This window comes from Mugil cephalus, chromosome 2 (genome assembly GCF_022458985.1).
Source record: "Mugil cephalus isolate CIBA_MC_2020 chromosome 2, CIBA_Mcephalus_1.1, whole genome shotgun sequence".
Classification (NCBI taxonomy): Eukaryota; Metazoa; Chordata; class Actinopteri; order Mugiliformes; family Mugilidae; genus Mugil; species Mugil cephalus.
Genome location: NC_061771.1, coordinates 21,624,949 through 21,768,047, shown reverse-complemented (window position 1 = coordinate 21,768,047; position 143,099 = coordinate 21,624,949). Strand labels below are relative to the sequence as shown.

Genomic DNA, 143,099 nt, shown 5'->3' with positions numbered 1-143,099 from the left:
GCCTGAATTGAATGTGGGTGGCTGCCCATTATCTCTTCCTTTTAGGGGCTATGGGCACTCTCAGTCTGGCAACCATCGTGATTCAACAAGAAAATTCATTGTCATGGTTTTGAAAAAGCCATTTGTGTGTGGGAGAAGAAAAAAAAAAAAGAAAAAAAAGAAAGAGCTTGCATCATGTCCTCTTGAGATTTCGCTGATCCAGAACTGTAGAAGAAACAGGAATGCGAGGTGGAGAGGGAGGTAACCTACTCTACTTTCTCTGTCCTTCTGCAGAGGAAACTCAACTCTCTGAGTTCAACTCGCCCCACAACAAAAATGAGTTTATGCAAAACTTCGCATGTGAATTTGGACTCACACTGCACACGAGAGCGAATAAAAATGAGCACCCTTCATTTTACGCCGCGGGATCACTTCACGTTGCCATGGTAACAAGTGATAGCAGGGACGAAAGAGGATGCATTTTCAGGAATATAACAGACGCTCATAGATCAATACATCAAATAAACCGTGCGATGCTGAGTGTTGCGTGGGTGCTGCTTACATGCTAAATGACTGGAAGAAGACTTGGTAAATAAAGAGCCTGAGGATGAGCACAGACATGCGATAGTCCCCAAATGAATTGGACCATCCATTGTGCTTATATTAATTCAATAGTCTCCGTCCTTTTCAGTTAGTCGTTTTTTTGTTTTTTTTTTGAGGGTGGGGGTTGGAAGGGGGCGTTGTGTGTAAAGAGAAAACACATGTCCAGCTGGAGCCAAAAATGCCTGCCAGAAAATATGGCACCGGAGTGGAAGAGAGAATAAACAGCAGAAAGAGACAAAAGCAGGAAATGAAAGAAGAGAAAGAGGGTGATCAAGGAGAGTGAGAACGGTGGCAGATGTAGAATTTCTTACCTGGGCCGGCAAGGTTTTTTTTTTTTTTTTTTTCCTTTTGTATGTGATGTGTGTTTATTTTCTCAGTCTCTGGCTTAATATGTCGTTCCTTGTCTGTGCTTGGGATGATCTTCTTCTCTCACCAGTCCTTCAGTTGTAATTGAGATTTTTTTCTCCCTATCCTTCTCGGATTGCACTGCAGGCCAGTCCAAATACTTGGACCGACACGATCAGCACAGTCAAAACGTGGGAGGAACTGGTTTTCATTCATACATTAAATTACACCACCGATCAAGCATAACATTATGACCACTGACAGGAGAAGTAACGATAACACTGACCATTTTTGCTGGCAAACTCTTGGACCTGACATTCTTGTTACTTAGGTATGTACCACAATAACACTCCTTGATGGCAGCAGCCATCCCCAGCAAGATGCAGCCTGACACAGACACACACACACAAACATGGTTTAGGAACAACAGCACATGTTGTTGACCTCCAAATTCACTAGATCCCAAACTGACCAAAGACCCCCACTAACAACTTTTCTTTTACCAGACTCCACAAGACGCCCTCAGAGGGCCCATGTCCACTCACTGATGAGTCACAACTGTTTTGGAGGCACAAGGGAGACCTACACAATATTAGGAATGTGGTCATATTGTTATGTATGATCGGTGTATATTTCTAAAGGCAGTCATTTTCCAGTGTATCTGCTCTGAACGAGTACATCAGACTGTTCGCCTGTTTTAACGTGTCCGCTGCTGCCATCTGCTGTAGATTATGTGTAGGTGATTTAAAACTGGTTTCACTTGATGCACTATATGACCAAAAGTAAATAGACACATCGGTTTTTATCTAATCCTAATTAAACTAGTTATATTTCTGTAATGAGTTTGAGAACGACCCTTTAACACAACATATCACCAACTTTATGTGACGTAGCTACAGCCACATCTTATCAGATCAGGACTCCACTTCTCTAAAGTTCTTGGTTATCAACGGAGGAAGACGCACTGATTAATCGGTACTCACTGGGAAATTGATATGAGATTTATGTCTTATCTGTCACGAACATTTAACGGGTTTGCACTGAAGGACGCTGCTGAAAGGGTTGTTGCGCTCGGGGTCTCAATGACTTCGGTCTGTTTAATTCGGTCCTGACTTATTTGCTCCCTCGTGTTATTGCACAGACCTTCTTCAAGGGTAGAGATAAGAAAAAGAACAAACTAACGCAACTGCACACTCACGTTGACGAATTATCATAACATGTATTTGCCCAGCGATAGCCACGTCTAGAGAGTTCAGGTCAGAATGAGACCAGTGAAATATTGTTAACTGCATCTTGTGACACAACTACTACTACTACATAAAAATAATAATAATAATAATAATAATAATAATAATAATAATAATAATAATAATAATAATAATAGTAATAATATAATAAAAATAATGATAATAATAATAATAATAAAAATAATGATAATAAAAATAATAATAATAATGATGATGATGATGATGATGATGATGAATAAAACCTCATTGTTGGCTTTATATTACCCCGAGTGCTATTTTGAAATCCCAATCCCCGCTCTCCATCTGACGTGCTATCAGTCTGTTTGACTTCATCATGTCACTAAGTGCTTCTCAAGAAATCATGCAGGGTGGGGTCCACTCAGCCGCTCATATCGCAGCCGTCTGATTGTCCAGACGGTTCCATCTGAATCTACAATTAGAGTGTTTCCCGTAACGTCGTGCTCCCATGTGTGTTTTTTTCAACAGGTGACAACGCGCAACGGGAAGCGCGTGTTTGTATCAAACAGCAGATCTTTGCAGGAAAAGAGAAACCTTCCATGACTCACGCCTGGAGTAAATACGAGCGCACGTGTGCGTTTCTCGGTCGTGTGTGCATGAATGGCCGTCTCTTTATGGCGAGGCGCACTCCAGCCGGGCCGCCGGTTCCTAGGAGCACAATAACAAAACCATGTGAGAGACGGTGAACCGAGAGTAAAAGCAATGAGGGAAATGAGCCAAATGAAGAAAAACAAAGCGATGGCCGAGTGTAATGCGTGGCACGTCAGGTCACCTGTGTGATGGAGGCTGTGGTGGTTGAAAATAATGATAATAATAAGAAAAATAATAATAATAATCCTGCATGAAGATCGGGGTTGGTTACTGAGCGTTTTATTAAAATCAGGGAGAGCTGTTGAACCGTGTGTTCATTGTGGTTTGTAGTAGAATTGTGTTGCACTGTTTCTATCATTTTGACAGCCCCCCTTTTAAGTCAATGAGCTTGGCCAAATAACGGAAACATGTCAAACAGTTGAATCGCCACTTCCCTGATGCTGTTTCAACACAACGCGAACTATAAATAGTCACAAAGCTATGCTCTAGTGCAGGACAGTTCTATTAATCATCAATCTGTTTAATTCTGTCTCTATTTCTTGTACGTTTGTTCATATGCAAATTGATTTATTTAATTATATTTTACTATTTTATTATATATTTATATTATTTACATATATTTATTTGTATATTATTATATTATGTTGTATTTTTTATTTTATTTTATTTTACTTCTCAAGAGTGTTTGTTTATGTCAAACAAAACTACTGTGACCAAGTCATTTCCCTTGTGGATGAATAAAGTCTACGTCTACAGTGTCTCCTTCCTATAGGCTATTATTTGAGTTGGCTATAGGAGGCTACACGAAATCTGAAACGCGCCTGCTTTTGTCTGTTTGACAAACAACATGACCTTTAAGTATGATTATCAGCCGATCTCCAGCACGTTCATAAACTATGTTGCGGAAATGGTTTATTTGAGGTTCCCGAGAAAAAGCTCCTTGACTCGTGATGCAAACAAGGGCGCATGTTTGTGGTAAGAGTGAGTCGAGCTAATATCGGCCCTGAGAGGTTATTGTCGAGTTAAAAAAGGAAAGAAAAAACACTATATATTCATGAATCACTTGTGTTTCCAGTGCACGTTCCACTCTGTGAGTGGTGTGTTTTTAATCGTGCTCAATATCACGCGCAGGGCAGAGGAGGGTGGGAGGTAATAGGGGCTGGTCGTTGCGGAGCCGCCTATAAAAGAGTCGCAGAAAGACAGAGGGTGACACACGACTCACGTCCTCGGCTCAGCATGTCTCAGTCGGGACATCCCGTCACCGTCCGGCTGGTGTTCCTCGGAGCAGCGGGGGTCGGGAAGAGCGCGCTCATCCACCGCTTCCTCCGCGACCGCTTCGAGCACAAGTACACGCGCACAGTCGAGGAGCTCCACGTGCTGGAGTACGACAACCTCGCGAGCACCGGGAAGACGCGTCTGGAGATTTTAGACACTAGCGGGAGCTACTCGTTCCCGGCCATGCGGCAGCTGCGCATCCGGAACAGCGACGCTTTCGCGCTGGTGTACGCCGTGGATGACGCCGCGTCCTTCGAGGAGGTGCGGAGGCTCCGCGACGAGATCCTGGAGCTGCGGGGCGACAAGAGCGCGCCCATCACGGTGGTCGGCAGCAAGGCGGACCTGACCGAGGCGGAGGGTCGCGTGGTGCCCGCGGTGGGGGCCATGGCCACGGTGGAGGGGGAGTGGGACGCCAACTTTGTGGAGGCGTCCGCGCGCACAGGTGGGAACGCTGTGGGCGTGTTCAGCGCGCTGCTGCAGCAGGTGAATGTGCCGCACCGGCTGAGCCCCGCAGTGTTGAGACGCAGGGACACGATACCGAGAACGGCAGCGAAGAAGAGACCCCCGCTGAAGAAGCACGACAGCTGCGTCCTGTCGTAGAAACGCTCCGGACTTCCGGTGTTCAGGTGTTGCTGGTCATCACCCACCCACCTACCTGCTGTCCAGAGGTGGAAAGGTCCCGAAGTGGAACTTTATTGTCCTGGAAGGACGAAAACTTTTTCATATTTATTATAATCTAAGGCAGGGGTATCAAACTCATTTTAGTTCAAGGGCCACATACAGCCCGATTTGATCTCAAGCGGGCGGACAAGTAACAACCTATGAATAATGACAAGGGCAGCAACAGGATGCACTTTATAGTCTATATGTTGACGAGTGTTAACGAGTTCGTGTCGTTTGATATTAAACGTACATTTTTTCATGTCATGTAAATAAAACAACTTTATTGATTTGTGTTTGCAGTTTCATTTCTTTAAACCCTTACAGTTAGTTCTCCACATGTTATACTCACAAAAACGGAGCAGTGCACATAAAACTGCTCATTTGACTCCAAAACTCACACAGAATTTAACTTATGTTGCACCTGCACGTACTCAACCAGAAGAATGATTCAATCATCTGTCTGAATACAAGAGAACCAAGTGGCTAACACAGATGAAAGGATGGATATTTATTACTGTCATACAGAAATAACTGAAAGGCTTTCACCGTTTGAAGGGTTTTTATCGCTGGTTTAAATTCACAGACATACGAGGTCAGCTGAGGTCAAGCTGTAAATAAACCAGGAAGTGAGAAAACAGTCCGTCACATTATGTCCACGCCAGCGTGTCCAGCAGATGTCTCCGAGGTTTAATTATGAAGTTAAACTATCGACATGACATGAGCCAGTTTGTTTACACATTTCGAAAATACTTAGTTGACAGTTGCTATGGAGACGAACAGGGCTTTCTCTTTCATGACGTCATCATGAGGTCATCATGTCGTATGGCCACAGAGGAACAGAGGTTTTAAATAGAAGCCCTCGACAGTAGTTTGTCAGAGTCCATCTTTCAATGGACATTTCAGGACCCCTCACCATCACTGTATGGAGGGGGGTACGACTCTGTGCCACTGGCCACAGAGACAACAGATCAGCTGTCCACTAGCAAAGAGACCTGATGGATGTGGAGACTCTGAGGAGTCTCTGCCTGCACCCATCGGGTCTCTTTGCTGGTGGAGAACAGATCTATGATCGACTGACTGACCGACTGACCGACTGACTGACTGACCCACCTGGTCAATATGTGCCTGAATAACCTATAACCAAAGCGTAACATTGTTGTCCTGATCAGTGAAGTCTATCTTGCCTTATCTTATAGTCGGTTGGGTTGCATAGTCAGACAGGTGAACAGGCATGTACCAGGAAGTAGAATAATAACTGAAAACAACACAGGCACTAAAACTCCAACGTAGATATTGGGAAGCAAATACTAAAACCTGTAAGTTCCATATAAGTGACAATGATGTGACTCTTTTTTTCCACAAACAGTTGCTTGTTTTGCTTGTCCTTACTGTGCAGTCCTGTCTATATCTGTCTCTAAATAGAGTCACATCATTGTCACTTATATGGAACTTACAGGTTTTAGTATTTGCTTCCCAATATCTACGTGGCAGTTTTAGTGCCTGTGTTGTTTTCAGTTCTTATTCTACTTCCTGGTACATGCCTGTTCACCTGTCTGACTATAAGATAAGGCAAGATAGACTTCACTGATCAGCACAACTGCGTGTAGCGCTCAAGGAGAAGTTTACATAGTTAATTTCTTGAACACGTTTCGTCGTTCATCCGAGTGGCTTCTTCAGAACTGAAGTCCAGTTTCCTTTAATCAACGCCTTTTGGAAAAACCATGACCTGGACGACTGAGAACCTTCACAGACTTTTATGTAGTTACGTAAGTGCTTTTCTCAAGGGCCCTACAGTCTTGAATTTAAGAGACTGAACTGCTCAAACCAAAGGTCCTTGTATTTTTGTGATTTTCTTTACATTGTTTTACTTAAAGTGTGATCTGTATGTAATATGTGGGAAATAAAGTCACTTGAGTCCACTTTTGGACAGCACAAGTTGCCCCTCAGATACGTCCATTGTGTCATCTTGCAACAACATCCTTGGCAGAATCCTTGTCTTGTCTTCAGTCACAGCTCCTCTTTTGTGTTACGCAGACAAGGAGCAGAATATAGAGCCGACATGTAAATGATCAGAGGCAGCACGTGAAGAGAGCGCACACGACGACACCAGTGGTTTTGTTTATCCCCTTTTTTCCTGCTGATTTACAACAGGTGCCTGTGTCTCTGTGTGTGTGTGTGTGTCCACTTCCCATGACAAAGAGATGCAGTTTTATGCAAAGAGTAGAGCTATTTTTATAACTGACCCCGTTTATAAAGGCTGATGTTGAATGACTAAATTAGCTCACAGGCTGCTCCCTAAAACTTTTACACTGGATGAGCTTCAGGAAACCAAGATATAACAAGGGCATCAACTAGTAGCCATTCTTGTTCGAATATAAAAAGCAGCTATAAACAGATACACTTTGGTTGTAGGTTATTCAGGCCTATATTGACCAGGTGGGAGTTATTGTCTGACTTTAATTAAATGAGACGAAAATAATTGGAGCTGGAGCCTATCCCAGCTGTTATTGGACCAAGAGGACGGTGGAGACTCCATCCATCATGGTTTGGGGATTCATGAATGCTGCTGGTGTTGGTCATGTAACTGTCTCCATTGTGCCTTTCAAAACTGGATGTTTCAACAAGGTAATGCCCCTGGTCTCACATCCAGGGCCAGGAGAAGTCAGTCGGTCAGTAAGTCAGTCAGGCGGTCGTTCAGTTGGTCAGTCGTCGGTCAGTCGGTCAGTCGGTCAGTCAGTCAGTAAGTCAGTCAGTCGGTCGGTCGGTCAGTCAGTCAGTCGGTCGGTCAGTCGGTCGGTCAGTCAGTCAGTCGGTCAGTCAGTCAGTCAGTCAGTCAGTCGGTCATAGATCTGTTGCACACCAGCAAAGAGACCCGATGGGTGCAGGCAGAGACTCCTCAGAGTCTCCACTTCCATCAGGTCTCTTTGCTAGTGGACAGCTGATCTGTTGTCTCTGTGGCCAGTGGCACAGAGTCGTACCCCCCTCCATACAGTGATGGTGAGGGGTCCTAAAATGTCCATCGAAAGATGGACTCTGACAGACTACTGTCGAGGGCTTCTATTTAAAACCTCGGGTCCTCTGTGGCCGTACGACATGATGACGTCATCAAAGAGCAAGCCCTGTTCGTCTCCATAGCAACTGTCAACTATGTGTTTTCCAAATGTGTACACAGACTGGTTTAAACAAATTAAACTGCAAACACAAATCAATAAAGTTGTTTTATTTACATGACAAAAAAAAAAAAAAACTTGAATGTGGGACATTTTGTTTCTTTGTTTTTTCCCACAGTGGTTTTAACACTGTTTCAACCAACTTTGTGGAGGCGTCCGCGCGCACAGGTGTGAACGCTGTCGGCGTGTTCAGCGCGCTGCTGCAGCAGGTGAATGTGCCGCACCGGCTGAGCCCCGCAGTGTTGAGACGCAGGGACACGATACCGAGAACGGCAGCGAAGAAGAGACCCCCGCTGAAGAAGCACGACAGCTGCGTCCTGTCGTAGAAACGCTCCGGACTTCCGGTGTTCAGGTGTTGCTGGTCATCACCCACCCACCTACCTGCTGTCCAGAGGTGGAAAGGTCCCGAAGTGGAACTTTATTGTCCTGGAAGGACGAAAACTTTTTTATATTTATTATAATCTAAGGCAGGGGTATCAAACTCATTTTAGTTCAAGGGCCACATACAGTCCAATTTGATCTCAAGCAGGCGGACAAGTAACAACCTATGAATAATGACAAGGGCAGCAACAGGATGCACTTTATAGTCTATATGTTAACGATTCATGTCGTTTGATATTAAACTTACATTTTTCATGTCATGTAAATAAAACAACTTTATTGATTTGTGTTTGCAGTTTCATTTGTTTAAACACTTACACTTAGTACCGAATTTAACTTATATTGTACCTGCACGTACTCAACCAGAAGAATGATTCAATCATCAGTCTGAATATAAGAAAACCAAGTGGCTAACACAGGTGAAAGGATGGATATTTATTACTATTATACAGAAATAGCTGAAAGGCTTTCAGCGTTTGGAGGGTTTTTATCGCTGGTTTAAATTCACAGACATACGAGGTCAGCTGAGGTCAAGCTGTAAATAAACCAGAAAGTGAGAAAACAGTCCGTCACATTATGTCCACGCCAGCGTGTCCAGCAGATGTCTCCGAGGTTTAATTATGAAGCTAAACTATCGACATGACATGGACCAGTTTGTGTACACATTTGGAAAACATAGTTGACAGTTGCTATGGAGACGAACAGGGCTTGCTCTTTCATGACGTCATCACGAGGTCATCATGCCGTACGGCCACAGAGGAACCGAGGTTATAAATAGAAGCCCTCGACAGTAGTCTGTCAGAGTCCATCTTTCGATGGACATTTTAGGACCCCTCACCATCACTGTATGGAGGGGGGTACGACTCTGTGCCACTGGCCACAGAGACAACAGATCAGCTGTCCACTAGCAAAGAGACCTGATGGAAGTGGAGACTCTGAGGAGTCTCTGCCTGCACCCATCGGGTCTCTTTGCTGGTGGAGAACAGATCTATGACCGACTGACTGACTGACTGACTGACTGACTGACTGACTGACTGACCCACCTGGTCAATATGTGCCTGTATAACCTATAACCAAAGCGTAACATTGTTGTCCTGATCAGTGAAGTCTATCTTGCCTTATCTTATAGTCGGTTGGGTTGCATAGTCAGACAGGTGAACAGGCATGTACCAGGAAGTAGAATAATAACTGAAAACAACACAGGCACTAAAACGACAATATAGATATTGGGAAGCAAATACTAAAACCTGTAAGTTCCATTCAATGGACAATGATGTGACTCTATTCAGAGACAGACATAGACAGGACTGCACAGTCAGGACAGATAAAACAAGCAACTGTTTGTGGAAAAAGAGAAAAAAGGTGACCTGCAAAATGATCAGGCCACACAGCTTCATTTCTTACCAGATCACAATGCAGATATAAAAACATTCAGCTGGTATTTTGTAGTTTTTCTGTGACGTGCATTTAATTTCAGACATTTTCTACACAGTGGCTGGCTGGATTATTCCTTAACAAACACAAGGTTTTATCTGGAAGAACCTGAAGCTATCAAAGACAAAACACAATTAATTCAATAATAATAATAATAATCATAATAATAGAGTAAAGCAATAAAAAACTGAAAAGTGTGTTTTATCAAACTCATTTTAGTTCAACACAGCAAAAAGTCCAGTGTTGAATTAACTCCCACAGAGTTGATTTCAACACTTTTTGAGGGTTTATTTAGCTCCACACTCTCCAGAGTTAAATTAACACTTTCAAAATAGTTAAACATTTAACACTTTGCCAGAGTTCCTTCTTTAACTCCTAAAACAGAGTTAAATTAACACTAAGGGATTGGACGAGTAACACTGCTCAGAGTTCATTTTTTTACTATTTGGTAGTGTCCATTTAACTCCCTAACATGTTAAGCTAACAGTGAAACAGTATTAAAATTAATATGTATTTTAAAATAATTCCAATCAATATCATTTTTTAAACTAGCATTTATTTTTCCTCCCTTGCAGTCGTTCAAAACATCACAAATAAAGGTATAATGTACAAAGTTTCATCTGAAACATTGTATGAGCTTTGAATATCAAACAGTTTATAACATTTAAGCTTTGACATGTTTATGACACACCTTTCTTCACTTGGCAATATTCTGAACGCATGATGATGGCCATCAAAATTCTCTGTGAATAGCTTGTTTGTCAGAAAAAAAAATGTGATTATCAACCAAAAGTACATCACTTATTTCACAAAAGACTGGCATGTCTTCTTCCACTGTACAGCACACAACAAGTCCAGCTTTATACTCCACACTGTCCTTCAACATTAACAATCCTTTGGAAAGTTGGGCCTCCTGGAGAAAAGACAATGGAGCTACTTGGTGGCGTTGCAGACCCTCGACAAATCTGCCTTTGGACTGTTTTCAGACGCCAAGAAATGTGTCCTGTGTTGCTTCCAGGATCAAAGAAGTGTTCCTGAAAAAAAAAAAAAGCATTGTCATACTTGGCTCATGACAAATCTGAGAATTCAAATGTCAATGTCAAGTACACGACTTTGCATCTCAACATGCAAGTGTCATGAAAACAATAATAATGACTTACAAAGCCTTTCTTGGAATATGGATCCTTGAGGGAAGGGAACAGCATCACGATACCAAGAGCAAACTCTTCTCTGGTCGCTTTAATGGGGAGGTGCCTGAGAGGGGATAATAAATTAGTAACCCAAATGTATGCAATGGCCATACAGTTGTTTGGCACAAACAAAAAGAATATAAAACACACATACCCATGGTTATCAATCATGTGAGCCACCAGTATGTTTCACCATTTGCCGTCTTGCAGCATCTGTTAATGTTTCTGTTCTTCGGTTCTCCTGTAGCACCTCTTCACCACCGGACTTGCCTCTATCAACTAATTAAAAAACAAAACCACAAGAATGTCAAACATGGTTATTAACAACTTTTCTGGAGACTGAAAAATGCAAAAATGTTAAACCCACGAGAATCAAGTGAACCTGTTTAGCAGACGCTGCATTTGCATCTTCAAATCGTTGTTTACAGTCGATGCTTTTGAGCTGAAGCTCGAGTCCGACTCAGAAGCCGAAGACAAGGACCAATCAGAAAACTCTAAAGGATTTTTTTCATAAAGAAGTAAGTTATCTTATTCTGTAGAGTGCCTGATTATATTTGCATTTATATCTCACCATCATTACAGAAAACTGTCAGCACCACATTGCCTTGTCCAACCAGGTCGCTGAATATTTCTTCATCGACTTCTGTCCCTGTTTTGTCCTTGTAAATGACTTGTGCATCTGGTGGCAGGAAAAATCTCTCAAGAACTGGAAAAAAGTTGTAAGATAATACTATTCAATGCATTAACTATATTGATAAACATCAATTTGCATAATTTTTAGAGAAGAAAGGAAATTTCAGCTCCTTAAAAGTGAATAATATTTTCAAGATATGTGAGGAAAGCAGAAAGAGGTTATAAAACAGTATGTGTGTATTTTTAAACTTGTTTTTTTAAAGTCTTTAAGCTAAAGAAAAATACTTCACATACTTCTCATGTCTGTTGTGCTTTAACTGTACCAGCATCTTTTTACTTGGACATGCAAAAAAAAATATTCACAAGTAAATTAACATTAACAGGAATAAGGGTAAAATAAGTCCCGGTCACACAGACAAGACAGGAGAAATAGCGCTTAAGCATAAACAGCGCTTAGTTTTTAAAAACGTGTTCTACATAGGGATGATCTACAGTTAGCAGATGAGTTAGCCGCCGAACTAGCTAATTAAGCTAGCGTTTAGCATTAGCCGCGCTTAGCTTTTAGCTTCGTGGTCGCTCCAGCCTCAAACAAGACTTTAAACAGTAAAAAAAGATAACAGCAGCTTGTTGTTAACTTGTCATTGATAATTACAGACAGTTTTAGTAACTAGCAGTTAGCTAATTAAGCTAACGTTATCTTGCTAGCTCACCACACGTGGACAAATTTACTGTTCAGTCCTGGCAACAAACAAGGCTTTGAAGAGTATATATTTGAAGTATTAATGTACGTACTGCAGTTCACAACATCAATTCATAATTGTTTTAGTAAGTTTTAACTAAATTTCACTTACCGTGTTTGACATGCGAGAGGAGGAAAATAGTACTGAAGAAGTGACGTGCAGGAGAAAATGCGGAGCTTAATGATGTCTTTGCAGAGTTAAACTAACACTGATCTGATCAACTCTGTAAAATAACTGACTCTGGATTTAAATAGTTCAAGGGCCACATACAGCCCGATTTGATCTCAAGCGGGCGGACAAGTAACAACCTATGAATAATGACAAGGGCAGCAACAGGATGCACTTTATAGTCTATATGTTAACGATTCATGTCGTTTGATATTAAACTTACATTTTTTATGTCATGTAAATAAAACAACTTTATTGATTTGTGTTTGCAGTTTCATTTGTTTAAACCAGTTTGTGTACACATTTCGAAAATACATAGTTGACAGTTGCTATGGAGACGAACAGGGCTTGCTCTTTCATGACGTCATCATGAGGTCATCATGCCGTACGACCACAGAGGAATCGAGGTTATAAATAGAAGCCCTCGACAGTAGTCTGTCAGAGTCCATCTTTCGATGGACATTTTAGGACCCCTCACCATCACTGTATGGAGGGGGGTACGACTCTGTGCCACTGGCCACAGAGACAACAGATCAGCTGTCCACTAGCAAAGAGACCTGATGGAAGTGGAGACTCTGAGGTCTCTGCCTGCACCCATCGGGTCTCTTTGCTGGTGGAGAACAGATCTATGACCGACTGACTGACTGACTGACTGACTGACTGACTGACCCACCTGGTCAATATGTGCCTGTATAACCTATAACCAAAGCGTAACATTGTTGTCCTGATCAGTGAAGTCTATCTTGCCTTATCTTATAGTCGGTTGGGTTGCATAGTCAGACAGGTGAACAGGCATGTACCAGGAAGTAGAATAATAACTGAAAACAACACAGGCACTAAAACGACAACGTAGATATTGGGAAGCAAATACTAAAACCTGTAAGTTCCATATAAGTGACAATGATGTGACTCTATTTAGAGACAGACATAGACAGGACTGCACAGTCAGGACAAGCAAAACAAGCAACTGCTTTGGGCCCTGTAGCGGAAAAATAGAGAAAAAACATGAATGTGGGACATTTTGTTTCTTTGTTTTTCCCACAGTGGTTTTAACACTGTTTCAACCAACTTTGTGGAGGCGTCCGCGCGCACAGGTGGGAACGCTGTGGGCGTGTTCAGCGCTGCTGCAGCAGGTGAATGTGCCGCACCGGCTGAGCCCCGCAGTGTTGAGACGCAGGGACACGATACCGAGAACGGCAGCGAAGAAGAGACCCCCGCTGAAGAAGCACGACAGCTGCGTCCTGTCGTAGAAACGCTCCGGACTTCCGGTGTTCAGGTGTTGCTGGCTAGCGCCGTTCAGCTTTGTTGAAAGTTTTACTGAAGTACGCCACCACTTTTTCCCCCTCCGCCCCGACCTGACTCAGCACCGCCCCCATCCCAACATCGCTGGCGTCTGTGTCCAAGACGAATGGCAGGTTGGGGTCTGGGGGGGTGAGGACCCAGAGACTCTGTCAAGGCCTTCTTCAAAGAGCTAAAGGCCTGTTCGCACTCAGGAGTCCAAGAAAAATCACTGTCTTTCTGCTGCAGGCGGAACAGGGCTGCAGCTATGCAAGAGAAGCCGCGCACAAACCGCCTGTAATAAGACGCCAGTCCGATGAAGCTCTTCAGCTCACGCAAGTTAGTGATGACCGGCCAGTCTCTCACTGCTTGCACCTTCTCCTGTAATGTGCTAATGCCATCTTCCCCAACCCTGTGCCCCAGAAACTCCAGCTCTCTCCTCATGAAGCAGCACTTGTCTGGGTGAAGCTTTCGGCCGGCCGCCGATATCCTCTGTAGAACCCGCCGCAGGGCCCCCAAGGCTGCATGGAAAGAGTCCCCGTGGACCAGTATGTCGTCCAAGTAGACCAGACACTCCTGTCGGGGGATGTCACTCAGCACCTTCTCCATCAGCTGTTCGAACTTGGCCGGGGCGTTGCACAGGCCAAAGCAGAGGACTCGGAACTGCCACAACCATCTGCCGGTACAGAAAGCAGTCTTTGGTCTGGCTGAGGGGCACCTGCCAACATCCACTGCAAAGGTCTAAGGAGGAAAACCAAGATGAGCCGGACACCAAGTCCAGAGATTCGTCGATGCGGGGCAGCGGGTACGAGTCTTTCTTGGTCACACTGTTTAGGGGCCTGTAGTCGACACAGAACCTCATCTTTGGATTCTTCTTCTTATTGACCATCACAACCCCCGATATTGCAGTGATGCAGCACGGATCAATTCAGTCAGCTCATCTGCCCATGCCGGCTTCGCTTGGTCTGGGCCCTCCTGCACCGCAGTTCTCACCACAGGGTCGCCACCGATGCCATTACTTGTGGTGTCTCCGATGATCTCTATTTCCAAGGACAGCTCCAGCGCCTCTTGCAGATTATGGGGGCGCGCTAGTGGTGTCTGTATGCGCAGCTCCCTGGGAGTTATGGCCCGGATGAACTGGTCCCTGGCCAGTTCACTCTGCACTTCAGGGGACATGTTTGCATACGCTCTCCTTGTCAGGGCTTCAATGTCATTAGCCGATGCCCGGAGCGGCTCCCCGGCCTGCCTCATCCTGTTTGACAGTTCTGAGCGCAGAACACCAGGCTGGTTGCATTGTCCAAAACGGCGCTGCAGAGCTCCCACTAGAGCTCCATAGTCCTCTCTTTCGGCTGGGCAAAGCAGCAGCAAGCATGACAAAGCTTCATCTGTAAGGCACAGGGCCAGCTGGAGCGCTTTAATGTCCTCTGACCAGCCTGCAGCCCGTGCTAAGAGTTCAAATTGGGCGTGGAAGGCCTCCCAGTCCGCCCCACCGGAGTATTTCGGCGTCTTCACTTGAACCTGGTTATAGCGGGCGCCGCCATCTTTGTTTACATTCAGCTCTGCGGCGCGTTCTCCCGCCGGCCGAGACCAGCCTCTCTAGCTGACTGCTTTATGTGAGCAACATGCTCTGAAGCACGGTGAAACTCCGCCTCATGCCCTGATATACCGGCATAAGCATTGTCCATCGGCTCCTCTTTGATTTTCGGACGAGCTCCGGTCATTTTCCGCTGTGCTGCCATGAATTTGCCAGGTCCGGGCTAGCGGAAGTTAGCCAGTCAAACTTCGGCGGTTTTACTTCTGACACCAACGTAGCGTTCGTGACTAATACTGAGGCGTTATTGAACAAACTTGCCTTTATTGCAGAACGTCTTGGTTACTGTCGGCCGTAACCACGCCAAAACAACAACACGAACAAGCACAATCTCAAACTTCAACTTCACTCTTCAGTCGGGCTCCATTCACTCCCCCTCTCCTTCACTCCCACGGCCCCTCCCTCTCACACTCATCACAACACGTTCACAGACCGTGGGAAAACACAGAACTCTAACATGAACATTAAAACATTGGGAACCTTACTGCAGGATCCCTACACTATTATACAGAAATAGCTGAAAGTCTTTCACCGTTTGGAGGGTTTTTATCGCTGGTTTAAATTCACAGACATACGAGGTCAGCTGAGGTCAAGCTGTAAATAAACCAGGAAGTGAGAAAACAGTCCGTCACATTATGTCCACGCCAGCGTGTCCAGCAGATGTCTCCGAGGTTTAATTATGAAGTTAAACTATCGACATGACATGGACCAGTTTGTGTACACATTTCGAAAAGACATAGTTGACAGTTGCTATGGAGACGAACAATGCTTGCTCTTTGATGACGTCATCGTGAGGTCATCATGTCGTACGGCCACAGAGGAACCGAGGTTATAAATAGAAGCCCTCGACAGTAGTCTGTCAGAGTCCATCTTTCGATGGACATTTTAGGACCCCTCACCATCACTGTATGGAGGGGGGTACGACTCTGTGCCACTGGCCACAGAGACAACAGATCAGCTGTCCACTAGCAAAGAGACCTGATGGAAGTGGAGACTCTGAGGAGTCTCTGCCTGCACCCATCGGGTCTCTTTGCTGGTGTGCAACCGATCTATGACTGACTGACTGACCGACCGACCCACCTGGTCAATATGTGCCTGTATAACCTATAACCAAAGCGTAACATTGTTGTCCTGATCAGTGAAGTCTATCTTGTCTTATCTTATAGTCGGTTGGGTTGCATAGTCAGACAGGTGAACAGGCATGTACCAGGAAGTAGAATAATAACTGAAAACAACACAGGCACTAAAACGACAACATAGATATTGGGAAGCAAATACTAAAACCTGTAAGTTCCATATAAGTGACAATGATGTGACTCTATTTAGAGACAGATATAGACAGGACTGCACAGTCAGGACAAGCAAAACAAGCAACTGTTTGTGGAAAAAGAGAAAAAAACTTGAATGTGGGACATTTCGTTTCTTTGTTTTTTCCCACAGTGGTTTTAACACTCCCCCTCCACCGTGGCCATGGCCCCCACCAAAGGTACCACGCGACCCTCCGCATCGGTGCTACATTCACGTTTTTTCTTTTTTTCCATTAACAGTTACTGGTTTTGCTTATAGTTATATGGAACTTACAGGTTTTAGTATTTGCTTCCCAATATCTATGTTGTCGTTTTAGTGCCTGTGTTGTTTTCAGTTCTTATTCTACTTCCTGGTACATGCCTGTTCACCTGTCTGACTATAAGATAAGGCAAGATAGACTTCACTGATCAGCACAACTGCGTGTAGCACTCAAGGAGAAGTTTACATAGTTAATTTCTTGAACACGTTTCGTCGTTCATCCGAGTGGCTTCTTCAGAACTGAAGTCCAGTTTCCTTTATTCAACGCCTTTTGGAAAAACCATGACCTGGACGACTGAGAACCTTCACAGACTTTTATGTAGTTAAGTGCTTTTCTCAAGGGCCCTACAGTCTTGAATTTAAGAGACTGAACTGCTCACACCAAAGGTCCTTGTATTTTTGTGATTTTCTTTACATTGTATTGTTTTACTTAAAGTGTGATCTGTATGTAATATGTGGGAAATAAAGTCACTTGAGTCCACTTTTGGACAGCACAGGTTGCCCCTCAGATACGTCCATTGTGTCATCTTGCAACAGCATCCTTGGCAGAATCCTTGTCTTGTCTTCAGTCACAGCTCCTCTTTTGTGTTAACGCCACCGAGGAGCAGAATATAGAGGCGACATGTAAAAGATAAGAGGCAGCACGTGAAGAGAGTGCACACGACGACACCAGTGGTTTTGTTTATCCCCTTTGTTCCTGCTGATTTACAACAGGTGTCTGTGTGTGTGTGTCCACTTTCCATGACAGTGAGATGCAGTTTTATGCAAAGAGTAGAGCTATTTTTGTGACTGACCTAAATATTAACTTCCTGCACCCGTTTCTAAGGGCTGATGTTGAATGACTAAATTAGCTCACAGGCTGCTCCCTAAATTTTTTACACTGGATGAGCTTCAGGAAACCAAGATATAACAAGGGCGTCAACTGGTAGCCATTCTCGTGAGAATATAAAAAGCAGCTATAAACAGATACGCTTTGGTTATAGGTTATTCAGGCCTATATTGACCAGGTGGGAGTTATTGTCTGACTTTAATTAAATGAGACGAAAATAATTGGAGCTGGAGTCTATCCCAGCTGTCATTGGACCAAGAGGACGGTGGAGACTCCATCCATCATGGTTTGGGGATTCATGAATGCTGCTGGTGTTGGTCATGTAACTGTCTCCATTGTGCCTTTCAAAACTGGACGTTTCAACAAGGTAATGCCCCTGGTCTCACATCCAGGGCCAGGAGAAGTCAGTCGGTCAGTCAGTCAGTCAGTCAGTCAGTCGGTCAGTCAGTCGGTCAGTCAGTCGGTCAGTCAGTCAGTCAGTCAGTCGGTCGGTCGTTCAGTCAGTCAGTCGGTCAGTCAGTCATAGATCGGTTGCACACCAGCAAAGAGACCCGATGGGTGCAGGCAGAGACTCCTCAGAGTCTCCACTTCCATCAGGTCTCTTTGCTAGTGGACAGCTGATCTGTTGTCTCTGTGGCCAGTGGCACAGAGTCGTACCCCCCTCCATACAGTGATGGTGAGGGGTCCTAAAATGTCCATCGAAAGATGGACTCTGACAGACTACTGTCGAGGGCTTCTATTTAAAGCCTCGGTTCCTCTGTGGCCGTACGGCATGATGACCTCACGATGACGTCATCAAAGAGCAAGCCCTGTTCGTCTCCATAGCAACTGTCAACAATGTGTTTTCGAAATGTGTAAACAAACTGGTTTAAACAAATGAAACTGCAAACACAAATCAATAAAGTTGTTTAATTTACATGACAAAAAAAAACTTGAATGTGGGACATTTTGTTTCTTTGTTTTTTCCCACAGTGGTTTTAACACTGTTTCAACTAACTTTGTGGAGGCGTCCGCGCGCACAGGTGGGAACGCTGTGGGCGTGTTCAGCGCTGCTGCAGCAGGTGAATGTGCCGCACCGGCTGAGCCCCGCAGTGTTGAGACGCAGGGACACGATACCGAGAACGGCAGAGAAGAAGAGACCCCCGCTGAAGAAGCACGACAGCTGCGTCCTGTCGTAGAAACGCTCCGGACTTCCGGTGTTCAGGTGTTGCTGGTCATCACCCACCCACCTACCTGCTGTCCAGAGGTGGAAAGGTCCCGAAGTGGAACTTTATTGTCCTGGAAGGACCAAAGGTTTTTCATATTTATTATAATCTAAGGTAAGGGTATCAAACTCATTTTAGTTCAAACAAGGTTTGAAGAGTATATATTCGACGTATTAATGTACATATCGCAGTCCACAACATCAATTCATAATTGTTTTAGTAAGTTTTAACTAAATTTCACTTACCGTGTTTGACATGCGAGAGGAGGAAAATAGTTCTGACTGAAGAAGTGACGTGCAGGAGAAAAGGCGGAGATTAATGATGTCTTTGCAGAGTTAAACTAACACTGATCTGATCAACTCTGTGAAATAACTCTGACTCTGGATTTAAATAGTTCAAGGGCCACATACAGCCCGATTTGATCTCAAGCGGGCGGACAAGTAACAACCTATGAATAATGACAAGGGCAGCAACAGGATGCACTTTATAGTCTATATGTTAACGATTCGTGTCGTTTAATATTACACTTACATTTTTCACGTCATGTAAATAAAACAACTTTATTGATTTGTGTTTGCAGTTTCATTTGTTTAAACACTTACACTTAGTACCGAATTTAACTTATGTTGTACCTGCACGTACTCAACCAGAAGAAAGATTCAATCATCTGTCTGAATATAAGAAAACCAAGTGGATAACACAGATGCTAGGTGAAAGGATGGATATTTATTACTATTATACAGAAATAGCTGAAAGGCTTTCACCGTTTGGAGGGTTTTTATCGCTGGTTTAAATTCACAGACATACGAGGTCAGCTGAGGTCAAGCTGTAAATAAACCAGGAAGGGAGAAAACAGTCCGTCACATTATGTCCACGCCAGCGTGTCCAGCAGATGTCTCCGAGGTTTAATTATGAAGCTAAACTATCGACATGACATGAGCCAGTTTGTGTACACATTTCGAAAATACTTAGTTGACAGTTGCTATGGAGACGAACAGGGCTTGCTCTTTGATGACGTCATCACGAGGTCATCATGTCGTATGGCCACAGAGGAACAGAGGTTTTAAATAGAAGCCCTCGACAGTAGTCTGTCAGAGTCCATCTTTCAATGGACATTTTAGGACCCCTCACCATCACTGTATGGAGGGGGGTACGACTCTGTGCCACTGGCCACAGAGACAACAGATCAGCTGTCCACTAGCAAAGAGACCTGATGGATGTGGAGACTCTGAGGAGTCTCTGCCTGCACCCATCGGGTCTCTTTGCTGGTGGAGAACAGATCTATGACCGACCGACTGACCGACTGACTGACCGACTGACTGACTGACCCACCTGGTCAATATGTGCCTGTATAACCTATAACCAAAGCGTAACATTGTTGTCCTGATCAGTGAAGTCTATCTTACCTTATCTTATAGTCGGTTGGGTTGCATAGTCAGACAGGTGAACAGGCATGTACCAGGAAATATAATAATAACTGAAAACAACACAGGCACTAAAACGACAACATAGATATTGGGAAGCAAATACTAAAACCTGTAAGTTCCATTCAATGGACAATGATGTGACTCTATTCAGAGACAGATATAGACAGGACTGCACAGTCAGGACAAGCAAAACAAGCAACTGTTTGTGGAAAAAGAGAAAAAAGGTGACCTGCAAAATGATCAGGCCACACAGTTTTATTTCTTACCAGATCACAATGCAGATATAAAAACATCCAGCTGGTATTTTGTAGTTTTTCTGTGACGTGCATTTAATTTCAGACATTTTCTACACAGTGGCTGGCTGGATTATTCCTTAACAAACACAAGGTTTTATCTGGAAAATCTTGAAGCTATCAAAGACAAAACACAATTAATTCAATAATAATAATAATAATAATAATAATAATAATAATAATAATAATAATAGAGTAAAGCAATAAAAAACTGAAAAGTGTGTTTTATCAAACTCATTTTAGTTCAACACAGCAAAAAGTCCAGTGTTGAATTAACTCCCACAGAGTTGATTTCAACACTTTTTGAGGGTTTATTTAGCTCCACTCTCCAGAGATAAATTAACACTTTCAAAATAGTTAAACATTTAACACTTTGCCAGAGTTCCTTCTTTAACTCCCAAAACACAGTTAAATTAACACTAAGGGATTGGACGAGTAACACTGCTCAGAGTTCATTTTTTACTATTTGGTAGCGTCCATTTAACTCCCTAAAGTGTTAAGTTGTCAACAGTGAAACAGTATTAAAATTAATATGTATTTTAAAATAATTCCAATCAATATAATTTTTTAAACTAGCATTTATTTTTCCTCCCTTGCAGTCGTTCAAAACATCACAAATGAAGGTATAATGTACAAAGTTTCATCTGAAACATTGTATGAGCTTTGAATATCAAACAGTTTATAACATTTAAGCTTTGACATGTTTATGACCTTTCTTCACTTGGCAATATTCTGAATGCATGATGACGGCCATCAAAATTCTCTGTGAATAGCTTGTTTGTCAGAAAAAAAATGTGATTATCAACCAAAAGTACATCACTTATTTCACAAAACACTGACATGTCTTCCACTGTACAGCACACAACAAGTCCAGCTTTATACTCCACACTGTCCTTCAACATTAACAATCCTTTGGAAAGTTGGGCCTCCTGGAGAAAAGACAATGGAGCTACTTGGTGGCGTTGCAGACCCTCGACAAATCTGCCTTTGGACTGTTTTCAGACGCCAAGAAATGTGTCCTGTGTTGCTTCCAGGATCAAAGAAGTGTTCCTGAAAAAAAAAAAAAAGCATTGTCACACTTGGCTCATGACAAATCTGAGAATTCAAATGTCAAAGTCAAGTACACGACTTTGCATCTCAACATGCAAGTGTCATGAAAACAATAATAAGGATTTACAAAGCCTTTCTTGGAATATGGATCCTTGAGGGAAGGGAACAGCATCACGATACCAAGAGCAAACTCTTCTCTGGTCGCTTTAATGGGGAGGTGCCTGAGAGGGGATAATAAATTAGTGACCCAAATGTATGCAATGGCCATACAGTTGTTTGGCAAAAACAAAAAGAATATAAAACATACAAACCCATGGTTATCAACCATGTGAGCCACCAGTACGTTCACCATTTGCCATCTTGCAGCATCTGTTAATGTTTCTGTTCTTCAGTTCTCCTGTAGCACCTCTTCACCACCGGACTTGCCTCTAAGCACAGCTTCTATCAATGAATAAAAAAACAAAACCACGAGAATGTCAAACATGGTTATTAACAACTTTTCTGGAGACTGAAAAATGCAAAAATGTTAAACTCATGAGAATCAAGTGAACCTGTTTAGCAGACGCTGCATTTGCATCTTCAAATCGTTGTCTCTTCCTTGGGACCTCATCCATGTTTACAGTCGATGCTTTTGAGCTGAAGCTCGAGTCCGACTCAGAAGCCGAAGACAAGGACCAAGGACCTGATTAAATTTGCATTTATATCTCACCATCATTTGAGAAAACTGTCAGCACCACATTGCCTTGTCCAACCAGGTCGCTGAATATTTCTTCATCGACTTCTGTCCCTGTTTTGTCCTTGTAAATGACTTGTGCATCTGGTGGCAGGCAAAATCTCTCAAGAACTGGAAAAAAAGTTGTAAGATAATACTATTCAATGCATTAACTATATTGATAAACATCAATTTGCATAATGTTTTGAGAAAAAAGGAAATTTCAGCTCCTTAAAAGTGAATAATATTTTCAAGATATGTGAGGAAAGCAGAAAGAGGTTATAAAACAGTATGTGTGTATTTTTAAACTTGTTTTTCAAAGTCGTTAAGCTAAAGAAAAATAACTTACCATTTTCGTGGAATTGAAGAAAGTCAAAGTTTCCTTCTACCTCGGCCAACTTCATATACTTCTCTGTTGTGCTTTACCTGTACCAGCATCTTTTTACTTGGACATGCAAAAAAATATTCACAAGTAAATTAACATTAACAGGAATAAGGGTAAGATAAGTCCCGGTCACACAGACAAGACAGGAGAAATAGCGCTTTAGCATAAACAGCGCTTAGTTTTTAAAAACATGTCCTACATAGGGATGATCTACAGTTAGCAGATGAGTTAGCCGCCGAACTAGCTAATTAAGCTAGCGTTTAGCATTAGCCGCGCTTAGCTTTTAGCTGCGCCCTTCGTGGTCGCTCCAGCCTCAAACAAGACTTTAAACAGTAAAAAAGATAACAGCAGCTTGTTGTTAACTTGTCATTGATAATTACAGACAGTTTTAGTAACTAGCAGTTAGCTAATTAAGCTAACGTTATCTTGCTAGCTCACCACACGTGGACAAATTTACTGTTCAGTCCTGGCAACAAACAAGGCTTTGAAGAGTATATATTCAACGTATTAATGTACATATCGCAGTCCACAACATCAATTCATAATTGTTTTAGTAAGTTTTAACTAAATTTCACTTACCGTGTTTGACATGCGAGAGGAGGAAAATAGTTCTGACTGAAGAAGTGAAGTGCAGGAGAAAATGCGGAGATTAATAATGTCTTTGCAGAGTTAAACTAACACTGATCTGATCAACTCTGTGAAATAACTCTGACTCTGGATTTAAATAGTTCAAGGGCCACATACAGCCCGATTTGATCTCAAGCGGGCGGACAAGTAACAACCTATGAATAATGACAAGGGCAGCAACAGGATGCACTTTATAGTCTATATGTTAACGATTCATGTCGTTTGATATTAAACTTACATTTTTTATGTCATGTAAATAAAACAACTTTATTGATTTGTGTTTGCAGTTTCATTTGTTTAAACACTTACACTTAGTACCGAATTTAACTTATGTTGTACCTGCACGTACTCAACCAGAAGAATGATTCAATCATCTGTCTGAATATAAGAAAACCAAGTGGCTAACACAGGTGAAAGGATGGATATTTATTACTATTATACAGAAATAGCTGAAAGGCTTTCACCGTTTGGAGGGTTTTTATCGCTGGTTTAAATTCACAGACATACGAGGTCAGCTGAGGTCAAGCTGTAAATAAACCAGGAAGTGAGAAAACAGTCCGTCACATTATGTCCACGCCAGCGTGTCCAGCAGATGTCTCCGAGGTTTAATTATGAAGTTAAACTATCGACATGACATGGACCAGTTTGTGTACACATTTCGAAAAGACATAGTTGACAGTTGCTATGGAGACGAACAATGCTTGCTCTTTGATGACGTCATCGTGAGGTCATCATGTCGTACGGCCACAGAGGAACCGAGGTTATAAATAGAAGCCCTCGACAGTAGTCTGTCAGAGTCCATCTTTCGATGGACATTTTAGGACCCCTCACCATCACTGTATGGAGGGGGGTACGACTCTGTGCCACTGGCCACAGAGACAACAGATCAGCTGTCCACTAGCAAAGAGACCTGATGGATGTGGAGACTCTGAGGTCTCTGCCTGCACCCATCGGGTCTCTTTGCTGGTGGAGAACAGATCTATGACCGACTGACTGACTGACTGACCCACCTGGTCAATATGTGCCTGTATAACCTATAACCAAAGCGTAACATTGTTGTCCTGATCAGTGAAGTCTATCTTGTCTTATCTTATAGTCGGTTGGGTTGCATAGTCAGACAGGTGAACAGGCATGTACCAGGAAGTAGAATAAGAACTGAAAACAACACAGGCACTAAAACGGCAACGTAGATATTGGGAAGCAAATACTAAAACGTGTAAGTTCCATATAAGTGACAATGATGTGACTCTATTTAGAGACAGATATAGACAGGACTGCACAGTCAGGACAAGCAAAACAAGCAACTGCTTTGGGCCCTGTAGCGGAAAAAAAGAGAAAAAACGTGAATGTGGGGCATTTTGTTTCTTTGTTTTTTCCCCACAGTGGTTTTAACACTGTTTTGGACAATGTGGATGAGTCTGTATTTACATTTCACAGGGACAAACCAAACAAGGAGATGATGGGAAACCTGAGCCAGAGTCAGAAGTAGTGGTGACCAAGTGAACTTGTTGTCCACAAGGCAGGAAGTTAATTGATAGATGATCACAATGGAAGCAGTGCAGTTGTGGGAAATGCTGCCCCTTACTGATGAGAAAACAAACTATCTACTAACTACTGAATTCAAAGTTTAATTCATCTTTTATCTGTAAAATCTACTTTAAGTACCGACAGAGCAGGACCTGTAAAATGATCAGGCCACACAGCTTTATTTCTTACCAGATCACAATGCAGATATAAAAACATCAAGCCGGTATTTTGTAGTTTTTCTGTGACGTGCATTTAATTTCAGACATTTTCTACACAGTAGCTGGCGGGATTATTCCTTAACAAACACAAGGTTTTATCTGGAAGAACCTGAATAGCACTGTCTGCAGCAGCTTGGTGCCTCATGGGAAGGCGGCGGGGGCGTGTATTGATGGGCCGCGCATCGCCGGTATCAATTTCGTGCTGCACCAGGTGTGTCAGGCCCACCTCCTCTTCTGTTAGAGCAAAAATGTCCTTAAAGCCCAGCAACAACTGCCACAACTCCTGCTGCTGCCCGGGCTCCAGGTTATCACAGCTGCGCCTCCATATCTCTCGTACTGCTGCCAGTCTGTCCTCCTCACCTGCTGTGGGCTGCGGGTCAGGGGCGGGGGCTGCTCAACAGCAGGGATACGGGATGTGGGTGAAAGGGGCAACCCACACTTTAAAGTTCACTGAGAGCCCTCCCACTTGTATAGCCACCACCCCTCTTCCAAGCATAGGGGTTAGCTCACCAGTCACTGTCCACAGCTTCACCACAGTAGGTTCCAGCTGTATCCCCGCTGGGACCAGGCCGGGTCTCATCAGTGTTGCCGTGGAGCCGGTGTCGACGAGAGCTATACATGGGGCCCCTGCCAGGGTGATGGGGACATGGCAGAAATACCCCATGTGGGTCCATCCCACCACTCTCGCAGCCTCGGTGTTGTCATCTGCTTCTGGGGGAAGTGGAGCCCCGCTCCCCCGTCTGTACAGTTGGGCTCTGTCCCGAGGCAACAAAGCATGGAGGGAAACAGGGACAGAGGTCTGTGTCGTCCCGTCTACACAGACCCCGGAGCGTTTCCCTGGACACCAGCCTGCTTGGGGCACCTCACGCTGATATGGCCGGACTGACCACACACCCAACACACAGGAGGGCCTCGACGAGGCGCGGCGACTGCAGTGACGCAGCACGGATCAATTCAGTCAGCTCATCTGCCCATGCCGGCTTCGCTTGGTCTGGGCCCTCCTGCACCGCGGTTCTCACCACAGGGTCGCCACTGATGCCATTACTTGTGGTGTCTCCGATGATCTCTCTTTCCAAGGCCAGCTCCAGCGCCTCTTGCAGATTTTGGGGGCGCGCTAGTTGTGTCTGTATGTGCAGCTCCCTGGGAGTTATGGCCCGGATGAACTGGTCCCTGGCCAGTTCACTCTGCACTTCAGGGGACATGTTTGCATACGCTCTCCTTGTCAGGGCTTCAATGTCATTAGCCAATGCCCGGAGCAGCTCCCCGGCCTGCCTCTTCCTGTTTGACAGTTCTGAGCGCAGAACACCAGGCTGGTTGCATTGTCCAAAACGGCGCTGCAGAGCTCCCACTAGAGCTCCATAGTCCTCTCTTTCGGCTGGACAATGCAGCAGCAAGCATGACAAAGCCTCATCTGTAAGGCACAGGGCCAGCTGGAGCGCTTTAATGTCCTCTGACCAGCCTGCAGCCCGTGCTAAGAGTTCAAATTGGGCGTGGAAGGCCTCCCAGTCCGCCCCACCGGAGTATTTCGGCGTCTTCACTTGAACCTGGTTATAGCGGGCGCCGCCATCTTTGTTTACATTCAGCTCTGCGGCGCGTTCTCCCGCCGGCCGAGACCAGCCTCTCTAGCTGACTGCTTTATGTGAGCAACACGCTCTGAAGCACGGTGAAACTCCGCCTCATGCCCTGACATACCGGCATAAGCACTGTCCATCGGCTCCTCTATGATTTTCGGACGAGCTCCGGTCATTTTCCGCTGTGCTGCCATGAATTTGCCAGGTCCGCGCTAGCGGAAGTTAGCCAGTCAAACTTCGGCGGTTTTACTTCTGACACCAACGTAGCGTTCGTGACAAATAATGAGGCGTTATTAAACAAACTTGCCTTTATTGCAGAACGTCTTGGTTACTGTCGGCCGTAACCACGCCAAAACAACAACACGAACAAGCACAATCTCAAACTTCAACTTCACTCTTCAGTCGGGCTCCATTCACTCCCCCTCTCCCTCACTCCCACGGCCCCTCCCTCTCACACTCATCACAACACGTTCACAGACCGTGGGAAAACACAGAACTCTAACATGAACATTAAAACATTGGAAACCTTACTGCAGGATCGCTACACTATTGTACAGAAATAGAGGGTTTTTATCGCTGGTTTAAATTCACAGACATACGAGGTCAACTGAGGTCAAGCTGTAAATAAACCAGGAAGTGAGAAAGTCCGTCACATTATGTCCACGCCAGCGTGTCCAGCAGATGTCTCTGAGGTTTAATTATGAAGCTAAACTATCGACATGACATGGAACAGTCTGTGTACACATTTGGAAAACACATAGTTGACAGTTGCTATGGAGACGAACAGGGCTTGCTCTTTGATGATGTCATCATGAGGTCATCATGTCGTACGGCCACAGAGGAACCGAGGTTATAAATAGAAGCCCTCGACAGTAGTCTGTCAGAGTCCATCTTTCGATGGACATTTTAGGACCCCTCACCATCACTGTATGGAGGGGGGTACGACTCTGTGCCACTGGCCACAGAGACAACAGATCAGCTGTCCACTAGCAAAGAGACCTGATGGAAGTGGAGACTCTGAGGAGTCTCTGCCTGCACCCATCGGGTCTCTTTGCTGGTGTGCAACAGATCTATGACCGACTGACTGACTGACTGAGCGACTGACCCACCTGGTCAATATGTGCCTGAATAACCTATAACCAAAGCGTAACATTGTTGTCCTGATCAGTGAAGTCTATCTTGTCTTATCTTATAGTCGGTTGGGTTGCATAGTCAGACAGGTGAACAGGCATGTACCAGGAAGTAGAATAATAACTGAAAACAACACAGGCACTAAAACGACAACATAGATATTGGGAAGCAAATACTAAAACCTCTAAGTTCCATTTAATGGACAATGATGTGACTCTATTCAGAGACAGATATAGACAGGACTGCACAGTCAGGACAAGCAAAACAAGCAACTGTTTTATCAAACTCATTTTAGTTCAACACAGCAAAAAGTCCAGTGTTGAATTAACTCCCACAGAGTTGATTTCAACACTTTTTGAGGGTTTATTTAGCTCCACACTCTCCAGAGTTAAATTAACACTTTCAAAATAGTTAAACATTTAACACTTTGCCAGAGTTCCTTCTTTAACTCCCAAAACAGAGTTAAATTAACACTAAGGGATTGGACGAGTAACACTGCTCAGAGTTCATTTTTTTACTATTTGGTAGCGTCCATTTAACTCCCTAACATGTTAAGCTAACAGTGAAACAGTATTAAAATTAATATGTATTTTAAAATAATTCCAATCAATATAATTTTTTAAACTAGCATTTATTTTTCCTCCCTTGCAGTCGTTCAAAACATCACAAATAAAGGTATAATGTACAAAGTTTCATCTGAAACATTGTATGAGCTTTGAATATCAAACAGTTTATAACATTTAAGCTTTGACATGTTTATGACCTTCCTTCACTTCGCAAAACACTGAACGCATGATGATGGCCATCAAAATTCTCTGTGAATAGCTTGTTTGTCAGAAAAAAAATGTGATTATCAACCAAAAGTACATCACTTATTTCAAAAAAGACTGGCATGTCTTCTTCCACTGTACAGCACACAACAAGTCCAGCTTTATACTCCACACTGTCCTTCAACATTAACAATCCTTTGGAAAGTTGGGCCTCCTGGAGAAAAGACAATGGAGCTACTTGGTGGCGTTGCAGACCCTCGACAAATCTGCCTTTGGACTGTTTTCAGACGCCAAGAAACGTATCCTGTGTTGCTTGTAGGATCAAAGAAGTGTTCCTGAAAAAAAAAAAAAAGCATTGTCATACTTGGCTCATGACAAATCTGAGAATTCAAATGTCAAAGTCAAGTACACGACTTTGCATCTCAACATGCAAGTGTCATGAAAACAATAATAATGATTTACAAAGCCTTTCTTGGAATATGGATCCTTGAGGGAAGGAAACAGCATCACGATACCAAGAGCAAACTCTTCTACGATCGCTTTAATGGGGAGGTGCCTGAGAGGGGATAATAAATTAGTGACCCAAATGTATGCAATGGCCATACAGTTGTTTGGCAATAACAAAAAGAATATAAAACACACATACCCATGGTTATCAATCACGTGAGCCACCAGTATGTTTCACCATTTGCCGTCTTGCAGCATCTGTTAATGTTTCTGTTCTTCAGTTCTCCTGTAGCACCTCTTCACCACCGGACTTGCCTCTAAGCACAGCGTCTATCAACTAATTAAAAAACAAAACCACAAGAATGTCAAACATGGTTATTAACAACTTTTCTGGAGACTGAAAAATGCAAAAATGTTAAACTCATGAGAATCAAGTGAACCTGTTTAGCAGACGCTGCATTTGCATCTTCAAATCGTCGTCTCTTCCTTGGGACCTCATCCATGTTTACAGTCGATGTATTTGAGCTGAAGCTTGAGTCCGACTCAGAAGCCGAAGACAAGGACCAATCACAAAACTCTAAAGGATTTTTTTTTAAAAGAAGTAAGTTATCTTATTCTGTAGAGTGCCTGATTATATTTGCATTTATATCTCACCATCATTTGAGAAAACTGTCAGCACCACATTGCCTTGTCCAACCAGGTCGCTGAATATTTCTTCATCGACTTCTGTCACTGTTTTGTCCTTGTAAATGACTTGTGCATCTGGTGGCAAAGTTGTAAGATAATACTATTCAATGTATTAACTATATTGATAAACATCAATTTGCATAATGTTTTGAGAAAAAAGGAAATTTCAGCTCCTCAAAAGTGAATAATATTTTCAAGATATGTGAGGAAAGCAGAAAGAGGTTATAAAACAGCATGTGTGTGTTTTTAAACTCGTTTTTCAAAGCCTTTAAGCTAAAGAAAAATAACTTACCATTTTCGTGGGATTGAAGAAAGTCAAAGTTTCCTTCTACCTCGGCCAACTTCACATACTTCTCATGTCTGTTGTGCTTTACCTGTACCAGCATCTTTTTACTTGGACATGCAAAAAAATATTCACAAGTAAATTAACATTAACAGGAATAAGGGTAAGATAAGTCCCGGTCACACAGACAAGACAGGAGAAATAGCGCTTTAGCATAAGCTAAAAACATGTCCTACATAGGGATGATCTACAGTTAGCAGATGAGTTAGCCGCCGAACTAGCTAATTAAGCTAGCGTTTAGCATTAGCCGTGCTTAGCTTTTAGCTGCGCCCTTCGTGGTCGCTCCAGCCTCAAACAAGACTTTTAACAGTAAAAAAAGATAACAGCAGCTTGTTGTTAATTCGTCATTGATAATTACAGACAGTTTTAGTAACTAGCAGTTAGCTAATTAAGCTAACGTTATCTTGCTAGCTCACCACACGTGGACAAATTTACTGTTCAGTCCTGGCAACAAACAAGGCTTTGAAGAGTATATATTCGACGTATTAATGTACGTACTGCAGTTCACAACATCAATTCATAATTGTTTTAGTAAGTTTTAACTAAATTTCACTTACCGTGTTTGACATGCGAGAGGAGGAAAATAGTACTGAAGAAGTGACGTGCAGGAGAAAATGCGGAGATTAATAATGTCTTTGCAGAGTTAAACTAACACTCATCTGATCAACTCTGTGAAATAACTCTGACTCTGGATTTAAATAGTTCAAGGGCCACATACAGCCCGATTTGATCTCAAGCGGGCGGACAAGTAACAACCTGTGAATAATGACAAGGGCAGCAACAGGATGCACTTTATAGTCTATATGTTAACGATTCATGTCGTTTGATATTACACTTACATTTTTTATGTCATGTAAATAAAACAACTTTATTGATTTGTGTTTGCAGTTTCATTTGTTTAAACCAGTTTGTTTACACATTTCGAAAACACATTGTTGACAGTTGCTATGGAGACGAACAGGGCTTGCTCTTTGATGATGTCATCGTGAGGTCATCATGCCGTACGGCCACGGAGGAACAGAGGTTTTAAATAGAAGCCCTCGACAGTAGTCTGTCAGAGTCCATCTTTCGATGGACATTTTAGGACCCCTCACCATCACTGTATGGAGGGGGGTACGACTCTGTGCCACTGGCCACAGAGACAACAGATCAGCTGTCCACTAGCAAAGAGACCTGATGGAAGTGGAGACTCTGAGGAGTCTCTGCCTGCACCCATCGGGTCTCTTTGCTGGTGGAGAACAGATCTATGACCGACTGACTGACTGACTGACTGACTGACTGACTGACTGACTGACCCACCTGGTCAATATGTGCCTGAATAACCTATAACCAAAGCGTAACATTGTTGTCCTGATCAGTGAAGTCTATCTTGCCTTATCTTATAGTCGGTTGGGTTGCATAGTCAGACAGGTGAACAGGCATGTACCAGGAAGTAGAATAAGAACTGAAAACAAATCAGGCACTAAAACGGCAACGTAGATATTGGGAAGCAAATACTAAAACCTCTAAGTTCCATATAAGTGACAATGATGTGACTCTATTTAGAGACAGACATAGACAGGACTGCACAGTCAGGACAGGCAAAACAAGCAACTGCTTTGGGCCCTGTGGCGGAAAAAAAGAAAAAACGTGAAACGTGTCTTCGTTTTCCCCCACAGTGGTTTTAACACTGTGGGGGAAAACAAAGACACGTTACACGTTTTTTCTTTTTTGACTCTGGCTCAGTTTTCCCAGAGTCAGAAGTAGTGGTGACCAAGTGAACTTGTTGTCCACAAGACAGGAAGTTAATTGATAGATGAGCACAATGGAAGCAGTGTAGTTGTGGGAAATGCTGCCCCTTACTGATGAGAAAACAAACTATCTACTTACTACTGAATTCAAAGTTTAATGAATCTTTTATCAGTAAAATCTACTTTAAGTACCCGACAGAGCAGGACCTGTAAAATGATCAGGCCACACAGTTTTATTTCTTACCAGATCACAATGCAGATATAAAAACATCCAGCCGACATTTTGTAGTTTTACGTTGAGGTGCATTTAATTTCAGCCATTTTCTACAGTGGCTTGCTGGATTATTCCTTGACAAATACAAGGTTTTATCTGGAAAAACCTGAAGCTATCAAAGACAAAACACAATTCATTCAAACTTGCCTTCTTCTTATTGACCATCACAGCCCCCGAGGCCCATGGGCTGTCAGATGGCTCGATGATGCCAGTCTTCAGCATCTCGTCAATAGCACTGTCTGCAGCAGCTTGGTGCCTCATGGGAAGGCGGTGGGGGCGTGTCTTGATGGGTATCAATTTCGTGCTGCACCAGGTGTGTCAGGCCCACCTCCTCTTCTGTTAGAGCAAAAATGTCCTTAAAGCCCAGCAACAACTGCCACAACTCCTGCTGCTGCCCGGGCTCCAGGTTATCACAGCTGCGCCTCCATATCTCTCGTACTGCTGCCAGTCTGTCCTCCTCACCTGCTGTGGGCTGCGGGTCAGGGGCGGGGGGCTGCTCAACAGCAGGGATACGGGATGTGGGGGAAAGGGGCAACCCACACTTTAAAGTTCACTGAGAGCCCTCCCACTTGTATAGCCACCACCCCTCTTCCAAGCATAGGGGTTAGCTCACCAGTCACTGTCCGCAGCTTCACCACAGTAGGTTCCAGCTGTATCCCCGCTGGGACCAGGCCGGGTCTCATCAGTGTTGCCGTGGAGCCGGCGTCGACGAGAGCTATACATGGGGCTCCCGCCAGGGTGATGGGGACATGGCAGAAATACCCCATGTGGGTCCAGCCCACAACTCTCGCAGCCTCGGTGATGTCATCTGCATCTGGGGGAAATGGAGCCCTGCTCCAGCCCTGCATCCGCTCTCCTTGTCAGGGTTTCAATGTCATTAGCCAATGCCCGGAGCGGCTCCCTGGCCTGCCTCATCCTGTTTGACAGTTCTGAGCGCAGAACACCAGGCTGGTTGCATTGTCCAACACGGCACAAAACCCACTAGAGCTCCATAGTCCTTTCTTTCAGCAGCAGCAAGCATGTCAAAGCTTCATCTGTAAGGCACAGGGCCAGCTGGAGCGCTTTAATGTCCTCTGACCAGCCTGCAGCCCGTGCTAAGAGTTCAAATTGGGCGTGGAAGGCCTCCCAGTCCGACCCACCGGAGTATTCCGGCGTCTTCACTTGAACCTGGTTATAGCGGGCGCCGCCATCTTTGTTTACATTCAGCTCTGCGGCGCGTTCTCCCGCCGGCCGAGACCAGCCTCTCTAGCTGACTGCTTTATGTGAGCAACATGCTCTGAAGCACGGTGAAACTCCGCCTCATGCCCTGACATACCGGCATAAGCATTGTCCATCGGCTCCTCTTTGATTTTCGGACGAGCTCCGGTCATTTTCCGCTGTGCTGCCATGAATTTGCCAGGTCCGGGCTAGCGGAAGTTAGCCAGTCAAACTTCGGCGGTTTTACTTCTGACACCAATGTAGCGTTCGTGACAAATAACGAGGCGTTATTAAACAAACTTGCCTTTATTGCAGAACGTCTTGGTTACTGTCGGCCGTAACCACGCCAAAACAACAACACGAACAAGCACAATCTCAAACTTCAACTTCACTCTTCAGTCGGGCTCCATTCACTCCCCCTCTCCTTCACTCCCACGGCCCCTCCCTCTCACACTCATCACAACACGTTCACAGACCGTGGGAAAACACAGAACTCTAACATGAACATTAAAACATTGGAAACCTTACTGCAGGATCGCTACACTATTGTACAGAAATAGAGGGTTTTTATCGCTGGTTTAAATTCACAGACATACGAGGTCAACTGAGGTCAAGCTGTAAATAAACCAGGAAGTGAGAAAGTCCGTCACATTATGTCCACGCCAGCGTGTCCAGCAGATGTCTCCGAGGTTTAATTATGAAGCTAAAATATCGACATGACATGGACCAGTTTGTGTACACATTTCGAAAACACATAGTTGACAGTTGCTATGGAGACGAACAGGGCTTGCTCTTTGATGACGTCATCATGAGGTCATCATGTCGTACGGCCACAGAGGAACCGAGGTTTTAAATAGAAGCCCTCGACAGTAGTCTGTCAGAGTCCATCTTTCGATGGACATTTTAGGACCCCTCACCATCACTGTATGGAGGGGGGTACGACTCTGTGCCACTGGCCACAGAGACAACAGATCAGCTGTCCACTAGCAAAGAGACCTGATGGAAGTGGAGACTCTGAGGAGTCTCTGCCTGCACCCATCGGGTCTCTTTGCTGGTGTGCAACAGATCTGTGACTGACTGACCGACTGACTGACCCACCTGGTCAATATGTGCCTGTATAACCTATAACCAAAGCGTAACATTGTTGTCCTGATCAGTGAAGTCTATCTTGTCTTATCTTATAGTCGGTTGGGTTGCATAGTCAGACAGGTGAACAGGCATGTACCAGGAAGTAGAATAAGAACTGAAAACAATACAGGCACTAAAACGGCAACATAGATATTGGGAAGCAAATACTAAAACCTGTAAGTTCCATATAAGTGACAAAGATGTGTCTCTATTTAGAGACAGATATAGACAGGACTGCACAGTCAGGACAGATAAAACAAGCAACTGTTTGTGGAAAAAGAGAAAAAACGTGAATGTGGGACATTTTGTTTATTTGTTTTTCCCCTGAGTGGTTTTAACACTGTTTTGGACAATGCGGATGAGTCTGTATTTACATTTCACAGGGACAAACCAAACAAGGAGATGATGTAAAAACTGAGCCAGAGTCAGAAGTAGTGGTGGCCAAATGAACTTGTTGTCTGCAAGGCAGGAAGTTAATTGATAGATGATCACAATGGAAGCAGTGCAGTTGTGTGAAATGCTGCCCCTTACTGATGAGAAAACAAACTATCTACTAACTACTGAATTCAAAGTTTCATGAATCTCTGATCAGTATCTTCTTTAAGTACCCGACAGAGCAGGACTTGTAAAATGATCAGGCCACACAGCTTTATTTCTTACCAGATCACAATGCAGTTAAAAAACATTCAGCTGGTATTTTGTAGTTTTTCTTTGACGTGCATTTAATTTCAGCCATTTTCTACACAGTGGCTGGCTGGATTATTCCCTGACAAACACAAGGTTTTATCAGGAAAAACCTGAAAGCTATCAAAGACAAAACACAATTCATTCAATAATAATAGTAGTAGAGTAAAGCTATAAAAAACACAAGGAAAATGTTCACTTGGTCTCTGTTTCCTGACCACTGATGATGGCCTAACTTTCACTTCTGCCTACAGGGACTGATCAACACTGCAGGCTGCTCTCTCCCCTCACTGGACTCCTGCTGCTCAAACAGATATTAGACAGTTTGCACCCCGGCCATCATCTGTTCAATTTACTGCCCTCTGGGTGGGGCTATAGATGCATTAAAACCAGAACAAACAGACAAACAGAAACTGCTTTTATCTCAGCTTGATGAAAACATGCACTAACTGCCAATAGATATATTGTTTGACAGTGACAAGTTCTTAAATTCTTATGTAACACTATTACTTATGTTAGTGTATCTCAATTCACTTGCGCTTTTACTTTATATATTCCAACTCTATACTGAGGATAATTCATTAACTATTGAATTCTGAATGGTGGCACCGATTGCTTATTGTTTAATGTCTTGTTTTGCTACGTGATGTGTACTTTAAAAGGTTAAGCTTTTAATTTTCGTCGTGCTGCTGTACAATGACAATAAATTCTGATCCTGATTTAAATCAGGATTTTAAATCCGCGACCTGTAACGTACTCGTGTTCCAAAAGTTGTTGACTGGCATTTTTTGTTTCTGTTCACAGGCATTAAATCCCACTGCGACTACATTTCCCGTGAGCACGTCACGAATCGCGAATCAGCCAATCACAACGCGGAGCGCGGGCTACTCGCTCAGCGATTGGCTATTTTTGCATCGAACTTCCCAGGGTGCTTTGCGGCAATGCCTCGGAATTCAAATCGAGCGGACCAATCAGAGAGCGCCGTTTCTACCGGAGGCAGCATTTTAAACTTGTCCTGTGACTGTTGTCAAAAGGCAGAACGGGCAACGCTGCAGCCACCGAGGGAGAGAGCAGCGACTCATTTTATGTCCACCTCGGGTTATTTTTTTAAATTTCGACATCCGCATGCAGGGAATTTTATATTATTCAACCAAATGTTAAGATAACGTTCGCGTCCAGAGGTTGTTAACGTTAGTTTTGATTTAAATTCAGACGTGTATGGGACTAGTCTCTGAGGCTTGAGTAACGTCGGTTGAGGTAGGTAGGGTGAACAATAGTTTGACCCTTTTGAAGCTGTTATCCACAACTCAACCACTGAGGAACCTTTTTACGCGTTTTTTTTTTTCCTTTTTAAAAACACGCCGAACAGCACTTAGTCCAAAATGAGTGCTGGCATTGCAAAACCGGCGAACCCGCCAGCACACGTCGACCCGAAGTCGGCCCCTCTCAAGGAGATCCCGGACATTTTGGTTGACCCCCGCACCATGAGAAAGTACACGCGGGGCAGATTCCTCGGGAAAGGTGGCTTCGCGAAATGCTACGAAATCACGGACGTGGAAACCAAGCAGGTCTTCGCAGGCAAAATCGTGCCCAAGTCCCTGATCCTGAAGCAGCACCAGCGGGAGAAGATGACCTCGGAGATCGCCATTCACAAAAGTCTCCACCACGCCAACATCGTGGGCTTCCACGGCTTCTTCGAGGACGACGACTTTGTGTTTGTCGTCCTGGAAATCTGCAGGAGAAGGGTGAGTATACACAGAAGAAATGCTTCCCGATGGCCGACGGTTAGTTGCTCGGTCGCCTCGGTTTTTTTCGTGCGTGAGAGGCTTAAATTGCTCGAAAAGCCAATGGACTTTTGAACGTGATTAGAGAAATGCTAAAACACATGAGGTAGGCATTGTTTTTTTCAGTACCATGGTAATCCCTTAAAAAAAATGTATAAATATTTGCTCTGGAGTAACTGTCCCCTCCCTCCAGTAATGTTTGAATGGTGATAGGTCTCCTTTCTTGTGCCTGCCACTCTTCTCTGCCACCTTTTAGCTTTAAACCAATGAGTTTAGCTGAATCAGTTTCTAATTCCTTGATAATATAACTACTAATAATTTTTATTTTTATTTTTCCCCTTATTCAGTCTCTGCTGGAGCTGCACAAGCGCCGTAAGGCTGTCACCGAGCCCGAGGCTCGCTACTACATGAGCCATTTGCTCAAGGGTGTCCACTACCTGCACAACAACAAAGTCATCCACAGAGACCTGAAGCTGGGCAACATCTTCCTCAACGACGACATGGAAGTCAAGATAGGTAATCCGACTGGGAAGCTTGACTCAGGTCCCCGTGTCATAACCGAGCAGGGACAATAAAATGTCGGAGCTCACAAACAAACCTGTTGGTTTACCGTCAAACGATATGACTCAGCCTTAGTCCTCACATCAGCAGTGGCTCGCACATCCTGGATGACTTCGGAAAATGTCTCATCGGGACTAACCACACATGCTAATCAAGCCTTTTTATTTGAACTCGTATCGAGTCTCATTTACAATTTATCCAGGCAAGACAAGCAAAGATAAATGAATAGACTAGTTTGAAGCATAAAGATTAGGACTAAGAGGTATATATAATAATAAAAAAACAAACAAACAAAAAACAAGAACCCCTGGAGGTTGGATGAGATGTAGTAAATAACCCAAACAGTCCAACAAATGATATAAGGCTTAGTTTGTGCTGCTTGTTTTTCTGGGTTGGAAGAGCTCAGTAGTTAAAAACATTAACCAAAAATAGCACATGCAGTATAATCTGATCAATGGAGGAGCAAGTCTGGTAAGAACAGGTATAAAGAGATACTCGGGTTGAAACAGTAAATTAAAATTCTAATTGTAGAAACCATAACCAATATTTTTGGCTGTTGTGGGGGAAAAATTTGATTCATCTCCAAGTCAGCTTATTTGTAAATGTATAGAGAATCTGATTATTAATTTATACAAACTCGTATAAAAACACATCTCCTCTTTCTTGTCTAGGGGACTTTGGTTTGGCCACTAAGATCGAGTTTGACGGCGAGCGGAAGAAGACCCTGTGCGGTACGCCCAACTACATTGCTCCTGAAGTGCTTTGTAAGAAAGGCCACAGCTACGAAGTGGACGTCTGGTCCCTTGGGTGCATACTGTAAGTGTGAAAGCCCACAAGTCACGACCCGGACGAAGCCCTGTCCCCCACCGTTCAGCTCGGTCACAGTCTCCGTTCTTTCCACAGGTACACGCTGCTGGTGGGTAAACCTCCCTTCGAGACCTCCTGTCTGAAGGACACCTATAACCGCATCAAGAAAAACAGCTACACCATCCCCTGGGTAAGTTAGACACACACAGTATTCATTTGAACTCATAGTGTGTGTACATTTATTTAAATTTAAAAGTTGCCCCTCACTTGTCGCTTAACCTGAATTCATAACTCTTGTCTACAGAACATCAGCCCCGTTGCGTCCTCTCTCATCAAGAGGATGCTGTCCCCCGACCCTTCCCAGAGGCCGACTATTGCTGACCTGCAAGTGGATGAGTTTTTCACGTCCGGCTACATCCCCATACGTCTGCCCACGACCTGCCTCACTGTGCCGCCGCGTTTCTCCATCGCCCCCTCGACCGCTACTGAGCTCAGCCAGAGACGCCCCCTGACTGCTATAAACAACAAGGGTGATTATCTCAGCAATGTCTCACTGCGACTCGCCAAATAAACCTGTACAGGCCTGTAGAATACTAGATATGTTTCACTTTCAAGAGTGTTGATGATGTGGGTTTCTCTTTCCAGCTGGAACGGAGAGGGTGGATGTGAAGGACGAGCCCGGGCAAAGGTGAGATGACTGACACTGATTGTGTCAGACGCAACTGAAGTTTGGCAAAAAGCCAATATGAGACACTGGTTTTGATGAGTGTCGCTAAATGTTTGTGGATTTTGTGTGTGTGTAGGGAGCCTGAACCATCAGAGTGCCACCTGAAAGACCTGCTCCAGCAGCTCAACAGTATCATTGCAGCCAAACCCTCAGAGAAGGCCGTCATCCGCCAAGGTGAGTGCACGAGCGGCTCAATTTAAATCAGCGTTTTACTTTTGGGAGAGGTTTTGATGGTCTTTGAGCTTTTGTCTGTATTGCATATAAATATTTTGTCGTCTTTTTGTATCTATAGAAGAAGCAGAGGATCCTGCATGTATCCCCATCTTCTGGATCAGCAAATGGGTGGACTACTCTGATAAATATGGATTGGGTAAGCATTGGATTCTGCATCAGTCTTTTGAAGCACCATCACCTCCTACTCCTCCTCTTTGGAATTAGTGCTGTAAATTTGTCCATTTAGTTTGATCTGAATACACGAGTTTAGCTTCTTTATTGAAGTGGGTTGGTGAACATGCAGAATATGAACTAATATCTGATGAAAATGACAAGAAGTTGCTGTAGAGAAACATTAAAGGTAGTTTAGAAATAGCGCTGCCATTACACATCTTGTCCACCAGAGAGCACCATTGAGTCTTTTTAGTTTTTCTCCTGCTAAGAATGAATCCTGGTTTGTGGGGGAAAAATAGAAACCGTGATCCTGATTTTTAAATGTGTATTCCAGGCTACCAGCTCTGTGATAACAGCGTGGGCGTTCTGTTCAACGATTACACTCGACTGATCATGTACACCGACGGAGACAGTCTGCAGTACATCGACAAGACGGCGGCCGAATCCTACCTGAGCGTACGCTCCTTCCCTTCGGCCCTCACCAAGAAGGTCAGGAGCTAAACCTCATCTTCTACCATCGCTTGTTTTTCAGGATAATTTAAGATGCTTCTCAATGGTGTTGTCGTACCAAGTGACATTTGTTCCCTCTTCCACCCACACGCAGATCACATTGCTGAAATATTTCCGCAACTACATGAGTGAGCACCTGCTGAAGGCCGGAGCCAACATGGCTCGCCGGGACGGGGACGAGCTGGCGCGACTGCCCTACCTCTCCCTCTGGTTCAGAACGAAGAGCGCCATCGTCCTGCACCTCACCAACGGCACCGTTCAGATAAACTTTTTCCAGGTGCGACATGTGCCACGTCACCACCACCACTGTCGTGTTTTTATTTAAATTCACAGTTTAACAATAACAAAACTTTTAACGTATGTTTCTGTTAACTCCGCTCGCCAGGACCACACCAAGCTGATCCTGTGTCCGCTGATGGGCGCCGTCACCTACATCGACGAGAAGCGGGAGTTCCGCACCTACAAGCTTTCTCTGCTGGATGAGTTCGGCTGCAGCAAGGAGCTGCTCAGCCGCATTCGTTACGCCAAGCTCATGGTGGAGAAACTGTTGGACAGCAAGTCGTCCACCGCGGCTGCACATTAGACCGGCTTGTCCCTCCGGTCTTTAACTCGCCAACCTTCTTCTTCTTTCCACCTGTCAGGATGGGGCAGACCTTTAAATGCTCTTGTTATTTTATTGAAGAGTTGCGGCATAATTATTTTTTTAACTACTATGAAAATCTTTGTACACAAACGTTCAGTCACTCAGACACTGTTTTTGTTTTATTTTATCTTCCTGCTGTTAATATAAGCTCACTCCAGCTCTGTTTCTCTTAACTTTCTTGATGAAGCCGACTCTGACACATCAGCCGGCTGAATCACTGGCATCACAGCACACGGTGTCGACCATGTTTGTTCAAATGAAAGTAAAGATGAGGTTCCCCTTTGTTCAGACGAATCATCTTCACGTTGGAACGGTCCTCAAAGATCCTCTCTGCTTCTCGTTTGTCGTTTGTTCACGTATCAGTTTTCCTTTTACTCGTGAAGCTGACTGGACGGAGTGTGATTGTGTGTGTTTGTGTGTGGACGGATGAGAGCTTCTCTGGTCTGCTTTCTCTAGTACGTCTCTTTTATCTGGCTTGTATGTGGAGAAATGGACCATGTTAATACATCTTCATCATGTACATTCTTCCTGTAGTTACTTTTTACTCTTCTCTTTTCTTTTTTTTTTTTAAATGTTTATATTGGATGTCGTTTTCAACAAGATGTACAGATTTGTACGTACTGTTGAATATGCATACATGTTGTAAAGATGGATTAATTTTACCCAAGTTTAAATAAAGATTCTCTTGAACACAGAAACTGACTTGAGTTCATGTTTGATGAAGTGACTGTTCTGTAAGATTGTATTTTGTGTTCCTTATTACTGAAGTTACTGAGGTGCATTAACATGTGGCCCGCAAGGATTTTTTGAGTAAGACTGATTTCTTCAAATTTCAGATTTAGTAGTTTGCTTTAATTACAAGTAATCAAACTATATAAAACTATACAGTATAATGTAAAGACTGTATGTATGATGATTAAAGTGATGTTGCAACATGTGTTTTTCGTTTCCTTTTTGAAATACAAAATGACTTTGTATCAACATTGGTGACATTATGAAATGTGAAATGCAAGTAGCTCAATATTTCAGTGCTGTAGCTGAGAAAAGGTGCAGGTGCATTAGGAAAAGATCATTTGGTGAATGGCTGATTAAATGGGAAAGCATCATTTAAATCATAGGTCTTCATTTAATATATATATATATTTTTTTAAATGATTTATATATATATATATATTTTTTTTTAAATGATGCTTTCCCCATCATTTATGATGCTATATATATATATATATAAATTTCCCCCCACAAATTTCATTCCTTTAAATACTACACTTTAACATGAATCCAATATATTTTAGTGAAGGTAGAAGACGTTCTTTCAGTCAGTACGTCACTGGTAGTAGGCCCCGCCCCCATCACTGCTGAGCCAATCACGAGGCTGCATATTACAAACTGACTCTTGTCAGACAAGGCAATTGGCCAAGAGCCTATTCAGTCCCCAGGTAAAATTAAAACTTGAATCTGTCAGTTATTTTCTTTATCTGTCAACTGTGTAAATATAATAATGTATATTTATTAATAGCATTAGGCCAAGTTTAATATGTGACAAATATAATAATCTTAATCTCTCCATCAGTTTGGGGTCCTTGGTCTGAAAAGACCCCTGATTTAAATCATACTGAGTAATGGTGGAATGATGTAAAAAATAAAAAAACAACACAATTCACATCCATTTTATGTAAACTTGTAAAAGATATCAGTCTTTTTATTTAAATATGTCAAAGAACAGTCCAAACAGCGACCGTAATAAAACACAAAGCTGGTCTAACACACTGGTGTTACAGCCGACTAAAAACACGGAGTTAAAATAAAAATGTTATTTTTTTTAAAGTGACTTTACATGAATGCCTGTGTTTTTGCCGTACAGTGACCTCACCGGTAAAAAAGACTCAACCGTACGCCAGCAACAGGATCAACTAAAACTCCAGCTGAGTACGATGTTGTATCTTTGTGTCGCCGGTATTAAAAGTGTGAAAGCAGTGTAGAGTAACGTCTCCGTTGTGATGTCCCGTCACCAGCGTGTCTCCCCCCCATCTGGCCAGCTGCCACCCTTCGCTCTCAGGAGCCCACAGCATCCGTGAAGCCCCCGGACGCCCGAGCTCCCACACGCAGACACAGCCGCTCTGACTCAGGCCCACCACTCTGGAGCGGCTGGCGTCGGCTTCACACAGCCTGCGGGGACACGGAGACACACGTGAAGACATGTCCGCACAGAGACGCCTCCTCCACCACCACTGTCCCCCCTGCCCCAGACCCCAGCTCACCTCCCGGACCAGGCTTTGGGTGGATGCAGCCGTGTGGCCAGGACGGATTTCCCGCTCAGAGGGTTAATGGCGACCAAGGAGAACAAAGTCTTCTTCTTCTTCTTCTTCTCCTCCTCTAAAAACTCCCCGCATTTTAGTTTTTCTTCTTTTTCTTCTTCCTCCAAGGAGCTTAGAAACTGATGCTGCAGCAGGACAAACAACACGCCCTGCAGACACACACAGAAACACAAGAGTCAAGTCTTCTACAGCATAGGTCTGCAAGAGGGCGTCTGCGACCCCTAGGGGTTTCATGGAAGTACTGCAGCAGGGGGTGGATTGCAAAATCTTTGGTTGATTAGACATTTTTATATATTTTTTTTTATTTTACCCCACACATTTAATATTCTTTAAATACACATTAACATGAATCCAACATATTTTGTCTCAACATCACAATCTAAAAGTCTGTATTAAGACGCATATTACGCACTAACTCTGACAGATTCCTTGCAATTAGCCAAAGGACCTAAGGTATTTATTTTCTTTATGACTATAACTCTGTATACTACTATTGTGTCAGGTATGTTTCTGTTTACTGCAGTTGCACGGCCACCCTACTGTTGCACATGTTTGAAATAAAAAAATTTGAATCTGTGTATTATGTGAATAGCTTAATATTGAATGCAAAATGATAATAATGATGTGTATTTATAAATAGCACTAAGCAGAGTTTAATATAGAACACAAATAATAGGTAGGGGTTTCCCACTGATTGGGGGTCCTTGGCCTGAAAAACATTGAAGACCACTGCTCTACTGAGTGGTGCAGCTACAGATTTGTTACTTACGCAGTAGGAGTATCCTCTGAGACAGGCTGTGTGACACAAATTGTCTCCGAGGAGGACTCTACACAGCAGCTGTCCGGAGTTTAAGTTCCTGTAAGAAACACAAGAAAAGAAGTTGATAGTAAACAGCAGCAGGGCGGATGATCAAGTCATTATTAAGATTATTATAATTATTTATCTCTTTTAGTTCTGTACGTTTAAACATGCAGCAGATTATTTGTGTCACGAGGGGGCAGCAGAAACAAGGTATGAACACAGCTGTATATTAGAGACTGTCTGAGCTGTCCCTTTATGCTGATTGGTTCAGAGCTGGTCACGTGTTTCATGGGCGCCATGTTAGATACATCTAACCAATATTCACAGATAGAGAAGTGGCAATAACAGAGAATGAAGTTGGATTAAAAGTTAAAATATGCCACAGGATCAGGAAAACACAGAAAACACAGTGAACGAAAAACAGAGAAAGTTATGGGAGCAGAAGATTAAAAGGAAGAACTGGACGTCAAATGATTTCTCCTTATTATATGAGGTGAGTATCAATTTGTCTCTTTGACGTTTGTTAAGACAGGAAAAATAAAGTCATACCATCATTAATGTGAACCTTGATCTCAAAAACGTCCAACACCGCTTTACAAATGAATGAAGTTTGAAGTTAACCAAGTCTTATGTTAGCCTTATGCTAGCTAGTTATCTAGAGGCTAAAAGCAGCTATCGTCATATCTACTGTGAAACTCATGTGTGTTTATGTCCATGCAGATAGACAAATTTAATTGACAGGTAACTTTACCTCGGTTACTACAAAAGTTATTATGTCTATTGTGCTACTAAATAGCAGCAAGACTAGTTTGATTTTAACTATTTCTGACTATTTATAATTATTAGTAATAATAGTGAAGTAGTGAGTAATTTCAAACTTTCAACACTAATGGACACAGAGACTGAGGAGAAGGTAAACACAGCTCCATGACTGATGAGGTGATTGGGCTACAAAACATTTTACAGGCTCATTTAAGATATTTAAAGTATGTAGACGCTGGGATATTTAAGTGAGGTCCTTTTACATATTGACAGACGTTGGTAATAACATTTATAGGTCCGTTAATGGTGGAAATAACACATATATTTCAACATCCGCCCCATAGGGTAACACTGTAGAATCTTCTCTCTGATGTAGCAAACATGGCGTCTATGATCTGAGTTGGTCAGACTCTCTAATATATGGCTCTGAGTGTGAAACTATTTCTGACTAATGATCCGATGACCTCGGCACTGACCACAAGAACAGGTGTCCAGCCTCGTCTGTGCCGATGAGAGCGTCAGGAAGTCTGTCCACCGGAGCGAGGGACCCGACGCAGACGTCAGGAGACGCGAGGACCTGAGAGCTCGGCGAGCTGAGAGGGAGAGGAGAGATGTGAGACACCACTGAGAGGCCGTGAACCGTATCAGGACACACGAGAGACGACAGATACAACGTGTCACCTGCTGGTGTCTGACAGCGTGAACGCCTGCAGGATGGAGCCCGTGGCCGAGTGGGAGGAGGTCACCACTCTGGACTTGGAAACGCCCACGACGGCCTGGACGACCCCCTCGCGGAAAAGCGTCTGCGCGAAGCTGGAGCACGACAGCATCCTGCGTGCAAAAATAACAAAAACATGTAAATACATCCAGGTTCGATTTCTGAATCACTGAAGGGTGCAAACACCGGGAGCTTGTTTCTGGAGGCAACACTTAAATAAACAACACTGTACTCGCCTCACTTCTCTGATCTCCAGCTGACCCAGAGCCACACACATCAGGCCAGCAGCGTCCGGGACGGGAAACACACTGATCACTGGCTGCAAACACACACATTAAGAGTAAGAGTCCATCGCTGATTCACTGTTATATCTGACTGGTCCAGATTAGATTCAACTCTACTTCAACATAACATTATGACCACGTTTCTAGAGGTGGAGGAGCCACCAAAGACTGTCGGCCATATGCAAACTTAAAACCGCTTCTGTATAAAACTATGATTCAATCCAAACTCCTGTTCTCTTCCACCTGCTGCTGCTGCTTCTATCTGTTAAAGGTGCAACCACCACAGCTTCCAGAATAATCTCCCCACACAAAATCCAACAGATCTCAACAACATGTTCATTACACGCTTCACAACCGCAACAGAGCAGAGCATCACACACCCACTAAACACCCACTAAACATCCACTTCACCCCACTCCCCTCAGGGCAGAGACATAGAGCGCTGAGCTACAGAAGGACTGGCTTTAGGAAAAAGAGCTGCTATTAACAAACGGCCTCGAGTGAACTGGACTGAATGTTAAATACTGTTTTCAAATGTGTGTCTTGTTCTGTGCTGCACTGTAGTGGACTTTGTTGTTTGGAGACAGTGCTGTGAAGACAATGAAGTCTAAACTCTAAATTAAAAAAAATTAAAAAATAAAAAGTCTTCCTAATATTCTCCCTTGTGCCTCCCTCATCTAAGTAACATCAACACGCATACACGTATATTGTCACTGGACGGTCAACGTTATTCAGCTCTCCTGTCGGTGGTCCTAATGTTATGGCTGATCGGCGTACGGGGAGTGAAACCTGCCTCGTTGAAGGTCCAGGTGTGCGTTAGGCTCCAGTCGGACGCTGGCGTCTGACTCCAGAGACACACAGCCCACTTTCCTGCTGCTGCCACGCACAAACCCCCCGAGGACCCGGGCAGACAGCAGGCGTCCACCAGGCGTCCCCCAGCCGCAGCCTGAAAAAAAACACACACACACACAGGGTGGTGGTTCCCTCAAACCCAGCAAAAAGACCGACAACGTTAATCACGACAAGTTTTACCTTCAGCGTGTGTGTGCTCCTCATCGTGGGTTCCTCTCCCCTCTCCTGTGTTTTCAGGCCCAACCCCTCCTCACCTGAGCCCTGCAGGTAACACCCGGAGGGTTCAGCTCTGTGATCACCTGTTGCCTCAGACGAAGGAGGAGAAGGAGGAGGAGGAGGAGGAGGAGGGGTAGGAGGGAGATAAGCGATGGACGGACACGGTGAGAGCGCGGGAGGAGAGAGAGCTTGCGTCGATGGGCTGTGAGGGGGAGGCAGGTTGAGAGAAGGGGCGGAGGGGGAGGAGGTCAGGGGGCCAGCGTAGGGGGTGAGGCCCAGAGAGGGCAGCACGGGGCTGGAGGTCTGAGTGCACGAGGGAAGGCGAGGGGTGACCACAGGAGATCTGAGCAGCTGAGAGCGGAGGGCGCGCTGCGGTGAATAATCGGTCTGATTTTCAATCGGTGCATCGGGGGAAATAATAGCTTCGGTCTGAGAGGATTTTTTAGGAGATTCCTCCTTCGCAGGTAAAACAGAGCCGTCGTTACACGGCATCACCTGCAGAGGGCGATCAAAGTCGAGAGTCTTAATGAGAGCGTCGCCTCGAAGGTTTCTCTGATCCTCTGTTTCAGGTGCAGTCGGTTTCGTTTTATTTTTATCCGAGCGTCCGCTGATAGAATCACCTGCTGGTTTGTCTGTGAAGCTGCTGCTCTGAGCTCCACAGTCACAGCTGGAGTGAGTCTCCACTTCGAGGTTTTCACTCTCTCCAGGCGGCTCTTCGCTTAAAGGCCGCCCCTGTGATTGATCTCTAAGCGTGTGCTCTGAACCAGCTTGTCGTTCTTCAACAGGACGCGGTGAATTTGAGATTGTGGGGGTGAGGCTGAGTGGGAGAGGAGCAGGCGTCGCCGCTTCACTGCTGCTGCAGAGAGACTCAAACCGCCTCATGCTGCTGCGCGTGTTGTAAGACGGCGACAGTAAATGCTCGACTCCTGAACCCAGGGCGGCCTGACGGAGCTTGAGCAGCTTCAGGGAGGCGAACTGGTCGTCGGGGAGATGAAAGTCTTGGTGGGTGTCCAAGTTCATCAGGCTGCTCTTGGACAGGAGGCCAGAAGGGGACGGGGAGGGGAGGGGGAGCAGAGGCAGCGGGGAGGACGGCAGGAGCAGAGACCTCCAGCTGGATGAGCCTGAGGGACACGAAAATACAATGTGAGACTGAATCAATGTGACCTCACGGTTCATCGCACCATTACAACACTCACACAGCAGTTTTATGATGAAAACTGTCTACATTTTCATTTATCTTGCTGAAAACATCACCAGTATCCTCTGGTATAGTTGGTCAGCGAGATAATGACCAGAAACTTTAGTCCACGTTAAACTTGATCTACCTCAGGATAAAAACAAGATGGAAAGATTGACAACATGAAGTGGACCAGTCTCTAGACTTTAACCCCACAGAGCTGGTTTTTATGATGAACTGGACAGAAGAGTGAAGGTGTGTTGCGAGATGGGAAATAACAAATTATCTCATTTTAAGGAAAATCATCGTACGTACTTGAGTTGACGTTGCTCAGGAACGTTACCTAGATCACAAGTAGTTTAATAAATAGCACTGATTGTGTAATGAAGTAATGAAGTAATAAAGGGGTCAAATTATTATACATTATGGGATTATTTGTAGTTACTGATCGTACACAGGGTGATATTATTGTACCATCATAATAATTATGGTGCGTCTGACAACACTGAGTGAAAGCAAAGCACTCTACAAGTGCCACACGTTTCTGGGAACTTCTGCCGCAAAATTGGGAAGAACTCCCCAAAAAATATTTGTTTTCATTTTAGAAAGAAAGAATCTCAAAAGTGTGTTCACATGTTAAATCATCCTAAATTCAGAATATATTTTGGGTTATATATTGATTTTTTTTTACTTCTGTTTATTTGGTCTATGCTTTTATTTCAGAGTAAAATGAGACATTATATAAAAAAAAGAAAGTGTATTTTAAACCTTTTTTCACTTTTTACTGGACTTGGACCAGCATCACTGCAGAGTGAACTACAGCTTTAGTTTGTGCGGCGCCAGCTCATACAAACCCTCATGAGATATTTATCACACACCATTTAATCATCTCGAACACTTTGCCCTATCATGAACTGACGCGATCGTGTTTCAGTTCAGTCGACCCGTCAACACAACAGCGACTCTCACTTGGTTTTAATAGCTCGTGGCCTCTGATGCAAAGTGTTGTGTGAGGGATCAATGAGCCAGAAGCTACACAAAGACAATGACAATCCAGGCAAAGAGTTATTAAGAGTGAAACCAGGACATTCACTTGAATTAAATTATATATGATACCATTATCTTAGCTTGGACGGTTGGTCTGAAATAGCTCAACTAGCATCTAATCGTGCTCTGGCAAAGACCTGGCAGGTGACGCACATTTCTCAGACTGTAACACTGATGTAGTTTTTCATAGCTCTGATTAGGGCTGAGTGGTTCTGGTTCACACCGAATACCAGTATTTATTTATTTTTTTTTGTTATGATATTTTTTTTTAATATACCGGCATACTGGTGTAATTGATGACATAGACGTCCCAGATTTCTGGGTCCCAGTTCTGGATGACCTGTCCCCCCCGGCTATAGCTGTCCCTGAAAGTGTCCCCAGTTTTAGCTTTTTATGAATGAGAACAAATATGTTGCGCACTGACTACAATTATTACGGTAGCTGGTTGCGCTGCTATTAACATTACAGACATAGTGAGTTTAAATATGTGAAAATAAATGAATAGTAATTGTCTAAATGTTCCCAGATTAACACATCAGTAGTCAGTGCCAACACGAAGCCATGCAAACCTGCTTTACTACTAGTGTGGGATTATTCTACAATATTTACTCATCATCTCGTAAAATAGTCCATCCTTAGTCAATCTACTGCATTAGTTCCTCTCTCAACCAGTAAATTAATGTTGTGAATACGTGATTATGCATGAAAAAATAATAATAATAATACTGTGATACTGTCAGAATTTAAAAATACCTGATCCACATTTTTATCCCCATAATGTAATCTGAAAGACGCATTATCAGACTCATATTCTGATAAGAACCGAGTCTGCCTACACCAGGCTGCCATTATCCTACTAAATCCAAACATTGCACTGTATCAAAAGCTTTGACACACACTAATATACATTAATACACAAGTCTTACTTCTGTTCGTCTGTGGGGATCTGGTGCTGCAGTCGTTGCTCTTCAGAAAGATGGGAAACACCTTCTCCACGTGTCCAGAGGCCGAGTTGGACGGTGCTCTGTTAACTTCAGTAGAAAGATGGAGAGCAGCGGCGTCAATGGACTCAGCTGGAGCTCTCTCACCTGGAGGTTCATCATGTAGAGAGTGGGAGGAAGAGAGCGGGGTGCAGGTGTGTTGGGGGTGATGTGAGGTCGGCGTACGGTCGAGCTGATGAGGGTCTAGACCCAGAGGGGGTCGTGGTGTCTGAGGCCTCCCTCTGCCCCTCCCTCTCTTCCTCCTCCTGCCTCTGGCTGGACGAGCGGGTGTGACCGCAGGAGAAAAGCAAGTGTCTGAGTTCATCCGACAAGACGAGGTGCGATCTGAAATCTCACTGGAGCTGGGGCAGTGCGGTGTTTCAAGAGGATCCGCAGACGTCGGAGAGGAGAAATCTGTCTCTGTGCGCTGATCTGAGCTTTGGCTGGTGTGTGAGTTCCTGTCAGATCCTCGTCCTCGGCCGCGGCCCCGACTCCTGCGGCGCCGTCCTAAGCTCAGCTGGGAGAGTATGACGGCCTGCATGTCAGGCTGGCTCTGTGAAAGTGTCATACGCCTCGTTGTGCGAACGTAGTACTCCGCTGGGAAAAGTAGTCCTTCCACTAATGTACAAGAGTCCAGGAGGCTCCCGGCTTTTCCATCCCCCGCGTTCCCGCTCCCGTCTTCTTTTAGATCTGTTTTATCATCCTGATTTTTTCCACTTTCTATTTTCTCTCCTGCATTTTCTTTATTGCCATCTTCATTACTATTCTCTTCACATATTTTCATTTCACTCAGCTCTCTACCATTTTTATCTTGTTCCCTTTCTTCAGTGGTTAATGCAGATGTTGACTCTTTTTTCTCTTCAGCAACTCTCAACTCCGTTTCTTTTGCTCTTTGTTCTTGCTGTTGGATCTCCTTTCCCTTTACACCTCCTGTGTCAGAGTATCCATGTGCGCTCCAGTGTGAAAGCAGCAGAGAGGGAGAGTCAGACTCTGTGTCCGAAACTAACTCGACACATTTGTTCACGTTTGTTGCTTCTGACTTCACATCCTCCTCCTCCTCCTCCTCTTCCTCCTGTTCTGTTGCTCCAGTGGTGTCCACCCTCCCACTCTGGTCCGGTCCTTTCTCATCGTTGTCTGTTATTCTCTCAGCCTCAACGCTCCTCCTTTCGCAGCGTAGGCGGCTGCGCCGTGACCTGAGGCTCAGGGTGGGACTGGGTCTGTAACCTTGGTTTGCATGAAGGCTGTGATCTGGGGTTTGTGGGTAAGAAGCAGCAGCAGACGGGAGTTGAAATGTGACCACTTGGCTCCTCCTGAGTTGTTCAGAATCAGCTGGACCTGGTAAAACATCAGATAATTTGTGATTTATAATTTGCACAGGAAAGCATTTCCTGCTCATCTCAGTTACAACAGTGTATCCTGACAAATCATGCACCGATCAGCCACAAAATAACGACCATCTTGTGACACTTCAATGTTCTGCTGGGAAACTTTCAGACCTGGTATTCATGTGGATGTTACTTAGACATGCACCACCCACCTAGACCAGACCAGACACCCCCACCCCATAGCAACGACACAGCCTGACACAGGCACACAACACACAAAAGCAGGTTTGGAACAACTAAAAAAAAAACATACTGAACAGCACAAGTTGTTGACTTGGCCTCCAGATTCACTAGATCCCAAACTGATCAAGTATCTGTGGGATCTGTGTGGAAACACTGGCTGAGAGGAGGGTGAAGGACAAAATCTGTGCAATACTGGACAATCCCTCTCACCCTCTGCATGACGAGTTGTGGCTGTCCACAGAGGCAAAAGGCCACACTAACAACATTGTGTTGCCACACAGGACACCCTCAGAAGACCCATGTCCATTCTACCGTCAGTTGAAACTGTTTCAGAGGCACAAAGATGACCTACATAATGTTATGCCTGATCAGTGTATACGCTGTAACACTACTGCAGTGATCAAATATTAAGTTGTCTGATTTCTGTGTAGGCATAAGAGTTGCATCACTGCAGACTGACCTTCAGTGTGAGCTAAGCCTGAGGTTTCTGCAGAGCTGGTGTTCAGTGTCAGTGGATCCAGGGGGTTCACACAGGGAACAGATGTGGCCTCTGGACCTCTCTGGTCCTGGTGGGTCTGCAGAGCGATCTTCTTCCTCACATGTTTCCGCACTGCGTCCAAACGCTCAGCACGCTGTTGTCAGATGAACATGAGGTTGAGACACAGCTACATTTTACTTTTCAAAGCTCATTGACAAGAGTGTGTGTGTGTCACCTGCAGTCTCTGGGCTGTCCTGAGATATTCCCTTTGTAACTGTGCCAACTTCCTGCGAAGCTGCAAAGACACATCAGCAGATGTCAAATTAAATTAAGAAAGGTGCAGGGCAGCATTATATCTAGGTGAGGTGTGTTGACACATGTAAAGTTACCTTCTCCTTATCGTCGGAGTGTAGTGTGCTCCTCAGCTTCTCCTCACAGTGCAGAATATCTCCCACACCGACCTCCATCCTGCTCACTCTACACACTCCTGACACACAGTGCAAGGTTTACATGTAGCCTTAGCAGGGTTGACAGTCATTAGTTACGTTTCTATCAGTGTTTACTCCAAACATTAGCCTACACGCGCTAGCGGGCTAACAGTTCCGACTTAAAGTTACTCTCATAACCTTTATAGCAGAAAACACACGGAAATATTAACAGTCGGGTGTGCATGTTGAGCGTGTAACTCACCTCTTAATATGACACATGACTCTTTTTTTTCCCACGAAGCCTCCTCGACTCCGCCGAGGAAGCTTTATTTTGATGTTCGATCGTGCGGGTATCGATTTAGTTCAAATTTCCCGCGACGCGAACAGACACGAGCAGTGGAAACCCAGAGTACTCGATCGGCGCAGAGGTAAATACAAAACTTCCTGTTCACACTGAAATACGTAAACGTTTTGCTTTATACTTTCCCCATAATATGAAATCACGTACGCAAATTCTGAATAAACCAATAAAGAACCTACTTGTACAGTAGGTAACATTCAAAACCTTTTTTTTTTTTTTAAAAAAAAGAGGGGGTATATAATTTGTTTGTGGGGGGTGGATGGGGGCGGAATATGCAAAATCTATATATTTATGAGCATGTGAAAAGGGGAAAAGAAGACGACAAAAAGGAGAAGAGAAAAACAAACACACAGGACGTAGATGTTAAATTGAGAAGGGGTAGCATTAAATGAGCGTGAGGCTTCTTCCTGTTTTTTTGTTACATGTTCGAAATAAAGCATTCATTCATTCACTCATAATACATCCACGTGTAAAACATATAACAACGTACTGACTTGACATTTATGTTTAAAGCTATGTGATTATCAAATGTTTAAGGTAGATATTAACCATTAAACGTGTCAAATGAATTCAGAGAAACCAAAAGTCTTTTTTTTTTTGTATTTTTTTGTAAAGCTTAATATTTAAACAGACAAAGTCACATTTAGCTTAAATTAGAATATAATCAGTGAATCAATGGCTTCCATGAAGACAGTGTTGTGTGCATTGGAATAAGGTTAGCAGTGTTTAATGTTAGCTAGCTATCTGCCTACTGAGTCACATAATAAAACTGAGACATAAATAGAAAGAGTTAGTCAAAGAAAATCTTACAGACAAAACCTGCATCGCTAACTTAAATACCTTCCATATAAGAAATTATTTATTTTCTATGTAAGTGCTAAAGTTTCATCATTTGAATTTTCCTTTTAATGAGACAGTTTGGTGCATAAACTTACAAAAATATCCACACGACTTTCTTTTATTTATTTTTGTTTTGATGCATTTACAGATAATTACAGATAATTTAATAAATAAAAGCAACTGTCAGTACATGTATCAATATGGTAGTATTATACAATATGTATAATCGTATTTTGCATGTTTGCTGAAAAGTTTTCTAAGCACTCATACATTTTCAGTTGGCATAAATTACACTTTCCATGCCAAAATAGTTCCAGTACAGTACCAGCATTTGGAAAATGTAAATATTTAGATGCACTGGCCCCAAATCAACAAAGTGTAGACATTCTTTCTTACCTTTTTTTTCTAAATCGAATTTCACACTGTCTGAAATGACAATGCTGGAAACCAAATAATGACACGAGTCTTCACTTTGTTGCCTCATACATGCATACCCTACTCATTTGGCACTCTGGGTAGGATAACAAACCTTAACATACACCTGTAGTCTTTGAACGCTGGACTATATATTAATAATCTACGATGTTATACACAAGAACACAGAGAAGACTGATCGTAACAATAAATACTCCATATGTACAAAAGGGAAAGTGATGAGTAAGATGAGATAATGGATGATAGGATCTGAGATCTGAGTGTTGTGACCAAGCTACATGACTTCAGGCAGTGTTGTGTAATCTTAACTGAGCTCTATTGTGAGTTTGTGTTCCCACCAAATGCACAAAACATTTCTAGTTTCTAGTTAGGTGAAATAGTCCTGCTCCTCAGACATCCACAGGTGAGGTACTTCATGGCGGTCATGCTGACGTGCATTATAGAGCCCAGGTTAAAAAGCATGTGGTAGAAGGCGTGGACGGACAGGCCTCCGGTTTCATCGGCGTATTTCAGCGCCACGATCGGTGTGTACAGCGGGTTGGTCAGGTTACGGAAACGCGGGCTGCTCGCCTCAATCACTTTCTTGGTGCACTGAGGAACCGGGAAGATGAAGATGATAAGACACACAATTGGCAGGATTAGAGGATTAATCAATGATGCAGCCAGAGAGATCAGACACACGCCACCTGTCAACTCACTCTGGCAATGTCATCAGGCGTTTGTCCCAGCGCCTCAAAGATGTCAACAGAAGAAGGAAGGTAGACATTCTTGAAGTAATGCACCGTGTCAGGATCGGCTCCAGGGTACTCCTTCTTTTTCACATCCTGAATCATCTTTGCTTCAAATTCTGTGTGCACTGGGCCCGGCTCAATCATCGACAGTCTGAAGAGAGAGAAGAGGGAATATGATAAAACTGACACTCAAACACAAGGTTAAAGGGAAGATTTCCACAGCAAACAAACAAACACGTAATGAAAAAAGATAAACGACACAGATTATGAGACAGGATTCATGAATCCTGGACTAATTACTTTGAAAGCATTTGACATTTTAATGTTAATCTCAGTTAAAGTAAGATAATCCTTTAATTTGTCACTCGTTTGTGGCTTTAATGACAGAGGTAAACAGGACATGGCATTAGTGACACTCACGTGACGTTAAACTTCAAGAGTTGAACGGCCAGACTCTCACAAAAACCCTCCATGGCAAACTTGGAAGCTGCGTATACGTCATTAAATACCACTCCTGGAAAAAAAAACACAGCACACTACTAAGCCCACTTCTTGTTTGAGGAGACAGACGCTAGTATTTAAAGCACCTTCATCCATCCACACGGCCGTTTGTCCATCATCCACCCACTCATCCGTCAGAAAGAAGCTGGAAAACCTTTAATTTCTCCTTGTGCCATTAAACGCCCCACTCCGCCCCCTCTGCTTCCACACCTCCGTCCCTCCGTCCCTGCTCACCTTGCAGTCCCATCACGCTGCTGACCACAATGATGTGTCCGCCTTTCCTTTTCTTCATATCAGGCATCACCTCCTTGATCATGCGGATCACCCCGAAGAAATTGGTCTCAAAAACCTTCTTCATCTCTTCAATGGGGATGCTCTCCAGGGGACCCACCAGGCCGATACCTGCGTTGTTGACTGGAACGAGGAGCGAAGTGCAGAAAAAAAGAAAAAAAAGTGTGTAATTAGGATCGATTTTAGACAGTTTGATGACGAGATGTTTTGACTTTACTCACTGAGGACGTCCACGTGACGATCTTTGATGCCATTGATGCACTGTTTGACGGACTCATCGTTGCAGACGTCCAGTACGGCCAGAGAGAGAGTTTTCCCATACGCTTCCCCGGCAGCTTCCACCAGCTTGTCTTTGCGTTTCAGATCACGCATTGTGGCTATTACTGTAACAGAGAGGTAACCATTGGAAAATGATCGATTCCTAGCCCCATGCCATAACATTTTGTGTAGAAATTGAAGTTCCTCAGAGGATGAGAACAGCGGTTTTTGAACATATGTGGGGGTCTTGAAACAGCCCTGCTTACGTTTATGAGTCAAACCAATTCTAGTTTCCCAGGGATATTGGTGGTGCCATCTTGCAAGAGTGAAGCAATGTTATCGATGGCCTGTCCAAGTACCTGTCAGTTGTCATAATGCCACATTCTGTTTTTATGGTGTCAAATAGCTAACTAAACCTAAACGTCCCACAAATATGGAGGCTTAAAAATACACCAGCATTATATTAACAACCTAAACTGACAGGCAGCATTCTTGACAAAATAATTTTCCTACTTGAGTAAGTTTAGTTTAACCAAATTCACATCCACCAACATGGAGGAGGCGGAGCTTATGGCCTATACTGCAGCCAGACACCAGGGGGCGCTCTACTTGCTTTGGCTTCACTTTTGAGGAGCTGTCATAATGTCCACTTTTTCCATATGTTTTATGCTGACTTTCATGGTCCCCGCAGGATGTACGCAACTGTGGTTCCCCAAATTTCTTCCACTGTTTAGATTTTCATTGATGCAACTTTAAAAAAAAAAAAAAAAAAAACAATGCTTAAAGTTCATTTAATACAGACATTCACATTCCTGAGAGGATAAATCATCAGAAATGTTTATCCAGTGCCTTCATCACGTCAGAACTTTTACTTGAAAAGCGAATGTGTATATAATCAGCTGTATCTTGTGTTTTAGTTTGCCGTCGTAGATTTGTTTCTACGTTAAGTTTATACATTTTAGAATAACTGAAGATGTCTTCTGCAAAGTTGCAGATGATGACATCAGTAATCTGAGGCTGAGTTCACAACCAGGGAATGAATAGCAACACTTACTCAGCAAATACTGTCAATGTTCCCTTGAGCCAATAAAGTTTGTGTACTTTAACCCCAGTCAAATCTTTGTCTCGACATTTTTACCTGCGTGCAGGTATTGTTGCTAAATCAAATGATTATAATTACGTTCTTTATTTTCCCATGGACAGCGTCCAAGTGTGAATGGATTTAATGCTCCCTTCCCTTCCTGCAGTTCCAATACTATTCCCTTCAGGCTGCTGACTCTACTGAATATTAGGAAACTTGCCCAGTAGATGCGGTTAGACAAAGACAACATAACCAGTGTCAAACTGAGTTCACTGGCTCAGGCTGTATGCAGTCTGACACAAGATACACAAAAACATTGTGTTTGTTCAGGAACTTGATATGTGTCTATTGTATGTAAAAAATAATAATAATAATCAGAATGATGTTCTGAAGCTGGTAGGACATTGATGCATTTTCTGTCATTTTTTTGCGCATATAAGGCGAGTATTTAGATTTGCCATCACGACTGATCCTGCATTTGTGCACATTTAGCACATGGAAAGAAGAGAGTACAGTTCCTCAGGAAGTGTGAGTGAGGTACAACGCAAATATTGTCAATGAGTCAAAGAATGTTAGATGAAAACAGAGGAAACCGTGCTCATCACTTTCCCGACACAAACCATGGCTGCTCAATAACAGTGGAAAAACGTATCCTAAAGATAGTTTATTGAAGATAAGTCTTAAGCAGCTCTCTGTGGTCATGAAAAGCCCTGTTACACCAACCAGTTTACACACTATTAGTGTTGTTGTGAAGTTCACGTCACCTGCCTGCTCCAGGAATAGCTCCCTCCAGCCGGCCATGCACAATGGAGATCTTCAAGCTGGGCCGTACTTAGCCCGGGAGAGGCTGTGCTGCAGCTTTTGCCTATTGTCAGGTGTCTTAAGGCTGACTAAAGGCTAAGTTTGGATCAGACACATGTAACTATATGTGTGTAGGCTGCAGTGCTGCAGTAAGCTGCCAGATTTTTTTTTTTTCTTATGCAGAGAAACAAAAACACCCTGTGCAGTTTTAAAATGCATGCATTCTGCAGAGTCTGCATTATTTTCTGTCAATGTTAAACTATCATTGCGTGGAAATGAACAGATTTTCTGCAGCTTCAACAATTCACAGAGGCTGATGCATTCATATTTTCCAAAACACAGCAGCATGGTTTGCGTAACGGTTAGCTGTGATGTAAGGTTTATTTTTAGAAGCGAAGGGCTAGACGACCTGGTGAAGAATAGCATTTATTTAAAATTGTGTTGTCGTTGTTTGTTTTTCTTCTTTTAAAGATAGAACTTTAAACTGATTGTGGAGGAGGATTTGGTGCTGGATGTAACAGATGGGCCGTGGGAAGGAGGAAGCCGTCAGAGGAGGACAGACACCCTCAGTTGCTGTCGGATATGGTCGACCCGATTTTAATGTACTAAAACTTGACAAACTGTGTGAGGATCAGTTATTTAAGATCGGTTTTGTAAATGTTTTTTTTTTTTTTTGTGCAAGGGACTGTGAGTTTATCAGCAACTGGACCCATTTTCTTAAACTAATGTGTAGTTTCTGTCATTGTAAAGTCAGTGAAAAGCAAATGCATTGTAATATAACAGTCCTTCACTAAACCACAGCTTCCTAGCTGATGTAGTCTGTGGTGCTGTTAAACTGTTTCTGTTATTAAATCGAGCCCACTGACTAAAAATTGTCAAAATAATAGGAACATGTCGGTACAACGCAATACAACTAGTAGAGTAGAGTATTGCTACAAAACACGGCCATCTTTCCTTCTTTTTGTCTTGACAGCTAAACAATAATAACTGAGAAAAAAAATATATAACTGGTGTCTCTGGTGTTAGTTAAGGATACGTGTCCTACATCCTGATTGAGCTTATGGACTTCGTTCTGCTGTCCTTAAGAAAGTTAAGTGTGACCTCTGACCTCCGTGTGAGGAGACTGCAGGTTTCCTTTCGGTAATAGTCGGTCACACATCTGTGGGAGTCTGATTCCCACCGGTTAAATTCACTCTTTGGTTTTAGGTTCTTTTTAAATGTTGCAGGTTTCAACTACAAACAGCACCGTGGCTTTAGATAGAAATCAGCTAATTGCTTCTTGTTTTAGTCTGCAGTATACATAATCATGTATATGTAACACTCTTACGCTCTGGTCATGGTCTAATCATCTTATGTGCACAACGTAGAAGAAGAAAACTGACTAAAGGAGAAATATATTCAGGTTGTCATGTTACTTATTCATTTATTTTAGGCAATCTACATGATTTTATTTTAAATGATCTGCAGGGTAAACAGTTCACACGCAGTTCTCAAACAAATGCTAAAATCTCCCCCCATTCACCAATGAACTTACCGTGGTAGCGCTTTTGCTCGTCATTGGCCAGCATCACGGCCATCCTCAGGCCGATGCCCGAGGAGCAGCCGGTGATCAGCACCACTTTCTGTCCGGGACTCGCCATGGCTCCGCTGTGTTAGCAAACTGAGACACTGGCAGGCAAGCAGCTTTGCAGGATGAGTGTTGATGTGGGGTGAAAGCCACCGTAAGAGGATAATACAGAGACACAGAGAGGGAGAGAGAGAGAAGGGGGGAGTCACATGGACAGGGCGCAACAAGGCCGGGATTACCTAACTGGTCGGCCCTCTGGTAGTAGCGTAGCAGTGAAAAGAAAAATGTCACTTATAGTTAGAAATTTAAATTCTCTGATCTGAGTTTCGGGTTTTTTTGGTCAGCTACGTCCCCGATAGTGTAAATTAAAAAAATAAATAGAAGTTTATACAGTTGATTGCGGCCTGTTCAAAGAGATTTGGCGCCACCCAGTGGCCAATTGGATCCATTGAAAAAGACAAATATGGTTTATTCAAACATGAGGATGTAATTTATTTTATAGTATAGTATTTTTAAACTTTTAACAGAGTTAGAACAATGTATAGTTAAGGCAAGTGTGAGCTGTGAATAGATGAAACTACCTTCCTTTCTTTTTTATTTCACACACAAACCACAAAACCGTTAACCTCATTGTAACCTTTACCCTAAGACCAAGTCTTAATACGTTTAAGGGCCCCACAGTGACAAAACAGGCCCACAAAACCAATATTCCATGACACCTGGCCCCTGCTATTTCATAAAACAAAACACACACACATACACTTCAACACACAACCAGTTTCCAGTCATAGGTTTAAGACAACCCACCTGAAGCAGGAGGCAGGGGCTTTGGAAATATGCCTGGAATCTTAAGAAAAAAAAAGTCATGTGAGTTTTTAAATTAAACTTGACAAAACAGAGCTGTTACCAAAGCAATAACTCGTAATAATTACACACAACGTACAAATGATTTTAAATCTGATAGGCTACGCTTAAGTATCTGCAGAATATCCCGAGTGTGTCCATGTCTCCGCTCCGTCGTACATTCACAAAAACGCCATTTGTGCAAGATTGCGAGATCTTGCAAGGTCGAGGGTAGTTATGCATCACTAGTTCACCAAATATGGCTTAGGTGCTGCTCTTCTCTGAAAAGAAAAGGGGTGAACAAATGTCTTCCTTGACAGCAGGGGCTAATGTAAATGTTGAAGCGGGACGGCGACGAGCATTATGCATGTGTGTGCATGCACTGGGCTCGGATTCTGTTTCACCCATAAACATCTCCTAAACATCTGCCTCTTGACCTCCCGCTGAGCTTTTACGTTTCCACATTAGAGGTAAAGAAGGACACACGTTTAAAACTGAAGTCAGTGAGAGCGTTGCTTTTTTTTTTTTTCCTTTTTAATTGTGCGCATATGAAGAGTCTGGTGTGTGTTTGAAGAGAGTGGTGGGCAAAGACAGACAGGCACTGGAATTTGGAATCTGCAGCAGCATATTTTTATTAGTTGGGCAGCACCGCTGTCCTGTCCTAGCATGCTGTGTGTGTGTCTGCCTGTGTGTGTCTGCCTGTGTGTGCGCGCGCGCGCATTCGTGTAAGTGGGAGACAAGTGAACGCACGTGGCACGAGCGCTCCCTGCAATTATGGTGGATGTTTTGTATTAGCGCATCCTACGGAGAGAAACTTTAAGTTTTTGTTGTTGTTGTTGTTGTTGTTGCAGGTTTAAAACAAAAACGCACGTGTGCTCGTGCCCGCGACTCACTGTGACTCGTGCGCACGTTGTGAACGGGCACGCGCATTGAAGACAGTCAGAGAGCAGATGGAGACGTCACACTCCAGCCCCTTAAATCACTCAAGCAGCGGTGATGCTAACGCTAATAATGGCACGCGCACGGCCCCACGCGCCTGTGAGTCAAGTCAAGTCACTTTATTTACGGAGCACGTTTAAAAACAACAGAGGTTGACCCAAAGTTTTCCAGTCAGAGGAGACATCTGCCTCCATACAAGTAAAAGCCAATAATTCAGAGGAACAGTAATGATACAATGAAACAATAAAATAAAAATACAATATTACAGTGGGTAACATTCAACAGGAGTAAAAAAAAAAAAAATCAGTTTAGGTTGGACCAGACAGATGTAGCCTGTGAATGAACTAAAAGCACGAGGGGAAAAAAAAGAGATATTGGACTTAATGTGGGACGGAAGACAATTCAAGAGCTTTGAAGCAGCAACTGAAAAAGCTGCAGGGAGGGAGGGAGGGAAGGAAGGAGGGAGGGGTCTCCCCGGTGAGGGGAGGGGAGGGGAGAGAAAGTGAGGAAAGTTGTCTGCGGGTGAAGCAGAAAAAACACCTTTGCCTGTCAGTTTTTATTCCTCCACGCTGCCCCGTCGTCCTCCTCCATCCACTCAGAGCAGCGAGCAGGGCGGACCGCGGGCTGCCGAGCGTCGCCCCGTCATTTGTTGAGTCCTTGTGCATCCTCCTGTGCGTGCGCGCTCTTTTCTTAATTAACCGGGGGGAGCCGCGAAGGAATTACTGGCAGCTGCATCCATAGCTTCAAATGCAACACGATGGATCGATGGAGCCCAGTGAGAGAGACATGTCTGCTGCTGCTGCTGCTGCTGCTTGTCACGTCCTTTTACACCTCGAGAGCAGGTAGGCTGACACATAACCAGTTTATTATATGCATCTAATTTAAGTCTCTCTTGATTAAACCTTTAATTCCTTCCTCTAACCGTGCCACATCACTTGTCGCCACCTGTCCTCCAGGTGCCACAGAGACAGATTTGAATGTCATCGTCAGCTGAGCCTTATCATTGTGCCTCTTGAAAGGTCAACTCTTAAAGACTCCCCACTCTGCACCGCAAAAGTCTTCTCCCAGCCCTTTCCTGCTTAACCGCCTGAAATATTTGTTTCCCCTTCGTTTGACAGACGATTCTGTTGCGCCGGGTCAAGCAGGCCTGAAGCTCATTGAGCCGAGCTCCGCTGCACACTTGTTAGAGGCATATGCCTATATGTCTAGACTTGTTCTGCCATACCTACAGCATCAGTATGTTCTCTCGTTCTGCAGCTTACAGGGTTTAAGCCTCCGCAGCTGGGTAATGGAGAACAGACTGAGGCTAAATTAAGAGCCGAGCTGCGCCGGGGACGCTTGGTTATGTACAGGAGGCCCCTGGAGCTGCACAGGAACCGCAGAGCAGAGCTTTTATCTTCTGGGGCTTGTTGGGGTTGTTCAACTGATGCTTATCAGCACAGGTTCAAGTGTGCATCAGTGCATTTGAGGATCTACTAATTTTAGACAATGATAAAAGCCGGAGAGTAGTTTTTTTTTATTTTTTTTTATTTTTATAAGGTACTTAAAATAATTCCACTCTGCTGTGGTGATATATGAAGAGGCTTAATCCACCTGACCACATGAGTCAGCGTATTTTTTACATTAATCTGTCTTTAAAGTGCCTTTTTATGACCTAAAGAAAAAAGTTGCATCTCAGGTTGTATTTACACCATCTGTTTTAAAGATGGAGCGACCATTTGTCATGAAATTCAAGCACGTGACCGACGTCTTCTCCTTAATGGATGAGTGTTGAGGATTTAGTGGCATCTATAGCCATGAGCTTATAGAGTGCAGCCATCTGAATACCACTCCCTCATTCCTCCCTTTCCGAATGTAAAAAAAAAAAAAAGTGAAAGGCCCCCTCCTCCAGGGTTAGTGTTTGCTTCTTCTTCTTTTTCTTTTTTTTTCCTTTTTTTGGGGGGGGGAGATATTGTAGAAACATGGCGGTGCAACATGCTGGAGAAGTAGATACGACAAGCTCATGGAAGCACAACAATTTGTAGATTCAGGTGGTTACACACTAATAAAAATGCAATTTATGCACCTCCACAGAGAAGTTCCGCTATGTTTTCTCTCCTGTGATTTATGTTCAGGGCCCGTGAGTCACCTTAGCATCCTCACCTGTTTTCTTTTTCTAACTTCACCATTTTCTAACTGAGTCAACCATGAATCATTCCTACACTTCAATTCATAACTTTATATATTTCATGATAAAACACACAGATGAGTCATAACATTATGACCACCTTTCTAATATCGTGTAGGTCTCTCTTCTGCCTCCAAACTCATCAGAGAATGGACATGGGTCTTCTGAGGATGTCATGTAGTGGACGGTAACGGGATGTTGTTAGTGGGGGCCTTTGGGTCCTATGGGTTGAGGGGAGGGTCCTCTGTAGACCATAGAGGTCACCATCACCTAGTGATACTTAAATAGTTTGGGATCTAGAAATCTGAATTTGGAGGCCAGGTCGAGGAGTGTCATTGCTATGGGGTGGGGGTGTCTGGTCTGGTCTAGGTGGGTGCTACATGTCTAAGTAACCACATGAATGAATGCCAGCTTCAGAGGTTTCCTAGCAGAACACTGAATTGTCACAAGATGGATCAGTGTTATTTCCTTCTCCTGTCAGTGGTCATAATGTTGTGGTTAATCGGTGTGTGCTGAATACCCATCACCAACAAACCAGTAAAAAGAATAATAATCGCATGTAGCAGCCAGCTGATCCTCCAAAATCCTGCCCACAGGTCCTTTAAATGAATAACATACTGTTAAGATGTTTAGAACTGGATGAGAAGACATCCACTTTAGCTTAGCATGAAGCTAGCCGGTCAGTGTAAGGCTGCAAAAATGCAAATATTAAACAATGTCTTTAGCAGTTAGACTTCAAAACGAGCCCAACTCATCGCAGCGATCATAAACAGTGGAAGAAAGCACCAGACCGGGTACTAAACAGCGTGGGGGGTTGTGTAGTAAATCTCTTCAATTAACTTAAACTCATGAGTTGTTTTTCTCATTTTATGGCTCTTTTATTAACAACATTCACCATGAAGCAAAGCAGGTGACCTGGCAAACCCTCAGCTATGTTGCCTCCACCTGCTCTGCCTGAGAAAATGCTGAGAAAGCTGCAAAACATTTTTCTCTCTGTTTTTTTACAATTACCTAAACAGTTAAACATGTGAAGCGCGGAGTAAGAAAAAAACAATTTACATGCCAGATGTACATTGAAAAAAAAAGAGTTCCAGCGGTTGTTAGCTCCTGCCCCGGCGTTATTATCCCATCATATATAAATCAGCAACTTCACTCTGTCTGTGAAGGTCATTACTGAAGTGACTAATGTGACCTCTGGACTTTTAGGGTCATCTGGGGTCAAACTAGGTCAGGGTGCGAAGCCTGTAGCGTCTCTCAAGGTGTCCCTGTAAAATGAGAATTTATAAGAAAACAACCCTCCTGGTGAAGAGAGGCACAGATTCACCAACAACCGAACCACCACGCATGGAAAGAACACATAAAGGATGTGTTTCTCATTTTCCTACCACATTCTTCTTTGTCGCCGGACAAAACTCTTGCATCACACGCCCATAGTTAAACTGTCTTCACACTTGATAGTTTGCTCAGTGTCAAACGCAGTCACACACCTGGCTGTCACCAGGTCGGGCTGGATCTGAATTATGATCTTGGACATCTGAGCTCCGTGGTCAAGTTGCGGTCAATCATGTCACGATCTGGCCTAAGGTGCTTCAGACGCCTACCTGCCTCGATATGTAAGAGGTCATTTACGGTAATTTATTACTCCCTGAGTATTCAAAGTATTCTGCATTCAGAAATCATTTGGTTTTCATGTAGTAGACTTTTTTTTTTTCATTCTGGACAAGCTGCATCCAAAACTCGGGTAGGAAGGTGAAGTCGGAAGCCCAATCCTTTGTGAAAATGTGTTTGTGTTGGAATTTTTGTGCAATGGCATTTTCTCCTCCTGCCCGAGAGCTGGCCAACACCAAAAAACCCCATGCAGTAGTAAAAAGGAAGCATGTAGTCAGTCATCTCCCACTTTGTGTACTTTGTTGTGGTTAGCCAGAGCAGCACATTCAACCTGTGACTCAGAAAGACTTCATGCGCCCGAATGAGGTCTTTCAACACTGAAGTCATATGTTAGTGCAGCAAATAGTGTGAGATTTAGAAAATGGATCAGAGCTGGCAGCATCAGTTTGTGAATGGATCGCTGTGAAGGTTGTGATGCCTTTTGGGGGGAGCCCTTAACTTTTGACCAAAGTAGACCAGAATTCTCGCAAAGCTAATGGCATTTCCATCCGCATCAGCTGCTTTTTGTGTTGACTGCTTGCATACTAACACAAAAGGGTAAAAATGGCAGCTGTTTTACACCTTATTGAACAAAGTGCTTTACAATTAGCTCGTCGTGCAGCCATTTTCCAAAACACTCACGCATTCTGATGGTGGTGGAGGAGTTGCTATGTAAGGTAATGGGTTTGACTATTGGGAGTATTTTGGGAATCCGGAGAAAGGGCTTTGTGGATTTGGGAATGACTTTGTGCAGCGATTGAGAAGAGGAGCCCTTAAGTAAAATCATTTCCTCAAAGTCATAATGAAGACCAGTCCACCTATGCGCTATACATTCCACAAGCTTTGCACTTACAATTTAAGTTCAGACTAGTTTGTCTTTAAGCTAATAGCTTGTTGCATTTCAGTCCATTCATATGTGAATTAAGTTTTGAGGAGGCTTTTTTTTTTAACATTTGCGCTGGTTTAACATGTGGACATCTCTTCTGGTCCTTATGAATAGTTAAGGAGCTACTGGGATGAGTTTCGCCACTCATCCATGTAGCTTCAGAAGTAAAGAGCTGGAGAAGCTGCTCAGATTAGTGACAAAACGTCTACAAGTGACACTTTCTTAAACACTTTTTGGGTAGACCATGACCTGGATGACTGAGAACCTTCCCGAACGTACCATGGAGACTTTTTGAGAGGGTTTCCCCGCTAAACGTACAACAGAGGACGAGTCTTCGCCAGCTCAAAACATAACTTCCAAGCATATGTTGCCCTTGGTGTCGCCAGTACAACCGCCAAAAATATCCTTATCTACAAACTTGCAGAAAAACTTTGTGCACTATCGCACTAAGGTGTGACGGAAAGCAGAGATGACGTGGCCTATGTTGACTCCGTTTAAAGACACATTACTCATTTTTGACATTTAACAGCTGGCTGTGCTCCAGCTGATCTGCCATGGTGTAACTGTGGCTGGATGTGGTTATAGTTCATACTCCTTCTATGGGGCTGTGTGTAGTCAAACATGCGTTTCCTCTGTGACTGTAGTTCAAGAATACAGTAGATGACCTAGGGTTACCATTACTGTATACACACACACACAACTGCTGCTAGTCTTGTCAATGTCTGCTGGCATGTTAGCGTGTTGACATTAGCCCCGAGGTCAAGCTACCACCATGAAGTACAAACTCAGGCTCATTTTTTGACACATTAGACGTAAGAATTAGTGCCTAATAAAAACAACTGATTTTATGCTGTTTCTTATTATCTAATTTAAATCACATTTGGCCTAGTTTACTACAAATACGTTGCAAATGTTTGCTGTTCACTGCAGTTTCCATGCCCCAGTCAGAAAGACAGTCTTGTTTCAGAACTGGCCTGGACAGTTTAAGTTTGTGGGGAAGCAGAAGATAAGTTAATTTATTGTTCCTTCAGTCCAAAATGACTCATACCCATTTTAACTTGTAAATGAGTGAGAGCCACTAGGAGCATCAACTAGAAGCTACACATTGACTAGAAGTAGTAGTTGTTTGATATTAAGAGCAAGTCAATACTTTGCCTGCTTCACTTCTGAAGTTGCTTCTAAAAGTTGAGTCCAAGGAACAATCTGACGTATTCAAAGGTTGTTTATTTTATTTTATTTATTTATTTATCACTGGTGATGCTTAAAATCCATCTTTACTGAATTACTTCACCAAGCACTTCAACACAGAGGCAGAGGATGAACTTGCAATATGAAAATGAAGAGTCGTTGCCCAAGCTGCCGCTCTGTGCTGCAAGTGATCAATTTGCTCTAACCTAAACACCAAGCGCTGCTCTATGAATGAGTTTCTCTGATCAAGCTGCACGGCAGCCCACAAAACTATATTCAGAGAACTATTTGCATGTCATATGGCTCCGTTAATCCGCTTTGACGTTTCAGGTTTTTTCTCTTGCACGCGGAACAAAAATACGCCGCGAATGCTGCCGGTCATCATTTGCAGGATAGAATGTTTTTCATGAATTCTGCCGCAGTTGAGACTCTGGTGCTGGTATGTTTGAAAAAGCTCTTTGTTCTCCGAAAAATCAAAGTCACCATATGATGCAACATCCAACAAAAATAGTGCACGGAGCCACATAAAGCAACGTGCAGCTGACCGAAAAGAGCTGGAGCCCTGTGACAGATAAATATTGGTGCAGTCTTTGATCAGAGGTTGGGGGGCAGGACTTGCTTTGTTGGAATAAATTGAGCGAAGCATCTTTGTTTTTTAATTTTTTTTTTTTTTTTTTTGAAGAAGAGATGATTTGGGCACAGATTCCTAGAAGGAGATGTTGAACGTGCGTCTGTCTGCATGCATCTCTCTCTCTGTCTGACACTGATATTAAAGATTCATCTAACTAAATGCATGTGTGTGTCTGAGTGTGTGTGTCTGAAAGTGAGAGAGACAATTCAGTGTGTTTCTTTGATCGGAGCCAGCTGAACTGAGAGGAAAGAAAACACATGGTCCCTCTTTCCCATTCTTACCCACTGCCGCCGTTCTCATCCTTTATTCTCTGGGTTTCATCTCATATTTTTTTTATTTATTTTTCCATCACTGGCCTGGTTTCGTCTCCGCCGAGAGCTGTGTCAAGTACTCGAGAGGGACGTTTGAAGAGAGCAGAAGAAAGAGAGAGTGAGCACAGAGAAAAGTCAGGCTAATGACAGGCTCCAGGGGCGAATGCTCAGCGGAGGAACTGACAACTGTCTTTGTGTCTACGTGAGAGTTGCGGTGCAGCACAGGAAGCTCGTCTAAAGCTCAGGTCTTGTTTCTGCAAAAGGCATGTTATTGCATTCTTTGCCTTAACTGAGTTAATGACAGACTAATCGTAAACACCCTCATCCAACCGCACACGTATGCACACACACACACAAAAAAAACTACCCAATCTTAACTCTCTTTCTAACACACAAACAAATGCATAACACTCATCTGGTTTCCAGAAAATCCATAGTTTCTCCAATGTGGCACCAGTTAAGCTGTCAGAGTGCTGTTTGTGTTCCCCGCTCCATTTGCTTGTGTGTCCGGCTTGTGGAACTTAAACTTATTGGTCCCTGATGAAACAACAGACGCACAACTATAATGCGTCTGATTAGTTTAACTCGTGCATTGTTCATACATTCAGTAAATGTCTTCAATGTGTTACTAATGAGTTCCACACACATATTTATGTTGAAAAACATCAGTGAAGGGAGGTCCCCACTTGAAAGCCCCAGCGATGTGCCGCATACTGCTTACTGCTGTTGGCTAGGCTAGTTAGCTGGTCTCTTGGTTGCTAGTTGGCAGCTGGCAGCTAGCCTGCTGGACGTTTTTTTTTTTCAGTTGAACTCGACTTCCTGGTGTCTTGGCACAAAGGAGAAGTGTTGGTTTACATGTAGTTCCATATCCCATCACTTCTTAGCTGCTGCTGTTGGCTAGGCTAGTTAGCTGGTGTCTTGCTAGCAGGTAGCTGACTGCTAGCATGCTGGTCGGTTTTTCAGTTGGACTGGGCTTCTGAATGTGTTTTGCCTCGGATCTTGACACAAGGGATTGTAACATCTCATCCTGTGTGATAATGAATGCTGGTAAAAGTGACTGGTTTGCAGTATCATTGAATTGGACTGTGTTGTGTTTCTATTATTTTGATAATCCCATTTTAGCCCATTGACTACACTTAATAAAAGAAACACTTTGGTGTTTAGTTCAATCTGGTTTCAACATAAACTGAACATGATAACAGTGTTGAAGGAGGATATATTGCAGGACTGTTTTGCCAAAGTGCATTTAATTTCTCTAAAGTAACAAGAAAAGAGAGTTGTTTAAGAGAATTTGCCAAGTTGCTAATAGATTTACAAAAGCTAAATCTGGATATATTTATCGGGTTGCGTAGCTTCCAACTGATCCTAACACAGCATGCCAAGTCATGAACACTAGGTCGGTTTTATTCGAGCGCGAGTGAGTGTAGACACTGGGATTCCTGGTTAACACTCTATGAAGCCTGCACCAAAGCCCTCTCCATGTCCCAGTTGTTTGGAGAGAGATTTGCGACTTCAGTCTGGTCCTCTGCAGGTAAAAACACATCACTGCTCTGATTTTGGTGAGGTGAGCGATTATGACAGCGAAGAGAGTTCCACTGTTTGGATCTTTCTGTTCAAACTGCAGTCGTTGCGCTTTATGTCGAGGCTTAGATTTGACAAGCTCTGCATGTGTGTACACGTTGACCACGGTGCCCCTCGCACCTCAGCTCAGAGCCTCGGGAACAACGGCAGCAGCTGATGGAGACCTGCTACGCCGCGAATGTGCAGAGCAAGTGTACCGACCCTGTGTGTGTGTGTGTGTATGTATGTGTGCGCGTGTGTGTAGATGTTGTATTGATTTCGCGCATACTCACGGGGATCACAGGGTAACATTAGCTGGTGTTTTCGCGTGCATCCAGAGTTAGAGCAAAGAGTCCATGTCTCATCTTGTCCTCTGCTGCTTTCAGATGTAAGTCCTGCAGATCTGTTCTTGGCATGTAATGCTGGAGCCCCCGTTTTTTTTTCAGCACGCTGTGTTTTTTGAGTGTCGCCCCGAGTCTAACTATGACTTTAGCATGTGTGCACACCAACCTGCAGCTAGTTTATAGCTTGTTAACAGGTAGCCATGCTAACATTCGACCAGAAATATAAACCCCTGTCATTATCAGGAAAGAAAAAGCACACAGACTTTTTGTAATTTGTTGAAATACATTTATGGAACATACATTTAATAAGATCTGATATAATGAGGGAAAAAAATTATGACTGTCATGTCTGTTTTTTTTTTTTAAATAGGATGTAACAGCTGATTAGCTTAGCTCAGAATAAACACTGGTCGCAAACCAAGGTAGCAAGTCTCTTTTCTAAACTACATAATAAAATAGAAAACTTGTCTGGTCAGGTTTTGCTGTAATTTGTTAACTTTAATTGCATAACAGACCACACAGACACAAGATGCATTATCTTGAGTAATTCTAGGCAAGCATCCAAATAAATTTTGAATGTAAATTTTGAAGTGTTCCCTTTATTGTACAGTGCAAAGGCTCGGGGCTAGTCGATCCGTGTTGAGCCTCTCCACACAGTGGCGAGCGGAACCGACCGATCCATGCCGGACTGAATTCACTAAATATTGATTTTCATTGCAATCGCTGCAACACAGAAAATTATAGAAAACACCTGGGCAGATGTTCGTAGGAGGCAGAAGGAGGAAGAATTCCAATCACAGCTGTTGCAGTCTGCGTCTCTGAGTTTCATTTCTGGGGAGGTGCATGTCGGGCTGTGCCCTAGGCTAGGTTATAATGTTCCAAGCTGAGGTGTGTGTTAGGAGATATTTTTATAGAATTTACTAGTATATATATATGTGTGTGCGTGTGTGTCCTCAAGCCAGGATGATGATTAATTACATCATTCAGAAACTATCACTTGATCACTAGAATTATCAACTTTTATTTTCCATTCCTGCCTAAACATATTCACAATTTAACCTCACATAAAACTCATTTCACTTTTTACTCCTATTTTCAGACTGAAAAAACACATTGAGAAATATACAGTGTGTAGTGCACACATAAGACATAAAACCACAGAAGATTCAAACTATGCAACAGTGTGCACTCAAAATAGTTGTCTTAACCAAAAAAACAAAGTGTCCTACAAGGAAAATCAGATCTGAAGTGTAAAATACAGTGTAAAAGGAAAAAATTCCCATAATGCATTGTGATCCAAGCCACTTGTGAAGATGGTCTGGGACACCACACATATTTTGTAGAGCATTGGTCTTCAACAGGGGGTCAGCGGAGATACCACAGAGGTGACTGCAAAATCTTTGGTTGATTAGACATTTTTTATACATACTTGTTTTCCCCCTCCCACAACTTTAAATTTCTTTAAATACACATAACTAACATAGTTAGTAAATAGATAAGTGATAGCTTAATATTGAATGCAAAATGATGATAATAATGTGTCCTTGGCTGAAAATTGTCAAAGACCCCTGTTGTAGAGTAACACATGCCCTTGACCTCTCCAGGAACATACTGACCAGCTGATCCAAATTGTTTGGTTTTGAAATTCCTTGGCTGTGTGAAAATATTTCTGTGTCTGAATGTCGAGATTAGTTAAAGCAGAAAAACGAGGCTCCGTCCCCTCCCCATGCATTGGTTTGCTGGTCTGTGCAGCCAATAAGAGCGGTCTCTCTGCAACTCATTGGACTTGCCCCGTCGGCTGAATAACCTCCGACATGTGTCCGACCTCTGCCAGCGGCGCAGGACGCGCTGCAGAACTGGCCGCGGTGCTTCGTGTTGTCCACAGAGGCGTGAACGTGTTTTTACGCTCCGGTGAGCAGTCGGCGAGCAAACGATAAAGTAATCTCCTACACGTCAGCTTTTCCACAGACATTTGTCAGCCCGTGGAGGGACACGAATCACTGGCGTGTTTTAGTTGTGTCTGTGAATGCGATGCCAGGCACATGGAGAGACAGGACTGCAAGTTGACAGAAAGCCAGCCTGGCAGGCGGACAGATGGACAGACAGACGGACACACATTGAAAAACAGGCAACAAATACATCTGGCGCTCAGACTCAGACATGATGCCAACGTCTCATGTGCATGCATGTGTGTGTGTGTGTGTGTGTGTGTAAAGGTGCGAGGCAGATGGAGGGTTTACGTAAGCCTCAGAAATACGCGTGAAAGGGAGCCACACCAGTAGAGGCATGCCCTCCTCTCCTCTCCCCTACCGTCTATTTTTTCTTCTATTTTCCCTCTTTTACCCCTTCTCCCCCTATTTTAATGTGTTTCTCATTTTTTCTGCCGTCTCCTCTCTTATCTCCCACATTTTTCTGCTTAGTCCGCAGATCTCTGTGACCATCGTGCTTACATAATTCATAAGAATGTGTGAGTTCTGCACGTGTCGCACACTTCTGCTCTGTCCGTTTCTTACAGAATCACCGTTATATCTTTAGTGTAGGGAGTTTCTGTTGTGCAGCATTGGGCTGAATCGGTATGAAAACACAGGCTTTCTCCATTATTGCCCTCTGGAATCATACATGTGGACTTTTTCATCTGCTGTTTGATGTTGCCATGTGACTATGGAAAGCTTCTACAGCAAGTATGTGTTCAGGAGAGAGATTGAGGATGAAAGAGCAGGGATGGGCATCAGTAAGATTTTATTGATACGATGCCATTATCGATTCTGCTTATCAATCTGATTTAGTATCGATTCCCTTGTCTACTCCTCCTGGAAATGAAACTAAAAGTAGGCGTTTGTAGTATCATGTACACAACAGAAATTTGAATGCGTTTCTAAACAAGAGATAAGAGATTGTGTAAGAAAACAAATAGGAAATTGGTCCCTGGATCCTCACTGGCACTGCTCTGGTGAGAAGAGTCAATGACGTCACTGTTATCGTTACGCGTCAGACTGCTTGGTTATCCCGTTATAGTTTACAGTATAATTATTCAAAAGTGATGATTTTGTAAACAAATATGTGTGATGTTCACGAAATAAAAAATAAAAGTAAAAAAAAAAAAAAAAAAAAGTTTAATATTTTCGCGACGAAATTTCAAAAATGCGTCTCACTAACAGCCACTAACCGCCGTTAACGGCGGTGGCGCTAGAGACGCAATGCATGATGGGAAATACACCACCTGTTGAGTGACCGTGATACGGTATATACACGGTCATATATGAGTGACCGACGGATGGTCACTACTTTTCCTAATACTTTATGGGAAACTTTGAGTGCACTATGTAGAGGATAGAGTTTGGTCACTAAGGTTTCGGACACCACTTCAAAATAGGGCCCAATGGCGATTTCGGACACGATCTTCTTCTTCTTTTGTTTTGTGGCGGTTGGCAAACAACTACTAGGCGCATTACCGCCACCATCTGGCCTGGAATGCAAAGAGTTGGCACGAAAAGTACCGGTAACGATAATCAGGCATGAAAGCTAATGATGTTGATTAATTAAATCAGTTGGAACCAGTTATCGATGGCCATCCCTATATCAGGGTAAGCACATGGTCCGGCTGATAGTTAAGTCCGTTTGTGTGTTTGTACCATTGCTAATGTTGCTTAGCTTGCTTGTTAACAGGAAGATGGTTCGATGGGAGAGAAACAAACCAATTAAGATAAAAATAACTAAGAGGTCAACAAAAAGCTCAGCAGACAAATGTATTTTTTCTTAATTACTTAATCTTATCTGTGTCTTTATTGTGTGCATGTTGTAAACCGTGTGACCCTGAGTGTGCTGCATCTTTTTTCTTAGGACAGGCAGTAGCTGTTGGAGACTGTATTACGTAAATAAAAGCGTCTGGAGCTGGAAGCAAAGCTGTGCTGTGCCTGCCAGCTTGTTCCTGGAGAAGCGTGCAGCATTAGGCTGCCAGAGATGGCCATAAATTAGTCTTCCTTTTTTTTTTTCTTCATATCAGCAGCTCCATCCTATCTGCACTGAGCACACACACACAGCAAGTAGCGTAATTCATGGTTCTGAAACAACAGTAGTGACTCATTGAGACTCTTTGTACAATATTATGATAGAGGAGGTGAATTAGCATTAACATTATCTTATCTGGGAAACTTTTGAACCTGGCATTCGTGTGGATGTTACTTGGACATGTAGCATCCACGTAGCCCAAATCAGGTGCCCATAGCAAAAAAAAAAAACAAACAATAATTTAGGAACAACTCAAAAAACATGAAAAACAGCACAGGACACCCCCAGAAGATCCATGTCCATTCTCTGATGAGTTAAAAATATTGGGAAGGTGGTCATAATGCTGTGGCTGATCAGTGTATAATGTTTTTGAATTCATCTGTTTTTCAGGGAGCTGAACAGATGTTTACCATAGTATAAATAACGACTTTACGAACTGAACCTATGGTATAATTTATTTCTTTATTTATTTTTACAGCCGGTCCCATTGACGTCTTGAAGGTCCTGGAGCTGTCAGAGGACATGGAGGGGGTGTCCCTGGAAGCAGGGCTGTGCACCAGCAGGACGGGACGAGAGGAGACGGACCTCTCCTTCAAAATTGACAAGAAGATTCAGCTGAGCGCGCCCACGAAGCAACTCTTCCCCGGTGAGTGTCAGTGCCGCTCTGTGGGCTCGTTTGGCCGAATAAATAAATAAGATTAGTGTCAATTTCAACGTTGAGCATCAGGAATTGACGTGTGTGTGTGTGTGTGTGTGTGTGTGTGTGTGTGTGTGTGTGTGTGTGTGTGTGTGTGTGTGTGTGTGTGTGTGTGTGCGCGTTCTCCTTCAGATTCAACGTTCCCTGCGAATTTCTCCGTGATGACAACAGTCAGAGCTGTGAAGAGCTCGCAGGTCTTTCTCCTCTCCCTGTATGACTCGCAGGTACGCAGCCTACACATCATTTATTTACCGTCTCTGCTTTTTGTCGCTCGCAGTACCAGTGAGTCCACACGTTTGAATGGTTGGTAAATATTACAACAAAAAATGTACTCAGTATTCACCAGATGAGGTATTTTTATCTCATCCTCTTTGCGTCTGTGCATCTTTTAGGGCACGCAGCAGCTGGGTGTCGAGGTCGGCCGTTCTCCCGTGTTCCTGTACGAGGACCAGCACGGTCAGCCGCCTCCAGAACTTTACCCCACCTTTAGAAAAATCAACCTGGCTGATGGCAAGTGGGTAACTGCACATGCACAGGAACCCACACACATATAATGTCTCAGAGGTGTTATAATTACTGTTATGTCAAAGCAAGTAACACAAACAGGCTGGATATTATAATAATTAGTCACAAAAACAGCCCCTTTCAACTAAAAAAGTAAATATAAAGGGGAATTTTGTGCTTCTCTTCTTGTTACCAGGTGGCACAGAGTGGCCTACAGCGTGGAGGGCCAGTCTGTGACTCTGTACCTGGACTGTCAGAAGGTGGACACCCTGGACCTGCTCAGAGATCAAGACCCCCACGTCAGCACCGACGGTGTAACTGTCTTCGGGACCCGCCTCCTGGACGAGGCCGTGTTTGAGGTAAAAAGAAAGAAAAGGTTACTTAAATACAATGTTTAAAGAGAATAGAGGTGAAAAAAATAATTAGTCTCATGCGTAAGTTGAGAGATTTGCAGACACTTAATGTAGGTGTAAAGAACTATTCCCTTCGTTCAGCGTGAGGTCATTTAGGTTCGGTAACAGAAAAAAAAAAAGAAAAAAGGACAAGGAGACAATAAATTCTTTTGTGCGATGAGGAAGTGTCTCTGCCTGTTGCGGCTTGTTTGATTCATCCATCAAATGGTGAAAAGTGAATAACATAAAGGCTCCTCTCTCTACCGCACCCTCTAGTGGCTGTGAGGCTGTAGTGCAGCTTCTAAACTCTGCAGCAAACTTCCATTAAGTAAATATTTATTGTTTGAGCTTATCCATAGTTTTTGCCGATATTAACACAGAAATCTTCGTAGGCCACCTTTTCTGCATCATGAGGTGAAGTGTAACCTTTTTGGTTTCCTGTGTATTGTCTGCCGGTGCATCTGCTCAACTCCCAGCCCCTGTTTGACTTGGACTCCCCCTCTTGTGTGTGAGTTTGTGCTGGCGCCACTTGAGACTGAAGCTCTGGAGACGATTAACAGCAGTAAAATAAAAAAAAGAGACACAACCCGTTGAGTCACTTTGATCTGGCTAAATAAAACACTTACAGTCAGAGATAGAGACATGACAGAAGGACACGGACATGCGTCGTCCTTAAATCAGCGACACGCTGCGCAGTGTTGACATCACTAATCCGTTTGCGTGACTTCATGCGCATTCCTCACGATTAACGTTTTGCGCTGCGATCCAGGGGGACATCCAGCAGCTGCTGATCATCGACGACCCCCGAGCGGCCGAGACGTACTGTCAGGACTACATCCCGGACTGCGGCGCGGCGTTACCCTACGACAGCATATTAACAGAGGACGAGGAGGTAAGCCCCCCCCCCCCCTTCTGACAGCCAATCAAGAGGCAAGGCAGAGAGAGAGAAAGCTGAACCGGTTGCGCAATTAAATCCTGGTAAAGACCGTGGGCGTCTCGCACCCATTCCTCACATAACACACTGTTAAGGCGTCTCAGGTGCTGAGCGCTGTAAATCCTCACCGCCGTTTGAAAAAGTGAAGGGTCCCCCAAGGACGTAAGCCAGAGGAACAGATTACAGGTAATTACGGAGCAGATCTGACGAAAAGATGAAGGCTGTGTTTATGATAGCCATACACACCGTTCAGGCATAACATTATGACCACCTTCCTACTATTGTGTAGGTCTCCCTTGTGCCTCCAAAGCAGTTGTGACTCATCAGAGGATGGACATGGGTCTTCTGAGGGTGGGGGTGGGGGGGGGTTGTTTGATCCAGGCGGGTGCTACATGTCCAAGTAACATCCACACGAATTCCAGATTCAAAAAGTTTCCGAGCGGAACATTGAATTGTCATAAGATGGTCAATTACGCTCAATGTTCCCTTCTCCCATCAGTGGTCACAATGTTGTGGCTGATCGGCGTCTGTAGTGACACTATGGTTTGATAGATTGAAAGCTGTGTGGTCGGCTCATTCTCATAAAAAAAAAAAAACTGCTAGCATCCACTGAACTCTCCGTCTCCATCGCTCTTGAAGTAAAACATGGCCGCTCCGCAGTTCGCCGCACCGTGCCAGGTTTTGTGTGCCAGTGCTTCACACTTCTGGGAAATGTTTCAAATCCTCTTTCTCCTCTACTGCTGCTGCTGCTGCTGCTTGATTTATCACCTGGCTCACAGCTAAAACACAGAAAAGGTTCCTGTTTTATACCGGCACTGACAAAAAAAAAAAAAAAAATGAATGGAACTGGGGCTGTGATGAAGGGTTTTGTCTGGCCTGATGGAGCGTCTGCGCCTGATATTGCAGTTCTTTATAGTTTATAGTTTGCACACGGGTCCAACTCAGAAAATCTTCCTTTTTCGGCTTTTCATCAGGTGGAGAGAACGCCTAAGAAACACGTGGCGGAGGAGTTTGAGGAGTTCGACTACAGTGACCTCTACGAAGACGTCTCCACCGTGGCCGCGGGCTCCAATGTCACCGAGTACGAGGTGAGGCCGGGCGAGCGGTGGTGGGGGGGGGGGGGGGGGGGGGGGGGGGGCGGACGCCGTTTACCCGCGTGTCCCGTTCTGTCCTTTCACCAGTCGTCTGTGTTCTCGCGGACAGATTGTGGAGTACGAGGACTACGACAACGGCACGGGCTACGACCACGGGAACGAGTACGAGTACGAGGAGGAATACGACGAGCGCTACGGGCCGGCCGAGAGGGAGCGCGAGTTCTCCCTCAACACGCAGGTGCCTCAGCAAGATTTTTATCCATCGCTGCTTAAAATACCAGAAGATGAGAGGAAGCTCATCTTCTCTGTCTCTCAGTCGCGTACGTTAACGCTGCTCACGTCTTTCTGCTTTGTTCCCTCGTCAGGATCTGCCAGAGAAAGGACAGAAAGGAGAGCCGGGCCTTTTGGGAGCGGTAAGAAAGAAGAGAGCGCACACACACCTCCGAAGATCCTCGAAGGACCCATCGAGAATTAATTGCCGGCAAAGTTGACAGCATTTGTTTATCCCATTAGATAAAACTGCATCATGTTTAGCTGAATTTCTTAAAAGTAAAGTGCGGAACTTTTGTCTCTGCTTCCTGGCATCTGGATAATTACACCAACACTGTTAACACATGTGCTGTGTCATATGCCTGCTAGCTATGGAAAGTCCCGGCCTTGTGTTCAGAGGGAGTTGTATGAAAAGAATACGAGCACCGTAGCCGGATAGATAACTAACCCACGTGAACGTTTCTTTTCGAAAATCTGCTGCGGTTGCTGGAGTCACTCTCCTCTGCAGCAGCGATGAAGTAGTAGCTGCTGGTTGACGTGAAACCTGTTGCATTACTGCAACACACAGAAACACACTGACTGGCCTAGACTTTAACTCACATTTCAACAGAATGCTTGTTTCTCAGGGTAGTTAATGATATAAAAGTCTTTCTCAGTGTCACACTGGAGGCACCGTATATTTCTGGTTGCCCTGCTGCTCTCAGCAGACACAACACGACTGAATCCACTTCTATCTTTACTTAAATCCAATACTCTGTAAACAATAGAGGGAACTGTGAGGCCCTGCATGGAAAAAAAACAAACAAAAAAAAAAAAAAACGCCTTTGGACAAAATGCTGTTTCTGTAAAGGCCGGTGAGATCTGGAGCAGACTTCATCTCTCCATGAGGCAGTGTCCCACATCGCTACAAAACACACCTCAAGCAAAGGATGAAACCAATCTTGTAACCACTGACTGCCTTTTAACTTCTAAGTAGCGAACTCTCTCATGTTGTGGTCTTATTGTGATCTACTGTCCTGCTCTGTGTCATGTTTTTGTGTTAGTAGACGTTCATTAATGTGCGCTGTCCCTGTCAAAACAATAAAACAAATCCAGTGAGCCACAGAGTAGGCATCACCAACCCAGTGTTAATTCATTAATACTTTGTTTTGACCCTGCGTGTTACCGTTCTTTCTTATATTTAAAGGTTTTTGTGTGGTTTCCTTTGCAGGGAACACAGATTACTGGACCGTACGGACCTCCAGGACCTGAGGTTAGTGGATTTAACTGCACAACGTGTAATTTAATTTTATTATTTATAGTATTCGGTTAAGAAACAGACACAAAAAAAACCCAAACAGGCCTGTTTTGCATGAGGGGAGTGCAGACACGAGAGCAAGTGCAATGAAAGTGGACCATGTTTCTGAGCTGACTGACCTTTTATCTGTGTGTGTGTTTACAGGGAGAGCAAGGGCCTCCTGGTATCACAGGACCAGTGGGACCTCGAGGAGACCCCGGGGAGCTGGTGAGGGCTCGCCTCCGTACGCTGTGCGAGTGACTGAACCAAAAGCGTACTTCGGCGCCGCCTCGTAACCGTCTCCGCGTCTCTTCTCTTCCCAGGGTCCTCCAGGACGGCCGGGCCTCAGCGGTGCTGACGGCATACCAGGTCCCCCGGGAAACATCATGCTCATACCGGTAACACGAGGATAAAGCTGTTTACCCCCGAGGCCTCACACTCACCGCAGTGATGTTGCCGTGGCAGTTATTTGGTCTTGTTAACAGTTAACAAAGCCCCGGGGCAAATGGGAGTATTTGAATGTCATCGCGGAGAAGTGGACCGGCTAATTAGCCAGTTCGTCTTTGAAACGTTGGAAACTAAACGCTGTCGTGCAGTTTACGTGTGATGCCTGTCAGCTGTAGTCTGGTGAATCAGTTTAGTCGATATCTGGTGAAAATAGATGTTTTTGACCTCATTCACCATCCGATATTTCTCTCTTTTTTTGTTAATTTTCTTTCCTTTACTCGTCTCCTGCTTGATTAAACCCTGACCTGCAGTGCAGTGTAACGGCCACTAGGTGGAGTGTTGAGTTTGCTTTAAGAGCTTGTGGCGTTTTTGTGTGTGTGTGCAGTTCCAGTCAGGCGGCCACCCAAAGACAGGTGCAGTGGTTTCGGCGCAGGAGGCTCAGGCTCAGGCCATCCTGCAGCAGACCAAGGTACACAAGCATGTGAAATATCACTTCTGCATCTCAAACACACGCACAACCGACTGAGTTACAGTTGCACATTGAACATTAGTAATATAAATCTTACTCCTCCGCCTCTTCCTTCTCTTCAAGCTGGCTATGAAGGGACCTCCGGGGCCGCTCGGCCTCAGGGGAAGACCTGGACCCCTGGTGAGTCATTATTTTTTTTTTTTTTATTATTTGTATATGTTAAAACACATGTGAGCATACGTACAAGTATTTTCTTTGTGCCACACTGACTGATGCTTATTTAGTTCCGGTTGTGTATTTCTGTACCACAAACTATATTTTAAATACACATCTTATAATATCTGCAGAAGACCCACTCGCACATTTTTCTAATCAGTTTGCAATCTGGGTTGCTGCTGCTGTTAAATAAATAAATAAATAAATGATATGATATATAAGTGTGATGAAATGCTCCTCTCAAAATTGATTTTCTCAGGGTGCTCCGGGTCCCTCGGGTCTGAAGGGGACCAGCGGCGAGTCGGGCCCGTCGGTAAGTTGGGGCTAGTTGTCATGGCGACGTCCATTCCTGTGGATAACAAGCGTATTCCCTCTGGAGACGCAGCTCGTCTCTTTCAACACGGTTTACCTTCGGCTGCATTTCATGAATTTTTTTTCTTCTTCTTCTTCTTTTCTTTCCTTTCACTCTCACCTGTTCTCCCCAGGGCCCCCCAGGACTTCCAGGTATTCCAGGTCAGAACGGACGAATTGGGAAACGGGTGAGAGGTTTTTACCACAGCCTTAGTGAAAATCTTTTCTAAATAAATAGCGTTATTTATAATTATTGCACCTGTCATTACTTCCTCACTTTTTTTTACGGCGACCATGAAATGTGTCGGTGAGGAATCTACAAGCGCGCCTGTCTTTGTGTCTTGTGTGCGTCTTTATTAGGGTCGAGCCGGTGCAGATGGAGGCCGCGGCGCGATAGGAGAGACTGGAGCAAAGGTGAGCAGACGCGATCGTCGCATTTGTCTCCGTCGCCGTTAAAATGTGACCTCACATTTCCCTGCTTTTAATGTTTCTCTCAGGGGGATAGGGGCTTCGACGGCCTGCCCGGTCTCCCTGGAAACAAAGGACATAAAGTCAGTACTCGGCCTGATTGAGCGAGCGTTGTTAAGTGGATCATTAATAATATAGTCTGTCATCTTCAAATGTGTTATTTCCCAGGGCGACAGAGGCAAGCCGGGCCCTGCAGGTCACACCGGAGAGCCGGGAGAAAAGGTGAGTGGATGTGGTGGGATGTGTAGGTGTGCGCGTTTATGTAGGTGTTTCTGGATGTTGGTTTTCACGTTTGTTTTTTTTTGTTTTTTTTTTACAGGGGTCTGAGGGGCCGCCTGGGCCCAGGGGACAACCAGGTGATGCTGTGAGTGTTTCATACAGTGACATTAATAAGAAGCGCTTATCTTTCTTTGTCATGTTAGACTTAAACATAGACTTTATTCATCTACATGGGGAGTTGCTTCGTCGCCGTAGCTCAATTATAAAAGAAAGCACTCGTGAAGACGACTAGTAAAAGAAAAATAGTTGTAGTTGTAGTAATAATAATAATAATGAAATAAATTGCATAATATGTAAAAATGTAAAGCAGATAGAAATAGGAGTAAATTTAGTCGAGGGGTCTTCAACAACATATGTGTTCTATATTAAATTCCTTTAATAAAATATGTCAGATTCATGTTAATGTGTATTTAAAGAAATTCAAATTCGTGGGGGCAATTAAAAAAGAAATATATAAAAGTGTCTTATTAACCAAAGATTTTGTGACCCCCTATCCCCCGCTGAAGACGAGTGATATAGTCCGTATATATATATATATAGGAAGAATAATGGTGAAGTTTGGCTGAGCGCCGTATGAACAAAGTCCTGTATTCGCTGTGGGAGTGAAGCTGGAAAGAGAATGAGCTTCGCTTAAATTAGTTCCGTTTAATTAGTTGTCTTCAGTGGCTGTGAAAGAGAGATCTCTGAACTCTGATTAACACTTCAGATTCTTATCAGAAAACCTCCATTATTAACGAACTAATAAGTCCTATTTAAATCTGTCGTCAGGCGAACTCACAGTTTAGTTGTGGTTGGTACTGTGTCACATACAAGTAAAAACCAAGGCACTATATTCTACATATATAAGGTTTCTTATTGACACTATAGATACCAATGTTTTTCAGGCCTAGGACCCCAAACTGATGGAGAGATTAAGTAGGGACCCCCTACCTACTATATGTGTTCTATATTATTATCCTTTGCATTCGATATTAGGCCATTCCTTATCTCTTTACTAAAATATGTTCGTTATTTTATGTGTATTTAAAGAAATTTAAATTTGTAGGGGGAAATAAAAAAAAAAATATATAAAAAATGTCTAATCAACCAAAGATTTTGCGACGCCCTCCCCTGCAGTACCTCCGCAGACCCCGTGAGGATGGCAGACCCCATGTTGAAGACCTACACCTTAGCCCCTAACTTAAACTTGAATAATTACAACCGTAACCCCACAATGAGCCTTAATCCTCACTAAATGCTTGACGGGGCTGAAACTCGAAGCCAAAACGTTCAAGAAATGCACAGAATCTCTCGTCAGACTCACCCAAATGTGTGCGTTTTCCATCTGATTATACTGTGTGTAACTGTGTGTTCCAGGGGTCCAGAGGTCTCAATGGTCCCAGGGGTCGTGCTGGTCCTCCAGGCCAGCCAGTGAGTGTGACCTCTACCCTTCTTCACGCATGAAACATTCATAGCCGCACACATGTTAACCCCTACTCCTGCCGACAGTAAACAACATTAGATATGTATGATCCTCCTGCTGCTCTTCTCCCAGGCAACATGAATCCAGCTGTAGCTGCAGCTTATCAGATAATATGATCCCACACGATCGTATCTCAGTCTTACAGCAGTTCTCCATTTGTTAACATGATGTCATGTAGTTCGTATCTCGCCTGAGAAGTGTTTGCTTGCCAGATAACGCAAAAACACTTCCAAACACCTGGAGCACTTTCTCTCTCTTTTTAGTGTTGTATTTATTTGCATTTGCAGCAGCGCCGGTTTGTGCTTGTCGGCATCTGATAACGCAATGACGCCCCTTTGTTTAAATTACATTTTTTATGGTTGATGTTGGTTAATTGAGCATTAAAGGCCCCGAGCAAGGAGGTGGTATATCCTATCCAACTCAATGGTGTGGATAATGGTTTTTAGTTTTAGTTGTTATCTCAAAGGGCTCGATCCGCTCAGAAAGTATCAGGAACTTTCTATTTAGAGTGTTCGACAGTGAACTTTTTTTGGTACAATATTTTTTAGGAATTCATCAATACAATTAAAGGGGACATATCGTGCAAAAATACACTATTTTTAAAGCTTTGTCCTCAGTCTCCAGTGTGACTCTCAGCCAGTGTGACTGGAGACTGATGTGAGAAAATAGCAGCCACCCTTTTCTTTACTGTCTCCATCAATCAAAAACTCATTGAAGGGTTTTATTTTTTTCGTGAGAGAACAGGAAAGGTGCAGCCCTCTTCCAGAAAGGAGTGTGGATGACAACAGCAGCTCATTTGCATTTAAAGCTAAAATGTATTAAAATAAACAAGTACAGCAGAATGGACAGCTGGTTTGTCGCGGTCTTGAATGAACTATTAATCTGTTGATCATTCATTTGGGGCAATTAATACCTTGAAAGAGTATTAACAAGTCTTAACTTTGAGGTGTTTTTAGTTAATTTTGCAGTTTAGTAATCTAAGAAACATTTGAAAAAGTCAGTGGATTTTTGTTAGTTAAAAAGAAGAGTTATTCAGCCTGTTTGAATTCTGCAGTATGATAGTGGTCGATAACAGTTAAGTTAAACATGTCACTGATGTAAATGGTTACAATACGAAGTGGCAGTGAGGTTTTAAAAAATATTGAGAAAGTCCTAAGAAGGTATTGAAATTAACTTCCAGATTCCTGCATGTACCTTGAAATACGCAGCCTGGTATCATGTGAAATTTAAATTAGTTTATTTAAAAATGGTATAATATGGGACCTTAAATATATCCAGCATCGTTCAGACATGAAAAGAAGTATTTTTTCAAAAATGTAATGTAAAATGAACTATCCTATTCTGTCTAGGGCACATCCTATAGGGGGCTCATTGAGGTAGTTGGAAAAACTGTTTTGTGAAATTATTCTTTTTTTTTTTTGCATTTTCAAGGTGAAAATCAAGATGAGTTCATTTAACACACATGGTTTCTTGCCCTTAAGTGGTAAACAACTGTAAACATGTGTTTAGACCATTAGAACATAAGTGCTTATCCAGGCACTTTTCAACATTATCACATTAGACAACATTAGGCCACTTCCTAATAAAACAGTTTGGCTCAGAGTTGACATGACAGACCACATAGGCTCTGATTGACTGAGATATTCCTTATCTTCTTGTGGCTGAAAACCACATGCTTCTAAAGCTCACTGAGAGAACCACGGACACCGTTTAAAACGTGTGCTGAAGTTACCATATATGGTTCCTTGCCCCATAAATGGTTAATGTTTAAGAGTGTGGATCGCATAAATACACTCAAAAGCGCAGAGAAACGAGCCTCTTTCATTAACCGGTGACCTTCTCTAATCACAGGGCATTCGAGGAATTGACGGCGTCCAAGGTTCAAAGGGAAACATCGTGAGTATGATGAAAAGTAGCCGATGCTAGAGCTGCATATCACAGCTGCACCTGTGACGTCGCTTCTTTTTTTTTTCTCTTTAACAGGGACCACCAGGAGACACTGGAGCACCCGGGCAACAAGGCAACCCTGGCATCCTGGTACGAGGCGAAAAAAGGACACGTCAACCGATAACAAAAGATTCATTTTGTTGTCACATGCTCATAAAAATTCCAACGCTCTTATTGTTCCTCCTGCAGGTTTTCCAGTCCAGGGGTTAGAGGGCTGCCAGGGAGGAGAGGTGAGGGCAGGTTGTTTGTGTAAATATAGTATATAATATGTTTACTTTGGGGAGAGGAGGACTGGACTGATCGACTGATCTTTGTCCCACAGGGGCCTCAAGGGAAGAAAGGGATGCAGGGCTTACCTGGCAACGATGGGCCTCCAGTGAGTACACACATACTTGTACTTCTGCATTTCTGAGGAATCTATTTGACATATATAATTCTTCTTTAAGCTAACTTACATGACAACCACTACCTACCAGGGATATACAATACCATCTTGTCACAGGGCCACGTGGAAAGGGAAGGTACACAGGAAAAGAGATGACTGAGTAGTTGTTTACACGGTTTGAATTGAGTGCGTGGATTCCTTATTGTTGCAACTGAAATCATATTGTGTGTGCATGGCTTTTGGGTCCTGCGGGAGTGACAGGGAGGTTGAGTCCGGACAACGAAGTTAATAGAAACTGACTTTGAAAATATCTGTTTGTGGACGTGGTCCTAGCAGGCACGGGTGGCAGTGTCATAATGTGTTCAAGATCAGATCACGACATGAAACGCAGATATATCAAATTTGTAATAGATATTAAATTGTTAATAACTTCCGTTGCTGAAGTCGAGAACAGACAGTGACAGTCTGTGTTATGTGATGTTTTCTGCTTTCTTGTATTAACAGGGTGCAGATGGAATCAGGGGATTAAAGGGAAGCAAAGGAGAGAAGGTAAAAAAAAAAAAAGGAGTACAGTCAGCCCACATTCTGATATAAAAAATCAGATATTTTTGCTTTCTCCCATTACCCTCACTGATAGATATGCACACTGTCCAGAGATTGTTTCTTGTACTCCGCTTGTTTTATCTGCAGGAGAGATGTTCCAGGGCAAGAGAGAAGGAGCAAAGGGGGATTTGGGAGACAATGGAGTCAGGGGCCGAGGTAGAGCGACGAGGGCCCAAAGTAGTGGGTTCGGAACCGGGCTGCTGGTACTTCGGGAAGGTACACAGCGATAAAATATACCACCATTAAGTCATGTTTTGGTGAAACATTTGCAAATATTAAGTGTGTCTTGTTTCTGTTTAGGGGAATGGAGTTCGGGTTACGGAATCAGGTCGGCAAGGCAAGGTGGGAAAAACAAAAGAGATTGATGAAGTAGTTGTTAATTAGTTCACGAAGTTCAGTGTCTGTGCCTTCCTTATTCTTCAGGGGTCTGACGGTTTTCCTGGTGCGGTGGGAACTGCGGGAGAGAAAGGGAAGAAAGTGAGTCTGGGTTTAAAAATCTTAATACCTCAGGAAATCTGACTTCTTTCCTTTAATATCCTGCTTTTGTGCCGATTGAGGTCCTGCAGGCTGACCAGGGAGGCGAGGCAGAGGGGTCAATTGTGAGTATGTCTCAAGCCTTGTTAGTGTTTTAACAAAAGTTGTTTCACTTACGCCGTTTGAAGTTCGGATCCCTGAACACAGTTGAATAGAGGTAAAGAGTTGAAGTTCTGCTGCTAGTTGCTGTAACTCTGGGGTTTTCTTGTAGAATTGTAGAGTTAAAACATCCTGCCTGTCCGTTCTGTAACCTAAATTGCACTTTTACTTGTAATTCTTTTAAAAAAAAGCACTATTTTGTTTGAATTCAGCCACAAATTTGACAAGATTTTCGTGGTGTCATTTAACGACTAATTGTTGGTAACAGAAACAAAAAAGAGAGGAGGTAGTGAGGTCAGAGCAAGGTCAAATATGAAGGGTTGACTCTTCTTCCGAAATCGGTGCTGACAGATAAGTGTGCACCAGTCGGGAGGTGGGTGGGGTGGTGCGGAGTAATGGGCCAGATTGTGAGGCTTTAAAGTTAGAGGAGCTCTTGTATGATGCGTTGTACGGGGCGTGGATGTGAGACAGGGGATTTGGTTCTGGTATTGACTTGAGATCAGGGGCAATGAGAGCTGCTGACAGATGCGCTGGCTTTGACTGGGGGGTAGGGATCTGTCGATGATGATGGTGGTGGGAACATAGCATAGCATGAGTGGATCGTGTGAAGAGGAGGGACCCAACGACCTTGGGACACAGTATGTGGTTACCAAGCTGTATGAATGTGTCGTCTGTGAGGTAGAGTAAACAGCAAGTCCTACAAAAGGTGCTCATTTAGTGACATATGCTATACATGTGGATTGATGACTTGACGCGCTTCTTGGCATCACGTTTATCAGTCATCACAGTTCATGGCCTCGACCTGAGTCCGTTCATGTGTTCTTGGCAGCGCTGAGGGCCAGGGCTAGGCTACAGGGAACAGGTGAAAAGTCAGATGATCTCTTCACACAGTGACGCTGCACTTTGTTCTTAACGTCGTATCCATCACTGCCTGCATACTCTTTATAACCTTTATATTTCCATAGGGTGCATCTGGACATGATGGTCCCCCAGGATCACCTGGAGAGAGGGTAAGGAAAACACTAATGTATATATACAGACCAAAAGTTGGGAATCAAGATCAAATCATAGTTTCATTGGTTTACTTTGCATCAAAATAACCATGATTATTATGTAAAGATCAACTTATCAGAGACATTTTTATTATAATTATCAGGTATTTGAGTTGCTTAGCTTTCTTCAAAGTAACCTCCTCTGGCTTTAACAACAGCGTGACATATACGAGGGATGTTTGTATGCAGACTCTCAAAAGCCAAGGTGAATAATGCAAACTGTGATTTGTGTTTTTACTTTTGCACTGGAGTTGTGACTCTTGCAAATCTCCTCAACCCTAAAACTGAGCCATTCTTTTCTTTTACTGACATTTATTCAGCAGCAGTCTGGTAACATTAATGTACACCTACAGGTAGATTGAGGAAAATGGTTCATATCAATCAATCATATCAACTTATGGCCTGTAGTGTACATAATATTAATTGATTTATAACAAAAAGATTCAACACCTGTTTGTGTCCTGGTGATGGTTTAGGGACCTCAAGGGCCACAAGGGAGGAACGGAGAGCCAGGACCTAAAGGATCAAGTGTGAGTGAAAATAGCACGGACATTTAATTTCGTTTGAGCTTTTTACAAACTCATTGGGACAAAGTGGCCGGTGTATTTGCAAAGCATGTAATGGTCCGAACTCAGAGCACAGACTTGGAGCAGGAGAACTGGGGGATAATGTCCTTTGTTAACCGCATGAGTAGTGCATGCTCAAGAAATTTATGTCATGCCTCAGCGTTATAAATAATTGAATACATTACAAAGGAAAAGCCGTGCACTTGCAGGAGAAGCGTGTGAAATGCTATAAACTGAAGTTGAGCTGCTTGATTTCTGACCTTGGTCTTGAGAAACTCGTTTGTGCCTGTGTTTTAGGGTCCAGGTGGAAAGGACGGACTTCCAGGTCACCCAGGTCAAAGAGGAGAGCCGGTGAGTGAAGTCAAGAGAGGTTACCGGTCATCACGAAACCAGTTTGTACGGATAGAGAGGCTAACCCCGACCCCGACCTTAACCTTATTCTAACTTTCACCCTTAAGCCAAGTCCTCACCCGTAAACATGGGTGAAAATGTCCTCACTCTCAAAATTCCAAAACACATTTTTAGATGACGTTTCCCTCACACCAGAGTATGTTTTGTACCCATCTTTTCTGTGATCACAGGGATTCCAAGGGAAGACGGGACCTCCAGGACCCTCAGGTGTTGTGGGGCCTCAGGTGGGCACCTCCATGTGAATCTGTAATGGTGTAACTCTTCTACCTTGTTCTTGATTTTTTTTTTTTTGGATGCAATCCACTCACTCCTAATGCGTGTTTCAGGGCAAATCGGGAGAACCAGGCCCAACGGGAGACAGAGGTCACCCAGGAGCCCCAGGTGTGCCTGGAGAGCACGGTTTACCCGGATCTGCTGGGAAGGAAGGTGGAAAGGTTGGTCCACACGCTCAAAGCAGTGATTAGTATTTGTGTTAGTATTGTCTGCGTTTCCATTGTACTATGTTGTGTTCTTGCCTTTAAGGGGGATCCGGGTCTACCAGGGACGTCTGGGAAGAATGGGCCTACAGGACTGAAAGGATTCAGAGGGAGCAGGGGAGCTCCTGGGATTATGGTAACACTCACACGGGAGTTTCATAACTGTATTATATATAGTTTAAGCCATGACGTAATAATAACTTGTGATGTTTTCAGGGACCACCTGGTTTGAAAGGAGGATCAGGACCCAGTGGGACTCCGGGAGCCATAGTGAGTGATAATACGTACCTGTTCTTTCTACTGTCCATATGAGGGTTTTAAAACTTTTTAAGTGCTCTATTTCTTTTACATGTTAACAAGCCCAATAAGACCACAGAAAAGCAACAATTTGCCGTGCATCCATATTTTGACCCTCTATTTATTAAAATGTTCAAGGACCAACTTGCTTTGTTTCCTGTCTGTAGGGGTCGACGGGTGAGAGGGGGCCTCCAGGATCCGCCGGTGCTATTGGACAGCCGGGTCGGGCCGGACCGATCGGAGGACCTGGACCAATGGGAGAGAAGGGGGAACCTGTAATTACATCTAGAATTTTTTTTATATGTTTCTGTACTTCTTTTATTATGTTTCTCCATTAAGCCCCTTAATTTGTTTTCAGTGATGCTACATGCTATTAGCACATTAGCACATATAAACAATCAGAAACAATGTGTCTAGAAGGAAAGTCACCCGTCTTAGTTTGGATCAGTTGTCTCGTGTGTGACTTTATACTTTATGTGCAGCATAACACACATTAAATGTGAGCGTTTCTGTCCCAGGGAGACAAGGGACCGATTGGACCAGCGGGTAAAGACGGGGATCAGGGACCTGTAGGGATGGTCGGAGCTGTTGGCCCGGCAGGACATCCAGGAGATGATGGGGATAAGGTAAACATTTAGTGTCCACGAGTCTGGGAGAATGTATGCAAGTATGTGTTTGTACTGTTATAATAAGCTGTGTCCTCTGTGTGTGTGCGTCCACAGGGAGAGCAGGGAGGACCGGGGCAGAAAGGCAGCAAAGGAGACAAAGGGGAATCAGTGAGTGTGGACCTAGAAAACGACATCATCATGGACTGCACTCCACAACGGGAGAAATGCTGAGCATGTCCCAATTTTGTCTCTTTCCCCACAGGGGCCTCCAGGACCCACAGGAATTCAGGGGCCCGTTGGTCAGCCAGGACTTCCGGTGAGGAGGCTTCTTTTCTTTGTGATCTCTTTACATTTGTTCGGTTTCTTGAAGCACAAAATATCTTCAAGCACAAATATGACGAAGGGTTTGTGAATCCCAAAAGCTGAAGTCAGTTCAAATCCAGTCAGAGGTGTTTGTGGTGTTGTTGTTGTTTGGAGTCTGTAAATGTGAGGCTGTAGCCAGGGTACAACTTCATGTTAACATTCTTGCTCTGTACAGATTTTAAAAGCAAGATACTCTAAGTGTTAATTGGAGGTACTTACTTAGCGGATACATGCAAAGTCAATAGGAAAAAAATCTAAAATTTCTTTAAAAAAATAAAAATAAAAGTGCCATGAGACATGATAACTAGTTAAAGGTACACTACAAGTCAAAATTTTTAGAACAGCACACAGTATCCTCTGGTATAGTTGGTCAGGGCTTCATCCTACAGCGAGATAATGACCAGAAACTTTAGTCCAAGCTAAACCAGAACTCAGGATAAAAACAAGACGGAAACCTTGAAAACATGGACAGAAGAGTGAAAGCAAAGCACCCTACAAGTACCACACAAAATGGGATAAACTCTCTGAAAAATATTTTAGAAAGAAAGAATATCACGAGTGTATTCACTCAGTTTCAATCGATGACTTTTTTTTTTAAACTTTAGTTGTTTTTTTGGTCTATGCTTTCATTTCAGAGTAAAATGAGACATTAAACTGCATACATTACAATAAAAAAAGAAAGAAATATTGGGTATCAACAGTCAGCTGTTAGAAATGGGATGTATTGCTAATGTGAAAATGGTTAGATTGTGTTAAAATGAAAAGTAATAATACTGAGTTTGGAACATGTAGATGAAGGGAGATTAGTGGAGGTCACGTCTTCGTCTTCTCATGTAACTCTTGGCCAGAATGCAAATACATCACGTTCATTTTCCAACCCTGGTCGACCCAAAAAAAAAGTTCTTTAAGTCCTTTCGTCACTTCAAAGTCATGCAGACGCTCACCGCTGACTCTCATCTGCGTATCAGGGTTTAGATGGACTGCTGGGACCCCGGGGCCAGCAGGGCATGTACGGCCCAAAAGGAGACGAGGGACTCCGCGGCTTCAAGGGCTCAAAAGGACCAATAGGATTACAGGTGAGATTTGTATTTTTTTTTCCAGTGTGCACAGCTTTGAAGTGATGTCCTCTGAAGAGATGCAGGGAACACTGAATTCTACCCTCTAATCCTCTAATCCTGAACGTCTTCTCCAAGGGCATGCCCGGCCTGCCAGGAGAGAAGGGCGAGAGTGGACACGTGGGCCTTATGGTGAGTTCATATCCTGTTTGAAGATCAGTAGTGCCACACAGCATTTTCCGCACAACCCAATGCCATACAACTCCCTCGTTGTGTGTTTTCAGGGTCCCCCCGGGCAACAGGGCCCGACTGGTTCTCAAGGACCTGTTGGGGGACAGGTAAGTCTCAGAGACGTATTTACGGATCCCAGTTTAGTCAAGCGCTTGTTTTTAATTCTGAAGTTAATAACTCGATCTCACAGGGGCCCAACGGTCGGCCGGGAATGGTAGGACAGCCAGGTGTTGTTGGCGAGAAGGTAAAGAAACAGATAATTACACCTTTTAGATAATAACACGCTTCCCAAATGATGTCTTCGTGTATTTCTGACACAGCGTTTTCCTTCTCTCTCAGGGGGAGGATGGCGAGGCGGGTGACCCCGGAGCAGTCGGTATTCCAGGAAGGATAGTGAGTCCGCTTGCTCTTTGTCTTCATTGTTACTCACTTTTAAGCCTCTCTTGCTGTTCTCGCCGCCCCCAAGCCCGTCATAATCGCCGACTGTGCCCCGTCGATACTTTAGGGAGACAAAGGAGACCAGGGGGAGAAGGGAGACACCGGCCCTTCAGGAGCCGCTGGTCCTCCAGGAGCCAGGGGCACCACAGGAGAGGACGGAGCCAAGGGCAACGCTGTGAGAGACTGACTTCTTTACTAAACTCAGAAAATGTCCCACTCGACTTTTAAATTCTAATGCATTTGCCTTTAACCTCTTGAGACCCAAGTATTTGTTTGAAATGCATATCAATTTATTTAATATAAGATTGAGATCTTTAGGTATAAAAAATAAGCATCATCTTGGACACGATGAATGAATTTGTTAAATTCGCATGGCACATCAAACTAGAAAATGTTAGGAATAAATAAACAAGTGCACTGACCCTTCGCTGTCAGTACTTGGCAGACAACAGGTCTAAATGAAGCAGAATGAGCTACAACACACCTAAAATGTAATGTTCCCGTATGAGGACGCCAGGTCTCAAGAGGCTAATTTCAAACATTTAAATATTAAATTGTACATTGCTTTTTCATGTTGATATCAGTATAAATAAGGATAACAGTTAATGTCTGTGAGAGATGGACATTAAATGATCAAAACAAAACAGAAAGAAAGATTGTGTTGGACGTAGGGATGTCCCAGTTGGTGTCTAGAGAATGATCAGACTGATAGTCCAGCCTGTTAGAGTTGTTGGCTAGCGCTTCAAAGTACAAGGAGAAGAAGACCTGATATCATGTGACTAAACAGTGCTTTGGTCAGTCAGACAGAAGTATAGAAATCATGTTTGACAGGATGAACAGAAGAGATCGTCATTCACTACAACCACCTTGATTGGCCACCAAAATAAAAAAAAGCAAATGAAACATGCAAAGTAGATAAGCTCCACAGAAACAATCACAAACATTGAACTTACATACTGAACATTACATATATTTGTCTGTTTACAATGTTATTTTATTATACAAAACACCAAGGCAAATTCCTTGTATGTACACACATACTTACAAAACAAAACTCTGAGTTTGATTCTGATTCTGATTGTGAACTCTGCATTTAAAAGAAGAGAAAACAGAGAGGGTTACAGTGTTTATGGCGTTGGATGACCAGTCCATTTCTGTAGTAGAGAACTCATTACGAATGCCCAGGTTAGGAAATTTTGATCATTTAATATCAGATGGTGACTCGGATCAGCTGATACCAAACGATAAAAGATTGGTGAAAAAACTTCTTCGGGACATCCCTAGTTGGAAGATACCTGAATATTATCTAGAGGTATTGTGTGGTTGCGTGATCTTCATGCGTGTTAATTAGCATGTAGGCTTTATTATCGATGATTTTTACCAACCAGACTGTCTCAGCTTCGTTGCTTCTGTAGTTATTGCTCAGGAAAATATAGGATTCAAACATCTACTCCATGAGATATAATGTTGTGCCAGCTCACGCCCCCTCCTTCGCTCTCTCCACAGGGTCCTATAGGAGTGACTGGTGACCTCGGACAGCAGGGGGAGGCTGGACCCAATGTGAGCGTCTGCTCTTTGTTTTCTTCTTCATCTCCACTTCTTTTTTTCTTTTAAGTTTAGTTCATTTACACGGCACCTTAAAAGAAAAGAGCATTCGCACCAAAAGTGCTTCACAGACAATATGTCACATAAATAAATGTAAAATACAGATCAACATCAGTTTATCACAGAAATACAAAGTGATTAAAACCACAGCGCCGACTAGAGTTTGGGTGGTGTTTTTACAGAAAGAGCCAAACTGACGAGTGCACAAGTATAAATGTCATGCAAAGGCGTAGGCTACATACATACATTACGGTGTCTAGTCCCACAGCACCTTAAATGAGCCTTTCAGTAAAGAATGGAATAACTAAATTACATCCAATGACCAAGGATTTTATGGTCTCATCTAAGAAGACATCCTGTTTTCAAAATGTGATGTCCTGTTTGTTCTTGTTTTCTAAACGGGCCCTCCATGTTTCTGTCCTCATCAGGGTGTGGATGGCCTCCCGGGAACTAAAGGAGACATCGGAGACCCTGGAACACCGGTGAGCTTCACACAGTCTGGCATCCTTTAAAAGTTTTTAATTCGCAAAATTGAAAGCGTCTCTTGTCAAACAACACGATAACTGTCCATGAAACCTGTTTTCTTTAAATTTATTAGGGGCCACCAGGAGCACCAGGGGAGCCCGGACCACCTGGAGCTCCTGGACGAAGGGTTTGTTTGTTTTCGTCTTTGTGTTTGTGACATGCACTCCTAATCTTCATTTTCTATATCCGGTTTGCTTAAGTAGGAGATTAAGGCTTCCTCCCCTGTTAGATTGATGTTGATGCGCTCTCTAAACGCTTACTCACAGTACTTGTGTGTGTGTTTGTTTGTGTTTGCATGAGTGCGCCTGTGTGACAGATTCAGGCTAAGATGTTTTAAAAAATGTTGCTCTTCAGGGCCACTTGGGGAAACCTGGGAAGGAAGGAAAAGCAGGCCTTAAAGGAGTGAAGGTGAGAGTTAGAAACGAGTCTTTGGATTATAACTTGTGAATGCTAGCGGCGTCTGAAGGTCGACCTGCTCTCGCTTCACCTCAGGGTGCTCCCGGATTAGAAGGTCCCATTGGGAAGACGGGCCCCGTCGGAGCCCAGGGGCATCCTGGGAAGCCTGGTCCCCAGGGTCTGAGAGGGATTCCTGGCCCTGCAGTAAGTTCTTTTAACAAAAGCAAAAAGAGTGAAAGAGTGGAGGGAAAAAAAAAAAAGATAATGTCTCAAAAATGTCTGTTTCTGTGTCTTTCCATCAGGGTGAGCAGGGTTTAAATGGACCACCAGGCCAGTCAGGACCCCCGGGTCCCATGGTAAGATGACACGTTACCAGAAATTGCTTTTTCTGAAATATGTTCATTTGCTTTCTTTAAAAAGGTGTTAAATGAAAACATCTATGGTATTCTTACATGTTTATTAGGGGTGAAGCCGAACCTGAATACGGTATTTGTAAAGGCATAAGTAGTTTTCAAATTATTTGTATTTGAGAAGAAGAAAAACATCCTATCAAAAAGCTGCTTTTCATCATGTGACTACAGTGAATATTTGTGTGCGTGCACGGATTGAGTAACGTTCAGGAGTCTTGACTCTGCAACAGAAGATGCTCTGACTGGACGAAACACAGTTTAACAGCATCACTAGTTTTGTTGAGTAGATTTTTTGTGTGGAAGCAGCAAATAATGTCTGCAGTCAGGTTCTCTCATGTTAGCATTTGTCTTAGTTAGCATTAGTTAGCTTGGTAATTCAAATTACTGTCTATTGGTAATGGTAAAAGGTAAATAGTAATGCTTTTACATAGTGGTTTTCTACCTATTGGTACTCAAAGCTCTTTACAGTCACAGAGGTTCTGTGTTTTACTCAAGGACACTTGAGACATGTGGCACATTCTGGGGATTCACTAACCTACTCTACCTACTGATCCACAGTCACCTATTGTCTCCCACAAGCACTAAATCATCATCAGAGTCATGTTCTGCCCCTCGAGTCAACCTATAATCACCTTTATTAGCTGCATTTAAAGCAAAACATCAACCAATACTTCATATACATCCATAATTATTATAATGGCTAATTATTTTATTCCAAATACAAATTCAAATAGTTTTCCCCTCAACAAATGGTAATTAGTTATATTTACTCACAAATTTATTCACCTTTTGACCACAGACTGAAAACTGGAAGGTCAGAAGTGGGCGACGCCACTGGAGGCGAAAACAAGTCGTATTGAGAAGTGAGAAAATGACCCTGCTGCTCTCTAGATTTAGTTTCCAGGCTTCTTTGTAACAGCGTGTGGCTCAAATTGTAAATTCTGGTCCCATTGAGAGTACAGTAGATGATAAAGCAGGGTATGATTCATTGTGTGATTGAAACACACTACGGGCAGACAGAGCGTTTGGGTTCTGAGTCAGATCTCTTCAGCTCCACTCTCCTCTCCACTTGTAGCTCCGAAAAACAAGGCGGCGAGGCTTCAGAGCGGTAGTCTGTAAACTGATGGGTGACGTCACAGGACCTTTCTTCACTTCTTTTGAAGAGCCAATGCTTCACACTGAATGTTTTGCAGTGTTTCAACTCATTATGCTAGGCTAAGCTAACTGTTTGCCAAGACTATACCTTTAAGAGAAAAGTGAGATGCCCTTTTTTTTTTGATGACCCTCCTCGTCTCATGCACGGCTCATGTGTCTGACCTCACCATAACTTCATTTCCTCAGGGTCCGCCGGGTTTGCCGGGACTGAAGGGAGACCCCGGAAGGAAGGGAGACAAGGTTTGCGCGTGCTGCACACAGATGTTTCCAACCGACCCCGGCTGTGACTTTCGTCTTTAACCTCTTCCCTGACATCTGCGCAGGGTCACGGCGGCTTAATCGGTCTTATCGGGCCTCCAGGAGATCTGGGGGAGAAGGGCGACAGAGGACTGCCAGGAAACCAGGGAGTGCTGGGTCCAAAAGGAGATGAGGTACTAAAAACATTCAGAGACACACGTGTACATACACAAGCCTCGACGTACAGTCGGTAAAAGACAAACTGTCCAGAGCCGTCCATTGGTTTGTGATAATAACATGATGCACCATATAAAACACAAAATAAAATTGCAAAATCATCCAATATGTCATTTTAGTTCTATTTAAATTATGCAAAATTTACAGTTTGTTCAATTCTGTGGTTTTGAGGGTATGTTTTTAATATATACACATACAATGTAAATGTGTCATTGCAACAAATAAATGCCCAAATTATAGTAGTGACCTCCGGGAAATTGACATCTTTTGTGCTTATCGTCAGGGTCCCGTCGGCCCACCAGGTCCCCCCGGTCCCCCAGGCCCCACGGGCCTCTCAGTGAGTATATACACAACAACAAATACACAACTGTTAGTTAAACACTGCTCATCATGTCTGTGTCTCTCTTTCTTAGGGTGCTGTTGGTCTAAAGGGCTCGAAAGGAAACCAGGTAACTTTGATTCAGGCGATATTACACTGGCTCCTAATAACTGTCCTACCTGAAACTGATGATTTTGCCGTGTTTATTTAGGGTCCGATCGGTCCCAGAGGAGACCTGGGTCCTGCGGGACCTCCAGGACCCCCGGTGAGTTCTGCTTACAGCTATTTTGTGTTTGCATTCATCTTTCCATTCCCCCTGTTCTCGCTTTTTCACCCGTTTGATCTGATAAACTCTCCCCTCCTCTCGTCTCCCCTCGTCTTGGCAGGGCCTGCCAGCAGCTGGGATGGTCCCTCTGTCGGAGCGGTTAAGGAGGAGGAGAACCAACAATTTAGTGGACGGTGCCACACTCGAAAACGATGAGGAGGAGGAGGAGGCGGAGGAGGCGACAGATGGACGAGAGGAGGAGTGGATGCAGCGGGACCAGGCGGCGCAAGGCGGTTCGATGAAGGAGAAGGAGGGCCAGGGCATGGAGGAAGTGTTTGCGTCTTTGTCCTCTATGAAAGTGGAGGTGGAGGGTCTGCGCAACCCACAAGGGACCTATCACAGCCCCGCCCGCACCTGCAAAGAGCTCTGGCTCCTCCACCCGGAGCTCCCTAATGGTACTTTATCAGTTCGGTTTTCTTGGCCATCTGTTTATCGCAGCTGTCCGCCCGCATATCAAGACTCATTTTCTCCCGACCCTTGTCTTCCTGGCTCTCTTTGTATTCACTCTTCCGTTTAATATCGCCTGATTCTGCTCTGTTGTTGAGAGCGGCCTTCGCCTCGAATTTACCCGACCTCCTGAGGTGCTCTCGCTTTGTCTCTTTACACAGGTGAGTACTGGATAGATCCCAACCAGGGTTGCCATAGAGACTCCTTCAAGGTGTTCTGCAACTTCACTGCGCAAGGAGAGACGTGTCTGTATCCTGACAAGAAGTTCCAGTCGGTCAGTACAGAAAGCGTGTGATCAACCGCTCAAGTAGAGCACTAGAAGTTGGTCGTCATCTGTTTTTTGGTACGAAGAGCTGATCATTTTGTTGTCATCAGGTAAAACTAGCAGCCTGGAAAGGGGAAAAGTCCGGCACCTGGTACAGTCAATTCAGGAAAGGAAAGCAGGTATAGTGCGATCGTTATCATATTATAATACAGCTCTTTGTGAGAAAGGTCTTCAAACGTGAAATAATTTAACCACAACTGTGCATTGCTGAAAATATGGGACATATTTAGTGAAATGCCAATGACTAACATTCATCAGCTTTGAAAAAAACAAACAAAAAAAAAGCACTCTTCATTTGATCGAGCTTTCAAAGCAGCGTTTTCAGCAGTTGGCAGTGTGTCTCACTGAGTTTAGACTTTGGCAACAATGCAGTTATTTCAGAGACGAGCACACCAGGAGCTGCTCTACAGTTTTATTGTGGATTATCAAGCTTCAGCTCATTCTCTACTGGATGTTTATATCCCTGCTTTGTCTGCAAAGGTTACACATGCACAAAGTTGGCTTTATGAAAAGGTAGGAGGCCAGTTTACCAACGATAATAGAATAGGAGCAACTAAAAAACAATCAGCGTTGCCGCCTTGAAAAAGTAATCCGATTACTGATTGCTCCTTTAAAAAGTTACTTTATGATTATTTGATTTTAAAAGTAACTAAGGTAGATTAAAAGTTACTTCCTTTACAATATACTTCCCAACCAACTTCTTCAACTCTGCCCAACTTACTGGTTCTGCACCGAAGGCCAAAGTTGTTGTTTTTTTTAAATTGGGGAAACAAACCTGTGACCCTTCGGCCCCCAAGCTGCGCCTCTGACCACTACTCCACAGCGACTTTGTTGCCAGCACATAGTGGACAGCAAACCTTAATGTTACTGTCTTTGGCCGACAAACTCAAAATAGTGGCCGCTCATCTCTCCTCCCTCCATTGTTGTTTATGTTTGTGTCGCTGCGTGGTTTTACACGTGAGCTGCTGAAAACGTGACTTGTCGTCACTCCACGAGATGCAAGAGGAATGCAAAAATATATCTTTTTATTCAGGAAAATGGGAAAAATAGTAACACGACAAGTAACTTTAATCTGATTACTGGTTTGGAAATAGCTTTATATTACTCATTAAATTAGCAGCATCAATGGAAACAACACACTGGCAGTTTCCACCAGTACAAAACAAGGTTATTCACGAAGAAAGGAGAGAGACTATGAAAAGTCTACGTGTGAAGACTGGAGAACTGTTCTGTTCCAGAGGCTTATACCGCTGCTACCAAAATAGTGTTTGCCAGCAGCTTTATGTGAGGACGGATCCAGGTGAAAAGAGAAGCTGTATTGCTTTAGAAATGCGAGTGCTGTTGCTCGGAGGGAAACAGGTGCTGGTCCACGCTGGGCACTCTGAGATATAAAAGTCTTAGGGATGACTTTATGTCAGGGCTGGCAGATTTGAAACTGAAAAGAAGCAGAAACATCCGTGCTGTGAGGCGTCAGCACTAGCCACCACACTGCTGCGCTCTTAATCATACATACCTTTAGGATTAGATATGATGCAAATGGATGAGTGTTATGAAAGAAATTCTCGCCAGACGTAGCCGGCTCTTATGAGTTCTATATGAGTCCATGATGATTTCAGGATGTGCTGTATTTCAGTGTTTAACAATTTCATGAAAGAGCAAGTTATACACCAGTTCTATACAAAAGGCAACCTTAATGACATCTGTAGTGATTTGATGCTATATAGAAAATAAAATTAAATGGAAAACACTGTATTTAATATAGATAGAAATACAGTTGTTTAGTCCTACAAACAAACAGAGCGATTTTATTTCTTTTATTTCACAACACACAGATGACCGAATATGTTGCTTACTCTTCTGTCCATCATCTGCCCAAATAATTTGGTTGGGTAGAAGTTTTCATACTGCGTACTGAGTGGAGCGACTCCACACAAGTTCCTCAGTAAGGTTTTGTGGCCAGAGAAGTTTCAGGTCAGCTTCCAGGATGACAAAATTCACCACTACTTCACTACCACTGCTGTTAAGAATGGGGGAAATAAGATCTGTGGTGATTGACAAACTTTTGGTGTGTGTGTGTGTGAACTGGAGTGTTGCCTTTCTTGTCCAGCCTGGAGGTTGCTACTTGTATCATGGTGATGTTTAACTGTGTTGCGTCCAGTTTTCCTACTCGGGGTCGGACGGGGTTCCGGTGCACATCGTCCAGCTGACCTTCCTGAAGCTGCTCAGTGCCACGGCGAAGCAGACCTTCACCTACCACTGCCTCAACTCCGCTGCCTGGCTACACACCGCCACCTACAAACACGAACACGCACTGCGCTTCAGAGGCAGCACCGGGGAGGAGCTGACGCACGAGAACGCGCATTACATCAGTGCACTGTACGACGGTTGTCAGGTAAGCCACGCAGATGTACATTAGTATACACACACGCCCTTAAACGTGTTTTTATTTTTTATTTGTTGTCGTTCTGTCAGTTGTCTCATTTGATTCTTCTCGTCTGCTGCAGACGCGCTCAGGGCAGGAGAGGACGGTGTTGGAGTTTGACTCTCCGCTCTCCACCACGCTCCCAATCATCGACGTGGCCGTGTCCGATTTCGGAAAAGGGAACCAGAAGTTTGGCTTCCAAGTCGGCCCGGTCTGCTACGACGGTTAGCCGAGTCAAACGGGAGCTAATGCCGGGAGTAATTTAACAGGAAAAAAAAAGCCATGGACTCTTTTTACATGCAGGGAGAACACTACATTCAGTTCCACATATTTATAAGTCAGTATACCTACAACAGTGTTCCTTCATCTAAACATCACATCATCCATAAAAATACTTATTCATTCTTGCAGCCGTTCTCACAGTGGACACATGCAGAAGTGCATACATGTATCGACTGTGGCACACTTTTTTTTCTATCCTCTCTGGATGACGCACACTTCCTCTGTTCCCAACTATCCTCACACTGACAGATTATGACCAGTGAATTTTGAAAACACTAAAACCACTTTTTAGCAATGTTTGTCCACCATGTAGTTCTGTATTGTCATCAAACCTCAATTTGTGTTGTTATTTTAATTGTATTTTTTTTGTTTGTTGTTGTAATTTAGTTCTAATTATCCGTTATGTGATGTATATTGGAGTGTAATTCATCACGGTGCTATTATGTCGCTCCTTGCGGAGTACATTTCTTTGTAAAAGGGAACTGGGGCAGTGCATTTTTTTTTTTATATATTGTGAAGCCAGGTTTTATATTTTTTAAACATAACAAACCAAACTGTGGTACGTGATTGCCTCAAGGTCTTTCTATGCATATTTCTGTGGGGAAGTGACTGATTAACCTATTTTAATAAACGTACATAATGTACATTTAAGTTAATATGATGACATGTAGTTTTATTGAATTGCTAACTGAAGCCAACTGGAGGGTCAGATGGACGCTCTGCTTTCCAATTAAAAATACCCTTTTAGGTACACCCCGTTTATGCCTGCACTTTCATAAAGCTTGTTGATTTAATATTATTTTTATGGATGGCAATGATAGTGGGTTCATCGCATTCACTTCAACATATATTGGACAAATTGTCAGAACATATAATATTACAGATTTGTCTGGTTTTAAAAATGACATTTTTCTTTATTATTGTGAATATTGACGACTGGTGATACCTCTGTAATATGACACACATTCATACATAGACATTCATGGGTCTCAAATGATACATAATCTGTTTGTGATGACCTAAACTTTTTATCTCTAGCATCACCAGTTAGTTTAGGTCAATGGATTATTTACCTTTTCATGACATTGTAAGTTGAATACATTCTTTCAAACCTTTAGATTTGGCCAATGTTAAGTAGAAATGTTAGTAGCCTATGCTAACACGCTCAGTAATTGACACAATAAACACACTTACTTAACACCTGTAGTTAACAGGGTCACTGAGGTCATGTTAGCATGTAGCTTAAAGCATTACCAGCACATAAACACACATTATCCATTAGCATGTCTGACTTGTGACATTTTAACACACTTGCACATCAAAAAGAAGAGTGATACAAGTCCATTAATGCCTTGCAACTGATCAGTGATACCTTAAATTGGTTTCTTAATGTGACTGTAAGCCATTGGAGGCAAGATAAAATCTTATGTAATCCAAACTCTGCTGAACCATAACCAACGTGCATTTAAGTGCAGGGCTGGGTCGAAAAAAATAATCATGAAACTTTCAGTCAGCGGCATGCATAACTTGATTTGATTCTGAAAACATTTCAAACCAGGGGTAAATAATACTCTTTAAATTTATAATGTTTGGGTCAACAATGACCTGACCTTTGGTTGACATGAAGTGCGTTATGTGAGTGGAGTATTTGTTTTCAGTGTTGGCTGAAGTTTAATACTCTGTTAGAGACACTCCTGTGATCTCTCTTCTTGCTCGTCTGTCTTCTGTCTATCCTGACATGTGAATTCTACCTAACATTTCCACCGAGGCTGAAACTTTAATGAGACAAGGCACAAAGTCAGCTAGCTCAACCAAGGCCGTATAACCGCTAATTGTTGGCCATAAAATATGAATGGCGCAACATGAAAGTTATTCACGCTGTGTTTGACTAAACCTGGAGTGGAAGAAGATCTTCACTCTTTGAGCTTCACCTCAACCTTTCATCAGGAAAATATCTGGCACAGCTTAATATTTTATTGCTTTTCGCTTTACTGTGTGCTGAAGACAGATGTCAATGTACAAAGGGAAAATGTGAAAGCGAAGGAAAATGTAATTTGATTCATTCGTTTAAAAAAACTTGAGATGCTGATAGTGTAGGCTGTGTAGATCTTAAATCTGGTGAAATGAATCTCCATTGAAAGTGGGAATGTAGTGCAAATATAATCATCTGAAGACAAGGGACTACTACAGGTAACATCTTTGCTAATCTCTAGCTAGATGATATAGATTAGCCTAATACAAAGGGTGTATTTTTAGAAATAGAGGACGATAACTTAATGTACAGTCAATTAATCTTTGTTTTCTTTGTAATTTTATAATATGCCTATGGGAAATGTTGGAACTGACTCATCTTTTCATTACGTCTTTGCATTTCCTACTTTCCTACTCGTTAGCTTGCTAAACTGTTAGCCTCTGTGGCTTTTAGTTGGTCAGTTGTTGCCTAGCAACCGCTGTTCTCACGGCTGAATTTTCGACATGAACGTAAAGCATTTTGTGTACACGCCGCATCCTAACGATGACCGTCGTAACGAAAAAGGTCACAAGTCTCATCATGGAGGCAACAATAGGTAACAAAGCGTCATGACATAGTGAACAATGTGTTGTCGTGCTTAATTTCAGGTGTACTTCAAATGTGAGAAATTAAAGTTGAGTTTGGTTTGATGAAATCCCTCGTAACGTTCTGTCGTAAATTTTGGACGAGGATTACTTTTTCAATATGATTCAACAGTGAATAGCTAAGTAAATATTAACTAGTTGTCAACCAGCAACAAATAGTAAATAGTTATATTATTTATTTATTCGTTTATTTATTATGTTCAGGCTGGAAAATTTGTTCTTGTATTAAGGCCTCCACTAATTGTTAGAATCACTTCCTCATTTTTAAACCCACCAAACAATAGTTTGACTTGTCAGAAAACAGGAGTCCAAATAACGAAGGATTCAGTCCAATTCCAGTTTGTGTTTATACAGTGCACTGTGTGTTTCCAGAAACCATGAAAGTCGTCCCAAGAGAATGTGCTCTGTGGAAAATAAAACATTCCCTTTTAGGCAGAAACCTTGTGCAGAACCCATCCCTTAAGGGGCGGCCCGTCCACTTGAGGTACAAAGATGATTACAATACACATAACAGTGGTACATGGTTCATGCAGTATTCATTGTGGATGAAATGAACAGGGCCGGCATTCAAAGTATTAATTATAGAGCAGCTTGGTGGGTATACAGTGCACTCTTAAGGCTGTGCTGTCAAAGATAAAATAGAGCTCAGAAGGAGAAACAACCCTGACGGTAATTATAGTAATTTATATCACAGGTAAGTAGGCTGGCATGTGGATATAAGATGTATCATCGGCAGAGTAGAAAATTAAGTAACAAAGTCTGATGGCAATGGACAATTGAGAGCTATGACTCGTTGTTGGGAGACCTAGGATTGTACTTGTCTTGCTAAATAAACAACAAAGGCTGCTCTAGTATTATGACTTAACCCGTGTTGTCACATAGCCTACTTACCTCTTTATATATTTGTATTTCTACATATACACACATTACACCTCATGTCTATTCCACATGTTGTACTCTTACATTTTCTATTTACATATCGTATACAGTGTTTACATTTTATATTACCCCGTATTTACATATCTTTGCATTCTCATGTGTTGCATATATAGATATATCCTTGTATATTTCATGAATATGTTTTATACATTTCTACCTCACTATACTTCTTATTTTTACATTTTTATTGACTTGTGATTCTCCTCTCTGCGTGACACTGAATTCCCAGCAGCATCAGTCTAGCTCCCAACTTTTGCAGTATTTTTTCCTGCACAGAATATAAGTGTGACAATTTGTAAAAGCAGATGTTGGGAAAGTTTGGCATAATTTTTCTTTTAAAAATAATCTTAAAACTGATAATATCCAGAACGCTTACATATGTGCCGAGCTCTAGAGGGTTGCGGCACGTTGCCAAAACCGACAGCGCTTTCTCGAATGCAATCTGTCCCTCCCCAGTACGCCCACTCTCCAATTAACCAACATCCCCTGCCTGAGTTGACGTAGCAAATAATCTTCCTTTTTCTCCCAACTCCTCCTTCCCCACGCCTCCTCTCTAATTTCCTTCAAGACGGTTGCTGCAGAGTGGTCCTCCCCAGCATGCAAGAGAAGAAGAGGAACTCCGGGGTCGTGTTCTTCGTCCACAACCAGAAGGGATTCGGTCACTCCAGCCCAATCATCACAGCAGTTCATAACTTTGGGGCTGTGTACAGTCACATGTCCCCCCACTGCTCAAAGTGTTGGGGTTTTTTTTTTTCCTACCTGCTGTGAGTCAGAGCTGGGTCAAAACTAAGGGGACCAGAAGGAGAGAAAAGGACAGTGATGGGTCCACCTGAAGCCCTGTGGGTGCTGCAGCTGCTGTTTACTGTCAGCTCGTGTAAGGTAAGAAAAACCCTCCTCGACTCAAACTTTCTGTCTCCGCTGCAGCACGGAGCTAAAATTATCTCTCAACTTTGCATCAGATACCCGGGGCAGAAAACTGATAAAATATCATATTACACAAAGAGGAAACTTAATGACATGCACATCTGCAAATAAATTTCAGCAGCCACAGTGAAGGGTGTATTTGTTTGCATTTTTCATCACAGTATAAGAAAATTACGTGTAGAAGAATTTCATTGGATCTTATCCCAGGATCTTTATGCACATTCTACAAGAACGTGTCCAAAGAAATTAAATGCTTCACGAAGCCACAGCATAAAACTGAGCAGACAAATGCAAAGCCAGAGGATGTCAGAGCCGAATCTCACTTGTTTCCTCCCAGAATTGCAATATCATAGAGGAATCTTACAGATGTTTGCACTCGGGGAATCACTATCATCTCCCTCTTGTATTATTATTGTGCACTATTTTGGTTCAGTGACCAGGCTGATTATTTTGGGTTTTCACCTTTATTCTACGCTCTATCAAAACCACGTGATCTGTCCATAAAAATGCGGAGAGGCAGGCGCCTGAGACACTGACCGTAAACGGCCTGAAGGTGCTTCACGCCGCTCGGTTGTCGCCCTGGCTCTGTTGTGGCCCCCGTCCTTCTCCCGGTGACTGCGTTGCCCTCTAAGTGCTGCCGATTGAAATATTCATGTCAGTTCATGGTATTTGCTGATGAGGTATTTTATGTATAATCCATGGGCATCCTGCAGGCTGTGTACCGTGACGAGAAAGGATGAGCATGTCACTGCTTATGAGAACAAATGCGCGGTGAAATATTTAGCGCTGGCCAGTTAGAGTCGACGCATAAATGCTTCAGGCGCCAAACAACAATGACGCTCATCTTGTTACAGTGAATCACTACATACAGATATTACCTTTACACTGATGTTATGGTTGGCACTGTTTTGATTGGCTCAGGAAATACACGTACTGGTTGCCTGGGCTGGCAGTGGCATTTTGGTGAAATGAAACTGTATTTGTTTATGCACTTTAGCCAATATAACGTACAAAACATGTTTAGTAGTAGTATTCTTACTTCCATATGTCCCCACTTCCATTAATTGCAAGATGTGCAAGATTAGTTTGTGGAAAATGGAGGGGTAACTCCTAAATACTAGTCTACATATTAGGTTTAAATCGAAGAGTGTTCACTGATCAGCCACAACATTATGACCACTAACACTCTTAGACATCAAGGAGTGTCTCAGAAAACATGAAGCCAGAACAAGGTGTTGACCTGGCATCCAAATTCACTAGATCCCAAACTGATCAAGTATCTGTGGGATGATCCACTGAGGAACCCTTCCCTCAACCCGCTAACAACATCCTGACGCCCTCAGAGGACCCACGTCCATTCCTTGAAAACATTAGGAAGGTGGTTCATAATGTTGTGCCTGATCGGTGTATGTAGAGGTAAAATCAAAATGTTCTGTTTATTTATTTATTTAGCATTTTATTTCATTGTAAATTAAACCAGTCGTTTGGTTAATTTATCATTCAGAAATGGTATAAAAGCAAATAGTGGAAGAGCCGTTCAGAGTTGCTTAATAATTAAGACACATTTTGGAGGTGAACAGCTTTGTGTTACTGTAAAAAAAAAAAAATCAAAGAAGAAGAGAGAATGAGGGCAGAGCTTCAGATGAATTTTTAAGACCGGTCCTGAGGCGATTGGCGTCCTGTTTACGATTCATTTGTTGTGTTAAGGTGGGAGATGCTTGTGCAGTGTAGTTGATTTACCAAAGCCTCTGAGCGGGTGGACACAAACACTACGAACTACAGCAACGATTACCATAACAACAACACTGCACCACCCAGATCAAACTAATGAAGCTTCATCTTCACCGCCTTACACTTCCCCTGAACTTCTGATCAGATCTAATGACAGGCAGGCTCCATACTGAGGTAGAACTGGCCAAGTGGGGGCAGTGTTGCACCAGTCTGCAATGCACATAGAAATTCTGCCTTTCAAATGGCTCTTCATGCACATTGTGCATTTGTTTGCCCCAATCCTGAACGCAAAACAACTGCAGCATTTATGTTAAAACAAAGGCTTAACAAGAAAAATGTCCCTACAACATTAGTATTCCACAAATGAATGAAGACAAGCACGGACACAGAGATAAGGGACGGGTCAATCCAGAGCATTGTGCATTCATGTAGGCGTGTGCATTTAATCAATATAAAGGAGCAAAGGGTGACAAAGAAGAGAGGAAAGGAAAAGGCGTCTTGACTGCAATCACGACCAAAGGTAAAGGTCGGGGAAAAGGAGGAGAAAACGAGTTTTAATGAGAAACCAGGGGCAGGAAAGTACAAAGGGAGGACGGCAAATGTGATTTTCGCATTTTGCATTTATTCTATCAGTCAAATATTGTTCAATCTCGAACTGTGCTGCTCTCGCGAAGAAGTTGAGAGAATAGGTGATGGATGAAGAGAGGGAGAGAGGGAGGGAGGGAGGGAGCGAGAGGCAGAGAGTTAGTGGATAAATGAGAGAGCAGCTCTGGCTCAGCCACAAACGCCGCGCTGCCAGACGAAGGAGGGAGTCCAGGAAACGCACTCTCAGTCTAAAGCAGCTGTTTCCAGGAGCATCTCCCGCAGCCTGAGCCGAGCGTTGGATGTTTGGACCTAACGCGTCTTCACATGGAGGCATCTGGAATGGCTCGCGTGCCAGGATTTATTCTCTAACCTGTGGCAGCGTTGGAGGGGAGACTCCGGCTGTGGCAAAAAAAAAAAAAAGAAAACACAACCTCTGCTGTGCTTCTTTTTTTTTTTTTTTTTTTAGCCTGCTGAGCGCGTTCCCGTCTTTTTTTTTTTACCTGTAGCACCACGCTGTGCACCTGTTGTTTTTAGAGAATGACTGCTGTCAACAGTTTGGACTGTGTGTGAATACCAGGCAGAGTTTCTGTTTGTTTGTTTGTTTGTTTGTGAGTGTGTGTGTGTGTGTGTGTGTGTGGTGTGTGTGAATGTGTGAGTGTCAGGATGAGCGTTCCCATGTTGAAGATTGGTGCGGTGCTCAGCACCATGGCCATGGTCACTAACTGGATGTCCCAGACTCTGCCGTCTCTGGTCGGACTCAATGGAACCATCATCTCCTCTGAGGGCACTCATGAGCGGATTGTCAGTGTATGTATACTGCGCATATGCATCACAACACACACACACACACACACACACACACACACACACACACACTGGAGCTATTTTCCAAAACTAAAATGTGTTTTACAAAACCGTTACTTCCAGAAGTTCATCTTAAAAATTTTCTAAATTTTCCTGTGTCAGTTCGTTAAACAGCGCAGGTGATTTTCTTTTTTCTCTCGTGTGTGTGTGTGTGTGTGTGTGTGTGTGTGTGCGCTACTTCAGTCCCTGCTAGTCTGCTGTTTCGGTCACATCAACATGAAATTACAGGGGCTCCCCTGGTGGGACACGCTTTGTGTCAGATGAGATAAACTGACGCCGTGAATTGATCCAAACGCACTAAAAAAAATAATAAAAAAATCTCCAGCTGCTGGCAGCGTGAATCAAACCTGGGGATCAAAACATTTAGGGTTATTTCGCCTGCCTTTCAGGCAGTTTTCTGATCTGTTCAGTGACGCGGAAAATAGGGGAGAAATAAAAGGTGCTGTAATAGAAAGTGAAAAGATTTGGAACACGGTTCGGAGAAAGAAAAAAAAAAAAAAGAGCAGCAGATTGTGAATGTGTGCTAATAAATAAGTAAATAAATATATAAATAAAACCCCCCTTCTGTTAATATGAGTCATAAAGAACACATGTACAGTATGCACTCACTGCTACACACACACACACACACTAACACGCGCACACACACCGGTAATAGGATTGCTCCGTCTCAGAGTTACTGGGGTGATATTTCTCCTGGGGAAGGCTGACTCACCCATGGGACAGCCAGCGATTTGTTGCCTTAGCAACACCCTGGCAACCCTAGACATGCAGATGCTGGACCACTGCACGCACACACACACACACACACAAACACACACATACACCTTATCCCTTTATACACCCCCCCGTGTGTGTGTTTGTATAATTTTGTGCACTTGGGCTTTGCATGATTTAGCTTTCTGGCTCCGGAGGCGCCGCCACATCTGCTGTGTGGTGGTACTTTGCAAGTTCAGCAAAGTCCACGCAGTCGCATGCAAGAAGACGCCCACGCACAGACGCACGCTCACATATACATAGACGCACACACGCACACGAATACACACCTACAAGAAGTGGCTGAGGCCAGATGGAGACGTACGAGGGGCACTGTTCCGGACTCACAAAGATGGTGGACATTTTTTTATTTATTTATTTTTTCTGAAATCTTCAGCTGTTCGACAGTTTGACGGATCACTTGTTCCCAACCTTTTGTGTCGGATGCGTCCTCACGGCCCCCTCATATCTGTTCAGTGAGTTGAATGGATTTTAAATTGATTGATTATATAAACGGTTAAATACTTGTTTCATCTTAACAATTCAGCTGCTCCTCACCTGTTTGTTTTCTGTCTGTTATCAGTGGTTATGTAAGACCTGGCCCTGATATCTAGGTCGTGTTTCTGTTGTGCACTATTAGTCACATCTTTGTTTATTCTTCCACTTACATCTCCTGCCATTTTCAGACGCCCTCTTCCTTTGGGATCTCTGGCCCCTGATTTGTTTCACCTGTGCCTCGTTAACTAGTGTATATGCACCAATCAGCCACTACATTAAAACCGCCTGTATATATTTTGCGTAGGCCTCATCTGGGAATGGACACTGGCACACTGAGGGTGTCTTGTGGTGTCTTTTAGATCCTCGGGGGTTAAGGAAGGTCCCTCTGTGGATCTGGCCTTGCTCCATATCATTCGCAGCGTTTGGGTGGTGAACATTATGTTATAATGAGATTTTTGATGTTGTGGCTGATTGGTGTATTCACTGCCTTCATTGTCTCTTTCTTTCTTTCTTTCTGCATTGTGTCAGGTGTTTGAGCATTTTACCATGTGTCTTCTTCTTATGTTTAATGATTAGGTTTAGGGTTAGGATGGACCCACACTCAAAACAATACTGTACTTAAAAACACTGTTAAATACTGTAAAACAACACTTAATTGGGAAACAGGTTCGGCAAAGAGGAGTCACTCGGAGAAGGCAGACCAATGCAAAAGAGCAAAGCAGAGACAAAATCCAACAATCTAAAGTTAAAAACCACTAGAAGACGGTCTGAATATGAATGCAGGAACTCTTGACAAAGACAAAGTAGCGCAGAGAGCAGGGAGCACACGGACAAAACGCTGGGAGCGGGAAGACAATGAGACACAGGTGCAACGCGTTGGGGCGGGGCAGGTGATCACACAGGAGGGAAACCTGTCAGGAAGTGATCTGAAATGAAAGGAGAGTTAGACACAATAAAACAGGAAGGGCTGGACAGAAATTGACATTTTCTCTGTCCCCTGTTGGACATGTCTGCCTGTTATTGGACGATCTGTCTGTTCAATGACCCATTTTCCGTTGGAAAGATATTTTTCAGCCTTACCTGCTCCGCTGGTGCCGTCCTCCTCGGTCTTCGCTTACAGATACAACTTCTCTGCCCGGTCGCAGACTAGCTTTGATAAATTGTCACAACACATCTGCAAATCTTATGTTTTTATTTATTTCTCATCTCATCTTCCGTACTGATTAATGGGGTCGCAGGGTTGCTGGAGCCTTTCCCAGCTGGCTTTATTTATTTTTTATTTTTGTAATTAGTCAGGCTACTGTCAGGTATCTGCTGACCCACTCGGGTACATGCTCTCCTGGCGAGTCACTGAGCTGGATGACAACAATTAAGGCTCATTCATAGTACTGCAGGACATAGACGTCAGAAGTTGTGCATGTTGCTGACGCTGGTGTGAGCCATTTACACTTGCAACACTCTGCAACAATGCCACCCAACACTAGTCAACCCTGTGTGTTTTTTTTTTTTTTTTTTTTGCTAGTCCTTTTTGTTTCTACTTCCTGGTTCACCTCCAACATTGGCACAGATTTCGCTTAAGACGAGTCACACAAACGTCTGTATCTCTGAATCTCCTCAGTTAACCTTTCCTCAGTGTCTTCCACCTTTATTGAGCCAAAACAATCGATTTGAAAATTGCGGAGATGGAGAAGCAGCTATAGATACTAAAGTGGAAACATGCTACTACGCGGACCAGTCACAGCTCTTGTGGTTTGCATCGCCGTGGATGGGGAAGTGCACGTCAGGCTACGGCGTCAGGTCCGCGTAAGGTCCGTGCTGTCGTAGCTGTGGCGTCTAGGGCTGGGCGATACTGCGACTTTTGGTATTTATCAGATACCAAATAAATACAGGGCTAGTATCGCTGATACCGATAATAATAACCGATATAACTGATAATGGAACAAAAATATACGTAAATGTAAAGTACACACCACAACAACAATGGAAAATAAAGTCAGCATCAGTTGAGCAAGATGAGTATAGAAAACTGTAACAAAAGTATCGATCTCATCACGCCAGTATCGATCCAATACAGATACTGGCCTTGGTATCGATACTATCGATATTTGCCCTGATTGCGTCAGGAGCATAAACCGCCCATCACACATGTTCATTTTTGTGTAAAATAACTGTTCTGTCACATTTTTACCATCAGTTTGTTAACTGTTGAAATGTAGCTTCATTATAGCTCCGTTCTCTCTGTGTATCTGCTCTGATCCCAATCAATTATGCTGCTTGTTTAGATTTTTTTTCATCATCTTTTCCCTTGTGTGAAATGAGCCCTAAGGTGCCATATGTCCTCCTCTGTTTAATTACATCAAGCCCCAGCCAGCGCTTATACCCTCATCCCATCCACATTCCCTTCTTTTAAAGCCTCTCCCATTATTGTCACCTTCATTGTAAACTGGACTTCAAGGTTATCAGACCAAACGCGGTGCATTGATTTATCAGCTGTTTCCCTCCAGCCCCCCCCCCCGTCCTCCCAGCTTCCTCCTCTGTCATTATTCTTATTCAGGGTTTGTAGGGCAGCTTCTCAGCCGTTTTACTGTGACAGGACCGTGTGTGTCGGACCGAGCAAGGCTGCTTCTTTACGTTGTACAAAAAAAACTACACAGTAAGTAGGTCATACTCACCGTGATGAGCTCGTGGTTTTACGTGATCTCTGCTTTGATGTGTTTAGACACGGGTTCAAACGTTCATAGCCCAGGGAACGGTCGCTGTCAACTCAGCACCACCTAATGAGATCCCAAAAAATTAAAAAAAAGAAAAGAAAACAGATCTTATTATAGAGCAGCATGGATGGTTTTTTAGAAGTATTAATAATTGTCGAGCCTCTCACTCTGTGCTGCAGCTTTGAAAAATCACCTCAAGGGAAATGTAGGTTATATTTGTGCTTTTCTTCGTGGTGCAAATGATTAAAAAAAGATGACGAATTTCTTTTTTAATGCAAGTCAACGGTGGCTTTTGCAGTCATCAGTCTTGGTCTGAGCTCATTTTGTACATGGGACGTAAAATGTAAAGCAGGTACATTTTTCCCCTCTTCATTTCAGAATTTCAGATTTTAACAGGAACTTTGTGCGTGACACTTGCTGCCTTTAACTGGAACGCTTGTGATCTCGTGATAACACGGGCAGACATGCAAACAAATCATTGAAACGGTGAGACGACTGGAGCTAGTAAATTATTGGCATCTAAAAGCCACCGAGGCTAGCAGTTAGCACGCTTACGACTAGGTCGCTCGGAGGTAAAGGTTAAGATCGGCATAAAGGAAGTCAGTGGGAATAAATCACGTACTATAAAACAGCAAATACACCGATCAGGCATAACATTACGACCTCCACTTAATATTGTGTAGGTCTCCCTTGTGCCTCCAAAACAGTTGTGCCTCATCAGTGAATGGACGTGGGTCTTCTGAGGGTGTCCTGTGGTGTCTGGTAACACAATGTTGTTATTGGGGGGGATTTGGGTCCTAAAGAGGGGAGGGGCCTCTGTGGGTCATCTCATACTTGATCAGTTTGGGATCTAGTGCATTTGAAGACCAGGTCAACACCTTCTGTTTTTTTTACATGATTTTTAGTTTCATGATTCGTTTTTCCTAAACTGTTTTTGTGTGGTCTAAAAAAAAACATCCTAAAGAACATTGCATTGTCACAAGATGGTTTAGTTTTCCTGACAGTGGTTTTAATGTTTTGCCTGATTGGTGCAACTTTGTATGACTAAATTGCAATATATTAACCTTCACTTCTGCAATTGCTAAAAAAAAAAAATCCTGAAAACTGACCTTCCCAAATATTTCCCGTTATGAGATCGTGAGTACCACAAGAGGGGGCTGGGGGCTGTTTATGCAGCTCAACTCAGTTTAAAGGCAGCAACTAATACGGCGATGTCATTAGTACATAGCAGTATAACCCCTAACCCAAAAAATCAAGTTGGTGACCAAAAACAGCACCAAGAGAGAGTTGAGACTGAAAACGAAGACAGAAAGACGGCGAGAGGAGCATCTCTCACCAAGAGGTTGTCACTCACAGCGATGGTATTTATCAGATTTATGCTCAGTCTGTTGACAAATTCAGATTCACATACGCGTGTCTCAAAAATATTTGTCACTTTTTTCCCCCACCTTTTAAAATGAACATTCAAAAGAGGGCATGGCCACATAAATCACTGATAGTTTTCAAAGTGTCTCAGATACAACAATAGAACAAATAATAATGACATTAAATAATAATAACACAACAATATATATGATAAAATATTGCATTAAAAACCAGTATGGATTGAAAAGGTTTAAAAAATATATGGTGGTGTCCACGAAAGCGTGTGTCCATTACATGTGAGTTAATATTTTTAGTGAAATACTGGCAGGAAGGGTGGAAGCTTAGCTGCGCGTGTGTCGAATGTGGACACGGTAGAAATCATATTTTGTGCAGATTTGTGGAAGCTCTCGGGTGTCTGGCGCTCTTTTTCGCCAGAGAGAACAGCAGTGGAGTCTGTGCAGGCAGAGGGTGGAAATTCTCCAGTTATGCTGTTAGCTTTCCTGGCTCCAGACATGAGGGAGATGTCACAGCTGATTTTAGCCGCAAATGAGAAATGTCCAACGTGGCCGCGGATGTCTCCGGCGCAGTCGACCACAAAGTGCATGAAGCTCGCACTCTCCTTTCCACAAACATAAACGGACACTTAAATCACAATGTGTGCCAGTGAATTCACCTGCGGGGTAGAATTAGACATAGACACTTCAGAAGGACACAGTGACTACGGCTGGAGAAAAGGTGTATTGTTGGAAAAAGAAAAAGAAGTACGACGTGCAAACACTTCAGAGTCCATGAAATCCAGTTTTAGCGTGACTTTATTCTTCAAAAAAAAAAAAAAAAACACCGCAGGCTTTACCTTTGCCGTCTTTGTGTCAGAGCTCTTTTCAAAGTGAATACTGCACGTGTCTCCGGTATATGTGTGTTATTCTCTTATCTTTTATCACACGCTGTGAACGAGAGGCGGGATTTGTATGCAGCCTGCAGGGAGGCGGCTCTCGCAGGAAGCGATTCAGGGCAAAATAATTCATAGCACCCTGCCTGCCAGTGTTCATGGAGCTTGTGGAGTTTGCATAATGGAAGCACATATGATAAATGTATGATATATGAGGGCTTTTTTTTTTTTTTCTCCCCATTTGTGCAGGGAACTAGGTTTTTATAAATGCTATAGGCTCCTCGTAGCTCCAATTCATTCCCGATACAATTTAGAAGCAGGAAATGTGAACTTTAAAAAGCCAGAGATGTATTTTGTATTCAGTGTAGCTGCATGTGTCTTTGCTTTAGGTTAATCAGAAACACATTACCTCATTAAAATCCATCACAGCATTATGATGTTGAAATGTTCTCGTTTTGAAATGATTATTAATGAACGAATCGACATTGTTGAAGCTTATCAGCAGAGTTGCTGTCAGACGCAGAGTCCTGGGTTTAAAATATTTTTTTTAGACATTTTTAAACATGAACAAAAAAACAAATACAAAACAGAATGCCAGTTTTATTTTGTGCTGTACTCTGATAACCCTCTCCTCCGTCGAATGTGCGGCTGACATGTTGTTTGTGTGCAGGGCTTGTACCCGGGCTCGGAGGAAGGCTGGCAGGTGTACAGCACGGCCTCGGACCCCGACGGCCGGTGCGTGTGCACGGTGGTCGCCCCGGCGCGAAACCTCTGCAAGCGGGACCCCCGGAGTCGACAGCTACGCCTGCTGACCGAACAGGTGCGTTTGGCCGGGCACGTTTCTTCCGGATTCGGCGTTGTTGTTGTTGCGATGCAGCGCGGGGACGAGGCGCCGGGATGAAATATTCACCGGACCGTCTGGTTGTTTTGACACTTGCAGGAACACAAATGAACGCGTGCATATACTGAGGTTTCTCTGACAGACGCATCAGTGGCTGAATCCTCTGCAGGCTCCCAGTCATTCAACGTGGCAGCAGAGTTTAAACTCAAAGGAGATGAGTGGGAAAGAAGCCCCCCCCCGCCCCCGTCCTCTTTTTATTGCAGGCCTCTGCTCACTGACCATTGTTTATGCCTGCCTTCGTGTTAGATGCGTTTCTGCGTGAGGATATATATTCAACCGCGTAAGCACTTTCTCCTCAACGCGCTGCACGTGTGCGTCCTGACAGAGGAGCAGACGTGATTTGTGACAGAAATTAATGAATAATTGAACGCCGTCAGACTGGCAAACACGTCTCAGAGCTGGGCTCCTTCGTAGGCCTCGCACACGCCGCGTTCCCGACGAAAAAGGCGAAAGCGAACCAACGAGAGCGTAACTCTTTGTGTCAGTCACAGCTGGTGTCGCGCCCCGTCCTCCCGCTCGCACGGCGAGGGACGTGGAAAAGGTTGACGAAGATTATCAGAAACGATTTCTTCTCCCATCTCCTCTGCTCTGTTCCTGGGAGGCTCTTGTGTTTATGAATCTTAATTAGCTCAGCGTGTCTCTGGAAGTGACACCTAGATCCTGCTGTGAGTGCGAATGTGTCTGCGTGCGTGCGCGCGTGTGTTTACGCGCGTTGTGCGGTGTTTTTTTTGCACTCGTCTCTGGCCTCCGCAGCGTGTCCTCGAGCCGAGTGTGCGTGGGTGGGTTTGTTTGTTTGTTTGTTTGCATATCACTTCTGGATATCTGGGTCATTTTTGTAATAGATTTCATTCTTTTTTTCTTTTTTTTTCACGCCTGTTTTTTTTCCTTTCTCCATTCAGCAGCATCAAAAGAGATTTGAAGTATGTGGTAGCAGCTCAGGATGGTTAATGAAAGGAGGCGTAGGAGTGTTTGTTTGTTTCTTTAGAGCAGAACGTACTCGAGGTGAGAAACTTATGTTTAAATGGATCTAAAAGGGGGAATGTGATCTGTGTGTCTGAGCTGTGCGGTTAGAATATTAAAACTTAAACTGTGAAAATCACATTTCCTAAAACACAGTTTATTTGTCCATTATCTCAGTTTCAGACATTTATGCCGCAACTCCTTTAAAACAAGGAGGAGAGAGGAATTCTGTGCCCGAAGCTTTAAAAGATTACATCAAAAAAATAAACAAATAAGATTAAGAGGAATAAGAATGGGCTTCGCTGGCGGCGCAGAACACACGTCGTACACTGCAAACAGTGGGAAACAAATAGAAAATAAAATAAAATATACATGTAAATAGAATAAAATATCAATCTGACTGTGGGATGGAGAATAAACCAGTGTGGCTCCTTCTTTGCTTCGGAGCCGCACTGAGAAAAAACTATCGAACAGATTGTTTAGAAATTCACAGTCCCCCCCAGAACATGAACCCTAACAAATCCAGTCTTCTTCTAACGAGATGTTTTTTTAGTTCGTTGTGAAATAATGTTGAATGAAATGTACATTCAGATCAGTTTGGTGACCCCCCCTCATCCCCAACATCCATAAATAAAAACATCTGCTAAAAATGAGCATGTTAGCGTTATCGTTTGTGACTATGCTAACGGATTAGTATTCAGCTTACACCGATCAGCCATAACATTATGACCACCTATGAGTTGAGGGGAGGAGCCTCTGTGGATCATCTCACAGATACTTGATCAGTTTGGGATCTAGTGAATTTAGAGGCCAGGTCAACACCTTATGCTGTTTTTCATGTTTTTTTTTTTTTTTAGTTGTTTCAAAACTGTTTGTGTCTGTGTCAGGCTGCATCTTGCTGTCATTACTATGGGGTGGGGGGTCCTGGTCTGGTGCTATATTATCTCACTAACATCCACTCGGATGTCAGGTCCAAAAGCTTCTCAGCAGAACACTGAATCGTAACAAGATGGTTTTTCTTCACTTCTCCTGGTTGTAATGTTTTGCCTGATCGGGCTGAAGCACCGCTGCGACGCTGCACTGTGAGGCTAAAGTACAAACAGAGCTGCACTCATGACTGTGGACTTTTCATCTTGTTGGAATAACGGGAAGATAGACACCTGCTACGCTTCCTCCGAGTCAATATAGACACTGTGGTTGAACCTTCGGAGACGCACACACTCTAAAAAAAAAAAACATATTGGAAATTAAAATACAGCTGTTTCTGGACGGGCGGCATGTTTCTAAATGTCATTTGTCAACATCGCGAGCGGCACAAATGAGATTTCACTTTTTTATTACCGCTGCTCTGGGGTGGAGAAAGAAGAAGGAGATCCCCTGGGCAGATAAAACCAAATTCATCCGCGAGGCCAGACGCGGCGAGAGGTTGTAAATTTTAGCGAACTGGCCCTTTAAATATTCTGTCATGTCACCACGCGGCCATGTCTGCTGAAAGAGAACAACAGGGGTTTGGAAACAAATAACAGGTGCCAGCGATCACACAGCCGCCGAAACCAAACATAAGCATTTCTGGCAAACAATAATCTCTCACAATATCAATACGTGTGTGTGTGTGTGTGTGTGTGTGTGTGTGTGTCAGGTTCAGAACGTGAGCCAGTCCATGGAGGTGGTGGACCTGCGGACGTCCCGAGACCTGCAGTACGTCCGAGACTCGGAGCCACTGCTGAGAGGGGTGGACGGACGTTTACACACTTACGTGGCCAATCCGCGCTCCCTGACAGCGAAGGGCCTGCAGGTACACACTGCGCACACAACACAGACACACACACGCAGAGTCACCCTGACACGCAGTGTAAGACGGTCGCTGCGGGGAACACATAACCTTTGGTGTGAAAACATTGATTTCACGCATGTCAGGCTGAAGTTTCCCGGCTGCACTTAGGCGCACGAGCATCTTTAGTTAAGGGGACGAAATTCGTCTTGAAGCCGTCTGTTTGCGGACTTCACGTCCGCCGTGTAAACACGCAAACACGACTCGGTTTCGAAAGGTGCCGGCGACACTGCAGAGTCACTGCACACGTTGAGGCTTCAGGCTGTTGGAAATGTAATATCAACTTCTTATCATTCCAGCTATTGTGGACAAAATAAACTGGATGCTGTTCATGAATATTTTGGAGCTCATACGTTGTCTTGGTCTCTTGAGAAAGCCAAGACTCTGAAGTTTCTATCACAAAAGTCAGATTTACTCTAGGTGGTGCTGTTCTTGAGGAATCAAACTGGCAAACAGTGAAGAAACAAGAAGTTGTTGGGTTCACCTGAATTCTTTTATTTTGAAAAAAATGCAAAAAAGCTTGGTTCAAAAAGCTACTGCTGTCCCATCTACGACCCAGCAGAATGTTAAAGGGTTAATTCTGAAATTCACATACAGTACTGAATGAAAAGCACAGGAGATCATAGAGATGTTTTCAGGCGGTCGGTCCATGAAGCCGTCCCGTTTTCATGAAGTCAGTTTTTTAAACCTTTGAAGCCTGAATGTATCGCTGGTGATACGTTAACGCACACGGTTTTTGAATTACCGTAACTTACAATGGTTTGCGCTACTAACAAAATTCAAAGTGTAGCTGAACACTGGGGAGTTGTGCGTTTGTCTGGAAGACCTTTGTGACATCTAAGAGTAGAACTAACTTCATTTTTACCAACAAACTCCTCCAAACACCTCGCTGCCCAACCTGCAGCCGACAGCATCATGAATATTTACCGTAATGGCAGCTTTTTTTTTTTCCCAGTGTTCAGCTGCACTTTGAATTTTGTCCATCGGTGAGTTACGTTAAATTCAAATACCACAAGCTCTTTTTTAATGCGGTGTTCTTAAAGGGTTAAGGAAAACCTGCGGAGGTTTCATCTAGTTCGTGTGCACTGATTCTATTTTAGTGGTCAGAACCCAAAGGTCGAGGTCTCACGTCTGGCCTAACCTTGTGAGCGCAATATATCAAGAGCATCTAAGGAGGGTTTTATTAGGGCGCATCGGGCATAAGTATCTGCTTGGACTGATGACCGGATTCGACTCCGTCGGGCAAACATCACCGTGACCTCATAACTCATTTATACGGCAACTATGACACAGCTCTGTACAGATGTCTGCCAGGTCAACTCTTTTGGTTTCCCCCGCACCAGGACAGAGGGTCTCGTTAAATGAGTGGTATTAAATGAGTCTGAACAGACAAGGTTATAAACTAGACTAAAGTCACGGGGCGGTGATTCTAGTTTCAGTTTGCCTGCTGGTGCTTTAAATGCGCCGCAGAAGCGATGAGATTGCCTCCGAGGATAAATATTGCCTTTTATTGAAGGAAATCTAAACGCATTATGCTTCTTAAATTAGGAGCTCTAATCTCATCATGCTCGGTGTCTTCAGTTATCTGCGTCAACGACAAACCAGGGGGGCTAGTGGAAGATTATCCGCAGCTACAGACAATGAGAGTCTGTGGACGTGATGGACGGTGGCTGAATGATCCGAACAGTGAAGTCAGCTGTGAAATTGCTGGTTTTTATTTCTGCCTGTGGCATCTTAGGACTCCTAATGACACCGAAAGTAAAAGGCAGCCAAACCCTGTCAACGATTTACACGGACATGGGACGTTACCTGTGAGCGCTGATTTGGGAAATTTCAGGAATATGGGACAAGTTTTTAGAGACTCGGGGTAAATCTACCAGCTGTTTCGAAACCATTTATGTATCTGGGTTTTAGTCGTGTGTCCACAGGGTCGTGTGTGTCATAGGACTCCATACCTCAGAGTGAACACTTAAAACATTTGAATTATTAGTGATCAACAAATTGTGTGTTTCAGCAAAGAATCACTCACAGACCTGAGTTGTTAGTGATGATTCAGTTATAAATTACAAACAGCCAAATCGAAAAAAGTCTTGCAACTCAAATTTAATTTATCACCAATGACCTTTACTCGGCTTTTACCTTGAAAAAATGTCAGGAAACTTGTTTATTGTACACATAAATACTCTGCAATCTGCTGTGTCCGCTGCAGCACCTTACGCCCCAGTTGGGCCGTTGTACGAGGCTGATCTGTGTAAAGATATGGGAGTGTTGCGTATTGCCTCTCTGAATTCAATATTTCCCCCCAAAACAAGACAACAAATCGACTTCCAAACAAGGCGGCTCTGTGCTGCAACCTGCTGGCGTTACAGCGGCGACGACCGGCGAAAGGCAACGTAACGCGGTGAATGAACGAAACTAATGATTTCCACTGGGTCGCTGTGCATTTGTTCAAGTGGTTGTGTTCTGAGCCTGAGCCTTAGACACAATCAGCGAATCCAAGACTGACACACGGCCGACCAGGCTGTTGTTGTTGTGATAATCTTGTCTCAAAAAAAATCAATAAATAATCAGACAATCACAGTACTGCACATTACTGCTGCTTCTAAAAAAATGAACAACTGATGTACAATAAACCCAAGTGTAACCGCGCACACTTAAAGTTGGTAATAGAATCAATATGAGTATAATATGAAGCAGCTGGTGGTGGTGGAGGAACCTTTGTAAATCCACCAGTACAATATTTTAAAAGTCAAACCAAAAAAGTAAAATTCTTTCTTCAGATCACACCTGGTGTTGGACTTTGTCTCCATGTGGAGCTAAAGTGACTCTGTGTGCAAACAAACACCAGTATCATTTAGGAGGCAGCAGAATATTGACCAACTATTGTTACTGCTGTTTCAGAACCATGAACGCTCTATTTATCTTCACCTTGATGTTAGGTATTTTAGATCCATATAAAACTTATATTATAACGTCACCCATTCTGATTCTGGTTTAATACCAGAATAATGTCGCTGCTTCGCTATTTGCAGCAGCAGGAGAGAAATCTGTGATGAAAAAAGTAAAATAAAGGCCCCGATCATTACTGAGCTAATTACATTGATACACCGACATACTGTAAACACATAATGAACACTAATTAGTCAGCTACATACGTACCATTTTAATATGAATAATTTGTTAATCAGTTCTTGTTTAGATGTATTTACATAAAACCACCTCCAGATTTGGTTTAAGGGACGTTCACACTCTAAATATGGACAACGTGTCCCCACTTCATGGCCCAAACTGAGGCTATTTTCCCGGGGATACAGACATCACCATCTTACGACTTTGGAGCCAGAGTCAGATCAGTACAATTTAATTAAAACAGATAAAAAAAGTTTTTGACAGATTCAAGTATTAACTTTGGCTGATCATGGGAGCGAGCTGCGCTGTTAGCTTCTCTTCTGCTAATACTGCAGTGTGTCTCTGGGATTTCACTGAATAGACTCTACGTCAAATGTGGGAACCTGACAGAGTCAGTGTGTAATATGATGTATGATATATAATATGATTGGCTCAGCAGCGATAGGGGCGGGGCCTTCTGTGTACAGGAGGCTTAGATTGACAGGTCTGGGCTGGTGTAGCTCCTGTAGCGCTGAATGATGATATCGTCTTCTGCCTCCATTTAATCTTTTATTAAAATATGTCGGATTCATGTTAATGTGTATTTCAAGAAATTTAAAATTGGGAACTTTTTTAAAAAAACATAAAAAAAGACTAATCAACCAAAGATTTTGTGAACCCCTGCCGTACCCTAATACCTCTAGGGGTTGTTGAAGACCTAGGAGTTAAAGAAATGTTGGATTAAGGAAAGCATCAAATAACTTGACTAACTAAAATGAACATCAACATTAAAATGACAGAGACCATCCTTGAAAAAAAAATTTATTTGACATGTGTTTTAGTGTTCTAGTTTGGCTCAAGTCCCACCCACTAACATGGAGGAGGTGGAGCTTATGACTTACACTGCAGTCAGTCACTAGGGGGAGCTCTACTCGCTTTGGCTTCGTCCATCTTTACACAGTCAGCTGTTCACGCCTCTGGTTCCTGGAGTTTCGTGTGCTCTTTAAACTGGTTCAAGGTGCATTTTAATACCAGCTGTGCCTGGTAACTACACATACGAGCTCCACAGAGTGAGTGGGTAACCAGATATATTCTCTCCTAAAGCGAATAATAACAAGTAAGCACACAAACACACACACACACACTAACCCTCACTTCCTCAAATAGAGCATATTGCCACCTCCCAGAAATCCATTCTCCCTTTCATCTCTTACCGCGCATCTTCTTAACAACTGGGGGGTCTGTTTTTAACTTTTTATATAGTTTAGCTACTGTGTGTGTGTGTGTGTGTGTGTGTGTGCGTGTGTGTGCGCGCGCGCACTCGTCACTCCTTGGGGGTTTTTTCACAGTCATAAGCTTTTGCCTCTGCATCGAGAGGCAGAGCTCCTGAATATTTATGAGCAGCTACAGTAAGTTTATCAATAACTAAAGAGCATTTTTATCCCACGGAGGAAGGAAACAAGGAGATCGGGGAGGAGGAGGTCAAACAGAGAGATTAACAGATAAGAGAAATGGAAGAAAACGGAGAGAAAAATGATGTCTTGTTGCATGTGAATGTTTCGCCCTTTGGCCGGGAGTGATAAGAGGAATGAGCTAAGTGAGGTAGGAGGGACGGTAAAGGTTAGTCGGAGGAAGAGGGGGACAGATAAAACGGGAGGAGAGAGATTGAAGAAAGATGAAGGAGGAGACGTAGCACGGGAGGGATGAGCTAGTGAAGTGCCGACTATCTAACAAACCACAACGTTTTTCTCATTTTGTCAAGATTGCTTTGAATGAATATTTAATAAATGCACAATTTAAATAGTATAGCGCTGCCAGTGACAATCAGGGATGATGAAATATCCAAATTTAAGGGGCATGCGCTCGGAATCACAGAATGTTTCACACTGTGCTGTAATTATGTGTAAAAGTTGGTGCTGAAAGGGTTTTTTCGTGAGATGCTTTTCAAGTGGTGACGGGGAAGCATTCAGGTTGGAGATGGCAGAGGAGGGATTAGACACACGGGGTGTTTGAGTGACTGCCAAGGCTGTTTCCCTGATATGTTGTTGTGTTTGTGTGCGTGGGTGTGAGATGTTCTGAGGAGATGATAACGTTTTTGTCTTTGCTTTTGACACTTCTGTTAATCTCTCCTTTTTATTTATTTATTTTTTTCTCCCTACCTCATATATTTCTCCCCAATTCTTGTCTCTATGCAGCAAACTGTTTTCAGCTACATCTGAGCATCAAGGCTAAAGATGTAAAAAGGCATATATAATATATATAATATATACAAGATTCATCCTCCTGCTGCGAGAAAGCAGGGCCGTACACATATTTCATACTCATATTTATCTTCATTTAAGCTGAGCTGACAAACATAAAGTTGGGTTCTCTCCATCCACGCTGGCTCAGAGTTGCCCAAAGTTGGGAAAAAAAAAAAGCAAAAAAAAAACAAAAAAACATCCATTTTCTGCTGCTTATCTGGGTCACAGTGCCAGCAAACAGTGCACACGAGCCCAGACACTCTCTCTTCCAGCACCTCCTGTGGGATTGTGATGCGTTCCCGGGCCAGATGGGATGTGTAGTCCCTCTAGCATGTTCTGGGGGGGTGGGTGCTTTCCATTTGGTTAATGCGGTTCTTCTTCACTTCACTCCTCTCCTGTTTCTCTTGTCTGAGCCCCTCCCAGCGGACGGCTGAGAGGTGCGAGGACGGAGGCGGCACCAAATTAAGGGCACGCAGCCTCTCATCTGCAAAGAATATGAGCAGTTAAGCAAGAAAAACAAAGATTGTCCTTCAGCAGAAACATACAGAACGGGAGCTTCGGGATGTGTAAGAACAGTCTGGGCAGTAGATTTTATGTAAGATTTTATAATTAAATAACTCTCATTTCATTGGTCACTGGATATGTGGTAGCAGAGCAGAGCAGCCAACATCACTGACATGTTCCTCTTCTTCTCTGTTCTCCGTTTAACCAAAGTTGTTGTCATGAGGTGGGTAAAGTAGTTTAGGTGTCATTATGAATCAACAGGGGACAGGGAAGCTGGCTGCTTGTGAGATCTCTCAGTATGACGGAGAAGCCAACCTCTCGGTACGCGGGGGGGTGAAAACTGAGAAATGAGAACCTTAAAACACTGCATGGTGCTGTTTTCATGCCGCCGTAGTTCCTCGCGGGAACACTGTGTTTCAGCCACGAGCTTAAAATTAGAAGCCACGACCGCTTCTTGTACCACGCAGCCTGCGCCTTTGCTCTACCTCCACCAGGAAATGTTGGATTATACACTGTAATTATTATTTTTATTCATTCGTTTTTTTTTTTTTTTACAACTCTCATGGTCTTTGTTTCTGTAGTTTAAAGTAACTACGACGAAACTTATCCAAAAGATTGACACTTGAACGCGCATCAGCATTGAAGTCAGGGTCATTTTGTCGTAACCTGTCGGCCATGTCTTCCAGCATTAATGTGTAATCTATGCATGAATCGGTTAAGAGAGATTTAAAAAGCAAGACCCCATAATGCCATTAATTAAATTTTAGTATGAGGCCTTAAGTTTGCGATAAGTAGATTAATAAGTAGATTAAAGTGATTAAAGTCAGGGATAGATCGCTTTGGCTTCGCTTTTGAGGAGCCGTTCTGTTGTCCATCTTTTTACTGTCCATGGTCACGACACAGTTAGAAACCCCGATTCTTACTTCTGCAGTCCCCCCTGAAGTCTCACCACCCACCCACTGTGCCCACCTCAGATCAGACTGGCGGTTGTTCACGGAAACCCCAATATCCAAGCTCTCCTGAATGCAGCATGTGAATTATTCAAATCAGTTCCTTAGCTTTTATCTTCGTCTGCCAACCCAAGACTTTATGGCTGGCGTCAGTCTTTGCCCAGTGTGCAGTTTCAGGTCCTGCACACTGAATAAAGAGCAATCGCTGAAAATTAGCTGAACGGGAAAAAGGCTATTTTAAGGTCTGCAGACCTAGACGAGCTGGGATAATTGTCACGCTCAGAGGTCGTTATGACCAGCACTTGCTGCTCTTCAAACTACAGCGACTGGAAGAGAGAGAGAGACAAAAGTACTGCAGGTGATTTTCACATTCAATCACACTTTACTCCAACTCGTTCTTCTCCCTGTTTCTGCCGCGCCCCCCGCAGGAGTTAAAGGGCCAGATGTCTCAGCTGCGGCCCCTCCTGTCCGTGGTCGAGCAGTACCGGCTGGACCTGCAGACGCTGGCCGGTTTGCGACTGGAGCTGCTCAACCTGTCCGTCATCCTGACGGGCATCCAGGAGGAGATCGGCGCGTACGACTACGAGGAGCTTCAGCAGAGGGTGTTGCTGCTGGAGACCAGGCTGCACAGCTGCATGAACAAACTGGGTGCGTGTGAGACGGAGCGTGATTGAGAGCGTTTCCTTAAATAACTCATGACTTCGCATTTTGAAGGCGGAATGTCAAGTGCGTAAAATGTCCACGGTGCAGGAGGTTCGAAGGGGCGCACCCACAGATTTACACACAATGAGATCGATTTCATAGTCACAAGCAGCTTTCAGCCTGTGAAAACAGCTCTATATGCTGTTGTTTGTCTCTGCAGGATGATATTATGTACGTTAAAAGGTTATTTCAGATATTAACCTGAGTATTTGGGCATTTACCAATACCAGGTGGAAATTGTGGCATGCACCAATCTGCTGTCTATTAATAAATGTTTGACTTGCAAGTCCCCCAGTTTTATAGATCTGGCCAATTTCTATTTGCTCGACCGATTCCTGGCGTCAAACAAAACAAAGCTGATTCAAAGTAGCTTTAAGAGGCTCCGGCATCACTGAAGTGGATGGAAATGCGCGGCCCTGTCTGTGAAGTCATACATCAAATGGGCTATTTTCATACAGTAAACACTACAAACAGGATTCACAGCTAATTGGCTCTCCTGGTAATATACATTTTTTATTCGGGAACGGTCGCTGTTGTGCAGCGTGGGAAGGAAATTTATCAGTTCACATCACATCACCGCAGACGGACCGCGGCATAAAACCGATAATTAGACGTGCACGTTTTTAATAAAAAAGGGTCAAATTATAGTTATAATAAAGATTTAACCCTCCTATTATCCTCTAATATTACTAACACATTTTACCCCCAAGGGATATTTGCCTCCAGGAAATGATTTACATAAAATTGATGACCAAGGTTTCGTGTCAGGCACTTTGTTTATCTGTTGAATACATAAATAACTCCTTGACACCAGTGAGTTGACCTTCCTTCTAGCGCCACCATCAGGTCAAACTTTTCTAATTTGGAGTGCACATCCCAAATTATCCAGCTTTTGTGTGTTTTATACGTTTGCACGAGCTATGTCCTTGTGGGAATACCCCGCCCTCCACAGCGCAGGAAATAACAGTTCTGCTTCGGCAGGTGTGGAGTTCAGCAGGTCACACGTACACTTCATGCCCATGGTGCGGGAAAGTTTGACTCCTCCGTGTTACGTTAGCACCTAAAAAATGGGAAATGATGGTCTCTGCTCACTTCAGCAACAAGGCAGACGTGTCCCACCAGACACACACTCAGCCATGTTGGACACATACGGTCATTACTGGAGCTCTTCATATAACCATCAACTGAAAACATTGTACTTGAGATGATAATTTTAGAGCAGAGACATGTGATCAACTCCACACTGGCTTCCTAATATTAGCAGGAGTTCACAAGTCAAGTTGTTTTCCACGTGCCAGCACCACGAGAATTATCTTCTTAATTAAGTCCTAGTGGGAACAGTTGTTTTCCCCACCCTCCAGTTATGTATCAGCTCAAAAGTATCGAGTCTGCACCTGCAGGCGTGGGGATGTCAGGTCACACAGCGATAAACAACTCGGGGTCGAAATGACCCCAGAGGAAAACCAATGCAATATGTGTTCAGGACATGGCACAATGTCACAACTCACTGGTATGAGAATATTTTAAAACTCATTACAAAACAAAAAAGGTGACTCTGAACCGGCACCTAAACAGGAAGCACACACACAGCCCCACCCCAAGGCAAAAAGCTCTGTAGGTTATGTCTGTGTTATCAGCAGGGAGGGCTTTAAAAATAGGTTTTGTCCTTGTAACTAAGCAAACCAATAAAAAAAATACAAATGAGGTTTTTAAATATACACATGTGACGTTCTGTCATAACACAAAACTGTTTGAGTTTATCATTGTTTATCCCTTGTTTGTGCTAAGCTATGCTGTTGGCTTTAGCTTTGTATTTACCAGACAGACATTAGAGTTTGTCTAACTTTTCCCCGAACACCGAATAAACATTTCACACAGAATGTAAAGGGACGCGACCTAACAATTGCGTCTGACGAGGCCATTAATCAGTATATACACAGAGGTATTGTTATCTGGGCATATTTTAAATAATTAAAGTGGGAGTTGCTGGACGGTAGATATATGGATCATGCGGCTGAAGTGCTTTTAGACATTCATGCGGATGTTTTGACAAAGCTTTCACAGGGAAAAACTGTCTTTATCGACGTCCATTACAACTGATGTGGATTCAGAATCAGCAAAAAGCTCGAAATAAATAAATAAATAAATAAAAATAATAGTACATTTCCTGCACAGTATGTTTCATGTTCAGGGTCATATCACTTTAAGGTCACACTTCCCTTTCACTAACTACACACCGCTGCTGTGTTACACAACTGAAACACTTTGTCAGTGTTTCAGTAGATGCGACTGATAAATTACAATATACTTTAACCTCTTATCGTTCCAGCTTTTTTGCAAAAAAAAAAAAAACACTATTTAGGACATAACCAAACTGAACTGAATGCTGTTCATGAACATTTCGGTGCTTCTGCACGGTCTCTGTTGAAAGGCACAGTTGCCTAATTTTCTTTGTTTTGAAAAAATGTGTTTGTTGTGTCGGCTGCGTTGGTTGAATCCTATAACGGCTTTAATCAGTGAAAATAGAAGAATATTACATACTGCATGCAGCATTTACTCAAAGAACCTTGTTATAGCAAACATTATTCACGGTGTGACTGGTTCATCGCCTCCATCATCCGCTCCGTGGACCCGCTGTGTGTATAAGCTCCTCTGTTTGGTGACGTTCCTTGCAGATTTTTACAGAACGCGTTCATCCTTTGTTAACAGGTTGCGGCCGTCTGACCGCAGTTAGCAACCCGATCACCGTGAGAGCCTCGGGGTCTCGCTTCGGCTCCTGGATGACTGACGCCATGATTCCCAGCTCTGACAGCAGGGTAGGTGTGCAGTTGATGTGTGTTGGTGTGTGTGTGTGTGTGTGTGTGTGTGTGTGTGTGTGTGTACTTTGCACATGTGTGTTTGGAGGAGAATTTGTTTTAGAAATTTTGGTTGGTTCTCACTTTCTGACCCACCTTCAAAGAAACGCAGTTTTGAGTTTAGGTTGGAATTAGGTTTAGGTTAGGTCATAGGTCCTCAACAGGGGGTCCGTGACCCCTTGGAGGTCCACGTTTCAATGCAGGGGGGTCACAAAATCTTTGGTTGATTGGACATTTTTTTTATATATTTTTATACATTTTTCCACCACAAATTTAAATTTCTTTCAATACACATTAACATGAATCCACTGTATTTTAGTAAAGGACATAGGAATAGCTTAATATTAAATGCAAAACGATGGTATTAATGTATATTTATAAACAGCACTAGGCCAAGTTTAATATAGAACACATATAGTAGGTAGGGGGTCCCTATTTAATCTCTCCATCAGTTTGCGGGAGACATTGAACATTGAAGACCTTTGGTTTGGTTATTATTTCAACGAGGGACCTTGCAGAGATAGTGTTGTCTGCAAGACTGACCCTGTTGACTCTAATTTTCACCGATTACTATTAGAAACCACACAGAAGTCATGAAACCAGATGGAAGCCACAGACCTGTCCTTCTTCACAGCCTAAGCAGTATTTTATTTCTCACAGTCACGTTTACTCAAACCAGAACAACCCAGCGACAAACATCTGGGGTGTAGTTTATATAGTCCTGGTTTGTGTGTTACATGTTCTGCGCTGAGCCACAGATGTGTGCAATAAATGATAAGTTTGTGTGTGCATTGTGTTCTTTTGATCGCTAAACTTGGCAACAGAATCATGTTTTCCTGTTTTTGGCCAGTTTTTGGTTCTATGCCTGGAAATTGTTGTTGTTGTTGCTGATGTCTAAATCAGATTGACCTGGACATGTTGTACTTGGTGTGTGAGATTCTTTCTGGCCTGTTATTATCAGTGTTTCCTGGCAACCTATTTACTGTATAGCTGTCTATTCACGTATGCATATACAGACATATATCGTTTCTAGACAACAGATAGGCATATAAATGTGTTTTATGGACTTGTATTACTCATAAATCGACTACATAAATCACAGACTGTATGAAATGTGAACAATGTGTCTTGACATTGCGATTTTTCTATTGGTAAAATTGAATTTCAGGGATGTGGGCGGTGCCATCTCCCAAGTTGAGAAACCAAAGTTTCCATTTAAACAATATTGCGCTCTGCTCTACCTCCACCAGTTACAAAGAAATGTTGGATTACACACATCACTGTCTATTTACTTATTTTTTCCTATTATGCTTTACAGATTGGTTGGCATGGCAACTGGTAGTCATCATGATGTCAAATCCTTTCTGTAGTGTAAAATAACTAGATGAAGCTTTTCTGAAAATTGACTCTTGAACACACATCAGCATTATGACAGAAACCATCCTTGGAAATCTACATATATATATATATATATATTTTTATATAGTTTTATTCTGTAGTTTAGTTTTATTTTGGCCTAAGTCCATTGATACACTCCTTCTTGTTCTACATCAATGTGACGTCACAATGTTAACTGGAGGCAAAACAGAGAGAAGCTTGAGGCAAACACTGTTCAACCATCAAAATGTCATCTTGCTGCATTTTTGGGTGCTAAAACCGAAAAATCTAACTTGAACACTAACTTGAAGTTTTATCACATACCAGCCACTGCCAGTTGTATCATCATTATTTATAGGATTCTTGTTACACGTTAATGCTAATGCTAACTGCAAGCTAACGCAACGTTACCTGCGCCTTTCAGTGGTGTCCGAGCAGAAGTTGAATTTACTTGATGGTTTCACTTCTTGTGATATCTTTGTTGGAGAGGCTTCACTTGATAAGGACAGACCAGACTTCGTCCCCTCTGTGTCCTCCTTTGGTCAAATCATCCATCCAGTGAGCGAGAGTGTAGGGGTCATTGAATATAGTCCACTCAGTCAGAGTGAACTTTTAAAATAATACTCACAGTCTCAGAGAGAGTGTATTAGTATGTTCTCCAAAATGTGCGTTTTCCTCGTCCATTCATGCCAAAACATCGGCATTGAAATATGCTCACCACCACTTACAGGCGATAGTGTTTGTTATATTTGGCATCCAGTTAAGCCCCGCCCCTGCAGCCAGTCTCCAGGGTGAGCTCTGCTTGCTTTGGCTTCACCTTTGAGGAGCCATCTTTAATATACAATCTATGCATAAATCAGCTTAGAGATATTTAAAAAGCAAGACCCCATAACGCCATTGATTAAATTTTTAGCATGAAGCCTTAAGTTTCCAATAAGTAGTGATTAAAGTCAGGGATAGAGTAAGTCTCCAGGAAATTAATTCAAGCTAATGTAATGTCCCATTAAGTGGCGAAAGGACTGTGCTGTGTATTGTTTTTGTGCACATGCGAGGCAGATGTTGAAGTGTAGCACAGCTTTACATTTTCTTACAGAGTTTTTTTTTTCCTCCTGTCTCTTTCTGTCTTTCTTTTTTTAACATAAATCCTGTGTCTCTGCTCGCCACAAGCTTCACCCATTTACTACACACACACACACACACATACTGTTCAGGGAGTGCATATTAAGCGAGTTGTCAAGGCGACTTTCTCCATGATTTATATCGCCATGGTGACCCTTGCCTGTTCTCTATTAGAGTGTCTCCCTGGTGATGAGACAGAGCTCTACACAGCAGAGGCATCCCAGTTAATGCCTCCTGTTTCCCAGTCACAGCCTTGACTGGTGTAGTTATGGGGTTATGGGTGATGTCTTTGTCCCAAGAATAGGAAGCCGTGAGCCAGATGTTTTGGGGGGAAACACAAGCAGTGTAGTGTAAGTTTTTATCTAGATTTGCGTTGCTGCTATTGTACTATAGGAAGCAGCCGGCTGTGTCTTTATTTGAGTAATTACAGTATTTGAAAACTGAATGTGCCTCCGGTTGTAAAGACCCACTGATGATTAGTTGCTATATCTTCTCACTCCGGTGCCTCCTGAATGGTTGATGAAATGTTTACGAGGTTGCCATCCTTCTCTGCCAACGCACGGGGACCACACATCCAAATAACTTCACGCTTCATTTACTCGGGTCCCCAACAGCACACGTGCCCAGAGTGAAGGATGTCAGCAGCAAAGAACAGGCTCTATTACTGGGGGGGAAAAAAATCTATTAAACCACTGGACTTTGTTTTATCCTTGTTTATCTTTACTGCGCATGTCAGATGCATTTTGCCAGTCTGATCTTTTTTATGCGAAGTCTATTTATGTCGTCTTTCCTGCTCTAAAAAGTGCATTTGGTTTTTAAAACCTTTGTCCAATATTCAATCATTGGAGAAGGTGCAGTTTTTTTTTATTTGTTACTGAGCATCGCTGCATATCAAGTATCGATGTGTTGAGGAGAACTTCAAACGTACTAGGCAATAAAACTCACTTTTCTAAGCACCGGGGAGATTTTACAGTTTATAACACATCAATTAAAAATACAGAGAGTAAAAAGCATTTTTATTTGTAGTTGTTTGTGTCTGGTACATTCTTTACAAGTGACCTCTCAGACAAAATATCATGGACTTGTGTTATTTCCACATTAGGAGAAGATTGTGGACAGTTTACACCAATCAGGCATAACATTATGACCACCTTCCTAATACTGGGTAGGTCTCCTTTGTGTCTTCAAAACAGGTGTGACTAATTAGAACGTGGACATGTGTCTTCTGAGGGTGTCCTCTGGTGTCTGGCAACAGGATGTTATTAGTGGGGGCTTGTGGTTGAGGGGAGGGGCTTCTGTGGATCATCTCAGAGATCCTTGATCAGTTTGTGAGCTAGTGAATTTGGAGGCCAGGTCAACACCTTGTGCTGTTTTACACGTTTTTTTTTTTTTTTAGTTGTTCCTGAACCATTTTTGTGTGTGTGTCTGTGTCAGGCTGCATCCTGCTGGGGATGGCTGCTGCCGTCAGGGAGTGTCATTTCTGTGGGGTGGGGGTGTCTGGCACATGTCTAAGTTTCACAGCAGCACACGAGATGACAGTGATAAATGTTACGCCTGATCGGTGCATCCGCGCTACCTGCTCTCGTTAAAAAATAGTTTTCCATCCAGCAGCCTCATTCTTCAGAGTCCTAAAATTCACCGTCTTGCTTTTAGAAAAAAAACTGTATCATCTTCACTTTCCCACTGAATGTTTCCGGCAGGAAAGTAGTGTTGAACTCTCTCTGCCTCTGAACTGACTGCTGAACAAACACTGCTCTGTGTAAAAAAAAATCTAACCGAAAACGTAATGTGACTTTGACAGCCTTTGTAGTCTTGTTGTTGTTAAATCTGTCAGGCTTCATTTTCATACCAAAAATGGGAGTTTTATATTCAGTTTTAAAAATAAATAAAAATACAGCGGATAGAAATTCAAACACAGATGCCTGATCACAACTGATCTCATTAGCCTTTGATATTTCACAAGGTTACGATTATAGCGTTGCTGACATTGAAGTCAAACACGATAGATCATCAAACAATTCTCGCGCTGGAAAAACCTGTATGTTATCGTCTTGTGTGTGGAAGTAGTGCTACACGCACACCGCGAGTCAAAACGAGTCTAGTCATTCTCATACATCCTTCGGTATCCATGACTACAGTGTCTACAGGGTCCCAGTTTGGCATTTATGAATTCTTCATTAGCTCATCAGCCTGTGAGCCGCGTGTGACCGACCGCACGCGTGTGTGTGTGCATGTGTGTGTATGTGTATGGGCGCCGACGCATTAGACCTTCGCACATTGGCGCACACACCTGTCGCTGCATTTGAGAACAGCTGCTGAGGTGTGGATATCCCCTGATCTGTCACGATGTCTCTGCTGAGAGTGTGAGAAGGAGCGAGAGGATGAGACAGACGCCGCAAATAAGAGGGAGAGAATGAGGACGGCTCGCGAAGGAGGTGTTAGGCTGGGGAGAGGAGACGGGGAAAAATGGGAACCGGGGGTGGACGGAACGAGACAAAAGGGGGGGGGGGGCTGATCAGGAGAATGACAGTCGGTGTAAAAAGAGCAAGGGAGGCGAAGGTGAGCGTGGTGTAACTTCATAAAAGCAAGAAGGGAAGAGGGAGGGGGGGAGAGGTCAAGACAGCCTGCATCATTCAGAGCGAACTTTAATTGTTTTACCGCATCATTATTCAGTTTAATCACTACTCTGGAAGGAAGTTACATCTCCGATTTCTAAAGTCAAAACGCAATTCACATCCTTCAAGTTTATACGATTCTCTGGTGAGACGGTCTTCTTCCAAAGTTTTACAAATGTCTTCCGCTGCGCACTGAGGTCAGGATTAAGTTTTACTTTAGCTCATTAGTTGTTGCAGATATTATTATATATTATTATAGGGGGTGTGCATGTGATGTCACAGCTCGTGAAGTCTCCGTGGTTACGGCCACCGAGTGTCAAAAAGTGACGGATGAACATGGAGATTAGCAGCATTAGTTTGAATCATAGGCTTTAATAGCGTCTGAGCTGTAAAACTAAATCTAAAAAAATAGGGAAGAGCCGTTGTGCGATTGACTGTGCCAACAGATTTGAAAATTAGTCAGAGACATATTTTTAAAGGTATCTCCTGACTGCCAAAGAACAGAAGTAAATGGACCGCTGCATTATGAAGAGGCAACTAGAATCCAGGCACCGAAACCTGGTGTTGTGGTTCACATTTAATGCCAGAAAATATTAATTTATGCTGTATCTTTTTGATGAAGTCATATCTTAAGTTACGTATTGTACGACTTAAGTTACTTCTCAGTAAAGCTCTTGGTGTTAGTATCTTTTATTTAGCTATTATTATTTTATCAGTGGCAGTGCTAGCTTGAATATTCCACCGTGTATATTTTCCCGGCATTGAAATCAGGTCCATATAAATATCAGGATAACTGATTTCTGACCACATGTTCATGGACCATTTGTTATTTAGTGCTCAGTATGGAACATTGTCGAGTCCAGTGGTCTTTAATTTGACCTGATAATCCACATTTTTCCTGGTCTCCCTCTATTTACTGATACATTTCACCATGTTTTTGCCACTCAGAGGGACGTGGCCTTGGGCAGCAGTGACGTCAGTGCAAACCCTCCATAGGATTTGATGAGGATTTGTAGTTCTGGGTACTATTGACATGAATTAATTTGATCCACGAAGTGTCTGAAACATGCTTAAATGTTGCATAATGCAAAATGACCGTTCAGTCAATTCCCCATTGCACTAATTGCTATGTTTGCACTTTCACTGGATGTAAAAAAGGACAAGCCATCATTGGCAAAGGCTAAATTCTGTTAAACCCTAGTTAATTCAAAACCACACGAAGATGAGTCAAACATGGAGGTCACCAATGTAGCTCCAAGCAGCTCTGCCTTTAATTATTCATTACTGTAGGCTTAATATCATGTTGACAGGTGAGTTTCATAGAAATCCACCGCTGTACAGTTGTCGTGAACAGAGAAATGTGTCTTTTGAACCAAGGGGTACAAGGTTTTTTTTGTTGTTGTTATAAAGTTTTGATATGGAGGTCAATGGGGATTTTAACTAGTTTTTGGAGTTTGTCTCAAGTGGCCATTGGAGGAACTGCGGTTAAAGGCACAGACTTTAATGATCCACGAGGGAAATGACTTTGTCACCGTAGCTTCATTGCACATAAAAGTAAACAACAAAAACACAAGGAAGATAAAATAAACGAGACAAAATTAAAGAAAAGTAATAATAAACAATGTAAGAATTAGCATTAGGTCTATATACAAGTTGGCAAAAACAGTGTCCGAGGTGTTCGGCCGTTTGAGCAGTTGCATAGCACCAGCGGCTTGAATTGTGTCGAATGGCGTCTCCTTGTGCTCGTTCTTGCAATTCAAACGGAGCACGTCCGCTCATAGAGTCTGAATCTTCTTTGGAGGTTTAGTGGGAATCTCAGCCTGGCATCCAAAGCACTTCAGCCGCTCCACCAAACGCCACAGCCAACGACCAACGACACAGCCAAAAAACAAAAAGTCCAGAGAAAAACAAAATCAAAACAGCACAAGAAGACAAAAATGACCAAAAACCAAGGGACAGAAAAAATAACAAGTCAGACAAAAAACAACCATTAATACACTAAGAATAACCTAAAAAGGTTGTTCTCCTTCACGGAGCTACTGGGGACATGCAGCCACTCTTTCAGGCGTATTTTTCCAAAAAAAAAATTAAAAAAAGGAGCTTGTGTGGCTCAGACATGGCTCTGTCTGGTTTTATTTCACAGACTCTGTGTTACTCCATGTTCCTTTGCCGCGTCAGAGTTGCCTTGTTGAAGTGAATTAGTAGCTGCGTTTATTTCTGGAAACTGTTGTAGTTTTCCGTATTTCTATATACGGCAACACACTTTGTTGCAGTTCTGTCGAACGTTGCATGCGAAGAACAATCGTCCTTGCGCGTTAGGACGAAGCTATACATACTGATTGTTGTGGCGTGATAGTGATCACATGATTGGTTTTTCTATCGCCGGCTCCCTAAGCTGAGTGTCCTTGAGAATGACACTGAAACCCAGATTACTCCTGATGATAAGGTCACTGGCGGTGTGTGTGTGTGTGTGTGTGTGTGTGATTGTGTGTAAATGATTCAATGAGAGGCTAAAAGTGCTCTGTAAATCCACTCCAACCCATCAGAATAAGCCAACACTCATATGCTCATATGAACATACCCCCTTGAAATGTCAAACACAGAATTAATATTTACAGAGATTTGTGGATTTTACTCACCTACTCACTTTACCCCTCATTTTTCACACGTTAGAAAGGGATCCCTTTGCGGCATATTGTGTAGGGACATAACCTACTCTTTCAGGCTGTGGTTCTCAATTATTTTCTGACTCCCCCCCCCACCCGCCATGAAACACAGACATAGGGGATATTATCTGTATCACAGGACGTCCTTCGGGAAAACTAATCCCGTGCGAATAGGACTTCAGTCGGATAAGAAGAAGTACGATATTAGTTGGAGTAATGTGTTATTGTTAAATTGTCCAGGATTAAGGACCTTAATCATTAAGGCAATAATTGACACTGTCACCGCCCTGTGTGCTTCTTCTACTGGGTTGAACAGGCAACCTGTTGATTAGTTTGAGCACTGCTGCCACCTAGTGACTGGAGGCTTGTTTAGCGTTCAAGCATGAATAAAAACACCAATACTGAAAAGTCAAGCCTGCCTCTCACCCCACGATTTGAGTCGTACTGCTTTAAGGGAACGCGTCTGAATGGGAAGGAGCAGACAGAAACAATGCAGCAGTCAATAAAACTTTGGTGCGATTTCAAGATGCAAAAACAGCTCACTAACCACTTTCTTGCACATGTCGTTCTTTGTATATCAATGCCTAGAGCTTGTTTATATGAAGCAAATGGTGCATTCAAATGCAAGAAGATTGCAGCTGCCAGAAAACAATGGGACTCGTCTTCCTTTGAAACCCCGTTTAAATGGGAATTAAAAACAAAGAAAGCATCATCAGTTTTTAGAGGAGAGAAGAGTGTTGTAGTTAGAGCGAGAGAAGGGCAATCAGTCTGCGTCATTGTCTTTCCAAACCACAAGTCTCAATTAAACTCCGTGTTATTCGAGGTCCTCAAAATAAGTGCAATCAGTTACCTTTCTCGGGAAGTCTCTAATCCAATACGCATTTTAAATATTACAAATCAACTGTAATTTTAAAAAACGGTGCTGCCACTGTGGGAGAGGTGTTTTTTTTTTTCTAATGATCCTTTCTGTCGTCTTCCTCTTCTTCTTTTCTGCCCTCAGTGCTTTTCTCTCTTTGCAGGGGAAATAACGAGCATCTTTTTCACCAACAATTCTTCCTCTTCCCAATGCTCTCCACTCTTTTCTTTCATCTACTGTATTTCACCTCTCGTCCCCTCGTTGGGTTATTAATCCTCCCCCGTTGCTTCTTCCCCCTCATCTTCACTAATTCAGTGCGCTTCTTTTACCATTGCTTCCTTCGCTGTCCTATATTTACACCTCCTTCTCTTCTCTCTCAGATTGTCTGCTTTTCCTTTTTTCGTCAGACAGTTATTCAAATTTAGGTCAGCCTGATTGAGGAGGCGGGGAAGGGTGGACATCAATTTTCCATACCTGGAATAAATCAGAATTCATGACCTCTGATTATCTTCAGGAATGCAATAAGCTGCAGAAATTTACAGAGCAAAACCCCTAGCACCACTGGTATTATCATTAAAAAAGGAGAGAGATAATCATTAATTTTCTCACTCATTCCCTCTAAATCACCATCAAGCAGCAGGAGCAGGAAGAGGAGAACAGCAGGTATTCACCAGGATGAGGGAGACTATCACATCTGGACAGAAATTTTTACTAAAGGCAACAATTTAAGACAAGACAACCCATTAATTTATCCCACAATGGGAAAATTTCCATATTACAGCAGCATATAGTTAAGGACAGCGCTCCAGTCCAAACCCCCTGGTTTTCCTTCAGCATTGACAGCTTTGATTCCATCCTCCAATCACCCACTACCTCCACAGGCCCAGAACAGAGCCAGCCTTCCTCACTAGTCTTAACACACCAATCCATAGCTGTAGCTAGCAATTGTTAGCTGAATTAGGTTGAAATGAAAATTCAGTCTATAGCCCCTTCCACATTGGACAAAAAACCTGGCTCGACACGGGTCGAATGATCCGGCAGTCGGCCCAGGATTATATCGGCTTGGCTTTGATGTGAACAGGAATGCCACATTGACTCGCTTACTTACACAAGGACGTTGATGTACCTTTTTGGTCTACTCCTATAAAGCTGGATTTCCACACACGGCCTACCTCGTTAAATCGTTATTTCCATTGTTAGAAGGTGGGCGGAACAAGGCCAAAGGGATACTTTTCTGGGTACTTTTTATCAGCACCTCCTCTGTGGTCAGTCTAAAGTAGGTGAATTGGGGCCTGAAATGTGACGTAAAATGCTGCTTACTACTGATTGGTATGAGGAGATGGATGCGAAATATGGCCACAGACCAGAGAGCACCGGTAGGGAAGCTTGCCTTAAATCCGTTATACCGTTGGTGCAGTCCTCCGCTAAGTTTTTATCTTTTATTACGTTCATTGTGTTCTGCTTGAAAGCTCATAACTGCATAATGGTTGTTTTCTTTCGTTCACTGGTTGTTGGAACATAACTTCATTGCGAAGCCCACTGCTGCTAGTAGCAACAAGCATGTGTGTGGCTAAAGCCCGCAAGACCGTGGGAAGCGGGGGTCACTCCTAAGCAATGGAAAAGGTTGTTAAAAAAAGCTGGGGAGGTGTGGGGAGGTGAGGAGGTAGGGGGTCTATGGAAATCCAGCTTAAGAGGCGGATTTTCGAAGGGTGGAGATTTTTGTCAATTTTTTCAGTCGAACAAATTGATCGTTAATTGAGGCGCGTAGGTGAATTAACCCTACATCATGTACAGGAAATCGCACCAAGGGTTCTTGATGTGAACTGCGCATACACGTCTGTGTTTATGTACTGTTTGCCATCATGCCAGTGCACGGGCAAGACCGTGAGAGATCCGCAAGCTGCTCTGCATCCATGGAGAAGAGGAGATTTGGCTTAAATGTGTAATCATTACGCTATCAACGCAATGACGTATGAGAGGGTGGGAAAAACAGGCACGCAGCACAACACAGTGGGAGGTCCGACGTGGGACTACTTGCAACGTGAAATCACACCAAAGGTGGGTCGGCCTGGGTCTGAAAATCCTGTGAACCTGGTTATTCGATGTGAAGCAGAAGAAAAAGAAGCGTTGTCACAGTGCAATGCAGAGCTAGCTGAAGTTTATAAGAAACTTTCTACACAGAGGTTAGATTTGGAAGTAATGCACCAGGTCAGCGGACTCCTGTTCATGCTTTTGCTGGTTTTGATTCAGGAAAATCTACAGAAGAAAGCTTTACGCTTGTTTTCTCATCATTTCTCTCAGCCCCGTGCACTGATCCTCAGCATGTCAACAAATCCGATGCTTGTCAGACTTGCCAACCCTCGTTACATGTGCTAAGCTCTCAGGGTCAACCACCGTTCAGGTCTGTGGGAGAGTGAGCGGTTGCAGCCTGCTACTGTTTTGCCTTGATCTGATTGACTTAAGTTGTGCAGTGTCCAACAGAGACAGAGTCTGAGTGCTCTATGTCAGCTAATGCAGTTGCTGGTGAGCACGGGTGACCATGATGGATCTCTCTGCAGATTTAACAGAATTTATTGCTCTGTGAGATTTAATTTTACAAGCCGGGTGTAGCAGTAATATCAGAGACGAGCCATCTGCTTTCTCTCCCTCCCTCCCACCAGGTGTGGTCGATGGATGGCTACTATAAGGGCCGGCGTGTGTTGGAGTACAGGACCATGGGGGACTTCACGAAGGGCCAGAACTTTGTGCAGCATCTTTTACCCCACCCCTGGGCTGGAACCGGGCACGTGGTTTACAACGGATCCCTCTATTACAACAAGCACCAGAGCAACATCCTGGTAGGTGACTGGCGTGAATGTGAGCATGGGGGGGAGTCCGATGGTCAGATAATCACAGTGAGCAACGTATATATATATGTGTGTGTGTGCCTTCCCAGGTCCAGTATCATTTCCGCTCCCGCAGTGTGTTGCTGCAGCGCAGTCTGAGTGGCGCAGGGTACAACAACACCTTCCCCTACAGCTGGGGAGGATCCTCTGACATCGACCTCATGGCTGATGAGATGGGACTGTGGGCCGTCTACACCTCCATCCCAAACGCCGGAAACATAATGGTAATTTGTTTCCCTGTGTTCTGTGTAATTCCTCCACACCTGCCTCCAATCAGAATCAGAATACTTCATTAATCCTTCAAGGAAATTGTTTTTCTGGCTGTTGCTCCCATAAAGTTACAGTTTCAAGGAGTCAAATACAAATGAAATGAAGTAAGAAACCTTACAAATGCTAATTTGCCATATCTGTCATATCTCCCACTGGATGACAGGAGGCCTCTAATAGGTCAACACAAGAGTGTTGGTTCTGCACTGAGCTTCAAGAGACCATTCTCTTCTTCTTTATCAGTGCTCTGCTGTACAAACAGGTCTTTATGTGAAGACAGAAAGTTTCTCACTGGAAATTATCTGCTGGAATTATTGTAACTGTAATTTAAGTGAGTGAAAAGAGCACACAGTCACAAGGCTGTAATTCAGAACTGTATTTAAATATAAATTATTTGGAGATAAAGCTATTTGTGGTTTAAGCAACTCATTCTTAAAATCCCCAGTTTTTCCCCCCAGCATGATTTTGTTATATAGTAGAGATAATCTTCTGTATTACTGGGAAAAGCCACCAAGCAAACGTAAAATACTGAACTCTGAACTGAACAAAATGCAGCTTTCACTTCACAACACATTTCACAATAAAAACAACTGACCGGTTGTTATGTCATTCACTACAACCTCTCAACAAGGTTTGAATAGGTCAGACAATTAAGGTGCCTGATATACATCAATGTAGCCATTTAAAGAGTATTAAGAGTACTTTATGAAGTGACAGAAGACTTAGGAGGACTCGAGATGCAGACACTGACACGGAGGAAAGATTCAGGAGGTGATTTCTAGTCGGTCTGTGAGAGAGGAGCTGATGTGGGCAAAGCAGGTGGAAATACCACTGAGCCCAAAGCGCCGCTACATCTAGAGGTTATTTAATTATGTCACTAAGATAGGAACCACTTAAGTACTTAAGGTGTTGATGAGCCACAGATGTGGCTGCTCCAGAGGGAGAAGGAATGGGTGAGACCCACTCTCAGTAACACTCGAACACGTTTCTCGACACGAGTTCTCGTCCGAATACTGTAAGTACCACTCACCAGCTACTGTTCCAATTCAAAGTACGCATCTGACCAAGAATAGCCCAGAACACATTATGAAGTAACTCATGTGGAAAACTCATTGGGAACACCAAGGTCAGCAAGTACGCTACTGATGCAATAACAAAGTGTCTGTACTGGGAAGTGAGATTATAAAACAGAAAACCACAGCTGCGTTCAGTTTTTGATATCCCATTTCAAACTGTGTGACCAGGTGAGTCGTCTGGACCCTCGTTCGCTGGACGTCCTCCAGAGCTGGGACACGGGGTTTCCCAAGCGCAGCGCAGGGGAGGCCTTCATGATTTGCGGCACCCTGTACGTCACCAACTCCCACCTGGCCGGGGCCAAGGTCCACTTCGCCTACCACACCAACTCCTCCACGTACGAGTACACCGACATCCCCTTCCACAACCAGTACTCTCACATCAGCATGATGGACTACAACCCCAGAGAGAGGGCGCTGTACACCTGGAACAACGGTCACCAGGTCCTGTACAACGTAACGCTGTTCCACGTCATCCGGAGTGACGGGTAGACTGGCACGTAAACGGTAAAAATAAAAATAAAAAAATAAAATAGAATAGTGTAGAGGAGAACGAGGTGGGTTTTTAACGAATGTTGCAACTTACAACACACACACACACATACATCAGCAAGATAGTGAGTTCTGTCTGTATTTGAATTTGAGTGACTCTTAGGCTGCGAGAGCTCGCTGAGCCAACAACTAGACACAATGCACGGTTGTCGAACACCAGTTTAAAGGTCACAGACGGGAGTATTTATCACGGCGAAGATGAGAAAAAGAACTGTCTCTGCTTCAGGGGCGCTGGTGGAAAGGAAGAAATCAGACGTTGTGAGCTCATACATATTCCGTTATGTTCCATTCCACTCGTATATCAAGAAGTGACTCTGGAAGTTGAGGTCGACTCGTCAAAAAAAGAGAAATAAAGAAAAAGACAAAAAGGTCGAGCTAAGGAGAAGAAGAAGGAGAAGAAGAAGAAGAAGAAGACAGCCCTGACTGAGATATTCTGGATTTGTGATGTGATCGTGGACGTGTTCAGTCAGCATGGTTGTTCATTCAATAAACTTTGTTGTTAAACTTTGTCAAGACTGCTTTGCCTTCTCTGTTCTGGAGCAAGAGAAGAGGGAACATACCACAGCTTGCAACTTGTGCATGTGATTTGATGTGTCTGCTATGGGCTCTACCAAACACTGGCTCTGACTATCACTCTAGATAACAAACATACAACTTAACAGAGGAGCTTTGTGCTGGCAGACATGCTTTCTGTCTCTTTGTCTCTTTGTCTAGCCATCTGTGGCTTCAGTCAGTTCAGGTGCTCATCAGGGTTTGGAGATAAAGCAAGAGCAAACAACACAACGTAACAAGCCACCCAAGGTGCTGGGGTGGCGGGTATGTGCTAACTATCCAAATAGAAACACCTGCTCTGCAGTGTTATCAGTGGCCTTTTAACTATTCTAAACTTTGGTTCCCTGTAGCCTTTAACCCTTCACATAGCGCCGCCTCTGTTATAAACTCTGTAAAACGTAGCATTGTTAATGAAAGTAGCAGACCTGCAGTCTTTCTAATGAGGGGCAGAGGATCGTGAAAATGTGACAGATTAGTTAGAAATCTCATTCTCACTTGGTTAATTACGTCTTTTCCCCTCTTAGTTCATGGTCTCAGTCGCTACTTCCATGTGTTCTTCAATTAGTAGGTTTCTCTTACCCTTGGAAATGCACAAAAGCTAAATATCGCAATTAAAAACTGATAATGACAACACCTCTCAAATATTGCGAAAACAGTTTTACACTTTCATGAGGTGGTTTTTCAGACATATTAATATAAAAGTTTATCACAAAAGTGCAGTGGAAATACTTTTTTTTTTTCGCATGTCCTCATCACCAGCGTCACTGGAGAAGACACAGGATCATGTGACCAGTTCATTTGAAGTACATCTTCCTCACAGTGACGACTCGCGTGGCGTGAATTATGACACTTATGAGAGTTACAGCATTGATGTTCGATACCACCGATATCCTTTCTGATCTGGCTGGTATTAGCGATACTGATACTGATACTGATACTTTGTGCAGATACACCCTAATGTGTCTGGTAAACCTGAAAAAAAGGTATTGTACTTAAAACCATAGCATCATAAAGAATACAAGACGGATCAGAGTTATTTAGTTATTTATT

At 43.3% G+C, this 143,099-nt stretch overlaps 6 protein-coding genes and 2 long non-coding RNA genes across 10 annotated transcripts; 4 read left to right on the top strand and 4 right to left on the bottom strand.

The window, feature by feature from the left end:
- Positions 1-4,000: 4,000 nt before the first annotated feature.
- On the top strand, positions 4,001-5,008 carry rasd3 (RASD family member 3). Its single transcript, XM_047578950.1, has one exon. It carries the CDS (start codon positions 4,020-4,022, stop codon positions 4,656-4,658), a length of 639 nt encoding a protein of 212 aa, XP_047434906.1. The 5' UTR covers positions 4,001-4,019; the 3' UTR covers positions 4,659-5,008.
- Positions 5,009-10,275: 5,267 nt separating this feature from the next.
- On the bottom strand, positions 10,276-11,167 carry LOC125004530. Its single transcript, XR_007112349.1, has 3 exons — positions 11,051-11,167; positions 10,867-10,960; positions 10,276-10,740 (listed from the first exon to the last, which is right to left on the bottom strand). It is a non-coding gene; the product is annotated as an uncharacterized LOC125004530 (long non-coding RNA).
- A 10,310-nt stretch (positions 11,168-21,477) lies between these two features.
- LOC125004309 lies at positions 21,478-22,124 on the bottom strand. Its single transcript, XR_007112319.1, has 3 exons — positions 21,988-22,124; positions 21,804-21,897; positions 21,478-21,676 (listed from the first exon to the last, which is right to left on the bottom strand). It is a non-coding gene; the product is annotated as an uncharacterized LOC125004309 (long non-coding RNA).
- A 13,979-nt stretch (positions 22,125-36,103) lies between these two features.
- Positions 36,104-41,224, top strand: plk1 (polo-like kinase 1 (Drosophila)). Of its 2 annotated transcripts, XM_047579653.1 has the most exons (12): positions 36,104-36,364; positions 36,477-36,852; positions 37,239-37,407; positions 38,124-38,268; positions 38,356-38,449; positions 38,564-38,789; positions 38,905-38,947; positions 39,063-39,160; positions 39,279-39,356; positions 39,708-39,862; positions 39,978-40,160; positions 40,269-41,224. In XM_047579653.1, exons 2-12 carry the CDS (start codon positions 36,490-36,492, stop codon positions 40,464-40,466), a joined length of 1,752 nt encoding a protein of 583 aa, XP_047435609.1. In that variant the 5' UTR covers positions 36,104-36,364; positions 36,477-36,489; the 3' UTR covers positions 40,467-41,224. The 2 variants fall into 2 exon arrangements, with proteins under 2 accessions (XP_047435609.1, XP_047435608.1); XM_047579652.1 differs by having other exon boundaries at positions 36,105-36,852.
- A 971-nt stretch (positions 41,225-42,195) lies between these two features.
- Positions 42,196-52,555, bottom strand: palb2 (partner and localizer of BRCA2). Its single transcript, XM_047575786.1, has 13 exons — positions 52,419-52,555; positions 52,118-52,215; positions 51,964-52,023; positions 51,711-51,882; positions 49,629-51,017; positions 46,443-47,599; positions 46,204-46,356; positions 45,363-45,445; positions 45,090-45,239; positions 44,885-45,001; positions 43,614-43,701; positions 42,788-42,993; positions 42,196-42,695 (listed from the first exon to the last, which is right to left on the bottom strand). The coding sequence occupies exons 2-13, from the start codon at positions 52,193-52,195 to the stop codon at positions 42,440-42,442; spliced, it is 3,909 nt and encodes a 1,302-aa protein (XP_047431742.1). The 5' UTR covers positions 52,196-52,215; positions 52,419-52,555; the 3' UTR covers positions 42,196-42,439.
- Positions 52,556-53,459: 904 nt separating this feature from the next.
- On the bottom strand, positions 53,460-59,192 carry LOC125004294 (retinol dehydrogenase 8-like). The gene is made up of 6 exons (XM_047578799.1): positions 58,990-59,192; positions 55,537-55,698; positions 55,259-55,438; positions 54,944-55,037; positions 54,491-54,674; positions 53,460-54,383 (listed from the first exon to the last, which is right to left on the bottom strand). The coding sequence occupies exons 1-6, from the start codon at positions 59,093-59,095 to the stop codon at positions 54,156-54,158; spliced, it is 954 nt and encodes a 317-aa protein (XP_047434755.1). The 5' UTR covers positions 59,096-59,192; the 3' UTR covers positions 53,460-54,155.
- Positions 59,193-61,316: 2,124 nt separating this feature from the next.
- LOC125003451 (collagen alpha-1(XI) chain-like) lies at positions 61,317-100,811 on the top strand. The gene is made up of 60 exons (XM_047577406.1): positions 61,317-61,646; positions 74,025-74,192; positions 74,376-74,467; positions 74,636-74,757; positions 74,944-75,106; positions 75,909-76,031; positions 77,048-77,161; positions 77,277-77,405; positions 77,533-77,580; positions 78,648-78,689; positions 78,879-78,941; positions 79,037-79,111; positions 79,546-79,629; positions 79,753-79,809; positions 80,105-80,158; positions 80,331-80,384; positions 80,557-80,610; positions 80,694-80,747; positions 80,833-80,886; positions 80,984-81,028; positions 82,300-82,353; positions 84,257-84,301; positions 84,389-84,442; positions 85,242-85,286; positions 85,428-85,556; positions 85,641-85,682; positions 85,764-85,817; positions 86,939-86,983; positions 87,502-87,555; positions 87,889-87,942; positions 88,173-88,226; positions 88,329-88,436; positions 88,525-88,614; positions 88,695-88,748; positions 88,943-89,050; positions 89,294-89,401; positions 89,498-89,551; positions 89,646-89,699; positions 90,715-90,822; positions 90,940-90,993; positions 91,086-91,139; positions 91,223-91,276; positions 91,372-91,425; positions 91,538-91,645; positions 92,977-93,030; positions 93,504-93,557; positions 93,674-93,727; positions 93,955-94,008; positions 94,093-94,200; positions 94,299-94,352; positions 95,748-95,801; positions 95,885-95,992; positions 96,319-96,372; positions 96,449-96,484; positions 96,566-96,619; positions 96,741-97,074; positions 97,288-97,400; positions 97,502-97,570; positions 99,610-99,843; positions 99,956-100,811. Exons 1-60 carry the CDS (start codon positions 61,562-61,564, stop codon positions 100,100-100,102), a joined length of 4,899 nt encoding a protein of 1,632 aa, XP_047433362.1. The 5' UTR covers positions 61,317-61,561; the 3' UTR covers positions 100,103-100,811.
- A 3,625-nt stretch (positions 100,812-104,436) lies between these two features.
- Positions 104,437-142,005, top strand: LOC125004669 (noelin-2-like). Of its 2 annotated transcripts, none has more exons than XM_047579481.1 (8): positions 104,437-104,589; positions 114,704-114,853; positions 117,534-117,689; positions 124,959-125,178; positions 127,942-128,048; positions 139,381-139,557; positions 139,656-139,829; positions 141,117-142,005. In XM_047579481.1, the coding sequence occupies exons 1-8, from the start codon at positions 104,530-104,532 to the stop codon at positions 141,435-141,437; spliced, it is 1,365 nt and encodes a 454-aa protein (XP_047435437.1). In that variant the 5' UTR covers positions 104,437-104,529; the 3' UTR covers positions 141,438-142,005. The 2 variants fall into 2 exon arrangements, with proteins under 2 accessions (XP_047435437.1, XP_047435436.1); XM_047579480.1 differs by lacking the exon at positions 104,437-104,589 and adding an exon at positions 107,123-107,757.
- The last annotated feature ends 1,094 nt before the right edge of the window (positions 142,006-143,099 follow it).

Bases quoted from the DNA above. Each gene is read 5' to 3' on its own strand.
- LOC125004294 (XM_047578799.1), bottom strand. From the start codon at position 59,095: ATGGCGAGTCCCGGACAGAAAGTGGTGCTGATCACCGGCTGCTCCTCG. The intron at 55,699-58,989 runs GTAAGTTCATTG...TCTCTGTTACAG, and splicing joins CGAGCAAAAGCGCTACCACG to TAATAGCCACAATGCGTGAT. The intron at 55,038-55,258 runs GTGAGCAGGGAC...TTTTTTTTCCAG, and splicing joins CAGCGTGATGGGACTGCAAG to GAGTGGTATTTAATGACGTA.
- rasd3 (XM_047578950.1), top strand. From the start codon at position 4,020: ATGTCTCAGTCGGGACATCCCGTCACCGTCCGGCTGGTGTTCCTCGGA.
- plk1 (XM_047579653.1), top strand. From the start codon at position 36,490: ATGAGTGCTGGCATTGCAAAACCGGCGAACCCGCCAGCACACGTCGAC. The intron at 38,450-38,563 runs GTAAGTTAGACA...TCTTGTCTACAG, and splicing joins ACAGCTACACCATCCCCTGG to AACATCAGCCCCGTTGCGTC. The intron at 39,357-39,707 runs GTAAGCATTGGA...TGTGTATTCCAG, and splicing joins CTCTGATAAATATGGATTGG to GCTACCAGCTCTGTGATAAC.
- LOC125004669 (XM_047579480.1), top strand. From the start codon at position 107,614: ATGAGCGTTCCCATGTTGAAGATTGGTGCGGTGCTCAGCACCATGGCC. The intron at 114,854-117,533 runs GTGCGTTTGGCC...TGTGTGTGTCAG, and splicing joins TACGCCTGCTGACCGAACAG to GTTCAGAACGTGAGCCAGTC. The intron at 139,830-141,116 runs GTAATTTGTTTC...CTGTGTGACCAG, and splicing joins CAAACGCCGGAAACATAATG to GTGAGTCGTCTGGACCCTCG.
- LOC125003451 (XM_047577406.1), top strand. From the start codon at position 61,562: ATGGATCGATGGAGCCCAGTGAGAGAGACATGTCTGCTGCTGCTGCTG. The intron at 89,402-89,497 runs GTAAACATTTAG...GTGCGTCCACAG, and splicing joins CAGGAGATGATGGGGATAAG to GGAGAGCAGGGAGGACCGGG. The intron at 94,009-94,092 runs GTGAGAGTTAGA...GCTTCACCTCAG, and splicing joins CAGGCCTTAAAGGAGTGAAG to GGTGCTCCCGGATTAGAAGG.
- palb2 (XM_047575786.1), bottom strand. From the start codon at position 52,195: ATGGAGGTCGGTGTGGGAGATATTCTGCACTGTGAGGAGAAGCTGAGG. The intron at 46,357-46,442 runs GTAAAACTTGTC...GTTTTTTTTCAG, and splicing joins GGAGCACACACACGCTGAAG to GCTGCGGCTGGGGGACGCCT. The intron at 42,994-43,613 runs GTAAGTAACAAA...GTGTGTCTGCAG, and splicing joins TCAGAGGATACTCCTACTGC to GGCGTGTTGTTTGTCCTGCT.